This window comes from Cyprinus carpio, chromosome B25, assembly GCF_018340385.1.
Source record: "Cyprinus carpio isolate SPL01 chromosome B25, ASM1834038v1, whole genome shotgun sequence".
NCBI classification, from domain to species: Eukaryota; Metazoa; Chordata; class Actinopteri; order Cypriniformes; family Cyprinidae; genus Cyprinus; species Cyprinus carpio.
Window position 1 is genome coordinate 12,924,058 of NC_056621.1, and position 144,179 is coordinate 13,068,236.

At 37.2% G+C, this 144,179-nt stretch overlaps 10 protein-coding genes, 1 long non-coding RNA gene and 1 pseudogene across 13 annotated transcripts; 7 read left to right on the forward strand and 5 right to left on the reverse strand.

Annotated features, from left to right (window-relative positions):
* Positions 1-18,490: 18,490 nt before the first annotated feature.
* On the forward strand, positions 18,491-26,466 carry LOC109076545 (protein NEDD1-like). Its single transcript, XM_042753018.1, is given in 18 exon segments — positions 18,491-18,693; positions 19,233-19,376; positions 20,385-20,479; positions 20,561-20,677; positions 20,837-20,977; positions 21,248-21,477; positions 21,577-21,778; positions 22,688-22,749; positions 22,751-22,845; positions 22,981-23,112; positions 23,207-23,251; positions 23,344-23,448; positions 23,970-24,014; positions 24,114-24,286; positions 24,362-24,530; positions 24,609-24,717; positions 25,538-25,604; positions 25,692-26,466. Coding segments are annotated over 17 exon segments (2,028 nt in total). The 5' UTR covers positions 18,491-18,693; positions 19,233-19,240; the 3' UTR covers positions 25,797-26,466.
* Positions 26,467-26,594: 128 nt separating this feature from the next.
* Positions 26,595-27,949, forward strand: lyrm5b (LYR motif containing 5b). Of its 2 annotated transcripts, none has more exons than XM_019092238.2 (3): positions 26,595-26,720; positions 26,794-26,942; positions 27,444-27,949. In XM_019092238.2, exons 2-3 carry the CDS (start codon positions 26,898-26,900, stop codon positions 27,651-27,653), a joined length of 255 nt encoding a protein of 84 aa, XP_018947783.1. In that variant the 5' UTR covers positions 26,595-26,720; positions 26,794-26,897; the 3' UTR covers positions 27,654-27,949. The 2 variants fall into 2 exon arrangements, with proteins under 2 accessions (XP_018947783.1, XP_018947784.1); XM_019092239.2 differs by having other exon boundaries at positions 26,657-26,720; positions 26,835-26,942.
* Positions 27,950-27,956: 7 nt separating this feature from the next.
* si:ch211-59o9.10 (uncharacterized protein LOC561841 homolog) lies at positions 27,957-33,127 on the reverse strand. Its single transcript, XM_042753020.1, has 11 exons — positions 32,980-33,127; positions 32,376-32,616; positions 32,217-32,271; positions 30,871-31,363; positions 30,262-30,413; positions 30,122-30,184; positions 29,921-30,044; positions 28,584-28,693; positions 28,372-28,493; positions 28,200-28,299; positions 27,957-28,124 (listed from the first exon to the last, which is right to left on the reverse strand). Exons 2-11 carry the CDS (start codon positions 32,549-32,551, stop codon positions 28,065-28,067), a joined length of 1,455 nt encoding a protein of 484 aa, XP_042608954.1. The 5' UTR covers positions 32,552-32,616; positions 32,980-33,127; the 3' UTR covers positions 27,957-28,064.
* A 674-nt stretch (positions 33,128-33,801) lies between these two features.
* On the reverse strand, positions 33,802-36,448 carry LOC109076553 (synaptonemal complex protein 3-like). Its single transcript, XM_019092241.2, has 9 exons — positions 36,211-36,448; positions 35,791-35,955; positions 35,438-35,516; positions 35,319-35,353; positions 35,075-35,192; positions 34,896-34,995; positions 34,451-34,549; positions 34,248-34,352; positions 33,802-34,040 (listed from the first exon to the last, which is right to left on the reverse strand). Exons 2-9 carry the CDS (start codon positions 35,918-35,920, stop codon positions 33,987-33,989), a joined length of 720 nt encoding a protein of 239 aa, XP_018947786.1. The 5' UTR covers positions 35,921-35,955; positions 36,211-36,448; the 3' UTR covers positions 33,802-33,986.
* A 124-nt stretch (positions 36,449-36,572) lies between these two features.
* actr6 (actin related protein 6) lies at positions 36,573-39,179 on the reverse strand. Its single transcript, XM_042753025.1, has 11 exons — positions 38,952-39,179; positions 38,743-38,860; positions 38,585-38,653; positions 38,372-38,495; positions 38,160-38,295; positions 38,024-38,080; positions 37,849-37,947; positions 37,546-37,624; positions 37,245-37,416; positions 37,015-37,153; positions 36,573-36,941 (listed from the first exon to the last, which is right to left on the reverse strand). The coding sequence occupies exons 1-11, from the start codon at positions 39,017-39,019 to the stop codon at positions 36,812-36,814; spliced, it is 1,191 nt and encodes a 396-aa protein (XP_042608959.1). The 5' UTR covers positions 39,020-39,179; the 3' UTR covers positions 36,573-36,811.
* An 85-nt stretch (positions 39,180-39,264) lies between these two features.
* On the reverse strand, positions 39,265-45,185 carry LOC109076550 (G2 and S phase-expressed protein 1-like). Its single transcript, XM_042753016.1, is given in 13 exon segments — positions 39,265-39,603; positions 39,837-39,953; positions 40,039-40,324; positions 40,430-40,642; positions 40,719-40,785; positions 41,885-42,018; positions 42,020-42,281; positions 42,578-42,719; positions 43,199-43,360; positions 43,447-44,083; positions 44,456-44,513; positions 44,716-44,770; positions 45,032-45,185. Coding segments are annotated over 12 exon segments (2,196 nt in total). The 5' UTR covers positions 44,738-44,770; positions 45,032-45,185; the 3' UTR covers positions 39,265-39,507.
* Positions 45,186-45,360: 175 nt separating this feature from the next.
* LOC109076533 (plasma membrane calcium-transporting ATPase 1-like) lies at positions 45,361-62,680 on the reverse strand. Its single transcript, XM_042753032.1, has 21 exons — positions 62,339-62,680; positions 60,913-61,330; positions 57,855-58,052; positions 56,953-57,210; positions 56,075-56,200; positions 55,705-55,941; positions 55,431-55,463; positions 53,963-54,109; positions 53,618-53,832; positions 53,283-53,525; positions 52,725-52,966; positions 51,181-51,418; positions 50,838-51,017; positions 50,671-50,758; positions 50,477-50,583; positions 49,000-49,191; positions 48,706-48,919; positions 48,198-48,409; positions 48,011-48,118; positions 47,735-47,923; positions 45,361-46,885 (listed from the first exon to the last, which is right to left on the reverse strand). Exons 2-21 carry the CDS (start codon positions 61,100-61,102, stop codon positions 46,550-46,552), a joined length of 3,753 nt encoding a protein of 1,250 aa, XP_042608966.1. The 5' UTR covers positions 61,103-61,330; positions 62,339-62,680; the 3' UTR covers positions 45,361-46,549.
* A 7,500-nt stretch (positions 62,681-70,180) lies between these two features.
* LOC109076554 lies at positions 70,181-71,877 on the forward strand. The gene is made up of 4 exons (XM_042753027.1): positions 70,181-70,220; positions 70,301-70,394; positions 70,500-70,588; positions 70,673-71,877. Exons 1-4 carry the CDS (start codon positions 70,181-70,183, stop codon positions 71,368-71,370), a joined length of 921 nt encoding a protein of 306 aa, XP_042608961.1. The 3' UTR covers positions 71,371-71,877.
* Positions 71,878-72,373: 496 nt separating this feature from the next.
* On the forward strand, positions 72,374-75,143 carry LOC109057681 (annotated as a pseudogene).
* Positions 75,144-76,489: 1,346 nt separating this feature from the next.
* On the forward strand, positions 76,490-80,575 carry LOC122142416 (interferon-induced GTP-binding protein Mx3-like). The gene is given in 14 exon segments (XM_042753019.1): positions 76,490-76,595; positions 76,749-76,945; positions 77,022-77,159; positions 77,303-77,457; positions 77,776-77,914; positions 78,012-78,190; positions 78,193-78,212; positions 78,292-78,370; positions 78,446-78,568; positions 78,667-78,799; positions 79,371-79,529; positions 79,618-79,694; positions 79,791-80,048; positions 80,141-80,575. Coding segments are annotated over 14 exon segments (1,932 nt in total). The 5' UTR covers positions 76,490-76,545; the 3' UTR covers positions 80,366-80,575.
* A 30,090-nt stretch (positions 80,576-110,665) lies between these two features.
* LOC122142417 lies at positions 110,666-111,671 on the forward strand. The gene is made up of 2 exons (XR_006158587.1): positions 110,666-110,859; positions 111,521-111,671. It is a non-coding gene; the product is annotated as an uncharacterized LOC122142417 (long non-coding RNA).
* Positions 111,672-119,772: 8,101 nt separating this feature from the next.
* Positions 119,773-128,010, forward strand: LOC109067601 (interferon-induced GTP-binding protein Mx3-like). 2 transcript variants are annotated; one of them, XM_042753022.1, is made up of 12 exons: positions 119,773-119,875; positions 120,000-120,110; positions 122,976-123,130; positions 123,215-123,353; positions 123,457-123,655; positions 124,204-124,282; positions 124,405-124,527; positions 126,425-126,557; positions 126,683-126,826; positions 126,933-127,009; positions 127,103-127,312; positions 127,404-128,010. In XM_042753022.1, exons 3-12 carry the CDS (start codon positions 123,038-123,040, stop codon positions 127,626-127,628), a joined length of 1,422 nt encoding a protein of 473 aa, XP_042608956.1. In that variant the 5' UTR covers positions 119,773-119,875; positions 120,000-120,110; positions 122,976-123,037; the 3' UTR covers positions 127,629-128,010. The 2 variants fall into 2 exon arrangements, with proteins under 2 accessions (XP_042608956.1, XP_042608957.1); XM_042753023.1 differs by lacking the exon at positions 126,933-127,009 and having other exon boundaries at positions 127,128-127,312.
* Positions 128,011-144,179: the final 16,169 nt, after the last annotated feature.

Here is a 144,179-nt window from a genome sequence, read left to right on the forward strand (position 1 = left end):
GTTTGCAGGTGTGCCTCATAGTCCCCGCCGGGTTGAGACAGGAGCCATTATCTGCACTTCTTTAATTACAGGTAACACTGTCGCTTGTTTAAAAATCAACAAAATGATGTTTTATTGACTGTTTTTGTCATAAACAGCTGGCAACCAGACCAGTCACCGAAATGAAGAAGAAAAGTATGAGTCTGTAAGTCTTAATTTTAACACTAACCCAGCTACATTTTGATGAAAATAAGGCAATTTAAAGCAAACCCTTCTCACGCGCAGGTTTTGATATAATATCACACCATCAGAAGGAAGACTGTGCAACAAGGAGCAACGCAAACAATAAACTGCACACCAGGTATTGTCATGAGGAAATTGATTTTTTCTGTGCTATTCAGTGTTTATTTGTTAGTGTTAATTGTTAACCGTCGATCACTGCCCCCCTGTTGCAGTTATCAAAACTGCGAAAGACATATTCCAATCCATCATCCACGCCGCGCTTTCATTTTACTTCCCCCTCAAGAGAAGACCAAGTAAGTCGGGGATCATTCCCTAAAAGATCGATTTTGTTTCCCACGTCACAAAGGGTCTTTACTAACACCTCATCTGTTTTTTGATAACTAACTATCATTCCAGTGCGTCCCCGAAGGTGGTTGGATCATCAATTCTACACTGATCGCTGTACTGTTACAGGTATTCACCAGGCTTAATGTATTTATATTCTTGATTAAAAGAATGCATGATTGAATTTTCATTTGCATAACGTCTCTGTGTTTTATCGAACAGAAGTACACTTTTTTTTTTTCGCCCACCTGCGAGTCTGCAGCGCTGCACTGGCAGCAACCCTGTGCTAATGGGGGACTGTGCCCCCTGCTCCAGGTGACCAATTGATGTCACCCTACGCCGTCCGACCAGCACGCTTTCCATGATGCAGGTGGCTGGAATGAATGATTTTTTCCCGAAGTGTTTCATTTTCAAGTGTTTTTTTTATGACCAAGCTGGGTAAATAATGAGTCATATTTGTAGTGATACTATCGCAGGTTTAACATCAGTTGGGTTTAAGTTCTGCATAATCTTCAGTTTAAATTCACTCCCACATCGTCTAACAGGAATTTTGAAGCAATTAAATTTGCTCCCACTTTCATGTAACTAATTAAAAGGGCCGCTACTCCGGCCAACGTTAATTAGCAATCATGGTAACATCATTGATAATAAATAGCAGTGATTGTGTCCATTAATTAAACTTGTCTGAAAGAATTATGTATTCCCCTACCTTCCCTCTAAATGGACACAGTCCAGACATGCTTTTTAAAATCCTAGGTAATAATGCAGATGTACCCATTTTGTAAATGTTCACGGATGAGTGAAAGCAGAATAATTTAGGCTGGATAATATAATTGCGTTCAATATCATTCTACAATGCCTACAGTCTGGGCCTGCTAAGTCCAGTCGGGATCCACTGAGCTGTGTTGATCGTGGTTCCTTGAGTTCCGGGGACTCATGTGCTGGTCTCCCTGGACTGGACTGCAATGGAAATTTCATGGAGAGGTGGCCTTTCTGTGAGGTATGAAAATGAATTAATATACTTCAGTTTTGTGTATACAGGTGAGTTTATGTGGCTTGTAGCTCAGTTCTCCTAAAGGCTAGTGCCCTGCTTTAAACTTACGTAGATAAAAATGAACTTTACAGCAAACATATACGCATGTTAATTTTCATTGTCAGACCAAAGAGATTAATGACTTATCCGTATTCCAGATCATATACTGTCTAGTATAAGAACGCCCCTCCCTCCCCGGGTACCACCTGCCTTCTGGCTATGAATCGTGACAAACCTCAAAGCTTTATTGTCCCTAGTAAAAAAATTATATATAATGTCTGTTTCGTCAAAGGAGCTGGTTTCACAACCTGCCAGCTGCAAACCATTTTTTTTGAACATCAGGACTCCATTCAGACAGAGTTGCTTGTGGTTACAGACAGTGGAAAGTGGAGTCAGAGTCTAGGTTAATATTTGTATATACTGTAATCTTAACTGCAGTTACAATTCCTGATGCTTTTCGTGATATGAGGTAAATAAATATTTCTTTCTTGAATTACATGGAGAACCAAATTATGTATGTTACTTTTGGGCTGCTTACAGATGGGACATAGTTGTCTCTGCGCAGGTAGGATGACCATAAATAACATATAGACGCTCAGACACCAGTATTTTATTGAAAAAAAATGTTATATATAAATATTATATTAACAATTATAAAATTAACTTCAATGAAATTAGAAATATTATATGGCAAATATTATATACAAAATTCTATATTTAAAAAATGATATATTAACGCAATTAAAAACATAAATCCTTATGCTGCGTTTCCACACCACACTATGAATAGATCGTCTGCCACGAATGATTTCCATGTTAAGTCAATATACATTTAAGTAATATTAGATATAATAGAGAGAGACTAGAGGAGAATTATATATATTATATATATGAATATATACAAATTGTAAAGTTTTTAGATATTGTGGTAATATTTCTTGCTCTGCCTTTTAATTTAAATGTAAAAAAAAAAAAAATCACAGATATGACAGTATCTGTGACAACTGACAATGACAATTTACGCAAAATTTAATTAATTTTTTTTTTTGTCAAATAAATTTTTATTCAATTATCAGAAAAACCTTACAATAATCACATGAGCGGAGGGCGGAAATTACAGGAAGCAGACGGAAACTGTTTGACCGGAAGCTACTTTTCACAGGCCAGACTTGATTGGATCTTGATGCTCAGAAGTCAAATTAAAGAACATCTTAAAATCATTCAATGCTTAAACACCACTAATCTATTATGCACTGTCAAATCTGAGAGTCTTCATTTGTGAACATCTTTGCAGATTGTGCTGGTTGACTGGCCTTTGTGTCTTTAATCTGAAGGCACTGCAGGAAGATGTCATGTCCAAGATTCTCTACATTCACAGAGGAAGTCCACAAAAGTCTGTTTATAAATGCAAAGCAACTCCTCCCTCTGTGAAGGCACGCAAAATCCTTTGTTTACAGATGCTGTTGTTGTGTGTCTTTTTATCTAACAGGTGCTATGTGAAAAGAGACGTTGCAAAGAAGCCTTAACGTAGCACAGGTTATTATTTCTAATGGGGGACTGTTTCGTGATAAAACCATCCACAATGTGCTCATATCTGTGCTTTCTGAACAACAGGAGGAAAGGATAACCAAGACATAGGAGCGCCACACAATACAACAATGGGGCATTTCAGTTTGTTACCGTGGCATGGACAGAGGTACCCAACAAACCACCCCCCTCTCCCGCCTGTCCAATTCAAATTAATTTGATAGTGGTCTTCAAACAGGGGGTATTTTTTTATCCCTTGGGGGTCCACAGTGGTACTTGGGGGACGTCTGGCAAATATTGATCAGGACAAAATACATTGTTATGGCAATTCAAACATATATAAAAGATAAATATAACAACAAAAATCGAAGAATTAGGAAATAGGCTCAAAATTTAATATTCATTCCAAATGATCAATTCCGTGTGCCTGTTGACTCTCACGGCCATATGGTGCGTTCCACGTCATTTTTGGAATCGCTTTTAGACTATTTCCTTAGGAGACTGGGCTGAACCTTGCAGTTTCATCGGAGGATTCTCTTCGGCCTCGCATAAGGCCCCCACCCTTCAGCACGTCGGCCAACAGCCAACGGAGACACAGGAATCATGTGCCACTCCAGAATTTGTGGATGATCGCGAGGATATCCTCCCCCTCCCCCCCCCCCCCCCACAACCACCCTGCCTCCAAGCCCCCCCCCCCCCCCCCCCCTCTTATCCACACCGCCCCACCACCTATGACGTCCCTCCCTACTTTACCCTCTGACCATAAGCAAGGTGGTAAGTTCAGTGCAGTTAAACATCTGCCACGTATCTCACCATGTCTTTCGACCAGCTGATGTTCCCCCCCGTTTTCGCACCATCAAGAACAGTTTGATGTTCCCCCAGCTTCAAAACCCAATCCCCTGCGTATCTAGCCCCCAGTTAGTGTTAACAACACCTCACAAATTGTCCTGCAGGTGTGACCTCATAGTCCCTCTGGTTGAGACAGGCAGCAAGGATTGCTACCCCCATGCGTTATTACACCGGTAACCATGTCGCCCTTGTTTAAAAATCAAACTAAAAACCATGTTCAGCAGTATTGAACTGTTTTCTTGTCATAAAAAACCACGCTGGCAAACCAGACCACCTGTCACCGATTGGAAGAACGACAAAGTATGAGTCTGTAAGCCTAAATTTTACACTAACCAAGTCTCACATTTGATTGAAACAATAAGGCAATCTTACAGCAAAACCATTCTCACGCAGGTTTTGACTATCCTACCCCGATGAATGTTTGCAACCAGGAGCACGCAAACTAAAACAAACTGCACCTAGGGATTGTCATGAGACATTGATTTTTTTCTGTGCTTATTCCGGGTTTATTTGTTGCTGTGAATTGTAAACCATCCATCACAGAACTGTCTGCAGTTATCAAAAACCTGCGGAAAAACATCATCCATCTCACTGTTGCGCTTTCATTTTAACTTACAAGAGAAGAACCCGTACAGTCGGGGATTACGTCACTAACAAGATCGCCTGGTTACACACCCCCGTCACAAAGGGTCTTTTAGAAACTCATGACTGTTTTTGTATAACTAAATCATTCCCAAGTGCTTCTGACAGAAGGGTTGGGATCCAATTCACACTGATGCATTTATCATGCAGGTAAGTGATTCAGCCTTAATGTATTATCTTCTTCGATAAGATAAGATGCATGATTGAATTTCATTTTGCATACGTCTCAGTCGGTTATCGACAGAACGTGTCAGTCCCTCCCGCCCCCGAGTCATGGCGCTGCAAATGGCGAGCACACACCACCCTAGCTCCAATGGGGACGTGTGCGCATCCTGTCACGGTGAAGTCCAATAGTTGTATGTCACCCCACGGCCGGTCCGCACAGCACGCTTTCCATGATGCAGGTGGCTGGACATGAATGATGTATTTCCAGAATGTCTTCATGTCAAAGGGAGTTCTGGGGCCAAAGCTGGTCAAATAATGCCGCACATCTTTGTACGCGCTGGCCCCTTATACGCACGCACGGTTTAACCATCAGGCTGGGTTAAAGTCTGTACCAACTCTTCCAGTGTTAAATGAACTCCCACCGACTCTCTAACAGGATTTTTGCGCCGACATCATTTAACATTTGCCTTACCCAATCTTCATGTCTAACTATTAAATCGGCGCTTACCTGCAACGGTAATTAGCAATGCATGGTAACAATCATTGATAATAAATAAGCAGGGTGGATGTGTCCATGAATTAACAATGCCTCTGAAAGACGCTATGTAGTCCACTCGGTGCCCTCTAATGGACACGCGCCCAGGAATGCATTTTTAAATCACTGCGATTGACAATGCAGATGTACCCACTTTTATAAGGTGCGATGGGATTTAAAGCAGAGATAACTTTAGGCTGAGTACTATATAAGGGCGTTCAATATAATTCTACATATGCAGAAATCTGTGCCTACGCACTAAGTCCGTCAGAAGTAGATGGGAGCTGTGTTGATCGTCGAGTTAGAGAAGCTTCTCTGCCGACTCCTGCCCATGGTTCACTGGACGGATACATGCCGCCCACCGTCCCCCCCCCCCCGGCCTCCTTTTTTTCCCCAGTGTGGCAGAATCCATCGAGGCTGTGAGGTATATGTCGACCCGTTTTCTTGTGAGATGAAAAATGATTAATATACTGGGCAGTTTTGTGTAACGGAAGTTTTGCGGATGGCTTGTAGGCAACCAGTTAGATGTCTAAAGCGCTAGTGCACTCTTTACACTTACAGTAGATAGATAAAAATGAACCTTGTGTCGAGACTTGTAAGAACATTACGCAGTTTACCAATTATTGTGTCATTGATCAGACCAACACGTGAGGAAATGACAACTGACAGAGATGACAGAATCGTCATGTATGTCCAATTCGATCATATACTGTCTAGTATAAGGAGAAACGCCTCCTCCCCAGGGGATTACCCACCAAATGCTTCTTTGCCCTCGACCGACATATGTGTGCACCTCTAAAGCTTATTGCTGTTGAGTAAAAAAAATTATATAATAATTGTCTGTTTTGTCCAAAGAGCTGGTTTCTAACCTTCCAGGCGAACACCAAGTTTTGGACATCAGGGACGTGACCATTCAGAGCAGGTGGCTGTGTACAGACCAGTGGAAAAAAGTGGAGTTCAGAGGTTCCTGGTTAATATTTAGTATATATACTAGCTATATTAACTGCATTTATCAATTCCTGATGCGACTTTCGTGATATGAACAAGGTAAATAAATATTTCTTTCTTGGAATACAGGGATAACTGCAAATTATGATGTACTTTTGACTGACTTACAGACGGGGGACATTAGTGTTCTGCGCAGGTAGGAGTGTCCATAGATAACATTATAGAGACCTCAGACACAATGTAATTTATATTGAAAAAATGGTATATACAAATATTTGATAATTCTAAAAATTATACAGTAACTATATTAAATTAGAAATATTAGATGCAACTATTATATACAAACTCTATATTAAAAATGAGGCTCTATTAACCGACAATTAAAAATAAGAATCTTAGGCCAGTGACGTCACGGGCAAACGCGAATTTAGAGCGTTCTGAAGCCAGGACGAATGATTTCACTGTTAAGCAGCAAATACATTTAAGTAATATTATAATATATAAGCGAGAGATAGAGAGAAATTATATAGATATATATCTATTGAATTATATACAAAATTGTAAAGTTTTGAGATATGTGTGGTATATTTACTATGCGACTCTGCCTGTTAATTTAATGTTATAAAAAAGAAAAAAAAACACAGATATGACCAGTTCTGTGACAAAATGACAATGACATTTACGCGAAAATTTAATTAAATTTGACTGCCAATTGTGTCACCATAGCATTTGAATTCAAGTTTGTTTTTCAATCTGTCTATAAAGGCCTCTAAAACTGCACGGTGGATTTACTCTGAAAACAGTGAAACCAGTTAGTTAATTTCTCTTTATAGGTACCTATCTGTCAGGAGCAGATGTGAAGGCTGGTGGATTATGACGGGACGAGTTCAGCCGCTGCACGTACGCTAGCCTATGAGGGCCGTCTGGTACGTCATCAAGTTCCGGTGGAGAAGAGAAATGCAGGGGCAAAATGCAGATTCAAGGACATGGATAAACTTTAGAAATGTAATGCATGATTATGCATCATTACTACAGGTGTTACAGGAGATAACAGCAAAACTAGGGACATAATGATGCCATTTGTTTATTGTTCGCAGGTGGGGGTAACGGAACACTGGCCTTGACAGGAGGCCAGGGATATGCAAATAAAGGGACCATGCCATCCATGTTCCGGAAGAATTTCATAGATTATGAAGAGAGTTTATGATGTAAATACTAATAACTCATTGGGGGGGCATTCATTAAGATCTTGATACTTAACATTCACGATATGAATGATATTTAGAATGGAGAGGTGGTTTATAAAGAGCAGCAAAGACTTGGATGGAAAACATGAGCTGTATTCTGCTGGCGAACAAGTCCCAGAACAACCACCTCCACTGCTTACTGAGAATTACTGGAACCTTGTATTGTCTCAATAAAATCCTTCAACAGCATGTGTTTACAGATTTCAACCACTCAATCAAATATGAATGAATGTGCACAAATCCAATTGCCATTCTTATTTTTGCTGTAGTTGTTGGATAGACAACTGTATGGCAATTTACATGCGACAAGGGTATTTTCATACATGTCATAGTGGGGCACGTTGTCAAAGTTGTGGGTCAATGTGAAAGAGTCGTGCTGCCTTTGTGGATTTTTTCAGGATTCTTTGCTGATTAGAAAAGTTCAATACTGTAACTATATTTGAAAACAATTTACTGACACTTTAAAACAATTTTAATGCATTCTTGCTGATGGCTGCTGAAAAATTCACCTTTGCCATCACAGGAATGTAAAATTACAGTTTTGAAAATTATATGTAAATAGTTTATGTTTAAACTGTGTGAAATTTCACATATTGCTGTTGTCAGCTGATATTTTGGATATTACGATTAAACAAAGAGTGCAGCTCTGGATGGTTGAGCCATGCTTAACAAGCCATACCTTACTCGAAAAATATGTAAAATTATTTGTCTTACATGGACTTTGTATTGAGTATGATATAAATGTATTACAGTTTTAATAAGTTACAATATTGTGTAGATGAGAAAACTGTTTTTTTGTTGTTGTTTTACATTATCATGTACAATTGTGTGCTGTTTAAAACAATTTTCACTACACTTAAATCACTTTAATTTAGCTGAACAATGACTCCCGTGCTGTTTACTGCCAATTGTTGACACTTAACCCCATACTTCGGTGACATACATGCCCCAACTACTATTAATTTTAGGTATTCAAGAAAACATAGTATTCCCTTTAAGGGTACAGAAGCTATTTTTATATACGTTTAAGACTTTAAAAAATAGGTGCCTATACAGATGGAATCGCTGACTTTCATATAAAAACTAATCCAGAGAAAAAAAGACCTGGAGTTGGAAAACGTGATAACTTAGCCCCGGTTTTTCCTAAAGGCTAGTGTATTTATGCGAAACTTTCAGAAATATTAAGGCTTTATGTAGGCTAACGCTAGCTCCTACCAGGTCTTCAAACCCGGTCCCCATGTATCGGTCCTTCTGCTGAAACTGTGCAGTAGTACAACCACATCGTCACTCCTGTACAGAATGAGTGACCTTAGGACAGCCACAGCTGGGGATCAGTCCGAAGAACAGCCCACCAATCAAAATCGACGGAGCATGTAACTCCAAGGTGCACACAATAACACTAAACAGTGACATAACGACTTACAGAGGAAGAGGTGGAGTACGCAATGTTGACGATAGTATAGTATATGATACATCCTGGCCCTGAAAAAATCAACACAACAAATCAGACGCCAGGGCTCATTTCGTTTTCAGATACTTATTGGTTTGACTTCTGTCTGATTAGTACACAGACGCAGCCATCCCGACAATGATTGTTAACCATGTGAATCCATTTGAGGACGAGTCGCGTGACTAAAATGTCAGTGGCCGGACGGTACTGACCAGTAATACAGTTTCACACAAAGCGAGGCAGGGTAATATCGGAAAGCTTTGGCTTTGTCGGTCACTGATGCAGGGACAAGATTTATGTTAAGGATCTAAGTGTATTTCTGTAAAATGAGAGCCTCACCAACGAGTTACCTAACCATAACCTAAGCGCTTTAATGTGATCTTTAAAGGAATGTCTTTTACTTTTCTGATGTACTGCGTTGTTGGCTGCGTGCAGGCAACTGTGCGGACTTCGTGACATGAAACTGCATCTTTTGGTCGTTAGTTTTCTTTTCCAGTGACGAGATCAATCGATTTAGTGTGGAACCAACACATGAGATTCTAGTCTGTATGATTCTCGATGTGAAAAGCTCATCGATTCAATGAATCACGAACTGTCTCGACGAACGAGATACATATTATCAGACAGTGATATTTTGTTTACTACTGTGGCACATACAAAAACAGATGGTCTTTTCTTATCAAAGGCTTGCGGATTTTTAATAAAAAATACCAATACGTTTTTGCATGCGATGTAACCAGTTAGTACTGTATAAACTATAAAGAATAAATTACCCATTGTCGCGTTGTGAATGAAGCAATATTCGAATGTCGCTATGCATTAACAATACTGGCGATTTCATATTGTTCAATATACAACACCCCCCCCCCCTCAAATTATGTATCGTTCAAATTGGTAGCGAGATGGTGCCGTGACATGAACCACGCCGATGATGCCATGGCAATTCCTTCTATCGAACAGATTCTTTGAGAACGACTCAGTGTACAAGAACGAACCGATTACGGGATATTAAATCAGACTTTTCCTCATCTTCGTTGTCGCAACCTCTTCGTCCGTTCGCCAGATCTAGCGACACCTGAAGCCCCAAACGTGCGTGTGCACGCATACTGCTAGTGATGCACCCACAGTTATAGATTGATGAGTGATGGCCCACACCCGTCTAAAAACTCCAGGAGCACTTTAGATTTTATGCTGGCGAAGTGTTTGTGTTTCCTGGTATATCAGGTAGAAAGCTGTTGAAGCTGCTGTAGTTCCACACTAGAAACGTGCTTATCAGCATGCCACATTATGCTAATCAGACATGTGCTTATCACCTGTGTTTCTGAGCGGTTGTGAAGGCTTGAATGTGCTAAATGCAAAACTAGACTGTGAGACACACGAACCATGGGGACACATGGTGTTGTCTGTCTTCTGCGAGTCCAAAGTAGTCCTCTTACTATCTGCTAGCCTGTTGTTTTGTTCATAGTCAAAGTTATTCGTGTAGGATAAAGACCCAGGAATTTCTAATATCAGCCGTATGATCATTGACTAACTGGGAGGGTTTTCTATAATATTACAGCATGTTCTAGGCGTCCCCAATGCCACTCTATGTCTACAATGTATGTTACTTAACAAGTTGCTAGACGCTACTGTACACAGAGTTGAGCTGTCGACATTCTTACGATCTATTACATGCGCTGCACATAGAACTCCTATTAGCTGGTGTGGAAGAATTGCAGACCAAAACAACTCTGACCTTCATGAAACAGTTTGGCTGATGAAGCCTGCAGGGAAACAGTCAATGCACTCCGTTATAACACATGTGATGTAAAAATGGCAGCGAAGAGGCCTTGTGGAATTCGGGTTTTGGTTTGTGTAACTGTTGTAGACATTGGATCTGTCTGTGATCACAGATTAGCCTATCTCGTTTTATCATATTGTGATTAGAGAGTTCACAGATAAACATGTAATGGGGTAAGTTATTATGACTCACTTTCTGTATTGCCTTAAAAGTGTGTAATCGTATGAAAAATATAATTAGTCAAAAATATTCTAAATGATCATCATCTGAATCTTGCTTTGTGTGAAATGAGAATAAAATTATTGCCAATACAGTTTTTTTTCAGCCACTCATACTCAGTAAGTGATTATTAATTTTTTCCCTCCCCTCTTTGATTATCGCTTCCAGCACTGCTAAATGGTTCTGAAAGATCCAGGCTGGAGCATTCGATTTGGGCGATTGTGACGACAACTGAGAATGAGGAAGAAGTCTCTTAAATCCTGGAGCGCGTGGTAGAAATAGCAATCTCAGGCGAAAACGAGAAACGAGCGGAACCAGTTTTAACGATCCCTGCCAACCCCCCCCCCCACGCTTTTTTGTTTTTCTATTATTTCGAAAGAAAGCTGCACTGATATAGCCCACCAACATGATTATCTCGACCTGTGTTCCAAAAATTATAGGAGATAAACCTTCAGCCACACCAGGTATTATTAGTAATATATATGGGATTATAAGATAAGTATTTACTAATATAGGCTTTATTGTTTGTTATAATGTTGATATATATCTAAGATATCATTCTCACTAATTGTGTACAATATTTAATTTTCTATATTTGCATGTATTCTCTTTTTCATTGTTTTGTTGACGAAAGATACACAGAGTCATGCAAAGTCAGTCATGCTCAAGTACCGTTCGTCCATTATAAATCCCCTCAGGAGTGGGCAGGATGATGGCTGTGGGAATCATCCTCAGGCAGGGGCATTCATGGGTGAGATTGCAGGAGGAGCGCATATGGCCAATGAGCTTGGAGCTCAGTCTGCGTTTTGGGATGTTCTAAGTGGACAAATAAGAACACCCCTGGGTATTTTTATTTATCTGCTTTCAGAAACAATATCACACTACCAGTCTAGTACTACCAATTGCTAGCGAGGTGCCTCTCCATACTGAACATGCGGTACAGGGCGGCCAGAGGCGTACGCTGAAAGCCAAGCAGAGCCCAGGCAGAAAACGAATGCATGGACTGTCCGCAGTGAAACGAACCTGCATCTGAACCTCTGCTAGTCCAACTGCCGCACAAAGAGCTGCAAGGAAAATTGCGGTTCAAGTCTGTATGTTGTAAATGGGCTTTGTACGTCATACACTGCCGTACAATAGTGTTGGCAATCCGTAAGAATTTGTTAATGTTTTTTAATGGAGGTTCTCGTACTGTTCAATCAATGGCTGGTATATCATTGGTGATCGAAAATCCCAGAGAAAAAAATGTTAGCATTTGAAAAGATTTAGTTGCGGCATTTCTAAGATTGGCCTTTCCTCATTTTAGATCTATACTTTAAAATACAATTTATTTCTGTGATGGCAGGGCTGCATTTTACCTCCAGTCCTTCTGTCAAATTACTCCAGGTTGCAGTGTCACATGATCCATTAGCACATCATTCAATATGCTGATTTGATACACGTGTTAAAACTGTTGTGCTGCTTAAACCTGTGATAATTTTTACTTTGATTCTTTGATGAATATAAAAGTTCAAAAAAAGAAACTGCATGTGTTCACAATAAATATATATATTTTTCTAACAAGTATAAGTCTTTACTATTCGTGCGGTGCGGTGCTTTTCTGTCATTTGGCAACCCCTTTTGAATGCAATTTAACAAAATCCTTATGAATATAACAGCAATTACATTTCTGGAAAAAGAAAGAAAGAAAAACATTTCTGACCCCATATCTCCCAATTCATGGATTGCAAATGATGTGAAATCAGATTTACTATCGTGTGCGTTATTCGTGTTGACTCGTAGGAGATGTCTTATTGTTGGACTCTTAGGTTTTGTATGTCTTCGAGCATTTAAAGTGAAAATACAATGTATTTTGTTGTGAATATTATTAAGACATACCCATTAACTTTTCTTCTTTTTCTGGTTATCTAGTAGCCTCTGAGGGAAAAACTTGAAGGTCTCGGCCGGTCTTCTAGCATTGGGAGTGTACAAGAATAAGGTGTTAAAGGCCAAGATTGCAGACTCTGCAAGGATTTACGAAAGCATTCGAAACGTTGAAGAATCCAAAACAGACCTGGTCCTGAGAGAAGCATTGTTTACTCTCCTAGGAGAGAGATGGTAAGTTAGTGTTTATATTCATATAAATAATTTTATTATTTGTTTGGCTTGTTTAGTTTATATTTTTGAACATTTTTCACCGACATAAATAAATCGTTTGATTTTTGGTGACATTTTTGTTTTGTTTAGGACAACGGAGGCTGCACACCTCCAGGTCTTTTAGAGGAAGTACATGGAATACCACCGCCAGTAACACCAGATTCTAGAAAATCTCAGGGAGTAGTTAGTTTGAAGAGCAGGTTAGAATCAGATTTAAGCACTGTACTTAGTTTTCTCTCCTTTTATTGGTATTCATTTAATGTGAGAGGTTCTTTTTTCAACTCTATACAGGATAACAGACAGCAAAGCAATCAACCTCCCAACAAGGAAACTTGCCATATAAACTCAGTTGCCAGCACTGTGTTGAATGACACGGATGATTTATGGGATTTTGTTGTCCACATGCTCATCCGGGCAGTTCCTCATGGCATTTGAATATCTAAGTCCTTTGCTTACATATAAACAGAACCTGTGTAAAAGAGCGTTTCTGAATTCTATGATAGCCTGAATTGCGGTATTCATGTACTACAGATACATGCAGGGTTACTGAAGCTTGGAGTCAAAAAATGTAAGTCATATGTAAAAGTAGGAGACATATTACATCAGGCTCTTTTATAAGGTAAGCATGTGAAGTATTCCACAGCTTGCTTTGCGTACTAATGTCTCCCATCTTTCATACCAGATGCACCAGTTGTTTGTTCACCCTCCTAACACAAGTCCACCATTAAAGCTCAAATGTCAGACAAGCCAACCAGCAACAGTAAGTTTTTTTTTTTTTTTTTTTTTTCTTTAAAGTGACATTAACCTTGTATAAGCCACTGTATAAATAAAATGCATTTTTCTTCCTGTGTGCTAGTGATAACGGCCCCCCCTTTGGACTCTCAGCCTAATGTTGTCAGGCACCTTTACAGTTGTTCCAGCCAGAAGAGAAAGAAAACAGGGCGCGAGCCTGGGCTTTAAGGAGGGCGACATCATCATTTTTTTGACCAGCCAGATCGATGAGAACTGGTGTAGGGAATGATCAGAGGGGGAGGTCTTGGCTTATTTTGCCCATGAACATTGCTCGTCAAGTCCCTCTGCCTGGGTACCTACTAAGTCCTTGTACCTCTGCCACAGTGACGGCGGGAAGGACATTGAGCTGTGCAAGATTTTTTGTGATTGTTTTTGTTTGTTAATTTGATATATTTTTATTTTTGTATAAGTTATGAGCCCTTGCTGTATATTTATCTATATAATCACTATGCAAAATCATGTAGCCTGCCTTGTATTCCTTATCTGATTATTTTTTATGAATCTTATAATGTTAAATAAATATGCTGCTATATTAAAGTCTTAAGTATCCTTTATATGTGCACTATGAATATATATGTGACCCTGAAGCACAAAACCAGTCATAAGTAGCACAGGTATATTTTTAGCAATAGCCAACAATACATTGTATGGGTCAAAATTATCCATTTTGTCTTTTATGACAAGAATCATTAGGATATTAAGCAAATATCATATTCCATGAAGATATTTTGTAAATTTCTTAGCATAAATATATCAAAATGTAATTTTTGATTAGTTATATGCATTGCTAAGGACTTCATTTGGACAACTTTAAAGGTGATTTTCCAATTCTCCTTCTGATTTTCTCGATATTTGTATTTTTTTTTTTTTTGAAATTTAGGTTTTTCAGTATCTCTGCCAACATGCCAATAGTGCACCAAATAGTATCATATTGAACAATACATCAATGGAAAGCTTATTTATTCAGCTTTCAGATTATGTATCTCAATTTAAAAAAAAAATTAACCTTTATGTCAAAAACATGATCATTTTTAAAGCATTAATATGGTCATATACACTGATTAGTTATTCTTTTTTTTTTTTTTTAAATAGCACTCAAAAACTAAAACATTAAAACATGAATGCTTCTCCAGGACAGGAGTGATTTTTTACCTTTTTTTTCTTTGTCTTTTAATTCCTTCACATACCTTTAAACCCCCGACCACGTTGCAACTGCCCCTTAGCCAACATCAATTCCATAGTCCAATGTTTCTGTGGCGTAATTAAATCTAGCAAAATAACATTTGATTGGTTTACTTACAGAAAATTTATAACAGCACTATGAACATAATCTTCACGTGATCCGCATATTGGACCGGTACCTTCGTATAATGTTCTGTTTTTTAATTTAATATTGAAATCTGAAAAATGAACAAAAAAAAAAAAATGGCCACTTTTTCATTTTTCATTCATTCAAACAAAAACGAAAAATCAAGAATTCGGCTTCAATTTTTCGTTTTTATACGTTTCAGGGACAGAAAACGAAATAATAAACAACTTGAATATCGATCTCTACATGTGGGGCTCTGGGGAATTAAACCGCCCCCTCTCCACTGATTGTCCACCAATACATTACAACATCAATAATATGTCCTAAAAATACACTAAAAGAGTCCCTCCGTCTTCTACGGATTCTTAACGTGTTTTATTTCTACTTACATTTTATCTCTTTTCTCTTCATCAAACAGCCAGGAATGCGTTTCCCAAAAGCTCATAAAAAAACATTGTACTACTGATCTTAATATTACGTACCTGTTTTCTCAAACAGCGTCATAAACTTGTAAGTAGCACTTATGAATCATTCTCGTAGATCTATGAGTGCTCTGGAGTATTAATAAAGCCCTAAGTGCATCGTAAGAACAGCATTTAGTGTGGTCACCTGCAGGACAAGTGGGAAGATTACACCTTTTACTTTATTTCAAGTGCAATGTGATATAATATAATGATTTGATTGTACTTTAGTGTACACATTGTTACTCGTTTTTTTTTCATAAATGAAATAATTAAAAAGGGCAGAAAAAATAGAAATACATCTAACTAAATTGATGTTGAACAAAAAAAATGAATAAAATATGTAGGGATAATATGCTTCAAAGACTGGGGGAGAAAAAATAACTGTCATGACGCCGCTGACCTGCCACGAATAAACCAGCCATGTATTTGGACCTGGATAATGACATCTATCTCTCTCCTCTCCTCTCTCTCTCCTACTCTCTCTCCGCTCTCTCTCATCTCACTCCGCTCCTCTCAGCCTCTCTCTCCGCGCTCTATACTATATATATATATATATGTATGTATATATTATTATGTAAAATATAATATTACACACTATACCATAATAATATAATATAATTGTTATTATATCTGAGTTGTCTGGAACGCAGGATTATTATCTTAACATTTAAATAAACGAGCGTGTACTACAGTTACAAACCATTCTATAAGGTGACATTTCAGCACTGTCACAACGGACTAGCGCTAACTCCTAAGTAGCACTTAAGGCATGGCTATGTGCTATTGCCTTAAGTGCATTTTTGGGAAACGCATGTGAAACAATAGCGAACGATCGTAAAATGACTCGTAGAAAACGCTCTTAAGGTCTAAGATCAATCATTATCGGGAAACGCAGCCCAGATTAACGAATGGCTAGACACAAACCATACAGAGGCAGAGCCTACAGAGCTTTCTTTTGTGTAGGCATAAATTCTGCAACCTACCAGTGAAAAACATTAGTTTATCTCATAAATATTAAATTTACTTCGCACCTGCACTCACAACTACCTACTAGCCTATACATCTTTGGCACACCTTTGTGCACTGCAGCGTGGGGATTTACTTTAGACAATAGCGCAGACCACTATTAATTTATGTGAACATAGTTATTTTTAGACAATAAGCTGAGTTTATTTAATTAATATTGGGTGTTTGCCAGCTAACTGATAGCATTTGATGAAAATTGTTATTTTCTCTGCCAACTACAACCCACGCCCACAGAGTCCGCTGTGTGACTGACTCACAGTAGTGTGCATAGAGTGGTGTATCGTTCCCTGAATCAGTCTTTGAAAGACCCTTATTATAGACAAACAATTCACTGAGCAATTATTATAGACAGACCACTTGTTTTATTCCTGAATTAATGAATGAAGCATTTTGAACGAATAGATTGAATAAAAGGCTTCTTTATTAACACAATAAAATACCGCCACCTAGTGGTGATATTACTTTCATAATTCAAGTTTCATTTTCATTTTATTTCATTTCAAATCATTTCATTTTGCTCATATTTCTGTATTAAAAATGTTGTATAAAACATTAATCTTATTTCATTATACATTTGTAATTGCTATGTAAATTAACGTACAGCCGTCTGATCAGCATCAAACTGTAAATACATCTATTAAAGCATCTTCAGAAGCAGGTTCTTTATCTCTGAAAACTGATTTAATTGGTAACAGCCTATTGTCATATTATTATTATTTTTTTTTTTTTTGAAGTAAGAATTTAACATTACAGATGACATACAAAAGGTAAAAGGTAAAAAAAAAAAAAAAAATATAAAAAAAAACAAAAACTGAAATCAGGTGCCCCTTGTGGGAAGAATTAAATTTCTGACACTGATCTCTGGTTTATTGTTCGAAGTGTTATTTCAGGGTTTGGATATGTTCTTATAACCTTCAAATGAGTTTTTCACCTTCAATTCATCATGCTTAACGTCGCTGTTCACATTTCACTAAATTGACAATCACTGAAACTAAGCACTCTCACTTGAACAAAATAGTCCCATGCCAGTTGGGATAACAACATATGATTTCCTAAATTTGTATAAAAGTGCTCTATCTGAAAATAAAACTCGCAAATAGAAAAAATTTATAGATGTGCTAATTTCTTTTCATATCTGTCATTTTATTTAAGTTCCTCCATAGACCAAAATGCAGCATATTGTCTAAAACAAAAGTTATGACTACATGTTCACATAAATCGATAGCGGTCTGCTTCGCTACAATAGGCTACATTCTCCCCGCGCTGCAGTGCGTCGCACAGCTTTGCCAGTCAGATTTTGATAGGTGGATACTAGCCTGTAATAAAACAGGCGGTGTGCCAAAGGACCAAAAGGCTCTTCCTCGGTACGGTTTGTGTCAAGCTATTCTTTAATCTGGCTGTTTGATGAAGAGAAAGAGATAAAATGTAGTAGAAATAAACATGATAAGAATCCGTAGAAGCGGAGGACTCTTATTATGTTTTAGGTCTCTTATTAATGTTTGACCAATCAGCGGAGAGGGGCGTTTCATTCCCGCCCACATGTAGAGATCGAATATTCAAATTGTTTATTCGTTTTCTGTCCCTGAACGTAAAAACGAAAAAATGAAGCCGAATTCTTGATTTTTCGTTTTGTTTGGACAATTGAAAAACGAAAAATGTGCCGTTTTTTTCATTTTTCAGATTTCAATATTAAATCAAAAAACGAATTATACGAAGGTACACGGACCCATATTCCTTATCAGGCGTGTTTATTAATGCAAACTTTTAACACAAACGCAACGACTTGTATTTGCTCTCCCCACACTGGCGTTGCTGTTTCGTTTCCTGTTTTTGAGCCCAGCGGCGCGCCGTAGTGGCGGTTTCTTACTGGAGCCACGGATGTTCAAACTTTATTTATATGACAAAGTTTTACTTTCAAATAAAAGGACTCGCTTATTCAGCCAGCGTGGATGTATTGTGAACTTTTTTTTTTTTTTTTTTTACCAGCACATCCTTCAGTTTTCCGCACTTTTATAGTCTAAACCAAGGGTAAGTAGCTAGCTGTTGCTAATCAGCTGATGAATGCAGAAACTATTAGCACAACATCACGAACAGCAACAAATAAGTGCGAATTAGAGTGTAACAGTTTTTTAACGAGGCTTACGGATTTATTCCAAATGTTATTGATCAGAATTTGAAGTCGTTTTTATGTACGTTAAGTTAACAGAATTTGCTTATGCTCTAAAGTTAAAGATTGCATGAATTAGCTGCAATGCTTGTTGGCTAACTTGCATGTAACTTACTCCAAGTCACTAAGCATATTTTAAATAGTTGTAAAGGCATAACAATATTATTCAGACTGTAAATAATAATTCAGACTACGAATAATACCATACAAATATAAATTGGTGGCTGTACAAAATGTGTTATTAATTCCTAATCATAAAAGCGACATAATAATGTGTTAAAGTGCAATATTATACGATTATTTGAAACTATTATTCCTATACAAGCATTCAGGATTCTTGTCAGTAGTGGAAACAGTGGGTCGCGCGCCTGACAGCTGTCCGTCTTTTGTCTCCTGGCAGCCGTTGCTATGGAGGACGTCACGCGGCTGGTGTCGTCAGGTGACTGTCTGAAGATCTGGGACTCGACCTCCATGACGGTGCTGGAGCAGTTCAGCCCTCACAGTGCCACGCATCCAGTGGCTCAAGTGTGCTGGAGCAGCAGCAGTATCCTCTAGCACTGTCACATCACTCTAAACCATTGCCATTAGGATTCTGAGCAGCTTTCACATGTCTCACAGTGATGCCAGCGTGCATATATATATGATATACATATGACTTTATGATGTGTGTGTGACAACCATGTTTACCAAAGCAAAGTGTGCAATTTCTCTTACTCTGACTGAGAAAAGTAATGCTAAAATGTATATAAATAAATAAGAATTATATTACATTTTATATTAAAATAATACAATTGTATTAATGCAATTGTTTAAAAAAAGTACATGAATAAATTATATTGAAATAAATAGATCAACAAGTAGAATACATATAAATTAAATTAATTAACATAAATTTGATTAAAATAAATGCTAAATAAATAAGACATAGTACAGAATTATAGTGAATAGAAAAGAAAACTTAATGTTACTTTATAGAAACTAAATATTTCCCAAACAATCTTTTCAATTTGCATAGTATACCAATTAAAATTATTTGAAATTGTCTTCATACATGAAAATATATAGCTGCCTTTTACATGTTTAGGATGGGGTCCCTTGCATGAGGATGATTATGTTTAAGGGTCAAACATGGTGCATATATTTATCTTCATTAATTATAGCGAATTTGGTCCCACTTTATATTCTGAGGCCTTAACTGCTATGTACTTACATCACAAGATAAGTACAATGTATTTATTGTGTTCATATTATTTTGCAAAACAATTTTGCTGCTATTGAGGTGGGATGTGGGTAAGTTTAGGGACAGGTTTGTATGGTTAGGTTTAAGGCTGGGTAAGGGATGGGTCAACAGTGTATCTATAACTGAAATTATAGAAATTGATTATAGGTATTTTTTAAATAGGAGTACAATGTAAAAACATGTATGAACACAATAAGTGCATTATATGATTGCATTATTTGCATTTAAATGATTAATTTAAATGTAAGTATGTAGTGGATAAGGCCACGTAGTTGATTTATTATTGTAGGTGTTTGCCTTGACAGTGTTCAGATCAGTACCTGGTCAGTGCCAGCAGTATAGGAGACAAGCTGGTGGTGTCCAGTCTCAAGTCCTCTCCAGTTCCAGTGATGGAGCTGGGTGAAGGGGTGAGCTGAGAGCTCGATATCTCCTATCCTATCTAAATATATCTAGGTTATGTATGTCTTATAATAGACTTTTGTTTGTAGAAAAAGCAAACCCGTGTCAGTCTGAACTCCACGTCACAGTTCCTGGTCAGCGGAGGACTGGATAACACGGTTAACATCTGGGACCTAAAGACAAAAAGGTTGCACCGAAGCCTTAAGGTAGCACACGGTTCAAAATTATTTTTATGTATACAGATTGCTTTTTGGACCGTTTCAAAGGACATTCAGTGGGAAGTTTGTTGGAAGTATGTTCTTCTTTGAAGCCAAAATACAACCACAAAAATAACCGCAACCTAATCAGTGTCTCTTTCTGTGTAGGACCACAAGGAGGAAGTGACATGTGTGTCTTTTAACGGAGGCGATAGCTACATAGCATCTGGCTCCACTAGTGGAGAAATCATCCTCCACAGTATCACAACCAACCTGTCCAGCAAACCCTTCGGCCATGGGCCAAATGTGGTGAGTCTGACATTTTTTGAGACTTGCAAAATACAATGAGTGAACTAAACTTAGCTACATATTTTAATTGTCCACAGTTCAGTTTTGTGTAAATTAGAAATATTACCATTCACTTTAATATTTCACTGTAAAATAAAAAAAATGAGTCTTTATTTTAGAGTACAACTGTCTTGATTTCTTAATTTTTAAACGTTCAGCCATCTAGATTTTATTTCATTTTGATGAATCAGGTAGCTGTAATATAAAACACAACATGTGATGTCTCGTCAGCCCATCCATGATCTGAGGTACTCGCTGGTGAAGAGGTCTCTGCTTGGCACGGTGTCTGACAGTGGCTCTGTGGCTCTCTGGGACGCTAACACTCAAAAGGAGCTGCATTTGTTCGAGGGGACGCACAAAGCCCCGTGTTCAGGCCTGGCCTTCTCTCCGGCCAATGATTTGCTCTTCATCACTGTGGGGCTTGATAAGAAGATCGTCTGTTATGACACTTCCAGCAAAATGTAAGAGAAAACATCACATTTAATATGCAGTTTGGACACTGGAGTTTGATTTCCAAGCTGTATTGTTAATCAGTTTCATATGTGTGCTTGTCCTCACAGGGTGTTTCGTAATAAGCAGGTGGAGTCTCCACTCACAGCCATTGATTTTACTCCAGATGGGGCTGGGCTGGTTGTGGGCTCAACGCAGGGCAGGATTTATATGTACGATTTGAGAAACCTCAGCGCACCGGTTAAAATCACCACCGCTCACAAGACGTCAGTGACCTGCATTCGCTTCCAGAACTCCACCTCCAAGTTAAAGGTACAGCTGTCTGTGTTATTTTGGACATAAACACATTTCTACAGAACCACCCTCAGTTTCGTGTGAGGTAATGTTTTTTTTGTTAAACTGACTCATTTCCTTATCATTCAGAATGTGGGAATAAAAATATCATGCAGATGTTTGTTCTTTAATTTTTCTGGTAACTTCTGACATATCTTAGAAATTCTGCAAATTAGATTAAGAATATATTTTAATTGATTAAAGCATGTAACATGCAATGCTGTTTATATGAAATTAGAAATGTCATTTCATTAGTTTTAATTAATTATATTTGAATTTTCTTTTTATTTTAAATTGTATTATTTTCTTAAATTATATGTATATACTTATTGTAAATCTTATGTAGTTAAATCTATTCAAGGAATTGTTAATTATTCAAAATGTTCAGATTGAGAATAAATATTTGAATTGATTGATTGGTAACATGCAGTGCCTTTTATATTAGATTTATATTTATTTATTTAATTTAAATTAATTTAATATAGTATTTTAATTAGTGTAAAATTATTGAATATTTTAATGTTTAATTATTCTCATTTTTATTAATGTTTTTTTAATTATTTATATTTTTATTTAACTTATAATTGTTGTAATGTCTGATATAGTTTAAAAATATGTTCTAGGAATAATTAATTATTTAAATTATGATTAAAGATGCAGTAACATGCATTATATGAAATAATTGAATAAATGTACTTACTTTTGTATGTATTGTGATTCTTATTTAATATGTTTTTTTTATTGTATCTTATTATTGTTTATTTATTTACGTACAATTTTTGTGACATCTGAATATTTAAAAAATGTTGCCCCTTGATTTCAACCATTCAAGATTATTGAAACTGACTCTGGTTATAGTTGATATTAAAACCAGCCCTGTTTCCACAGTCCACTAAAACATCCAGCAAGTCTTCTCAATCAAATAATAGGATTTTTTTAGTAATGGTGGGTCGGTAGGCAGGGGGGACCCTCCACTCCAACATCTACAGTCCCACCCGGTGTGCCAGGCTCTGAATTTCCTGGTGATGGACAAGCCCAAGTCACAGGTCCACCTTCCTTTTCATAGCTATATAAGATGTTATTCCTTATTCAGTCATATTTGGTTAGCTCGGTTGCCATTTAAAGCCCTGTTTATAGCTTTTGTAATGGTTTTATAGGTAGTGAATGTTTTGTTTTTGTAGGTACTGCTGGCGAGGTGTTCTCCAGAGAGGCGGAGGGTCAGCACAGCCAAGACCAGCTGCCGAATATGGAGAAATTTAGCAACGTCGGTCGGAACAGCCTAAACTTGGATATTTTCTCCCCTCTTAATGATGGTAGAATCCCTGTATTGCCCTTTTTTTTCTCTTTATCGTCATCTGTCTTCTCATTTTTATGGTCCCTTTCTGGGTTTTTCCATCCTTTCTACAGGTTTCAAAACACATGGTTTTGCTGATACTCCAACTTCAAGAAATGGTGAGTGTTTTATTATACTCCATTATGTTCAATAAATGGCAGAGTTAATTACATGGCTAAATGTTTGCTTGGCATTCCTCTCTTGTTTTTAGGAGGCAGTATAGATGTGTTCTCGAGGGAAGGGGAAGGCCAGCACACCACAGACCGCTTCAGAGTCGGCCGAAACAGCTTGGACATCTTTTCACCTGTACGAGATGGTGAGGAAACTCTTTCACAGCTTGGCCCTCTACATGTACTATATGTACACACTACTCTTCCAAAGTTTGGATTTTTAATGTTTTTGAAGTTTCACCACGGCTGCATTTATTTGATTACAAATACAGTAAAAACTGTATTATTGTGAAATATTATTACAGTTTAAAATAACTGTTTTCTGTTTGAATATATTAAAAAATTTAAGTTATTCCTGTGATACAAAGCTGAATTTTCAGCATCATTACTCCAGTCTTCAGTGTCACATGATTCTTCAGAAAACACTGTAATTTGCTGCTCAAGAAACATTATCATATTATCAATGTTGAAAACCGAGTAATATTTTTGTGAAAATCATGATTCCTTTTTTCCACGATCGTTCAAAAGAAATAGAAGTATTTTATAACATCATAGAAGTCTTCTCTGTCCCTTTTGATCAATTTAATGCATCCTTGCTGATTAAAAGTTTTAATTAAAAAAAAAAAAGTCTATCTACACATTAATTGTTTGCTAATGATCTCTTTAGATTACAAAGGACACAGACTGAGTGATGTATCAAGTGGAAAAAAAGGCAAGTTTGTTCAAACGGCATTTTAATCAACAGTAACGAGAGTAATAAGAATAACAAAACATTCACTTTTACCAACATTAGCATTTCCTGTGTTACTAGACTTTGAATACCTACCTCATTTCCCTGGTGGCTCGTCCCAGAGGAAGACCCCATTGGGCACTCCAGGCAGTCGCTGCTACAGTCCGTCTGTGGTTCAGACTCCTCCACCAATCAAAGAGGAGGAGTCCATCACTACCCCACCGCAACAGACTGATGTACAGAATGGCAGCAAGGTTGATTTTTTTTTATTTATAATCCGATATGTTTTTGCATTTATAGATTTCATTTTTTATCTGGATTGTCGACAGGTGCAGAAGAATAACGGTCTCCGGCAGGAGTGTGATGTCACAAGCACACTCCCTGCTGCTCAGTCTGTGAACACGTACAACAGCCCCGAGCCCGCTCAGAGGAGAGATCTGCCCACCCAGCTCACCTATGATTCGCCGGTCAGCGGAGCTCCTGCTGCAGCTGCACCAGGTGTGTTTGAATGGGCCACGATTAGATTAAAAGTCGCTTTAATGGGACACAGTGAGTGATGGATGTTTTGATCTAAAGCTCCAGCGGCGGCAGTCGAATCTGGAGCCGAGGGCCGTGGAGCTCCACTCACCTCCATTCAGATGAACTTTGTCCGTAATATGATCCATGAGGCACTGGAAGACTTCAGGTGAGTTAACTCTGATTAAGAGTAATGTAGAGATGATTAAAATGACTGTAATTTATTCCTGTGATACAAAGCTGAATTTTCAGCATTATTACTCCAGTCTTCAGTGTCACATGATCCTTCAGAAATCATTCTAATATGTGACCCTGGACCACAAAACTAGTTATAAGGGTCAATTTTTTGAAATGAGAATCTGAAGGTAGAAAAAAAAACTAAATATTTAGAAAATCTCCTTTAAAGATGTCCAAATGAAGTTCTTAGCAATGAATATTACTGATCAAAAATTAAGTTTTGATATATTTACGGTAGGAAATTTACTAAATATCTTCATTGACCATGATCTTTACTTAATATTCCAATGATTTTTGGCATAAAAGAATTGATCATTTTGACCCATACAGTGTATTGTTGGCTATTGCTACAAATATATTGCTACTTCTGACAGGTCTTGTGCTCCAGGGTCACACATATGGTAATTTGATGCTCAAGAATCATTTTGTAATATTATCAGTGTTGAAAAAAGTTAACAGTTGCTTAAAAATTTTGTAGAAACTGCTACATTTTTTCTTCATTCTTCGATAAATAGAAAGTTCAAAAGAACAGCAATTATATGAAATCGAAATCTTTTGTAAGATAAAGATCTTTTGGTCAATATTTCAGTTAGATGTCAAGGAATCATTTCTTGTTTTCATATATATATATATATATATATATATATATATATACACACACACAATTTTTTTTACTAATAAAACCACATATTCATATTTAGATACTCTTTGGAGTCATTTACCTGTTTTTGACTGTTTTGTTGTTTCCTCAGGGACACTTGTCATAGAGACATTATCAATCTACAGGTGGAGATGGTTCGGCAGTTCTATATTCAGCTGGTATATTTGTCTTTTTTACAGACCAAATCTATAAATAAGTAAAAAAAAAAAAAAAAAAAAAATTATTACGCCACTCTTCTTTTCCAGAATGAAATCCACGGTCTGATTGAGAAATACTCCGTGAACGACTCCCTCATCGAGGAGATAGAAAAACTGAGAGAGGAAAACAAACGACTACGAGCCAATTATTAAAGACATCCATAGACACGTGTCTCCCATTGTGTCAGTCTGGGAGTACTGGCCGGAATCAGAGAGGACAGAGAAGCTCACGGTTCTACTAGTGCCTTCACTCTGCAGACCACCGCTCACTGTCTGCTTCTCCATTTGTCATATTGGCACACACTTTTGTATTTGTTTCAGGTTATAAAGAGTGTTTTTGTAAGATTTCTATGCCTTAAAATCAAATAGCAAAGAAGAGAACACACTTTTTGTTTTTTTTCCAAGGCGTGTTTTGTATATCCTATAACTAGTTTACAGACAAGTCGCATGTATTGGCACTTAGGATGTGTAATGCTTGAATGTTGTAGAGTGAAGAAACATCTCAGTGTGAATTTTGCCACTATGGATTGTGCTCCTTCGTAATTTTTGTCCTGATTATTTTTGCAAACCACATGCCAAAAATGAGAGGACACTGGTGATGTTGTAAGAGTAGCTTCAGACGGTCTGTATTGGAGGTTATTTGAATGCCAGTGCTTTAATACATGACATTTTGAATCAGTTTCATGTGCTTGGCAGCACATTTGGCAACAAAAAGCAACTGACTAACTCAAAACCATTATCTGTACACTGTGCTCCTAATCCACAATTATTAGGTGTCTTCCTATGGACTGGCCTAAATAAATTATATCTGCATTCATCTGTAGCTGTGTTTTGTTTTCTTTCCGTTTCACTACAACCATGGCATAAGATATTTGCGTTTGGTTTGTTTTTACCTGGAAGACTTTTATTTTATGTGTACGTCTATGTATTAGCAATAACATGTATGTGTAACCAGCCAGCTAGTGTATCGATTTTTCCAGTTAAACCATTGAGGACTTTTATTTTGACTTTGTGTATTCGATGACAAGAGAAGTTTTGTTTTCATTGCGTCCAAAGGGCAATTTGAGACATTAGCAAGTAAGTAGAAAAATAAAGCCTGTGTTTTGATATTTCAGCAATATTTCTGAAAGCTCATCGTTATGTAATCTAGAAACTGAAGGTGTTTTTAATCGTCGTCCGCTTTGGAAAAAGCCCTGGCTGAAGTAACGGGTCAGCTGAAGTGTGTTTGGCTGAGATCAGGGGAATCTTTGGGAAATGGCCAACCCACTCCGAGCAGAGGTAGTGCAGCTGTACAAAACTGTGAGTACACTGCCCCCTTCTGCCCTTAAATGCCGTGAAAACAAACCTAACAATTACACATATTCACTGATCTACTTTTCATTCTTCTTGACTGTAGCAATCCGTTTTTGAATTTTTTTTGTTTTTTTGAGTCAAAAGTCAAATTACACAGCGTTTCTCCAGCTATTTTGATATATTGGCTTTTTATAAATATAAATATTCGTAATTGTACAAAAAAAGAAGAAATTTTCAGACTATATCAGTGCTGGTTGACAAAAAGAATTACTTTTGTAAAAAAAAAAAAACGACTGAAAAGTATTCATTGCACTTAAAATTGACAATAGTATTGACAATACAATCTTCCTAATATCAGTTAACTATATTAAGTCAGTCTTCATCTATATTAAGAGGATAAACATATTAAAGTATGGAGGGAAAAAAAAAACACATTCTGCACACATCTGTGACTCCAGGCATTAGAAATTCATAATCCTGTCTCCTCTTCTGATTCTTCTGCTTGAATTGCTGTTTCTTGGACGGGAGTATCCGAAGGGAGCCGACTATTTCAGAGACAGACTGAGGGCTGCGTTTGCCAAGAATAAAGATGTGAGCGACCCCGAGAAGATCAAAGAGCTCATCAGCCGAGGAGAATTCGTGGTGAAAGAGCTCGAGGCGCTCTATTACCTCCGGAAGTACAGAGCCTTGAAGAAGCGATATTACGAAACAGAGTGAATAAAAATCACATGCTGCACACTGCTTGATATTTACATAAACGACAGAACAGCAGCGATAGAATGACTGTAACAGCAACATATATTATCCTAATTACACATTTTATCGCTATTATAATAAAAACGGGCAAAAAAAATAATAATAAAGTGATTTTATTTGAAAATCCGATATTCAAGTTCAGCTATTGCCAACAGGTTTGTTGCCACTGGTGTGATACAGTCATGTCTGATATGTTTTAGAAGGATCTTTCTAAATAAAACAGTGCTTGGCAGTGCCTTATGCTGGTTCAAACATCAGACAATATTTTGCATTTAAAAATCATTTAATAGAACTCAAATTAAGACTGTTTAAAAGTCAAATGGGGTGACATGACCAGCTGTGAGGTAGATACTGAGTCCTGAAGTTGTGCGCTCAAGAAAAACCACCACACTCTGATACATCCGCTCTGCAGATGGGACATGTGGCGTTCTCCTGTAACAAACACAGAAAATGATTAGGAAAAAGCAACGGTGAATTATGGGATTATGTTGTTAAAACAAGCTGGACCTTCAGCCAGCGGTCGATGCATTTGACGTGGTAATCGTGGAGACATGGAAGGATCCTGAGTCGTTCACCCGCTTTGTATTCACTGAAACAGATCTGGCAACTGTAAAGAGAGTGTGATTAAACTATTGCATTATGGGAGATCTCTTTTGTTGCATCCAGTTCTGTGACTTACTCTGTCTTTCCTGCGCTGTGTGCGGGATCGTACGCTTTTATGGGCAGCCGTTCGATCTCGGCCTTTGTCAGAGTGTTCTGGGCTACTACAGCACCTTGTTGCTCCTCGAACGCTAAGAGAGCCTGACAAAGCAACAAACAGTATCAGAGATAAGACAACACTTTAGAAGTGTAGTCAAGCACGGGATTTCTGTGAATTAACAGAACTCAAACCTCATAATTATTTCCCTGGCTGTCATCAAACATATCCATCTGCAAGTGAGAAGCTTGTCTGCGGCGGGAATTACGAGTTCTTCCGGTTTGACCGCGGCCCTGTTGTCTGCCTGTCCAATCAAAAGATTATATATATTTTTAAAAAACTTTACATCTTTGATTTGATGTAAAATAAGATTTTTTTTTTTTTTTTTTAAATAAATTAATACTTTTATTCAAGCTAGGATGCAAAAGTGACAAAAACGTTTACATTCAAATAAATGCGTTCTTTTATGCCAAGAATCCAGAAAAAATATTTCAGTTTTCACAAAAATAATGAGCAGCAGAACTCTTTACAATATTTATTATTAATAAGACACGTTTCTTGAAGGATCATCTGACACTGAAGACTGGAGAAATGGCTGCTGAAAATTCAGCTTTGCCATCACATGAATTATTTACATATTAAAATATAATTTTAAATCATTATAAATTGTAATAATATTTCACAATATTATAGTTTTTGAATAAACATATACAGTCTTGGTGAACATAAAATACTTTTTATTATATAACAATATCTTTTTATTTATTTATTGTGATTTTAAGTAATGTGTTATTTTTCTAATTTATTATTATGCAATTTTATTGTTATGTTTTTTAGCATGTTGTAGCGCCTTGAGTGTAAGAAAGGCAGACTACAGATAAAATGTATTATTATACAATATATAAAAATTACATAATTATTGTAATTTCAATTATACTATAGAATATGTTGTATAATATCTAATATTTAGTGCTGTCAAATGATTAATCACGATTAATCACATCCAAAATAAAAGTTTTTGTTTACATAATATATGCGTGTATGCTGTGTATATTTATTATGTATATATAATTACAAACACATGCATGTATACATTTAAGAAAAATATGTTATGTTTATATATTAAATATATTTATATATAAATATAAAATATAAGAATATAAATATATAAATGTATATACATGTAAATATTTTCAAAATATTTACTGTATGTGTATGTATTTATATATACATAATAAATATACACAGTACACATACATATAGTATGTAAACAAAAACTTTTATTTTGGATGCGATTAATCGCGATTAATCATTTGACAGCACTACTAATATTGTATTTTAATGTTTATATACGCATATATTATATATTATGATGATAAACAATATCTATAAACCAATTCATATTTATTATAATTAATATTTCATACACATTTATAATTCATACTAATATGATTTTGAACATTTATTAAAACCTGCTCTTAATTCAAATGAAATCATCAAGACAGAGATTGGCTGGTGTTTGGTGACTTACGGGGTTGCTCTCCAAAGATGACCTGCTGCAGCTCTGAAAGCTCAGAGGGTCCGTGTGAGAGAGATGCAGAGTTGATCACTGAGGCCCAAGGAGAAATCCAGCCCAAGCCAGCATACGGATCAGCCTGCAGAAACCATCCATTTTTGTTTGAGTATGATCACAGCACAGCATCATTCAGTGCTCCAAATAAAGCAAACTGACCATGTGGTTGTTTCTGTTCTGTAGCCTCTGCTGCTCCATTCGCTCCTCCATATCAAACTGTTCCTGCAAACACCAGAATAACAGATTTAGTCACTTCTCTGTTGTTTCTCCATAAGGATCAGGAGAGTGAAGCTTCGTACCTGAAGGCTCCTGGCATACGCTTCATCCTCAGCCATCTGAACGGTGCGAACCATGCTCTCCACCGCGACATCATCAGCATCATCCTCTATGATGACAATATCTTCTGGTATCGGACATACAGGCGAACTTGCTGGTTCTTGCATTCTCTTTGCTATAAAAAAAAAAAAATCTTATAGAAAAGACATTGAGCAATATCCTCCTGACATTTAAAGACATAGTTGATCCAAGATGCGGATGAGCTTGTCTCTTCATCAGAACAGATTTGGAGAAATTGTAATCGATAAAGGAGTCATATCTTAGCCGGAAATGACAGTTTAAAGTGAAAACCGATGGTTTAAAAAGAAAACCTTAATGATGGATTTGTTTATTACAAATACACAGCTTTTCACTTCACAAGATGTTAACTTATGGATGAGATGTGTGGATTACTTCTGATGTTTTTATCAGCTGTTTGGACTCTCATTGTGACGGCACCCATTCACTGCAGAGCATTCACTGGTGAACAAATTTCTCCAAATCTGTTCAGATGAACAAATAAACTCTGGTCTGGGGGTGAGTGCATTTTCATTAACTATTTCTAGAAACGCGTGGATCCTGTTTATCCATACCTGCATCCAGCAGTGAAGCTTCATTCTCTATTGCGTGTAAAGAAGAGCGTGCTGATGTACTTTTAGAGGATTTAGATTTGGTCTTTTTGGACCTCTGTTCCCTTCCATTGCTGGTGTTTAGTGTTTTTTGCTTAGAGGGGTGACCCATTACTAGCAGCTCATGTAAATAAGCCGGATCACTAGTTGGATCCAGTGCAGACGTTGAAGACCCAGCTGAGGACGAGGGTTTGGAAGACGTAGAAACATGAGAAGCAGAGGAGGTTGTTGGACGTGGAGACTCCAACCATGTAAAATCAGGGGGTAAAAGAGACGAGGCCGTTACAAATCCGTTTGCTCCCGGTGGAACGGTAGAGTGTCCACGCAGTGTGCTTGCACTCGAGTCCTCCAGCCTGCGCCGCTTCATCGTTCTCTGGGAGCTTGGAGTGGTGCTCATGTAACCTGGAATGTGTTCATGTCTTTCCCATTTTCTTCCATCTGAACAGGATGATGTTGCCTAAACCAAGCATAAAAACATTTATGAATACAATTCCAAAAAAAAAAAAAAAAAAAAAAAAAAAAAAAAAACTGAATATTTTCTAAAATCGGCATACTATGGAGTGTAGTTAGCATACTGTTTACTAATTTTTAAAAAATAGTATACTGCAGTATTATGTACTACTAATAACAAATTCAGACTGCAGTCATTACACTGTTTAAATATTAAATTACATTTGTCATTAAGATAAAAAATAACCAAAAAGAATGGCTATTTTGCATTTTTATAATAAATTGTTATTTTTCATTTTTAATTGTAAAATAATTTTGCTAAATGTTATAAATAAATGATTATTTTGTATTTTACATAACATATAAATTACTTATTTTGCATGAATTGTAATTTGTTTTCAAATTGATAAAGTATATTTTGTCTTTTTATATTATACATGAAATTATCATTTAGCATTTTTTTTAATTGTAGAATAATTGTGCTAAATGGTAAGTGGTTTATATATAGGCCTATATATATACACACACACACACTTCTGATTGTTAATTTAAAAAAAATTGTATGTTTTTACGAAATAATTTTTTTTTTGGTATATTATATAATATATAAAAGTCGTTGTTTTTCATTTAATAATACTTAAGAGTTCTTGTAAGCACCGGAAATGAAAGGTCAAGCTCACTGTATTATGGGTAACAGTAATCCTAAGTATGCTTTGTTGCATACTGCACATTTTGTAGGAAATGTAGCAGGACAACTAAGTATTCTGTGCACGCAGAAAAATCTTATACCATGCGTACTTCATGCATAATACAGAAATAGAGTTGTGTTATAGTATTGCATTCTGCTCTTTCTCTCTTACCACATTTCTGTCGCTATCTTTCTGGGCATGACGTTTTCTTCTGTGAATCAGGGGGCTATAAATTGAGGACAGATTCTTGTCATTGCTCATTATTATGAACTGTCTGCTACATAGCAAAAACACCAATAATTCATATCAATATTTACAAAGGAAAGGTACCTAGGGGTCTCGGGAACAAAAGTGGAGGAAAATTCATGAAAGTGTCCATTGTCTTCAAACAGGGGGTCAGTGTCATTCATCAGACAGGCATTATTCAGGGAATCCGGTGTGTCTGGCTCCAGACAGGGACTGCACAGAGGACTGCCGGGCTCCGAGCTCTCCTGGATCTCATCCATCTCTTCGACTCTGGATTAATGTATATATACTTTGGCTATAGCGGACAGACTGTGTGCGGATAAGTCTGGGAAGAGGAAAACAATACAGGAAGATACATAAAAGCCTCTGTACACGCATTAAGGCTGCATACTTACGCTCACTTTGAATGTAAATAGTCTATACTTCATATCTTATTGATATGTTGAAAAGTAGTCTTTTGCTAGTTAAACAGCGTTCATTATATTCGCGATCCTCCGCGTGTGTTTGTGATAACAACAGTAAGTTACTGATGTGTGAAACTGATCTGTGATCGGCTGGATTCGACGTTTAATCCAAGACGCTGGTGAACGGTTAGCAAGTCACATTGTATTAAGATCGCCCAAATGGCCACAGTTTACAAAAACTCCGTGTTTTTATTGTGGAAATGAAATAAGGTAACTTTACTCACCATCTTTACGAAACACACCACTACGAAAAGCAAAAAATCTTCGCTTAGACACCGCATCAGCAAATAGCGAAGTCACAATGGAAAACACCGCCATAGAACTTTCGATTTGTCTTCCGGTTACGCCACTTCCGGTACATGGATCGTTGGGTTTGCATTTAAAGGACCCTGACATTTTACATTTTTACTTACTCTCATATTAAGAAATAGCATTGTTTACTATATATAAATATAAATATAAATATAAATATATAAATATATATATATATTATATATATATATATATATATATATATATATACACACACACACATATATATATGACTTGAAATGCAAAAACCTCTAAATCCGTCTGAAATTGTTTTATCAGGCTCCTATGAAAATATCACTGGACAGTTTTGAAAATAAGGCATTCTACAACTTACTAATAACCTTTTCTTTGCCATTAAAGTGAAATGACTGAATCTTAACATAGGAGACTGATAAAAATGCTAATTTAAAAGAAGGAAAAAAAATCTCAAGACAAACTTGAGAGGATTATTTTTTTCTTTTAAATACCCCGTCTGTCTTTTTTGGGAAAGGTAATCAAATATATCGATGACCCATCTTGCACTACATATTTTTATCCAATCAAATACTCCCTATATTTAGATTATCCCACCCTCTAATGCCATCTGCTATTAACTAGCAAGCAAAAGTAGAGAAAAACTAAATTAATGCATAATAATAATAATAATAATAATAATAATAACAACAAAAGTCCTTTAGTATGTCCCAGCCAAACTTTCAACAACATGCCTTAACACAAAAGCAAAACGAAAAATTAATTTATGAGCTCTTTAATATTGACACAGGAATAAAATTATGTACATATTATTATACAATTATGGATTAAAATGAACAAACTAATGAAAAAGAAAAATAGAGACAACTTCTACATTCCTTTTTAATAAAAGAAAGCTTCCTTTTAGAACGTAAGGTTAAGTCTTGCACGGAACAGAAAGATGTTTTCAGAACAGCATGGACTGGAGGGACTTCCGAACAGTGGCCATCTCCTGTTGTTGCTGTAAAGATAAAACGTGCAATTATCATAAATCTGTTCTTACATCAACTCTACTACTGAACTATCTACAGAAACTCCTTCAGTTTTCATAACTAAACCAAACCTGTCTTGCAAATGTAGCATACGTCAGATTGAAGGGCTATTTAAAGCAGACATCTGTAACATGCAGAGTCTAAACTGTGTGAAATCTTTTTGTTGAGGCACTCACCGTGTCCATCATTATCTTCTTCTGCAGCAGGGCCATCTCCTTTCTCAGCTCCATCTGGGTGCCCTGCAGGAAGGCTTCGTGGCTTTTCTCCATCTCCTCCATGTTCTGCACACGAATCAAAGACCTCACTCGGTCAGCCAAATGATGAAAAAAAAGGTCTCGGTTCAATTTCAAATCATTAAAGAGATGACGGCATCTGTGACCTTGACAAACTGCTCATACAGGTCTTTGATGGTTTTCATTTTCTGGTTTTGCACGACCCTGGCCTGCTGGAAGAGCTTCTGCTGCTGGCGAAACAAATTCTGTGAAAACAGAAATAAGGGCGTTCAAAGGCCATGTGTGAGACGTTTACGCAAACATCTCTAAATGTCTGCTAGATATCCTGAAAAGCTGCTTTGTATTTTTCACAAGACCCTTAATCCTTAGAATATTTCCTCTCCCTGAGTGTGATGCCGTGCCCCAGAATGACACGTTTCGACTTTCACAACTTTCGACTAGATTTTTCTACGCTTTTATCCAAAGCGACTTACTTATATATATATATATATATATTTTTTTACACCTAACATGTGTTCCCTGGGAATCGAACCCACAACCTTTTGCGCTGCTAACGCAAAGCTCTACCACTGAGCCACAGGAACCACTTACATTCAGCTTCTCCTCCTGCTCCTCAGACTTCTGAACGTCGGTCTCCCACTGCTGGAGCACAGAGAGAACTTGCTGAGAATAATCTTGTGTCAGCTTCTGCCTGCGAAGAATACAAAACATTTATGTGTTTGAACACCACAGAAAAAATGTCTCATTTATCATACAGTGCACTCACTCACCTCTGATTCTGCTGAGTTTTCCACATTTGCTCTAGTTTCTGAGTGCTGCCCTTTAAGGAGTTTTTGGTGAGAACCTCCAAGCGTTTCCTTTTGGTCTGCATGGCCTTGCTGATGTCCGCTAAATAGCCATTCAGTCATCGTTTATGAATACAAAACAGTATTTCAAAGCCAGTTATATTCATTTAGAAAACATGAAATATGTGCTAATATTATTATTGAAGTGACAGTGGTTAACTTCACTTACCACCAAATCTTTCCAGCATAGTTTGAACCTCATTCCTGAGATAAAGGACAACAAATGATTTTTGTTTTCAGAGAAAGGGCTTCATACATTCAGCCAGGAGTATATATTTCAGCACTTACCCCACACCTGCATGAAGATCATTGTCTTCAAACGAATCTGCAGATCTTTTCTTGGTCAGCTTGTCAATGATTGGAGTTTCTAATGTAATGTAACAAAATGAGAACAATATACAGACAAGCTTTACAGCTACATCACTTCTTATATGTATATATAGACTCTTATTAAATAATTAATTCATATATAATTCTTCAATATTATTATATCTCTTTTATTAGCCTGTTAATACATTTACATTTCTAATTAACTTACCTTGGAATACCGTGTAAATATCACGGTATAGCCTCTAATGCCATCACTTTACTCACCACCAAATATGTTTTTGTAAAAGGCATGATAAAATACACAGACACACCATCTCTGGCATCATCGTCGGACAAACTTCCTTTCTTTTCCTCCAGAGTGTCGAAGTCAAACGTCTTCAGGTCTGTGGAGCTGTCGGTGTGTTTGGTCTTCTTGTTCTGTTTTCTCCCGGAAGCTGCCATCTCGCTATGTGAAGAGTATCTGGCTGTGGTCTGGTCTATTTAAATATAAGCAGCAACAAAATACAAACTCCAACATGTAAAACCAATTAAATAATTGATCGATCATGATATCGTTCAGCTTACTTTTTTTAAATAATTAAAACACTACGTGAAAATGATTGAAACCAGATACTATAGCTTATATAAAAGTGTTTTTATGCACAAAAAATAAAACATTATTTCATAAACATATATTCTTCCTTTCTAGTAAGGTCATGTTCTCGACGGAATCGTCTGTAAGTTAACGTTACCTGAGGAGAGTGGTGCGTGGGTGTGATCTCTCTATAACCAATCACGACAGTTCAGAAAACTATCCGAAATGTATTGACTTTCACTATTGTATGTTATTACCTTGCAAGTATTTAGAGAAATTTTAAAATATTTTGTTTACGAACAAAAACCAACAGTTTGACGACGGTTTGAACTCGCGCGTCTCTGAGGCGGTTTCCCGCTGTTTAATTTTGAGCGCGAGAGGACGACTCGCCGCGCGCTGATCACGTGCTGCATTTTAATGACCAGAGGCACTTCATAATATTAAATATTAGTCTAGAGGCTAAAAATAAATTATTTATCATTTAATTAATCGGATTCAAAACAAGTAAAAAAAAAAAAAAAAAGCCAAAACGGTAGTTTTATTTCTCCCGTTCACGTTATTTTAATATAACATATATACAAAAAGATCTTTTAAAAAAGGGGGAAAACAACAAAATTATGACATTTAATGTCAAAAGGTATGTTGACTTGAGTAATATTGAGTGTAATGCACAGTATGCCATTGTACAGCTTAGTTTTCATACAACACATACATGGTTCAAATTTTATGTGCAAAATGACAGACAATTCACGCGCAGGTCAAATATCAAACTTCTCCTCGCATACATAGTGTCCATTCTCCTCATAATCCTCTCGCGTGACCACCATCTCTTCAAAGTCAGGGTTTTCAGCCAATAACTTTCCTCCTTCCCATGGGTAACAAACAGGACTGAAAACAAAAGACAAATATTCAGTCTAGATTGTTAGAAACATATTATTGCAATCACTCTTTCAAAACATACTTCTGTGGCAGAGCAACAGAAACTTGATATTCTACAGGAGCGAGTGCCCGGACTTCTTTGTAAACCCGATCTCTGTATCCAGGGAACAAGGCGTTGCCGCCAGTAAGAACAATGTTCTTGTAGAAGTGGGGCTGCATCTCTGGACATAAAAAGAGCCTTATATTAGAGTTTAATACTTTTAATGCATTAACATTTTAAATCTCACATGCATCAAATGAGAGGCAGCCTACCTTCTGGCATGTTGTTAATGGAGTTGACCAAAGCCTCAGGTATGCCCATCTCCTGAATGCCAATGTCCGAGGGGTGAAAGAGCATCTCTGGCACTGCAAACCTCTCATTGGTGAGCCGCAGAATCTGCTCCCCAGTTTTATATTTGCCAGTAAAATTCATCTCCTCTCTAGGCTGCAGCACATAAAGAATAAAAAGTACAAAAGCAAGTATTGCGTTTTTATTTTTCATAATCAAGGATAGGGTCACAAGGGTCACAAGAATAGAGTTGCAGTATTCACAAACCGTTATACATCTGCTTACCTTGCAAAATCCCTTTTTGATGGAGCTGAAATCCGGCAGGACATATTCTCTCATAACTGTATTATCTTCTCCTTTCAATCTGTGAAATCAACAGAATTAATTACGGTATACTAATTACGCTATGCTTTAATTATACTAGCTGCATTTATTTGATCAAAAATACAGTAAAACAGTAACATTGGTTTTACTGTCACTTTTGATCAGTTTAATGCATCTTTGCTGAATAAAAGTATTACTTTTGTGTTTGTACTGTATGTTTATGTACAGTATATGTGCACAACAATCCAGTTTATCCAAACTTACTGTGCAGTCTCCATGTCCTTGTAGAAATCTTGTGACACATAACACACATCTTCCTTGACCTGATTGATCACATAAGTCTCATCCATCACATGCAGCTGCCTTTAATACAAAATTGTCACAAGCTATAACGAAGAACTGGCAAAGAATTTACGTATTTAAATGGTACAAATCGTACCTGTATGAAATGATCTCCTTCAAATGGTTGGTGAGCAGCTTTCCTCCTACATTTATCCTAGAAAATGCAAAGAGATTACTAAAAAGATCTTCAGTGCATATAGAATTATACAGCATTAGGATTATTAGCAGCTCACCTGCAAATGCCCTCCTTCATCTTTCTTCCTCTGCAATGAGGAACAATGTGCGTGGAGGAGAAGCCGCTGTCCACCACAATGCAACACAACTCTGCGTTATTCTCATGGAAGTACCGATGAGCACTCAAAGATCCAGCTGGAAAATGAAATTTAATCAGATTTATGAAATCATCTGGTAGCATTCTAAGCTAAATTTAGAACAACAAACTTACCATTAATTCTGAGTACTGACTGGAACTGATATTCTTCAAATAAAATCTCATTCATGGATTCCTGAATTGAGCTGAAGGTGAAGTATGGTTCTGTTATCACAATGCTGGTATCTGCAAAGTCCACCTGCACACATATATTCAGCACAGGCTGAATATCTCATACTGCACAGTTATGAAACTTACAATGTATAATGTTTGTAATCATTAAAGTACCTTAAACATCTCTTTTCCAAACAGATGATCCCAGACTTTGCGCTGCACATCCCAGTTTACAAGATACCCCTGATATATAGATGCACAAGAGATGACCTAAGACACAATTCGCTTTATATAGCTTGCAGAGACGTTTATAATTCATATCGAGGCCATACCTTTTGAAAAGGAAGGATGTAGAAGAGTCCAGACGGGTCTTTGATTTCATCCAGCTGATTAGCAGTGAATGTTTTCAGTCTGGAGGTCTTCGAACGGAATTGGCAATTTGGGATAACACTAATGAAAGGGGGAAAATGGGTTTAGCTCAATATAACGAATGTAAATCAAATGTTTTAAACAATAAGGAATGCATAATAATACACTGTACCTGACTTTCTCATGACTGTACCCGATTTTAGCGAAGTACGCACCATTGTCTAAGACGAGCGTTGACATTTTAACATCACAAGTTGAGTTGTATAAATGTGTTAAGGTAAGTTATAAAGCAAAGCGCATTTTTAATTTAGAATTCTAAGTAAACATTTGGTAAATGAACATGCCGCTCTATGTGCGTCTTCTTCTGTGCTTCAGATGCTGAAAGTCTGAAAGCAGTCCATGCATACCGCCCCCTACCGGATAGGAGGACGTTTGTGTGCGATAGATAGGCTTCCCAAAATGTAACCAAAAAACAAAGACAGACGTAAATTTAACATTTATTTGTACCTTTTGGGGAAAATACAACAACTTTGATTTCTAAAATACTGCACATCACCATAATTACATACAATCATGTAAGACAGACAACACAAATAAAAACACAAAGGCTATTGAAGCACAGCAGCATCCAAGCTCCCTCTTAATTTGATTTCAATAGTATTAAACAGTATGTAATGCTCCAGTTCATTTTTTTCTTGGCACAGTTCACAGTTAATTTTGCAGGTCCTCTAAAAAGACAAGTCGATCAGTGGGGCTGCATTCTCAGCATTTTCTTTCTTGTCCTCTGGACTCCACTTTATAAGAGGAGAGCTCAGATCAATTAACTAGAGGAAAAGAAGTCAACAATTACAAATTAATTTAAATATACATTATAAGTACCTGATGAATGAAAGCAATATAAGAATGCACATTACAGTTTAAAAGTTTGGGGTCAATTTATATATATATTACTATCTTTATTCACTAAGGACACATTAGATTGATTAAAAGTGCGATTTATAATGTTCTAACACATTTGTATTTTATATAATATAATATAATATCTTTCTCCTCTCACCTGTCCTCCCCAAGGCTTTCCAGAGGAAGTCTTGATCAGGTCTGGGGTATTGGAGAGATCAATTAGCAGCTTCTCTGATGACTGAAGTGCTGGTGCAGGTACGTCCACGAGCAAAACCTACAATTGTAACATTTTCAGATCTGTTTAAGGTTTCTTCTAACGCATGTAAAATAAAAATCCTTCCAAATAGAGTTTATTTCACCTCTTTAACTTCCTTTTTCTCTGAGACCTGCAGGTGTTTTTGGGTGTCTGCTGAGCTTGGAAGTGCTGGGGGTTTGATGTCGACTTGAGGGGGCTCTGGATCACATGAAGGCGAATTAGAGGGATTCTCCACAACTGCTGGCTCGCAGGCAGGAGGTTCCTCAGGCTCATCCTCCATATTAAAGACCAGGGAGCAGAGCTGGAGGTCAGCTGGAGGGCAGGTCTCCTCATTGGACGCTGAAGTTTGCTTTTCTTCCTGACTCTCACTTTCCTTCATGTTTTCAGGGCTGTAAAAGCAAAGTTTGACTTTATACATATAAAGAGATTGTGACACGCTATGACGTGATTTAGAGATTTAGATTTAGATGCCGTTTAAGAGCCAAAAGTACCACCTTGAATGAGTGGCCGCTTGGCTGGAGCTTGATGAGTGCTCTGTGACCTGGGAAGGTTTACTCAGACGTGACACACTCTTGGGTGTAAGTGCAGGGATGCCAGAGATACGGCGGTTGACTGGGGTGGGAAGAGCTGATGGTCTCCGCAGTTTGCTGCCCATAGCTGAGGGTGTCAGGAGGCCCAATGGAGGACCGACGAGATGATCAGGAATACTGCAAAGACATGTGTCAAAAATAAGAGAATCCTTCAAAAGAAATGAAAAGTTATGAGAATATATTAAAATATTACCTCTCCACACTGCATGCAGTCAATCTCTTTGGCTTCATGATACGAGGGACGTCGGGCGAGGAGGAAACTATAAAATCGATAAAAGTTCATATGACTTAATGCAGTAATGTCCTGATTAAATATCCAAAAAAAAAAATAATAATAATAATTCAGGTCAACGTTCAGGTCATATTTCACCCCAAAATCAAGTCAATGCAAATCAAGTACATTCAGCTTTAAAAAGTTATTCCTCTTTGTAGAACCATTTAGATAATTTTTTAATCATGATTATTTTCATAAAATAATTATTATATATATATATATATATATATATATAAATTTGTGTGCAAATTGTCATTATTGTAAGTCATTCAAATCAGAATAAATATAAGGTGTTGCAACAAATACTACCATAATACAATATTTAAATTAATGTTACATAAATTGTTAATATAGAAATACAGAAATATTATGCTATATGACATATAATTGTAATCTAAGTATTAATGTAATATTAAGTATTATTAAGTATATTAAACATTAATTTTAAATACTATATTACATGAGTAAAATAATTAGGAATTCATCAGAGGTATTAAGAATGAATTAAAAATTATTAATTGTAAACATTCAGTATTAGACAACCGTTTTCATTTTTTATTCTGCATTTAAAAAAAAAAATATTTTCCCTTAATTTATATGTGACCAAAAAAAACAAACAAACAAAAAAAAAAACAGTCATCAATTTTTCGAAATTTGAATGGATAAATAAATAAGGTTTCCATTGATGTATGGTTTGTTAGGATACAACTATTTGAAAATCTGGAATCTAATCAAAAATTAAGTTTTGATATATTTACGGTAGGAAATTTACAAAATATCTTCATGGAACATGATCTTTACTTAATATCCTAATGATTTTTGGGATAAAAGAAAAATTGATCATTTTGACCCATACAATGTTTTTTTGGCTATTGCTACAATTATACCTGTGCTTCTTCTGACTGGTTTTGTGGTCCAGGGTCACACATATGTTTTTTTATTATGATAATTTTTTTTACGAAAAAAAAAAAAAAAAAAAAAAAAAAAAGTTTTAAAGGGGCTTAATTTTCCATAGGCTATGAATCAGGTTTAGAGAGATTCATCCTTGTAGTTCCTATTCATTAACATGACTGTGTTTTTCTCACCCTCTGATCTGCGAACTCCCTTCAGGGAGTTTGTGGGTGTTGGCACCACTGGGACCTTAAGTTTGGGGTTTCCTCTAAGAGCACTTCCCATCTTAGCAGCAGATGCAGAGATGCTGGATGTGAGGTGGTTCTTCAGCTGTATTTTTTGCTGGGGTCTGAAGCTGTGGAGGTGGTAATGGATCTGTTTTTTTAATGGGTGTAGCTTTAACAGGTCTGGGAAGAAGTTCAGACACCCTCCTCCCCTGTGTAGAGATGGAGGTCCGTCTGCTGACAGGGGGCTCTGGGTTTCTGGTGATGACAGAGGATTTGCGACTAGTACTTGGCAACCTGCTCACACTGCTGAGTGAACGAGCGCCGATGCTGTTAGTGCTGGAGTTCAGGGAGGAATTCAGTTTAGCTGGTGAGAGGAAGAAGTTGAGATATGTTAACATAACCAGCAGATGGCAGTAGATGCCCAAGAAGTTTTCAAGTACATCACTTGCATTTTAAAGTCATTTACTCTACATGTATATACATATGGTGGTCTTTTAAATGTGGATTTAGGCATCACAACATCATTATTCCTTCTGATTATTATTCCATCAGGGTATTCCTTCTGAAATTTTTGCAATTAAAATTTCAAGGCTATTCAAAAACTATTTTTTATTAAATATTAACTATAAGCATTATATGATAAGGGTATAAAAAGGTCACCTTTACTCCCGGGAGAGACCGTTAAACTAGAGTTAATGCTGGACACAGATGAGGAAGAGGATGAAGTGTTTCTCCTCCTGTCTACAGCTCTTGAGTTCTGAAGTGAAGGAGCTTTAAGAGCAGATGGAGCTCGCAATTCTGTCTAAATGATATAGAAAAATGTTTAAATGTATAATTTTTTAAAATCTGTAATATCAACCAATGGTGTACATCCACTTATTTTGGTAATAAATTACACTAAATGACAAAACAACCTACACTACAGTCAAAAAGTTTAAAAATTAAATTTATTCAGCAAGAATGTATTCAATTGATCTAAACTGACAGAAAAACATTTATAATGTTGCAATAAAGTTCTGTTTTTCAAATAAATTCTATTCTAATATTAATCTATTAATCAAAGCATATCAGTTTCCACAATTTAAATTTCCAAAGGACCAAGTGACACTAAAGACTGGAGGAATGGCTGCTGAAAATATATTAGAAAACTTTTTTATTCTAATAAGTTTTCACAATATTACTGTCTTTACTGCATTTTTGATATTATCAATAGTTCCATAACCGTATTATCAAAAGTTCTTGAAGAAAATAGCAATATGCAACAGTGGCAGCTCCTTTTACCTTGTTCCAGGCCGGAATGCTGCTTCTTCCTGGTAAACTAGTGTTAAAGGAAGAATCACTGACATCAGAAGCAACACTGGTGTTATCGGACAGAAGGTCTTCAGAAGAGCCAGCTCTACTTGTGTTTCTACTGTTGGGACTGCGCTTAAGCCCGAAATGACCCTGAAAAACATCGATACACTCAAAGTAAATCTTAATGTTAAACACTAACAATCACTCAATAAATAGAGGGAAGTAAGTGCTCATACTTTGCTGGGAGGAGGAAGCCTAGATTTAGTAGCCGGTGGTAGTTTTGTGCTGGAGGAAAGTCGTGAGTTTCCTTGTGCTGTGGGTTTGCTGGGTAACACCCCACTACTAGCCACAAGGGCTTTGCCTCTAGTAGCCATCTTAGGCTGTGTCACAGCAGGCCTGACGGGACTTGATGTACTGAGACGTGGCTTACCAAACCTGGCCGTCCCGTTAGCCTTCAGCATACGCTTCTGAATGGCAGGTGGAAGCTGCTTCATCGGGCTGTCCTGCACAAGAAAGGTCTCTCTTTTGATGGGACTCAGAACACTAGCTGGCTTGCTAAACATGTTCAGTTTGACTGTGCTGTCCACCTCGAACGTCTCCGTCTCCTCGGCTTGGCTCGAGGAAACGATGCTGCTCTCGAGTACAGAGTCTGTGACGGTTTGCTCGAGGCGGCTGGCGAGCAGCTGAGCTTCTTTGCAGATTTCATCAAACTTCTCTCCTGTAAGCGGACTCCAGCTGGGCTCTTCTCCCAGAGACGGGCCGCTGCTTATACTGTCTGTCACATGAATCTCCACTCCACGAGAAACGCGTTTCTCTTTATGACTGACCGGATCCATGAAAACCTCATCCTCAACATCGGAATCTCCTTTAGAACTATGAAAGAACATTTCCACATTATCATAAAATATATTCAAAAACATTATAATTCGTATTGTATAGCACACATTAAAGGAATAATCAGCCAAAAATTTAAATTCTTTCATTATGTACTCATTCTCATGTCATTTCAAACCATTTATCCCAATTAAATTTGTTCATCATATCAAGGTCAAGTCTTAGTAATTTTGTTATGTGCTTGTGTCATTTTTATTAGTTGTATTTTTTTGTTCTATTCAGCTTGATTTTTATTTTAATTTGAGTAACTGTAGGACTCATTGTCATTTCAGTTTTTCAACAGAAACGATTTTAAATAGTTTTAATTGAGTATGTTCACTGCCTTGAACACATCGAACATTGAAAACAAACCTTGCAGGTGACAATGAAACGTCAAAGTCAAATTTCTCTTCAGCCAGTGAAACACACTCTAGAAGAAAAACACACAAATCAATACAAAGAAAAACACTGATAAAATTATATGCTAAAGTATGTTTACATATGCCAAATCAGTGTTTATTTTCTGTGGCTTGTTACAGTACACTTAATTTTTTTTTTAAATACTGTTGTTGGTCTTGTACTTTTTGTAAGAGTAGTTTAGAGATACTGTAACTAAATAAAAAGATGATTACCACGGTGAGTGAGAGATGCCATCTTCAGTCAGGAAAACAAACGGAGGCCAAAGTCCTGCTAACATCAGTTTACAGTTAATGTGGTTGCGTTTTTATTTTCATTGCACGTTTGAGACATCAGCAAGTACTTTTGACCCAACTTTAAATTCTCGAAATAAAGCTAACGATTCTCAATAATAAGAGCATTTTAGTCTAATAACAACACATAAACATAATGCAAGTCATGGAGCTCATGTAAAGTTATTCATACGGTTTACTTATTCTAATTTGATCTTAAAACAGATTATTAAACAATTATACGACCAAAAACACTTACTTTTTGTTGGATAGAGTTCTAGGGTTATATTTATTAATCGTAGTGTTGACTGTTCACAATAAATAACTGGCACCGTTCTGTCTCCACATTTCAAATTTCGTGGCCAGCCGGATTTCGAAGATCACGTGACATGAATGCTGCGACGGGATTGGTAGAGCAAGTTTCCGGAACGCAGCAGTCGTTTTGAGTGACGTTGCGCAGGAAAATAAAATTAAAAGAGCATTTCTGATTATTTTAATGCACAGGAATGGTTAAGTACGCTATTTTATAATCTAACAATATTGTCAAATATATACACGATAAGATTCGAATTAAAACCAATGATTAGGTTAAGCTAAATGTGAATATTTTATTGTCAAAAAACATACACATAACTTAAAGACTTCCAAATATAAATTAAACCACAATAACCATTTATATTTACAAAGTAATTTTTCATAAACACGTTATCCCGTCCCCCTCTCTCTCTCACTTCGCTTCCTGTCTACTCACTGTCCTATCATAAAGGCAAAAACGCCAAAAAAAAAAAGAAAGAAAAAAAAAAGTTGGAAAAAATATTCTACAGTGAAATAAAATTTACCCACAAATTCTCTCTGTTGCTTTCCTACGTGCTTTTTCTATTCTTGTATTGTTTACTGTGTAAATTTCTGTTAACATCTTATTACATTTTGTTAAAACCATTAACGTCCCCACAATTAATAATATCTGCAGTAAATAATAATAATACTTCATATTACCATCACAATAATTCATAAAACAGCATCTTGACAAATTCAGGGGACTTGCATGGTGTGTTTGAGTCTTTGTCTGCGATTTAAGGAGGTGGGGTGGATCAAAACTGATAAAACACATTTGAGCACAGCCTTCGTTATTGGTTGATTTAAAAAAAAAAATCAAGACAAAAATGAGCACAATGTACCACTGTAAACCAGTTAATATTTCATTCCCTTAATACACCTTGAATGTCTCATTTTTGCAAGTGCAGTTAATTTACTTTTCATGAAATAACAGGCATGTAATCAATTACTTTTACTGTCCAGTCATACCCATTTAAAAATCTAATTTAATTTAATTTACATAATCTAAGGATTCCTAGCTTTCTATAAAATCAAAATCAAAATGGATTTAGAGGCAAATAGTGCACCTTTAAAAAGTGTTTGCTCATTATTAAACAGAGCAGCAACTACACGTGAACCTTTTTCATCCAAAATAATAATTTGTCCAAAAACTCCCCAATATTGTTTATCTATATGAACAGCCAAAACACCTTATATCAAAATATTTGAAGGAACAAAATATAAGAGGAAAGAATCTGAACATTTGAGCAACACCGTTCATTCCCAAAAGCAGGCCAAATGTGAAGAGAATGAAACAAATCCCCATGAAATAAAACAAAAACAAAACAAGTGCAACAAGTTTTGCTTCTTTTCCAGTTCACTATCAGAGGCCCAGAAGCCCTGATTTTGTACTTAACGTGTCCTGGGTTGTTGACGTGATCTGATGTAGGGTGGTAGTGGATTATAGAGAGGTTTCCAGACTGTGCAGTGGGCTTCCAGGAGTCGGCGAAAGGATAGTTTTGGCTATATCTTTATGCTGATGGAAGCCCCTGTTGTCAGATGCGTTGTTGTTCTGATTAGGGGATAAAACTAGAGGCAGTGGGGAAGGAGTCTTGTTTCGTTTAGTAGGTGCATCGTCCTCAGGGTCTGTGTCATCGATGAGAGGGATGGCTGGTTCTGAATCCTCAATACGGAACTCTGGGTGGCTCATGAAATTGTGAATAGAGCTGCGAGACTTTGGCGTCTCCAGGCCTTCGTAAGGAGACATGGAATCCCGGAAAGCATTAACCACACGAATCTGAAGAAAAAGCAACAAAACCAAATAGACATCAGAGGTCAGAGGCATTCTATAATCATGCCAAGTTCTACAGGGGTGCTAGAGGGTGCAAAACGAAACAAAATCAAAAGCACCCTCAGTTAAAGCTGTTTTAATGGCATTTTATTGGATATTTGGCCAACTATCCAGTGCGTTATGGTTTCACAATGTTGAGCAATGTAGCCAATCACGGACATATCTGTTGATTTCTTAAATCAGAGGCATTTAAGTTCCACTCACAGAATCCACTCACCGCTCAAATCGCCAGAGTTTTGGTTCTGGTATTGTGTTCAGCACGAGTCATCTCATTATAACAAAGTGTTGATGCGTTGTGCACCGTAGAGAACTTTATTGATAATAGCTAACGTATCTTTGTGAGATCGCGATGATGAGTGACAGCTTTTTAGTGATTATGAACGGAGCGCTCTCTGCACCATAGCAACGGATGTCTATATATATAGTTACAGCACCCTCACAAATTTAAGAAGCACCCTCAGTGATTAGATTCTGGAACCGGGCCTGTCTACCATTTAGAATTTGTTGAAATTATAGTTTAACATGCACTCATTCATATTTTTATAATGGACTTTACATTTTAAGATGGTCAAACTGGGTCTGGGACAAAATCTATACATTTAAAAAATAGCAAAAGGTAAGCCAAAAAGACACTTTTAATTTCCCCTTAATTAAAAATTAAATCAAACTTAGGATTTAAAGGGATAGTCTTAACGGGTTTGGAACCACATGAGGGTGAGTAATTAATGACAGAATTTTCATTTTTGGGTGAACTATTCCTTTAAGGCATGAAATGAAAGAAACCTCATTTAGTACCTGTGTCTGAATTCTGTTGAGACCCCTGCACCACAGAACCTGCCCCCTTCTTAGCTCCATTTCAGCGTGGTCGATTTCATCCAGGTCTTCCATCTCCTCCAGCTCATCTTCAGGGATCTCCTCCTTCTTAGTGCCATGACCTGCTGTCATCAGGAACTTCAGGCGACTTGTCGGAATGGTGGTTATCAACTGTGGGTCGGAGGTGAGGAAAACAATACATCACCCAGTGCATAATTTCAAAAGTCATCAGCAGTTAAAATGCTTTTCAAGGCCTACCTGCCCCCAGAGAAGAGAGCCAAAGCCAAGGAAGACACACCACAGCCACTGCTCAACAGAGAGACCTACACAGCTAAAAGGCTTCCCTCCAAACTGCACGATTAGAATCTAAAAAAAACCAAACCATGTTGGGATTCAGAATTGTTGATAACTGACACAGGCTTATAGAGATTACAATGTGACGTACCTGGATTACAAAGGTCCCGAATACGATGGAGCAGAAAATCATGTTATTGAAGATGCCATCAAAAACATTTCTCTCGCCGTGGATCTTTCGAGCGTTAATTTCGTTAAAGAGCTGCATCATCACAAATGTGTTAAAGACGATGGTGTAGTGCTCTGAAGGAGGGGCGTGAAGAGGAGTGTTCCTGCCACTGTCAATGTCAAAGATCTGCTCACCTGTGAAAAAAATGAAATCAGAGATATAATAGCTGGTATACTCTGAATGGATGCTCTAAATCCGGGTTACACAACAAGTTACAATCATACAGTAATATTTCTATATCAAATTCTTCAAACATTCAAAACTAAATAGTTTGAGTTTTTATTTTGGCAGAATACTGCTAAGACCTCTGTCCACAAAAAAAAATAAGTGCACGTTTAGTTTATCAACTTGCAATTCCCTCATAAACCCCCAGGGGTTCCCAAACCACCATTTGGTAAACCCTGCTCTAGATTTTTTGGGTGGTACTTACCGGCAAACAGCAGTGTGAAGATGATAGTTAGTTGATATACAGCATGTCCAAGGATGTTCTTCATCATGGTGCGGGAAATGAGAGGCTTGTTACGGCCGTACGGTTTGCGCAACAGTAAAGCCTCAGTGGGAGGCTCCGTTGCCAGTGCTAGTGATGCAAATGTGTCCATAATTAAATTCACCCACAGCATCTGTACAGCTTTGAGAGGGGAATCCTGTGTGGAGAGTTGAACAAAGTAAAAAAAAGTTTAATAGAAAGAACGAGGACAGGAGAAAGTGGAAGCAGAAGTCTAACCTGTGTGATACAGGCTCCAGTAAACGCCACAATGACAGCCACCACATTGACTGTCAGCTGAAACTGGAGGAACTTTGAGATACTGTCATAGACGTTCCTCCCCCACATCACTGCCTTCACAATGCTGCTGAAGTTATCATCTGTCAGGATAATGTCTGATGCCTCTTTAGCCACATCTGTTCCAGCAATGCCCTAAAAAGACAGGTCAAGACATGTCACTGTCAAATTTCATGAAGTTTCATTTTCCAAGCCTGTTCATGATTTTTTTCTGGAACACTACAGGATAGATGCCATATTATTGAATTTTATGCAATTAAAAACAAGGTGTTAAGACATTCTGCAAGTACTAGACTGTAAATTTCAAAACTCACAATTTTTAAAACGGTTTCATTCTAATGGAAGTTTCTTCTTAAAGATGATATGCTATCAGTATGTTGTTAAAGGGTTAGTTCATTCAAAAATGAAAATTCTGTTACTAATAAGTCACCCATATGTCTATCCAAACCAGTAAGACCTTCATTCATCTTCGGGATTCAAATTTAGATATTTTTGATGACACCCAAGAGCTTTCTGACCATGCATAGACAGCAATGCAACTGACACGTTCAAGGCCCAGAAAGGTAGTAAGGACATTGTTAAAATAGTCATGTGACATCAGTGGTTCAATCGTAATTCTGTCTGTTCTGGGCAAAAACTCCCTGCCCTTCCATGCAGCCATGAATGAGCAGGGAGAGCAGCAATAATAACCCCCAACGGTAAACAGAACAAAGCAGATATCATTAATGTACTTAATGATATTTAAGTGTAACACATTATTCAAGATAAAAGGAGTCTGATTCGACATGGAATATCAGAAAGCCAAATCCTGACAGTGGCAAAAGGGGGAGTTGGGGATGGAGAAGGGTAATTTGCTCCTGAGCAAGCAAAAATGCAGAACGAGAATACTTTTCTGTCCTTAGAAAACAAAAATAACGACCTTATTTAACAATTTTTTTCTCTTCCCTGTCAGTCGTCGATGCACGTTCAGGAGAGATGCATTGCATCATGGTCGTACTCTCGTGAACACACGACAAAGACTTTTTGTCTCTTTGCGCACAAGAAGTATTCTCGTAAAAATATCTTAATTTGTGTTTCGAAGATGAACAAAGATCTTACGCGTTTGGAACGACATGAGGGTGAGCAATTAATGACAGAATTGTCATTTTTGTGTGAACTATTACTTTAAGCTACAGTACATTACAAATCCACTGAAATCACTGTGCTTTTAACCCAAACATCCTCATTCTCATTCCTTTCAAAAATGAAATATGCCACTACCCTGACCAAGATGTACTCAGACTAAATTTGCAACTTGGATTGAAACACAGCTAGATTCTTTTTTTTTTATTATTTGTTCAGTATTCAGTATTCATTTGCATTTGTTAGGTCTATTATAGTGATGTGCTAGTAAATCTTTCAATTATAAAAAAAATCCTACCATTGCAAATCCAACGTCAGCTTTTTTTAGCGCAGGACCATCATTGGTTCCGTCTCCAGTGACAGCAACTACTTGTCTCTGTTCTAAGATGGTGCTATCAATTATACCTTAAAGAGACAGCAAAACATTTTATTTGCAGTCAGACTGCAAGATTCACCACAATTTTAACAACAGTCCTGTTTAAAACTCATTACCTTTGACCAGCGTATGCTTATCAGTTGGAGAAGATCTCGCAAGTACACGCAGTTTGGGCCAGATCTTGTCCAGGCGCTCTTGCTCAATCTGAAAATATGATGAGGCCTTAGTATCAACTTTTCATTCGAATAAAAACTTGTCAATTTTTTTATTTTGACCCCCTTACCTCTCCAAGTTCATTGCGTATCCGTCTGTTGAACTCTTTGCCTTCAATGCACAGGAAGTCATCACCCATATGGAGAATGCCGCACTTGGTTGCAATAGCTCGAGCGGTGTTAATGTTATCCCCTGTGACCATGCGCACAGTGATGCCTGCTCGCTGGCACTTCTTAATAGCATCGGGGACCTGTGGCGATTATACCACCCGGGGTTAGGTGTCAACAAACACATGCTGACTTACAGTAATGAGCACCTCAGCATGTCTTTGCTTTGTTTTCACACCCAAATGCATATTTTCCATGTGAAGTGGAGGGAATAGTAGGGTTATTAATAGTCAAGTGAGCAGTTACCTCTGGCCGAACAGGATCCTCAATGCCCACCACACAAATACAGGTAAGTCCAGTCAATATATCTGCCTCATTATCCCAATCAGGCTCCCCGTCTGAAACAGGGAAGTCCCTGAATGCAAGGCAGATGGTCCTCAAACCCTCAGAGGCCATGGGCTCAATCACCTCTTTCACCATGTCATCCCGATCAATGGGTCTAAAGACTTTGGCTTCACCATTGGCTGAAAGGACTTTACAGCACCTAGGGAAATATTAATTATTATTAAACTATTATAACTTTTTGGAAAGTTATGATACAAGTATGTAGTCTCACTTCATATTTAAACTTTGAACCATGCAGATTTCACATCGGGTTCAAGTTTTCATGTCAATTTTCCGCATTGACCAAAAGAAAGGTGCTTGGTTTGAAAGTGACTTCTATGTGAATGGTGCTTCATGCATCGCTTTTATTATTGAAAGTGTGGACAAAGGACTTCTTTGTCAGCAAAATTTTGCTAATGTAACAGCATCTTTAGTGTTTTCAAACTTTTAAAGGGGTCATCGGATGCCCATTTTCCACAAGTTGATATGATTCTTTAGGGTCTTAATAAAAAGTCTGTAACATAGTTTGGTTAAAATTTCTCAATGGTAGTGTAAAAAACACCTTTTTTACCCTGTCAAAAACAGCTCTTTTCTGAGCAAGCCGTTTTGTAGCATTTTCCTTTATATGTTAATGAGCTCTGCTGACCCCGCCCCTCTTTTCCGAGGCCGATCTCTGAGGGACTGTTTACTTTAGCTGCATTCATCGTGAAACTTGCTAATTAGCACATTATTAAGAAATGTGATTTGCAAAGATTCATTAAAAAACCTTATACTCACTTCTTCTGGAGGTGAAACTGGATCACAAATGATTTGTGAGAACATAGACACATTAAGGTAGATCGGGGGCACATTCCCTTCAAAAACATACGTAATCCAGTGCGTCTTCAGCAGCTCAGATGTCAGGAGTAAATGACGACTGCTATGTTCATTATTACATCCAACAACAAAACACCTCAATCGCTTAGGAGTCATTCTTCTCTACATCTGCTCCGGGGGTGAAACAATGGTGGACTGATTACAGCTCACTCCAGGCAGGTCTAAGGTAAGACTGACTCCAGTCTGTGCTGAAACGCTGCTGTCGATCAAACTATTGTGGGAGGGGCCTGTTTTTATGACGTCACACAGACAGGCATCTGAGATTGGCTCGATTTGATAAAAGGCGTAAAGATTTTAGTAGATTAAAAAAAACACTAGGTGGATTTTTCTCATTATAGGGTGCTTGCGTACACACACTACCAACACACATTTCAGTTTAAACAACTTGTTAAAGAGCATGTAGCATCCGAGGACCCCTTTAAAAAACTGGACTAAAATGACTCAACCTGAACTATAAAGATGTCTGACCAATGCAATTATCTATTGAATGAGAACATCCGTCGCCATAATAATACCACCTGTATTATTATCTAGCAAATAGCATATCACCTGAATATCATTATCATCTGAAATATTAAATGTGCACTTACTTCTTCAGGAGGATTTCTGACGCTCCTTTGCTGAACATACGGTAACTTCCATCTGGATTTTTAAGGACTGTGCTCATGGATTTCCTCACTGAGTTGAAGGTGTATACTTTGTACAGTTTTTCCTCAGGATATTCACTGCGAATGGCTTGGTAATCTTTTCGTAAATCAATGGTAAACCCCAGCAAGGCACATTCAGTTTTGTTTCCAACTTGGCGGGGCAGACCGCCCTCTTTCTCAGCAGGCTAGACAAAAAAAAGACATTTATGAAAATAAGAAACCAAGTCTAATCTTGCAGAAATCACATAAATAACTAAAGTGTGGCCCAAAAGTCACATTGATTTCTCTACAAATATCTTATTTTTAAATAAAAGAAATAAATGTCTTTAAACAAACATGAATTGAAATTTGAAATATAGGCAAGTTATAACATTAATAGAATAACTTAAATATAGCATAATATATAAAAAAAATGTTTTTTTAAATATGACACAGTATTATATTTAATCTGTTATACTAATTTGTGACGTGACATATTTTACAGAAAATATAGTTTCTTACCATGATTTTTGAAGTATATGCACTGTTGACACTTATGCCTGTGATGAGAAGATTCATGATGTTGCCAGGAATCAAATCAGGTTCCGGAACCTTCTTGTAGTGTCTGTCTCCAATATGCACCTGAACCACGGTCATTCTGTTCATGGTTAGGGTGCCTGTCTTATCAGAGCAAATTGCAGTGGCATTTCCCATCGTCTCGCAAGCATCCAGATGTCTCACCAGGTTGTTGTCCTTCATCATTTTCTACAGAGAATGACATTGATGATTTTCCTACAGTTGTAACCTTTGTATGTATAAGTTTCTTATGAGACTTCTGCAAAAAACAGACCACATACTTTCACAGAATAGGCCAATGAGATGGTGACAGCAAGTGGTAAACCCTCAGGCACGGCAACAACCAGCACAGTGACGCCAATGATGAAGAACTTGACAAAGAACTGGATGTAGATAGGAGTGCACTCTTTAATCCAGGATAGCCCCTGGATCCAGAAAGTGTCCACCAAAAAGAGCCCCACAAGAATTAGAACCGTGATGGCTGACATGAAGAGCCCTGGTGAAAAAAACACACATGAACATCACACAACCACTTAAAATCCTCTGTTTAAAGGTCTTATACAAGGAAAATATTTCAATCCGCTTTGTACACCGGAAAAAGGTTTTTTTGTGTGTGTGTGTTTTACCTGCTTTTCCGATTTGTACAGCGAGTTTGGTGAGCTTCCCTTGAAGTACTGATTTCTCTTTCTTTGGAATCTTGGTTTTTTTAGGCTCTTCTTCTGTCTCATCATCACTGTTAAGGGGCTCCATCTCCACTCTGCCTCCATCCTTCTCTGAATGAGAGTGAAGTTAAAATAAATGTAACTTGTAATCTGTTTTATAAATGTTGCACTGTACAATGGCTGTGCATGTATCAAACTACCAAAAATGGTTTGTCATGTAACATAAAATGTTTTTAAATTAGCTGGTTTCATTTACATCAAAATATGATTTAATACTACCGAATCAACTCAATTTCATTACATTATGATATATAAAAATTACAATATAGCTTCTTAATGTAATTACTGCATGTTAATTTTTTAAAGTGCAATAATACATTTTCAGCATTGAATATTCAGCTTTTCATCACAGAAATAAATATTTTTGAAATATATTAAAATAAAAAATGTATTTAAATTGTAATAATATTTCACAATATTACTGTTCTTACTGTATTTTTTTTATCAAATAAATGCATGCTTTGTGAGCATAAGAGACTTTCAAAAACATTAGTCCTACTGACCCCAAACGTTTGAACGGTAGTGTATTGCATTCCAATGTTCATTTGGCCAATATGAGTTTGAATTCTGCTTGCAACATTTCTGACAGCCCAATATTTACAGTATGTGTCAGTCTGTATGTGTTTGTATGTTGACAAGAGGAAAAAGTAGAGCTGTAAGGCCAAAGGCCCTAATCTTCTTACTGCTAATCAGCATGAAAAGAGTGAAGAGCACAGTTAGCATATGTTCACAGGACATTCTCACAACTTGTACACTCAATACATAAGGAAAGAAAGGCACACAATGCGTGCCAAAAGAGCAACTACTGATTGAATGTCACTGACTGCTATTTCCTGTGATGTTCCTGCAGTGGTTCTCAACCAGTTTCATATCAAACATTGAAATTTGTCAATAATAAACTCCATAGACCCATCAATGTACAAAATTACATAGGCTGAACAAGGAAAATGTCAAATTTGGTTTCAGAATGTCCCTTGAATTTAGATGGTTTCTAAAAAAAAAAAAAGAACATGAACACAAGCCCATATTTAAAGCAGTCTGGTTCATATTTTGTCATATCTTTCATAGTTTGTTCATGTTTTCTGATAATGAAAGCATGTCATCTGCCTACTTGATTAGATTTATTCAAGTGACAGATGAATTAGCACCAAAACACTGTATTGTCTCAACTTTAATGTAGGATATAGATATAGGAGGCAATGCCCAATTATACGGTTTGCTGCTTGGGCTTTTTACTACTTACGAATAGCATAGTTTTTACCCTTTAGAACAGACGTGTGACCCATTTTTACATCACAACTCACCAGTTGAGAACCACCGATCTAAAGGAAATGCTATGACATACAGCTACAGTATATGTGCTAATACAAACCTTTCTTTTTATCTGTTGCATCTGGCTTTTTGGCTGCTGAAAATTGAGATGGATCAATCAGATAATTGTGACATGATGTGACTCTAATGGCATCCTAGTCATGTAGGTTTAAAATGATGTATCTAATCCCTGGCTAAAGCATTTCAAATAGTGTGCCTATTTAATAATAGTTTAATTTTGGGGGGGGAAACCTAAACTTGATTAGAACAGAATGGATACTTTAGTTATTATTTTGGAAATGCGTTTCAGAAACCCATCTTATTAAGGAACATACTTTTCTTTTTTTCTTTTTTCTCTTTCTTCTTCCTCTCTTTTTCTTTCTTTTGCTCTTCTTTCTCCCGCTTTTTCTCCTCCTTCTCCCTCTTTTTCCTCTCCCTCTCTTCTTTTTTCTCCTCATCGTCATCATCATCATCATCTCCGCCTCCGAGGAGAGTGAAGATGATTCCCGTCTGAGAGTTCACCCCCACTGCTGTGACCAGCATTTTTCCGGAGCCCTCCATCACATGCGTGCCTGAGTAAACAGGACAAAAATGGGCATGTAACCAGGTCTTGTATGTACAGTAACTGCTGCAATTGCAAAACTGCATCAGTCTTAAAATTTTGATGGTTACCGTTATTGTTACTTAAAAAAAGAGGAGCAAAACCTGAAAGAAGCATAGGGTCTTTGTCCGCAGTTTTTTTGACATGGTCCGACTCTCCAGTAAGGGAGCTCTCGTCAATTTTTAGATCGTTGCTTTGGATTAGTACACCATCAGCAGGAAGGAGGTCACCTGCAAGCACAAAGCAAAGGACAGATGGTGTCATCTGAGACACAACAGACAGATGTTTGCATCGCAAGCCAAAAGAGAGGTTTTTAATCGAGCACGGCAAATGCTAAACAAAACAAGAAGAAACAAACAGACTAATGAAAAAATAAACTATTCTTATATGCTTTAACATTATTTTTTAAAGAAAAGCTAAGCCAAAAAATATCATTTTTTTATCATTCACTCACTCTGTGGTCTTTTTTCAAACCTGTATGCTGTATTTTCCTATAATATTTTTTTTTTATCTTCACACAGCACTTTTCCATAAAACAACAGTTCATTCAATGGCTGTCAAGCTCCAAAAAGGCAAGTTAAAAAAAGTATTTTCTTTTCATTTCTAACTAATGAGTTAATTTCTTGACTTGCCTTGAATCTTTAATCTCACACATTGACATGCAGAATTTTAAAAATGGTTGTAAAAAGTTGATGAAACCTTTCTACTTTAAAATTTTGTGTTTAACTGAATGTGTTACTTGCTTTCTTTGTAATAATTTTGAAAACTGACAATTCAAAAAGTGAGAAAGTACAACATTTTTGGTCTATTTTTGAAACTTGACTGACGAGGTCATCATAAACTGTCACTCCATGGCAAAAGCTGCATAACAGTTCTTTAAAAATTTCCATTTAACAGTGTAAGAGCTTAAAGAAATATGTAAACATTTTTCTTAATTGTCTAATATATTAAAAACAGTAAATCTTAAGGGAGATCATTTTACCATATTTTACTTGTGCAATGTCTCCAACCACAATCTCGGCCACAGGAATCTGAATGACTTGACCGGCTCGGAGCACAGTGAACTTCTGCTCTTGTTCAATGCGGCTCTGCAGTCCACGGAATTGCTTTTCTTTGCTCCAGTCATTAAAGGCTGTGACAAGAACCACGCAGATGACAGACAAGAGGATGGCAGCACCCTCAATCCAGCCCGCCTCTGCCTCACCCTCGTCCTCAACTCCTCCAGCCGCCCTACCACAGTCTGCACCAATGAGAAAGTCACAGTTAGAAATAGCTACTACAGCAACTTGTGTGTATAAGTCTTATATTATACATCAGATTATATATACACTACTGTTTAAAAGTTTGGGGTCAGTAAGATTCCTTTAAACTTTCCATTCATCAAAGAATTCTGGAAAAAAACAGTTTCCACCAAAATATTAAGCAGCAGAACTGTTGTCAAAATTGATAATGATAAGAAATGTTTTTTTGAGCAGCAAATCAGCATATAAGAATGATTTCTCAGTGATCATGTGACACTGACTGAAGACTGGAGTAATGATGCTGAAAATTCAGCTTTAACATCTAAAATGTCTAAAATGTTATTTGAGGTACATTAGCAGGGTATACATTTAGGAAGGAAGTGAAGGACTGCGCAATTGCATACACAAAATAACATGATTTGCAGGGTTTTACTGCTAAATGCACAGCAGGGCTCAGGTAAAAGTATTTTTGAAAATATTTTTTTTCTAATAACAGAGGCCCTGGGTGAGCTGAATACATAGCAGCACTATGTCACCTTCAGGGCATGTTAAAATTTCAAATTCATTGTTATTCAACAGCACCACTCAGTAAGAGAAACGGGTATATTATTCATAGTGAACTTAAAAGCCTGATGATACTCACGTTCTCTCTCGGCATCAGGAGGTTTATAGAAGGAAAGGCCTAAGGATATTATGGCTGCAACTTCCAAAATAATTAGAGTCACATCCTGCAATGCTTCCCACACTAGCTGAAGGAATGTTTTTGGCTTTTTCGGAGGTATAAAATTCTTTCCAAATTCTTCTTTTCTCCTTGCAATGTCATCAGAATGACCACTTAACCCTAAACAGAGAGAAAGAGCAGAATAAATATTTAAATATTTGGTGCAGAAACAATTTTCACACAGATATTGCTAGCAAATTTCACAAACAGCTAGTAACTCATTGAACATTAGTCCAATAATCTGTTTTATTTACTGTTTTATTTATTTATTGTTCAGTTTATCGCATTACGATTACATAAAACTTTAGGGTATAGATTATAAAAATATGAAGATTGCTGTCATAAAACTGCCTTTTTGCATTTTTCCAATTATAAATAGCTTGTTCTGGTTGTAAAAATATTATACCATTGTTATTACAATAGAAAAATAAGATATACCATATTACAGTCAAGATATCTAATAGCATAATTTAACACCTCCGGACTGTACAAAGATTTCTGATGGGTCTCTCTCAAGATTATTATTAATGACAATGTTTGAATCACATATGACTTTGAGATAATCTAAACATCCTCATGGCATATCTCTATATGTACTGAGTTTGCAATTTAAAAACAATTTTTGAAATAGTACAGAGAAAACATACTGATGATTTAACATGTCCAAAAAAATGACAGATGGATCAAGTGAAAAAGTCAATCCTCAAACTTGTTCTAGCTATATTTTAAAACGCTTGAAAAATTGAATTGGATTTAGAGATGGTTTACTTTGTTTCGTTTTTCATTTTAAATATAATGGATTCCAAAAAATATCAAGATTTCCACTCCCCACGCAAGCAAGAGCACAGCCTGAACACTAACACAGTGTAATCCCTCTCTTCCTTTCCTTGCTCAATTACAAAACGCTGGTTCTCTGCCCCCTCAAAGGTTTACCCACAGTTGGCAAGGGCAAAAATGAATGTAAACCCCATGCAGCAGAGCAGCGGCCAGTGAGATTAGAGTGAAGCGGAGCAATGAAGAGCCTGCCTCGATTTAAGGTGAGTGGGATTACATGACGTAAATTGATCTGGGCCCACCTGTCACAACTACAACTGTCTGTTATGGCTCATGACAGAGCTAAATATGCCAGTGCAGAGTGGTAAGCCAATGCATATTAAACTGGAAAATATAGATGGATGATAAGGTAAATAGGACTTAAAAATAACAATAATCAAGGTCAGATTTTAACAAGAGATAGGACTCTTTTATAACAGATGGTTTGTGTATTTCTAATACACATAAAAATCTTAAATAAAAGAATCACAAGAGGAGAGTGTAAACATATTTCACTGGAATTATCAAGGGAAACATAAGCTGATCATGGTGTTAGACAAATGATTGGAGTTCAGCTCGCTGAAATAATATGAAGACAGACTGGTCTAAACTAGAAGCACAGAAGAAGATGAATAAAACGGTGAAATGAGCAAAAAGAGGAACTCTAAAATCCAAAAAGACATGATGGCCACTTTGATAACAATTAAGTGAGAAGAAAGGCAATAATGCCTGGCGGTTAAACTTTTGTCCGTTGACTGACACAAAATAATTGACAATAATTTAGTTAGAAATTATGTACTGTATAAAACCTAAAATACTGGTCATATTATTCATTGTAGCTTTTATTCATAACCAGAGCACTTGGAATGATTCAGAAAAACATATAAAACAGAAATAATAATAACTAAAATTATTAGGGCTGTCAATAGTTTAAAATAACTTTTAAAGTTATTTTAAAATAACAATTCATAATAAAAGGTCCCATTAGTTAATGTTAGTTAACGCATTAATGCTTTGATTTTAATAATGCATTAGTTAAAATACCCATTGACTAAGATAAATAAATGCTTTAGAAGTATTTTTCATTGTTAACTATTGTACACAAAATGGAACTTATTTAAAAGTGACTTCAATGAAAATGCAAAATTATATACTGTTAGACATGAGTTAGACTTAAAGTAAATTATATTTGCTTGATGGAAATCCTTCATAATATGGTCAAAAAAATAGACAAGCTCTTAGATTAACAACTGACTGCATTAAGTGGCATAACTTTCTCTCTTAAAAAACGTGGCCTTTCAACTGGATTATGCAGTCAAACTATGTACCTCATTATTTGCTCCATTATTGCTCCACTGTCAAAGAGAAATTCTGAGAGAGTGTTTTAATGCTAAAATATGGTCCTTGATGAAAACTACAGTGCTAATGGCTAAAGGAAAAGGCATATGGAAAAAGATGTCTGAAACGTCTAATTGCTAATTAGTTATTTAGCTCAGGCATTTATCTGAAGCGATTACGCTACACTTGTTACAGAGACAGTCTTCCAGGAAGAGCCTGAGGTTAAGTGCTTGCTCAGGGCTGAAATGGTGAGAGGTCATGGATCAACCCCAGTGAAGTTTGAATCTTTGCTCAGCTCAGATTTATAACCACCAGGCTAAACCAGTCTCAGCGTCACTAAACCATTTGGTTAAATATAAGACATGAGGTTTAGCAAAACTGAAAGCGATCAAAGTGTTTTATCTAGGAACACATGATATATTGGTACCATCTTGGTAACCAGCCGATAATAGAGATTTGGTATCAATTAATATTAGATATTTAATTGTGCATGCTTATTTCCTCTATTTTATTGTCATCTAAAGCTCACCTATAGTTACTGTTTATAAGCACACAATTTTATACACTGTTAATTGTAATCTTAGGCAAATCTAAAAATTTATATTCCTTTTTTAACTGTATATTATAACCTCGTTGTGCCTAAATTCATTTTTAACATATAAAATGTTAGTGTTTTATTTTAATTTATTTAAATTTAAAATTGACCATTTATTGGTTAATATTGGTTTTAACTTTTGGTCCACTTTTACCAAGTTTGGAGATAAAAGAACAGTGCATATTATAAATGTCTTTTAAACATTACCATTGGTAGCAAAGGAATTATTTTTACCATCTATTGGTGATGATTTTAACCTGGAACAGAGTCCCTGAACATCTCCATAGCACTCCTGAATCCTTTGTAATCCATCTGTCCCTCTGAGTTCCATGAGTGATCGAAGTTCTTTGAGTGTGCAGCCAAATTCTCCATCATGATTGGCGTCTGCCTTATACTTCGACCCACGGAATGAGTTTTTGGCCATAGTCCCGCTTAAGTGCACCAAAAAGTAGAGGAGAAGTGGCTTCCCCTGAGGTAAGCAGTGACAATATCCAGACTTAATTCCTCAGGGATGCAAAAAGCAACTCTTCTGATGACACACCAGATTTAATTCAAATGCCATTTCCATTTGATTTTCCGATGTATCTTCTCTCACATTTGAGTTGACTGGAGTCACAGATGGTCAAATCTTCGGGTTTGCACCAAGTTACATCTAAAACAAAACAAAAGCAAGTTTATTACATGCTCTATCATGCCACATAAAATGTGATTATTCGTGTACTGTCACAACCGCCAGATCAAGTGATACCAATGTCAATCAACAAAGGAAGTCACATCGAACCGTATGGCATTGGGTTAAAGATAATGTTGACAGGTATGCAAAGTGACAGTTGGCTTTTGTAATGGCCCTTGAGCGGAAAGATCCGTCACATCTGCTTAAAGAACAGAATGCTAAAATTAGTTCTGTTACATAAAACTGGCATCTTGTCAAGAAAAGAGACCTGCCAAAGACAAGACATGACTCAAAAGTTGCGATCAAAAAACAGAGTGGGAAATAAGGTTTTAGAGTGTATTCAAAAGAAAGTGTAATTAAATGGAAAAAAATTATATTAGTATTATTTATATATTTTATAGTAGTTATTAAATATATTATCAGTTATCATTTAAATGTAGTAAACTTTTTTTACTTTTGGTTTTTTAAATATTACTATTTTTTTATTTCAGTTTTAGTTTATTTCTAGAATTTCAGTGCTTCTTCTCAAATTTACTTCAGTAAAGGCAGCATTCCTAATGGTCATTTCGTTTAAGTTTTAGTTTTATAATTATCCTGGATTGAACAAATGAATAAACAATTTTCACCACAATCAGCAATGAAATCTAGGATTTTAATAATTGTAAATTATGTTGAGATTCAAAGGCAGTGACATCTAAAGCCCTCTCAAAGGTCATGAACAACAAAATACGTTCGTGTGTCATCTTGAATAAATTTGCATTTTAGGACTTTAAATCACCTCATTTCTTTGATCATTAAATGTTTGCTCACAAAACTACTGGAGTTTTACCTTTACCTTTTAATCTGCATCCCAATTACAGAACAAAACATCTGAATTGCCAAACAAATGACTGAAATAATGACTTTACAGAAGCACTAAACTAAAACACACCATGATAGTTGACCTACCTCGATTCATTATCATAAAACAGATAGAAAAGTACTTACATATTTGTATTACATGTCCATTCCTGCAACAACGAGACAAATGCAGCCCCTCGACCAGCACAGTCAGAAGGTGCTGTTTTCAGAGCCTGAGCGACTCGCCGTCACGTACAATTACTCCAAACAACACAAAGTCTGTACTACACAGCATCATGCCAAAAATTCTCCTTTACTACATAAAATGATTTGACCTTCAGTGGACGGTCTTGAGGAGCACAGTTTCCATTAGAGGAAATGGCTTGTTGAATGATTATCTCAGGAAAGCTTCTTGCTTAATCTAATTAGTCAATCTGTGGCAGTAGTGAGACACACAGCCACTCCTGCTGTAGGGAAGAGTATGCACTATTGAACACAGACAAACATATTTTACTCATTCTTAGACAGTACCCTCAGTTCATTCAGACTTCTGAGGGAACAAAGTAAGTGCAGCCGGATAAAGCCTAAAGCACAAGAGTTACTCTTCTGTATACAAAAAGCTTTTATTTATTTGAATCACAAATAGACTTGTACCAGTGAAAGAGGAATTTGATAAAGAATGGCAAGAATAAGGCTGAAAGAAAAGCCTGAATGTCACTATTAGATGTTTTATGTACAAAGATTATCTTCTGATAAAATATACCTACAAAAAGCACCTTTTTCAATTATGTGCCACACTAAATGCTCTCAAAAATAAACTGAATACGGAAAGAATTTGTGAACCGGTTCTGTGGCACGAATGCTGAAAATCTATATTTACTCATGCTGTGAATGAGGAGTGTGAGTCACATTGTGATGCTGCATGGTGCTCTGGAAGTCAGATGTGGAAACTTACTGTCTAAATAAAGCGAATAAGTGAGAAATGTTAATGAATGAGCATTTGGCAGGAAGAATTCGCCACTTTAGAGGACAAAATAAATATAGGCTATCTCTATATCAGGACATTCACTGCCTAATATGTCTAGTGTTGTATAATTTGCTATATGGCAACAAACATCACATAACACCTTACCAAAATAGGCTATTTTTTTTTCAACTTATAAATAACTTCTTTTCACACAGGCCTAGCTTTATCCTAATGCAGTTTGTACAGAGAAATCCAGCAGCTGACTTAAACTGTAGCAATGGCTATTGTGTATGGACAAAATAAAGAATAACTAGTGCTTTAAGACCTCACGAAAATAAATGATTCAAAGTCTTTCAGTAGTTTTTAAGGATTTAAGTACCTTACCTTAAGTAACGCTAATCTGATGTTTCAACTATCGATGGTTGTCGCGCAACCCAAGTTGTCTTTTGCGGCCCTTTACACAGTGATTTAACAGTTAACCATCTTTAAAACTTTAACTCAAACATTTAAAACAAAATACTAATGGTTTTTTTTTTCTGAGATATATGTGTCATGTGTAAACCTATAATAAGATGATGTACATTTAGTCGACGTAAGGAAAGCGCTTAAAAGGCGAGCTGTTGCTATGGTTACCAACTTCAGCAACTTCTGCTATTATTAGCATCCATGACTAGCTTGTAATTAAACTTCGTGGTTAAATAAACAAAAACGTGTATATACATAATAAGGTATTTATAAATATCAAAGCATGTATTAAGACCCCATCAACTTTGACGAACTGCCCATAATTCGCACTCTTGACTGGTTACAGTGTTGCTATAATGCCATTCTACTGGTCTATCTTATCAGCATAAATTATAAACATTACTTGAATTGAAATTCCTCAAATTTCACTGTCCACCAAAGCATAAAGCATGTTACAAGGCAGTTAAGAAGTCACTGTGTCATCGATGTAAAATCCTCTTGGCGACACAAATAGCATCATACACATTACGTTACCAAGAAAGACTAAAAACTCTCAATCACTAGACTACATTCGACTGACGCACTCAGCAGAGATTCATCTGAAAACATTTTTTCTAGAATATATATTCGGAAGGTATAAAGCATAACATTTAGGACTATATAAGGAAGAAATAAAACATACATGCAGAAAAACGAGTCTTAATCACGCGATTCTCACATCAAATTACTAGAATAACTTTAAACAGCATGTTTCCGCTACTAAACCTAACAATTCCTATATGTATTGACTTGCCATTTGATTAAAAACTATCGAGTTCCATACTGTAATATCTGAAACAACACTTTTAGTCTATATATGCTACATGTGTACTCACTTTGAACCGGTGTGCGTCAGTTCCACTTGGCATCAACAGTCTCGCGCCGTGGATCTGCGTCTCGATCCGTAACGACCCGCCCACCGCGCGCTATTCTGAGGAGTGTTTACGTCAGAGGCATGGATCGGAATTTAACTCAGACTCCAATTGGCCAGCGCTTGTCCCAGGTACAGGTGTCATCCCTTTGCTGAAACAGCTGACATCACCAGCAACCAGCAAAGATACTTCGGTGTGATGGACAAGCGGGCCATGCTAAACTTGATGTATTATTATTAGCAACAAGAGGAGGGCCATAGTAGAGATTTACAAATTATTATCTTTTGAAGGCTTTAGCTCCACAATCCGGCCACATATAATATAAGACTGAATGAAGATATATATATATAAGATATATATATATATACATATATATATATATATATATATATATCAAGTTATATAAAGTTATAAACAGGGCCCTGTGCTTTGAGGGCCCCGCATCAGCTACGAACAGCCCTATAATTTACATTTACATTTGTGCATTTGGCAGACGCTTTTATCCAAAGCGACTTATAGTACATTCAGGCTATACATTTTTTTACCATGTGTATTCCCTGGGAATCGAACCCACAACCGTTTACGCTGCTAACGCAATGGAAAGGAACATATAGGTATATATATATATATTTCATTATTTCATTATTTCTATGTATTTCATTTTATTTCATTATTAATATCATATCATCTGCAAGTATACTGTTTTTACAAATATGTTTAATATCGAAGTACACTACAAGTGCACATTAAATGCAAATAAGCACACTTCTTTTTCACAAAGTTATATATATGCAGGTACATTTAGTGCCCAAAGTCATTATTTTTTTCTACTTTTCCCCCCCAGATAGTTATTTTTAATTATTTTAATAATTTGTCATTGTCATGGATCACAGGATGTTAGGCCATATATAAGGTGTCTTATATAGCTGGAAATCATGATTCCTTGTTGTCTGAATTAGTGTCAATTCTGTTACTGTCAAACTGTTAAGAGTAACAGTGTTGACAGCACGTAACAGATTTGACAGTCATACACAGAGAAACACACACACAAACATAACTGTCAATTCTGTTACATATTGTCAACAATAACAGGGTTCATTTTACGCACTTTTAGACCAAAAACAAGTGTGAGGAAAAGTAAAGCCTGGCCTTCTTAATTTTATTTGCCATCTCAAACATTTTGACACTGATGAGCGGTGAGGCTGACTAAAAATATAACTTTCAACTTTTTGTCATCGTAATGACAACAGCATTGGGTAATGAAATGCAGCTGAGCATCATCAAAATTATTACAAATTTGGGGGTACTTTTTGGCCATATGTACCTGTAATTTTGCGGTATTACAATTAGTGCTGTCAAACAATTAATCACAATTAATCACATCCAAAATAAAAGTTTTTGGTGTGTGTACTGTGTATATTTAATATATGTATATAAATACATACACATGCATGTATATATTTAAGAAAAATATTAAAAAATATTAAATATACACATATATATATATAAATTATATGAATATTAATATAGACACGTAACTACATGTAAATATTTTCAAAATATATACTGTATGTGTGTATTTATATATACATAATAAATATACACAATAAACATATATTATGTAAACAAAAACATTTGTTTTGAATGCGATTAATCGCGATTAATCATTTGACAGCACTAATTATGATATTATAATTGCCCCCTTCAGAGTCTATGGTGGTTACAGCCCTGCTTCCTACAGTGAAACTACTGGCAAAATAAGCACAGAAAATCCTGGATGTGATTTGTGTATGTGTTGTGTTTTATGATTGGTACGATGAGCTAAAAGCACACGCGGTGCTTCTAGTACGCTGGCACGCGAGCGTTTAACTCCACTGCTCTATCTCAGGGATGGTAGAGAGCATGACCTCGCTTAAACAGGATTAGCTATAAATAGTGCTGCCTATCCGCTCGGCTACAGCGCGGCAGGCTCTCGCGACGCGGGCTCCATCGCTAAACCCACTTCTCCAGAGTTGATTGAGCATCCGCCCATACCTCCAATTTGCTACCTTAACCGTTGTGAAGAAGAAGAGTGCTTATTTGTATTTAATGTGCACTTGTAGTGTACTTCAAATTTGAAAAGTATATTTGTAAAAACTGTACTTGCAGATAATATATTAATAATGAAAAAAAAGGCCACTTAAAGGGACAGTCAACCCAAAAAAGAAAATTTTGACCCACGACAGACCTCTTCTAAAACTTGGATTACTACACATTCCTGTTTTGTATTAAACCCCAAGATATCTACACTATGAGAGCAGATTTGTAGATTTTTCCATAATGGTTCAAATTTGGAACAGCTGATCTGAGACTACTTCCTATCTTTATCCTAATTCCAGTTCGTCATTCCGAACCAGTCGTTCCCTTCCCCCAGCCATGCCTCTGGAAAGTTAGAGATCAAGCCAAATGTCTTTGCTGATCCTGCCCTGCCATATCACCTCAGCACGGCAATGACGCCTGATGATGTCAAACCCTGCCCACACGTGGAGTCGATCGTGTGCCCGTGTGGCCGGCCATATACAACGTAAAATGATGCTAAACGCATAAGGCATGATTGCTTTAACATTGACGACCATTCACGTGCACAAATGCTCGCTGTCATAGGATTACATTGGAGAAACACACTTCAGTACACACACACACACACAGCAGGATTACCAACACAGTTCCACACAGACATAGCAAGATTACAGAGACACATACACCCCCCTCTTCTTCCCCAACACAGGATACAGACTGCTGGATTAGAGAGGCACAGATTCACATAGAGGGAAATTACAAATACAGTGCATGTCAAAAACTCTCTGTTCAGGATGAAAACACAAGCATGCACTAATAAGATCTTAATTATATAGCTAAACATGCTGAATACACATCTGTATCTGATCCAGATGTTGATTTTAGGTACAAAATGGCCCTTTTGGTTGCCCTTTTGGTTGCTTGAGTGACAGATGCAATGTGAGACAGCAAATGTGATTCTGAAAGACAAGGTTTAATTGGCACCGATGGATCGATGCAGCCTCTGTTGGACTGCTCTCATTTAGATACCGAATAGCATCAATGCATGAACAGAAAGGAGAAGACACACACACACACACACACACACACACACACACACACACACACACACACCATCAACATTACCGCTTCATGTGCACACACACACGCGCACGGACAAACACACCGTCACAGGATAACCTCACTAATCTTCTCTCAATGGTTTAAAGCAGCTGAAGAAGCTTTATAATTTAAGAGGAAAACAGCAACAGTGCTTTTAAGGACATATGCACAGAGATTAGCCCCCTTGCTCCACACTGGACAACAAAGCACACCCTTTCGCATGACTGAACTGATGATGCAAAATGCATTTGGATATCAATATGATAAAGCAGAGTGGCTGATAGACCGATGTAACAGAGTTGTTCTGTGTGAAGGTCCATTTGTGGAAAAAAGGAGACGATTGCATTTGCTCTATACATATGTCCATACAGTCATTGCTCAAATGAAATAAAATTCTGTCATAATATTCAACCTCATGTCGTTTGAAAATTGTGTGAATTTTTTTTTTTTCTAAACTTAATGAAAATTCTGTCAACATTTACTCATCCTAAACTTGTTCCAAACCTGTACGACTTTCTTTCTTCTGTCAAACGGACCTGAATCAGTTTTAACTAGTATTGAAAAATAGATACAATTGACTGAAACAGATACAGTCAACTGTAAGTCATACAGGTTTGGAACGACATGAGGTTGAATAAATGTAATTTATTTTTATTTTTTGTTGAACTATCCTTTTAAGATGAATTAATATATGCTGATGTGTATGTTCATGGTTTATGTCATCTTGTTCGGCCATTTTTGGAAGGCTGTTTTCAAAAATAATGGCATTCTGTTTGTGCCGAAACCACAATATGTTTGTTTTTAAAAGTTTATGACAAAGCACACAGATGGAACATGTACTATAGATTTATTGAAGTTTATAGAACAGAAAGATGTTTGTAGATGTTTTTAAAAGTTTTAGGAAACTCATTATTGTAAAAAAAAAAAAAAAAAATTCTATTTGTTTGTCTGCACTGCAACACTGCACAAAAGGAAAAAAAACCCTTCCACTTTCAGTACCACAACTGAGGTGAGACCCTTGAGCAAAGCGCAGAACCCACAACTGCTCCTCTTTTTTTCTGACACAGAGGCCATACTTCCTCCAAACTTTCCAGCTTTTTAAAATGCATCTGACAGTTTTATGCAATAACTGCTTGCCAGACTTGGGCTCCGTTTCCAAAAAGCATCGTAAGCTTAAGTAAATCTCACAAAATCTCACAATGCTTTTGAGAAACGCAGCCCTGAACATTAACTGTGGGGGCACCTCTCCATCCAATTAGTTGATGAATCGTATGTTGACACTTCATCCTGACAGGACTTGTTGACTGTTTCTTCATTAGGGAAGGAGCCCCCCTCTATTATTAATAGTTTTAGCAGAGGCTTTGTAAAGGTCAAGTGCATTAGTTGTGATTTCAAACATCTTTCAAAGATCTGGGTAGGACAAAAAAGCAGCTGTTTATTTGCATCTAAGAGTATTGTATTAATATGATGAATAGGCTATATAGGCCTTAGTAAATCAAGTAGTCACGAAACTGCCTCTGAGTTGTGACAAGTATGTCTTCATTGGGCATATTCTTTTCATACACCAAAATATCCATATAACTAAACACAACCTAATACCTCTTCTAATATAGTTACACTATGTTTGTCGGCTTAGACTTCTATTTTCTCATCGTTACCGATGGGTGGAAAATGTTGGTTTGTTTCAATATTTGCTTCAATGATTTTCAATAAAACAAAAGTTGTCTTCCTCCAGGTGGCGCAGTGCTACTTAGTGTATTCAAAATTTCAGGACGTTTTAATTGGATACATTTGTACACTAAAAATAACTGTTTAAATCTCTTAACTTGTTAACACTTAGATGGAAAACGAAGCCGCGATCTCGCTTATAAACGATTTTTAAAAATCCTCATCTAGTAATCACAAACGACTCTGATTGTTCAATTCTGATAAGCGCTGAGAAAAGTAACATCTGTCACGTGATCACTTTGTCTCGCGGAGACTGTTATTTTTCTCAGCGCTGTTTCGGGATAGACCAATTACAGTTGTTTTTGAATACTATGATTCTTTAATCTAGATCTGGAAAATAATTCAAAAATAATAACGATACTCAGCGATTTTAATAAAGCTAAAACTTATTATTGTACTTATTAGAGACACCCATCGGTCTAATAAGCCACGCCCCAATTTAATGCTAATTACCCTTCTTTGGTTTGGTCTTTCAGCCTAGTCAGTAGCCATAAAAAATATCTCGTAAATGCGTTTGAGTTTAATATTCCAATCACACTTAATAATTCTGTGTAAGTCAAACCAAATTTGTATTTCAAGAAATATGCATTTTAAGGACGCACTCCTTCAAAATAAGGGGCATGCACTTAGTAGGCAGCCTATCCAGGCTGTTCTCGTACGGCGCCATTTTTTTCCAGGGAGGGTATGATAACAGAATCACACTGCCATCGTGCACTATTAAGGGCCCTAGAAATCTGTTTTCCGAAGTGATATAAAAATATGGATTCGGCGTCGACCAGCTCTAAACACATTTATAAAAGTAAGTCGTTCGTTTTTGCGCGAAACTAATTAGTAATGTGTGCATTAAGCTAACTAACTGGGCTGTGTTATGTGCACTAGTGTCTACTGAGGATATCACAAAACTGATACAGCTGCGGTCGAGCAACTCAGCGCTTTTTGACGGGAGGAAAAATTCGTCTAAAACAGCCTGGAGGTGAGATGTGTAATCTTAAAATTTGCATTGATTTCTCACAACCTGTGTTCAGATTCAAAGTTATCATTTTGCTTATTTTATTTTATTTTTATTTTTTTTTTGCAGTGCAATACTCAGAGAAATGGGGCTTGAGGAAAAGATGACAACTGAGCAGATTGCCAAAAAGTGGGAAAACCTGAAGGCAAGATATAAGGTTGGTCTCACTTGTAGTTGTGTTTTTTAAAATGCCAACTTTCACAGAACACATTCAACAATTTAATGCATTTTACACTTTCAAGATGCAAAATATCCTCCAGCCGGTGTGGAGAAGAACCCCACCTGTTGGAAATGGTTTAATCTCATGGACGATGCTCTGGGTGAAGAGTTCGATGAAAAGATCAGCCAGCAAGTGATCACATCAGAAGCTAACAGTGATAATGCACCTCATCCTAGTAAGAGGCTACGCCAGATTAAAGTCGGAGGGGAAATACTGGAATTCCTGGAAGAGGAAGGAGCTTCGGTGAATGTGCCGCCAGCCTCCAGACTGGATCTGGTTAAGCGGGGAAGACCAAAAGGCAAGCAGACGACACAAAGTCACTCGTTGGACATCATGAGAACCAAACTTCAAAGAGAAAGACAGCTTCTAGAAAAGGAGCTCGGAGGCCTGGACAGAGAAAAAGCCCTTCTAGAGCGGGAAAGGGCCCTTGCTGATCGGGAAAGAGCGGTGCTTCAGCGGGACAGAGCACAGGTAGAGAAGGACAAAGCTGCGGTTAACAGAGACAAGGCGTCTTTGGAACAGGACAGAGCCCGACTGCAGAAAGACAGAGAAGCTTTGGCGAGGGACAGAGTGGCCCTTGAAAGAGACCGAAGGTCGGCGCATATCACGAATCACGTGAAAAGCATTTCTGGATGCAACAGGCTGGACTGTCCACATGAAAAGAACAGAGAAAGATTAATATTCTTACTAGAAAGGGGTGATCGAAAAAATCTGAAGTAGGTCTGAGAAGAGGGCAAACCTCAGGGAAAAAAACATACTGCAGTGAGTTAATGGGATTGTCTGAACAATCCTTGGGTTGTTGTCTGAAGATATATTTAAATGGTAAAATTTAGCTTATATTAAAATTATCAAACTTTTTTTTTTTTTGGTGGTATTTTTCAATCCAAAATTGAATGCATTTGTCAAATGCACACAGTCTATAAGGGACTCCACGTACATTAAGAGAGTGCACAAGGGCCCCTAAACTAAGATATTTTTGAGATTTGTTTACTGATTTGTAAATGTTGAAAGAAACATGGAATGTGATGCTTTATTACGGAAATGATGTACAATAATAGTGTCTGTAAGTAAAGTGTACCATTTGTGCCGCACAATAAATCTCAAAACAAGATTCATGGTCCACCTTTCTGTCATTCAGAATCAGAAAATTCAACTTTGCTGAAAAGTAAAATTCTGTTTAATGACAACTTACCCCATATTGAGTCACAGAGGGTAATGTGTGTTCAACAAACAGTATCTCCCAGTCATTCATTTTGCTTCTTTTTGTAGTCAAGACTTTATGGTTTATATCTATACATGTTTTAGCTTTGTGGTTAAACAAATAAACCCACACTGAAAAATATACACCAGAGAAACTTCACTTTTGTTTACAAAACAAATAAAATAATGTATATTATTAACATATATTTGTACAGTGTATAATAAATACACTAATGTTAAATGGTGTTGCAAAGAATGTTTCAGCTTTATTTCAAAATACTCTTGTTTGTTTTAGATGACAATAATATTTTTATGTGCTGCTGTGGATTAGAGGTTTTTCATTTAATGTTTGTGTTAAGTATTTTTAATGACTCGATTTCTTATAGAACTTGTAGATATAATCTATAACTAAAGATGAAAATGAATTGATGCTTATTTTAGTGAGATCGTTTTTATGCAGTATACCTGTATGAAAACCTGAGAGTTGTTTTTCTCCTGACAGCTAGAGGGCAATGATCTAATATCACTGGTCCGTCTGTTAAAAACTGGAAAAGCTGTGAAGAAGTGCTGTCCGCAATAGAGATGCAAACGGTTGTTGAAGAAGTGAAAGATAACAATAATATTCATGGTATTACTGTATGTCACATAAGAGGAGTTTGGCCGCCTCTCTCCCTGTAAGAAATGGCGCAACCATCTCAACAGTGTGAGTGTCATTGTGTACAGCTGCACTGTGTGCACGCATGCAAAACTTTCGCACATTACCTTAACTCTCTTTTATGAGTTAGCTGCTAATTCACGGTGGATTTAAAACCGGGTTAATGCACTTGGTATGTGCAGCTGCTTTCGGTTAAAAAATACGGATTTATTACTATTATTCCAGACTGACAGTTGTCAGTGTTTATGGTGTGGCTTGAATGGGCGGTTTGTTTTGCATGTATAAAATCACGTTACAGCAGCACCAGAGCTACAGTGAACTCACGCCGCACTGTCCGTCTGCACCGCTGTTCTGTTTCAGGGTCTCACAAGGACACTGAGGCGCTGATCAGGTGGCGCATGGCCCACGGCTATTTATTCTCAGGCTGGAGGAACACATGCAGAAATGGCTGGGAGTATGTACTCATTGTGATTCATATGGAATATGTGATTCATTTTACATCTGCAGTACATGTCGTGCATGCGTATCCAATTGTTTTACTCATAATGAAGGGGGTTTTCAATCAGGGACCCCCATTTATGCTACCCCTTTTCTAATATACAATGACAGATTCATATATGATAATCCATTTTTATACTATGTAAATTATCAATAAAATGTTGGTATCTAATTATATTATTATTTTAATTATTGGCTTTATAATTTATTAGTATATTTTATCCATTTATATATGTTTGTTTATAATATTTTATAATAATGTATAAAATGTAATATTTAAAAATTTAATTTTTGGTTACTGTTTAGTTATATTTAGATCAATTTAATTCTGTATTTTATACCCACTTAAAAACTGTTATTAATAAATAAAAAGTATTATTAAATAAAATAAATTGGGTTGATATATAGATACATACACACATATATATATATATATATATATATATATATATATAAATAATATACACACATATTTTTATTTTTATTTTTTTTACACTAAATAAGTTTTACAAAGCAGATGTTCACTACAGCATCCAACAAGTAAAGGTTGCAATGGCAAGGAGAAACTCATTTAGAAATAAGCAGCCAGATAATTGTACAATGAATTCATGATTTCCAAGTAGTTTTTTTTAGAAATTAATGTTTTTAAAACTGAATTCCATAATAATAATATAAAAATATACACATAAAAATTATAAACTTAATAATATAAAATAAATATGAAAACATGTAATTAATATATTAAGGAAACACATAATGACAGTTTTGTAAAATAAATAAATTTCAGATTTTCACTGACATGGGTGTCAACCAAACTCTATGTAGCCCCCCTAGGGGTCATACATTTTAAACCCAAGGATTTTCTTTTTTATGAGCAGTTTTCGAAGAGAAAGTCACAAAGTGTGTGTGTGTGTGTGGTGTGGTTTGTAGGCTATTCATACAAGAGACAAAATCCAACCTGGATGGAAATATTACTTCTCAAAGAGCAAAACGAAAGTGGGAGAATTTAAAATGCAAATACAAGGTAAGATGGACACATAGAATCTGTCTTTAGATTTAGTTATAATTATTTACTTGTTTAGCTGCACACCATGCTTTATGTTCTTCAGAAAATATAAAAATCTTCTTTGAAAATAAACATGTATACATGCAATTCTCCTGATGTAGTTTTCTCTACCTTTCACTCCTAGGTTTTAAAAGCTCTCGCGAAGGACGTTGAAACAGTTAAACCAGAATCCTGGCGGTGGTTCAGACTCATGGAGAAGGCCATAGATGGCGATCCCACTGACGCCGACCCTCCTAAACCGACCTTACTGACCAACCTGGCCGATGAGTCCGAATGTGCAGCCCAGCCCAGCAAGAAGATGTATCAAGTAGAAATGGGGAGTGATATTCTGGAATTACTGACACAATCAGTAATCGAGGTCAATACTCAAACGACGGTAGCTGATGGAGGACCCTCATCAGAAACAGCAGGAAGCGTGAGAGGGAGACCCATGGAAAAAAGCCCTCCAGAGACTCAAGATGAGCTGCACTTCGAAAGAGCCAAACTCAAACGAGAGCGACAGCTGCTGGAGAAGGAGCACGCAGACCTGGACCGAGAGCGAGTGCTGCTGGAGCGCGAGAAGGCCGTCGCAGAGAGAGAAAACAGCGTTGGAGAGAGACAGAGCGCAGCTGGAAAAGGACCCACCGGAAGCAGCGATTGACCGGGAAAGAGCCTCGCTGGAACAGGACAGAGCAAGACTGGAGCGGGACAGAGCGGCCCTTGAAAGAGACAGAGAGACTTTCACCGCCATGGCTCTTGGGACAGACGGCACAGGACACACTGAACCACACTCCCCATATGCCGAAGACAGAAAAAGATTAATATTTTTGTTCGAAAAACTAATCGAGAGATTTTGAAATCACTGAAAACTGTCAGTGTTGCTTGTTATTTAAAATAATAACGTACTTAAATGAACGTGTTTCAAGGTTAAGTTGCCCCTCTCAAGACACAGTTCTGAGGAGAGGAAATGTGTTCAGAGCTGTAGAGTTCATTGTAGTTCAGTACAATACATAATGGATAATTCATGTTAAATTTATTCCCCCTTATTTTCAGGTCCTTTGATGCATTCAGATTAAAGTTATTGTTTCAGTCTTTTGTCTTTCATATTTATTTAGTGGTTCAAAATCTTTAGACTCACTCTTGTTTCTTTTTATGGATGACCAAAGAGAAACGTTTTTTTTTTCCCAAGTTATTTTATTCGTAGACAATTACTTTTTGTTTTAAAACTAATTGAATATCTGATTTATCATAACTCCACTCTGTAGTGTAGTCTGCTTAACACAATATTATATTAACATACTTAATATTATATACATATACACATAGGAACTATGAAATGAGTTTACTGTAAATGCAAAAGGCTCATGAAGGGACTCATTATTAGCACAGAAATGAAAAGGTGCAGTCACATTTACCGCTAACGGTGAAATATGGTAATTTCGATAGGAATCCACATGATTGTGAAATATTTCATGCAAATTTTTGTTCAAGTTTGTCATGCAGATTTGGAGAACTGACCAACAGAAAGCTGCTTGTTTTAAAAATGACATCCATGTGAGCCGTGCTTTATATATTTTTACACTGTTAACAACAACAACAACAAAAAGTTTTTGTTGTGCATGTTTTTTGCTTACACAGTGTTCTAAACATGAGGTGCTTAAGTTAAAGTCACAAGTAGTCATACAATGGAGAAAAAAACTTTTAAATAGTATGTTGAGGTTGTAGATCTGCAATATTTTTATAATAAATTATATATTATATTATAACTTGTGCTGCAGCCCATAAACCAAGGGAGTTTTTTTTCCCATTATGCAAATGATTTCCCAAAACTGCATTGCAGGTTTGTATTAAACATCAAATGCTAATATTTTTTTAGACTTTGCAAGTCAGCTTTGTGGTCACTGCTTCCTCATTCAGGTCCCCTAAAATATTATCATACATTAAATATACAGGACAGTGATTATATTTAATTAATTTACACATGGTGGAATCTGGTTCTGTTAAACTGTTTTAAAATGGAATTTAAGAGAATTATTATTTTCCAAGTGTGATATAAGTGTTATAAAATAATAAAACACCAACAAAATGAAATGCTCATGTGTAGTAGGCATACAAATTGGCTACTTCCCATAAAAAATCTGCCAAAATTACAGTATATTTGCATTCTGTTCTGTTCTATTCTGCTCAAGTGCTGACTACTTCCTTTTTGTAAAGCTAATTTCTGCTTATGGTTAAGTATTGTTGTCTGACCCCCTAACCCCCCCAAAAACCACAAGCAATATAAAACCTATATAAGGTTCACAGTATGCATTTGACACTTATTTGCCAGAAGTTCTGTCGTCTGAGGATTTCACAGCAAGCTTGAATTAATTCCGACATATTTTACGCAAATCTTTAGTTCTCATCTAAACATTCTAAAAGAAATCACTTTATATATATAACTTTTTATATACTAACAAATTAAGGATCATTCTGTGAAATTTATTTCCTTTCAGTCATGGACAGCTCACCAGAAATACTGGATTTCGATTCTTCAGATGAAAATGGGTAAGGAAAACCTTGATTTATTTATTTATTTAGTAAAACATATAGGCCTATTCTGCACTTAAACTGATAAATCACAGATAAAATTACCTACAAATCATCACACTTCTCATTTTATAGAAATGCAGTCTAATTGTTGAATGTGTGTTTTTTAAGTCCCGAGAACAGTGGAATATTTCTGCAGCAGTGGGAGGCACAGGTTCGGCCCTATATTGAGATGATAGACTTCATGAGGCGAATCGGCATTGAGAAGGAACTTGCATTGCCATCCATTGCAGTGGTGGGAGACCAGAGCTCAGGGAAAAGCTCTGTATTAGAGGCGCTATCAGGAGTCGCTTTACCTCGTGGGAGTGGTACGTTGTACACCTACAATACATTATTCATTTATATATACAAACATATATATGTATTTTAATATGGTCCATTCAGGTATTGTCACCCGCTGTCCACTGGAGCTTAAACTCAGAAAAAGTAATAATGGGAGCAGCTGGGCCGCCACAATCTCCTACAATGAAGTGCGTGAGACGTTTCATGATCCTGCACAAGTTGAAAGTTACGTCAGAAGGGGTGAGGCTGTATATAAGCTAAATATCATTACTAAGTTATAATACATAACAGGATATACAATGACAGTTCTACAAGTTCTTATTAGTTACATTATTACTTGATAAATGAAGGTTGAGTAATTATGTAGTGTTTGTCTTTTACAGCACAGAATATGCTTGCTGGAGATGGAGTAGGAATCTGCGAAGATCTCATCAGTTTGGAGATCAGATCGCCTGATGTGTGCGACCTCACGCTGATCGATCTGCCTGGAATAACAAGAGTACCTGTGAAAGGACAACCGGAAGACATTGGAGACCAGGTGAGAAGAAAACAATGAATTAATAATTGTGAATAATCCCATATATTTATGCATTCGTTCCTTTCTGTGCAAATTCTGCAAAAGCAAAATAAATTGTTTACACAAAACTGAATAGCAAAATAATTATGTAATTCAATTTGAAATTTTTAAATAACATTTAAGAAAGGATTTAATAAAATGTAATATAAAATAATAGATTTACACTTTCAAGTTGATATCTGGATGGCACTTGAATTAAACCTGGAACGTGATGTCACGTGCATAATAATGTAGCATGCTACAGTTTAAAATATGTAATCACTGCCTTATTAATTCCAGATTCGACGCCTGATATTGAAATTCGTTTCCAAAAAAGAAACCATTAATTTGGTTGTTGTTCCCTGCAATGTCGACATCGCAACTACGGAAGCACTTAGAATGGCTCAGGGTGTCGATCCTGATGGCTTAAGGACTTTAGGTATAACTTTTCATATGAACTACAGTTTAATTTTCACGTTAGAGTGTGCAGAGCAATTTCATTCATATCTATTCAAAAACTTTTTTTAGTGCTTCAGCAATACTGACAAAGCCAGACCTGGTAGATAAAGGAGCAGAGGCCGATATCTTACAAGTACTGCAGGGTAAAGTTGTTCCTCTCAAAAAGGGCTACACTATTGTCCGATGCAGAGGCCAGAGTGACATCAATGAAAACGTTTCTCTGGCTGAAGCCACAAGACAGGAAAAGGAGTTTTTTCGCCCAAAAACACACACTTCAGGTATTGAATTAGTATAAATTATACATATTCAATTTATGTCAAGTTCGAAGACATTTAAGAGTGCTCTTGTCTCCACCAGTCATCTTCTTGAGGAGCAGAGGGCCACAATACCCTGCCTTTCCACCAGACTCACTAAAGAGCTGGTCGAACATATCAAGGCAAGTGTAAACATGATGAAATATTCCAAAACTGACTCTAAACACTGAACTCATGAGTTATTCCTTATCTCACAGTCTTCACTTCCATCTCTAAGAGATCAAATTCATATCCACTTGTCTGCGGCGAGGTTTGAGCTTAAGAATTATGCTGATGGTCCTCCTTTAGAACCTGAGCGAATGGGGCCTTATCTCAGCAAGGTACAGTAAGGGCAAGCTTCATTACTTGTATTGCCCAGTATCTGAAACTAGCCTGACTGAAATGTACACACTTGAACTTACTTTTGCCGTATGTGTAGAAAATCTTGGAGTTCAGTGACCAGATAAGCGAGTTGTGTAGAACAGGAGAATCAGACGATGGGAACCTCTATTCGTATCTTCGACCAGTGTTCAAGCAATGGGAATGTCATCTGAGTAGCTCCAAAGCATCATGTACGTAATATTGATACATAACAATCTTAGTATGATTGGACGCAATGTACAATACACTACACAGGTGCAGTTCATCTGTATGACATTCTGTCATCATTTAGTCGTTTCAAACCTGCATAATTAAGCGCCAACAAGGCTGTTGTTGATACATTTAGACCAACAATATAAATTGCGAGTGAGAAATTGCTTTTTACAACAGTCCAATGAGCAAAAAGTAAATAGTGAGTAGCCTAACTTATATATTTGGTTATAATATTGCCAGTTACTGGCCAAACATTACCTCCCCCTATGAATAACCGCTACGTCTCTTAGCAACACACATTAGTAATGTTCGTTCCAGAATGATTAATTTTGAATCGTTTGAGTGGATTCACTCATAAAGCCACTTACTGGAATAATGTTATACCTGCAGAAAGAGTCACTAGATATTCTCCTCCACCAATACAAAGACATACAGCTTTTCTGGAACAAGCGGGGGGTGATGACTGGTTTATTTTTACATACAAAACTGTCACTATTCACTTGTAACCTTATAATTTGAGATGACTATTGTAGCATTATTTGATTTCAGTCAGAGAGTCCGTAAAACAGATGACAGAAAAATATGACGAGGCCCATCGTGGAAGAGAACTGGTGACCTTCAGTGACTACTGTGTGTATGAATCAATGGTGAAGAAACATGTTGGAGACCTTAGACAACCTGCTTTGGATACTTTGAAGCTCATCCGAGGTTGATATTGGAATTTAGCTTGTATTAACAATATATGTGGATTACATTTGACATGATTAATAATTACAGTTTTCATTTAATATCTTAGGTATTGTGGAGAAGGAGTTCAGGGTCATGTGTGAGCTGTGTTTCCCAAACTACCCTCATCTGAGACACATGATACTGGTAGGTTAAATTGACAACTGTTGATTACATTAAATAGACAATAAAGTCTACATTTTATTTTACATTTCATTACATTTCTGGTGTTCAATCCCCTAGAACCATATTGACGACATTCAAACAAAGCAAGAAAGCAAGGTGGAGAAGAGGATCCATGAGTACATTAACATGGAGAAACTTGTGTACACGCAGGATCCCATTTTTACCCAGAAAATTGTTGACTTCAAGTTTGTGGAAAAGCGACAGGAGTATGAGTCCATTAGTTTGGATACAGGAGAGAACGCAACCTCACCTCACAACTGTGCTGTTTTTGACACCAGGAGCTTGACGCCTGATAAACTGATCATCTACTACGAGGTTTAAATCAGTCCATGATTTTAATGTTAACTGCTTGTGTTTTTGGTATTGAATGCACTGAAAACCTCCCACATGTTCTCTCAATCTTTCAGATAGTGTATCAGCGTCTGGCCGACTACATTCCCATGGTGATCCTGCTGTTCATACTGAAGGAAGCTGCTGTGATGCTGCGGGCTCATGCTATGGACCTGCGGGATGGAGCTGATGTTGTGAAGATGCTCATGGAGGACACAGAAGCTGGACGGAAGAGAGCAGACTTACACCAACGCATGGAGAGACTGCGCCTGGCACAAGAACGCATCAGTATTTACCTCTGAGACAGTAGTTGCTTCTATTTTTTTGTCATATGCTTGCTTGATCACTTTTAAAGGCAGCAGCCAGCCAAAGAAATATCAAAATAAAAGAACAAAAGTGTAGTTTGAGGCTTTAGGAATCATTTAGATTTTTTAGGTTCAAGGTTAAGGTTAAGTTTAATCATGAATCATTGTTTGAATTAAAATAATAAAATAAAAAAAAACTTAATAAAAATGAGTGTGAAGTAAATGTATTTTTGTAAATGACAAAGCATAAGTGAAAGTCTGCTTGTACCTTCTAAAAGTGTTTTTGAATAATTAATAAAAAAAGTTTCAGCTTGTTACAGTGTCTTCTCCACCAGCTACGATGTATACATTTTAATAAAACATCGCTATAAATCATAAAATCTTTTTTTTTTTTTTTTCTTTACATATTTGAACTTAGGTTTTAGGTTTTTTAATTAATGTTATTGTTTTGGTGCAGTTAATAGTTTTGTTTTGAATGAATGAACTCATTTTTGGGAGGATTTTCAGTTCCCTCCAATAAACCTTGGACCTTACTGAACTGAAGCCTTAATCTCCATACAAATGCAAATACAGTTGTATGGTTCGACATATCCTGCTTGAATTTGCTCTAAATGAGAAACGCACAGACCTTCATAAGTAGGAGGCTACTAAATTTGCATCTGTGAATATGAAATATTTTAACTACTGTGTTTTTCTTTCATTTTGTCCGCCCACTGCAGTCGTCAAATGTAACACATCAGCGAGGCAAAGCTGGACGGCTGTTTGTGAAAAATGCCGATTTGATAACTTGTGGTTAAATTAATTTTCTACTAAAAATGTTTTTTTTTGGAATCAAAATAATAATAAAAAAGGTGTCAACTTGTTACAGATTTCTCCACCAACTACAATGTACATCTTAACACAACAAACCTATAATTTTAATTCTTCTTGGTTTTCTCTTTATGAACTTATTTTCACTTCTTTAAGCAAATATCTAAATAAACACAAAGCAACTTATAATACAAAGTAATTTTACTTTTAGATTGTTGTTTAATGAATCTTGATAAATCTATAAACAGTCACAAAACAGTACCTTGAGATGAATTGCCAACTGGAAAGAAATCTATCATCAGAGTTTTAGATTAATTTTTATATATATAGTGTGTAAAGTATAAAGTTTAAACATAAATTTGTAATGAAAATTATCATTGACAGCGCTTGCAAGTCACCCACTTGCTTAACCAACGCCAAAGCATGGAGAAGGGCATTTTTTAGTGATAAGGGCCACAAGTCATAACTGAACTGAGCGGCTCAAACAGGGGCCTTTTCAGGGTCCTCAGACCATGGATAAGTCCCAACACGCATTGTCTGAGGGGCGAGGTGGATTCCATCTCCTCGTGCCCTTCAGAAATTTAGGTAAAGTTGAAAGAAAGAAAGTTGTTCCTGCCCCCAGCAGTAAAATCGGGTACGTGCTTCCCCTGCAGGACATGACCCGCTGAAAATGAGACTCCGTCTCTCAGAGGTGTTCGAAGAGGTGAGCAGGTTGAAAGCCAAATTGTTTTTTGGGGCGTTCCAGCTGAGGCGAGCAGAATGGAACCCCTCCTTTTCCTCTCTAGTGCCTCAGGCAGCTTCAGCGGCTCAGGGTCCAGCACAACTCATGGGCAGTTGATCAAAGTAGTACCCTTGCTGTCTATGGAGGGTCAGAGAGCTGTACGAATGCATCAAAATATATCTTAATTTGTGTTCCGAAGATAAACGGAGGTCTTCAGCCGAGCTCACACTACCAGGAGTTTTAAAATCATAACCGATTTTGAAATCTGGTTGCAGCACACACATAAGGAGATTATTGCAGATTATCTTCCCTCAAATATTAAACATGCACACACTACAAGATTTGAACATCGTGGCACATCACACACTGCAAGATATAATTAATATTATCATGGGAGTGTCTCACATGATCTCACACAGCAATCGTCACTTTTTTTGCGTGCTAGTAGCTTACTGCACTCCCCCGGTGCAAAACTGAGGTGATTTCACTCCAGCACTTCTCTTTCTCCTTACGGTTGTGATGCGTTTTCGACACATTATACAGACAGTCGTTTTACTACAAAACTATCCAACCAAGCCGTACATCATCTGTTTTGCGGTTTTGCGCATTGGCTGTGAAAGTACTGACGTCATCATATAGCCATTATCATCCCGATTTAAATCCTAAATATCAAACATGTTTAACAATAATCGGGGCTGCCCCGATTTGTGTGCGAGCAGATCGGGAGGTTGCAAGATTTTGATCGGACAGCAGTGTTACACTGTATAAAAGTAAAACTGAAGCAGTGTTGTAGTGAATTAAAGCAGGTTAACTCTAAAAGTGATGAATGACCATTAGTCATGACACATGTGGATAACAAACAGAATTCCTGAAGGAAAGAGTTTATGTACAGAGCAGTGTAATTTAATGGGCCTATATTATCCTTCTTTGGATTTTCCTTTAAAAGTGATGAATGACTATTATAGCTGTTTGTGCATGTAAACAGATTCTTTTAAAAAAAGAGGTTAAGTACATGTAAAGGTCTTTCTATCAACTTGAACTGCTATGGTGACAGTCAATGGAGGCAAAGATCTGTTTGGTTACTGACCTTCTTCCAAATATCTTCCCTTTGTGTTCAGCAGAACAAAGAAATTCGTACAGGTTTGGAACAACTTCAGGGGGAGTAAATGATCACAGAATTTTTCATTTTTGGGTGAATCTATCCTTTTAAGCAATTTTCAAAGTAGCTAATGAAGATACCACTGGTAAAATAGCCAGCTGTGTCAAATAGTCTGATGTGGCTCTTTTAACATTTCCACACATTTAATTAGCAGTTATTTAAGCAGAGATGCTGAGAAATACAGGATATGGCTTTAAGTCTCAATGAGTAACGTCTGACTTAATTACTACATTGAAATGCCTGTCCTTACTAATGGTTAAAAAATGTCTCATATTGTGTGGTAAAGATTTTGGTAATATCACCCCTCTCAAGTAGTTTTATCAGAGAGCTGCTATACAAATTCATGACTCTCCCAAAGGGTTAGTTCACCCAAAAAATGAAATTTCTGTCAATAATTACTTCACCCGCTGTGTCAGTTCCAAACATGTAAGATCATTTCCCGGAACACAAAAAGAAGTGAAAGTGGCGTCGGCATACAGCCAAGCATATGGTGACCAATACTTGGAATTCATGCTCTACTTTTAACCCATCCAAAGTGCACACACACAGTGAACACACACACATCATCAAACGCTGCACACCTGGGAGCAGTGGGCAGCCATTTATACACGCGCAATCCGGGAGCAGTTAGTTCGCAGGCTGTGATTATATTTATTGTATAGTATTGTGTATATTTTTATATATATTTATATGATGTTTTTGATGTTTTTGATGAGATGTTTGAGGTTTATGAAACTTTGGATGCAACATCACTGCATCTTTGAAAGTCCAGAAAGGTAAAGACATCGCCAATTAAAATATCACGTGACCACAGCGGTTCAACCTGAATATTATAAAGCAGCGAGAATACGTTTTGTGGCGCCCCCCCCCCCCCCCCCCCCAAAAACAAAAACAAAAAAAAAACAATAAAATAAAATAAAATAAAAACTGTCATCAGGCCTGTATTTTAAGAGCACAAATAAATGGCCAAACTATTTTAACTGTGTGCACCATGCATAAGTTAAGGGTTTATGATGATGTATTATAATTGTCATGACGCAGAAAGTGTTGTAAATTAGGCCAACCATGGAAAGGTCCTATCATTTTTTATTTATTGTCTAAATAAAAAATTTATTAAAATTGTACAAATTATTTTAATCAAGTTTGATGATCGTCAGTACTAAAATTAATGATAAATGCAGAAATGATTTTGCTAATATATTGGGTTTGTAGGAGTGCACAATGGTACGAGATGGGCATCTTCCGACAAAAAATTAAAATAAAAATTGTGCGTGGTCCCCCCAGTCATTTTGCGCCCTCAGGCAACCGACCTATGTCGCCTATGCCACGGGCCGGCCCTGACCAGAAAATTCCCTTTCAAGTATGTGACTTCACTTACTTTCACTTTAGGAGCCATGACTGAACAGTCCGAAAAATGTTTTTTTGTAGACGGCTTCACGCAGAACTGTCACTGAAGAACACGTGCCTATGACTAATTTAGGATATTTTCACACTTGGTCCTTTTCAGGGGTCTGAGCATGGTTTGCATAGACTTTTGGCCCATATGTGAACACTCCAAATGATCTCATACCCCTCAGAAGCAAACGGAATCGAGACCACCTCGGGAGGTGATCTGAGTACAGTTCACTTTGAGATATTGGCACGGTTCACTAAAAACGGCCATTGTGAACACAAATCCTCCCGGTTCACTTGTTTTTTTTTTCCATTCATGCATTTTCTTTGTTTTTTTTTTCCATTCCTCGTTAATGAAAGTCTCTGACCATTAGGCAGCTGTGGCCCAAAGGTCGCAGGGTTAAGTCTCGGTGCCTGGCCCCCCCCCGCTACAGAGAACCATGTGTTCCCTCCACCCACTATTCTGCCATGATGTAAGAATCTTCTCCGTCAGCACGAACATCCAGGAAGGCGGCGGGGCCTGAGGTGTAATGACTGCCCACTTAAGACACTGTGCTTGATCAATTAACCATCTGTCCTCACTTTCATCTTAACGGGTCTCTTCAACGTGGTCTTGTGCCTGCTTGTTTTAAATCTGCTGTGATCATTTCTCGTTCCAAAGAAAAATAGCTCTTCGGGTTGAATGATATAGGCCTGTGGCCTTAACGTCTTTCATTTATGAAAGGTTTGTAGCGTTTAATATGTAAAACACTGTCCAGTATTTCAATTGACCCCCATCAATTGCTTTAGAGCAAATAGGAGTGTTGATGATGCAGTTTCACTCGGTTGCAATCTATTCTTCAACATCTGCTAAATCTACATATGTACGGTCCTTGGTAGATGTATGCCTCTGCGTTCAAATTCATTTGTGGAATAATTAACACTTTTATATGCAAGAAGACATCACTTCTGGTAAAATGGATTTTTAAATCCTGGGCGCGCGATAGAAGTGTAAGGATACCTTCCCGGCCAAAGTTTTAAATTCTAGGTGTGTCCTTTTCCCACTTCATGCTCTTTATACACAATTCTGTCTTTCACACCCAGTTCTAATTGTTGTTTAAGTTTGACTTGAAATACCTCTGTAGTTGGTCTTATTACTAATGGAGATGAGTCCTGACTAAATTTATGAGGGGCTGGGCAAAATGGTCGCGAAAGCTATAACTTGATATAGGTCAAAAACCAAGGGAACTGGTTGTGGATTTTAGAAAGGTCCCTAGTCCCCTCTACAAACTTTACTAAGGGGTGGAGATGGAAGGGTCACTTTGCTTCCAGTTCACAGGGACCACAATCCAGGAATCCTTATCATGGAGGGAGCTCAACACTAATTTTAAGACCAGTAAAAAAAAGCTCTACCAGGCATCGCACTTTCTGCAGGCTCAAAAGTTTAGAGTCAGCCCGGAGTTGTCAGACTCTTTGATAGGTCAAATTGGCGTGCTCACTTATAGCTTATTCTAGTTAGGTAAACTCTGTGTACGTGATGGAAAGTAGCGCAGAGCATCAAAAATATAGGCTAGCCTCATTTCACTTTTTCTCCACCAGAATAGAAGGCTAAAACAGTAGCGGACCACTCTCATCCTTCACTTTTTTAATCATATAGGAGTATTAAGACTTCTGCTTCAGGAGACAGCACTTAGCCCCTCTGGCTGGGGGATACCTCTGAACCGCACTGACTGCTAGTTGCACTTTGTGCATACCATGCACTGTGCAACTTTCTCTGCCGAGGGGTATTGTCTTTTTTCTGGGCGGGTGTTGGTCTAATGTCTTACTGGTTGCTGGGTATTGCTGGTAGAACATCGCCTGTTTTTCTTTTTTTTGTTTTTTGTTTTTTTTTGTACTCAATGATGTTTTGTCTTTGGGTTGTTGTAATGCAGAGAGTTGTACCAAGACAAATTCCTATCAACTTGTTGACATGGCAATAAATTTATTGAATTGAATTGAATTGAATTGAATTAATGAACTGCGCTCTCTTCCACCCTCAATACCCATGGCTGAAGTGTCCTTGAGCAAGGCACTGAACCTCCAGTTGCTATTGAATTGAATTGATATTTTCCACTGTTATTTCGGGTGTTTGTTCACTACTCACTGCTGTGTGTGTGCACTTGGATGGGTTAAATACAGAGCACCAATTCTGAGTATGGGTTACCATAATTGGCAAATGTCACTTTTTTCTCTTTTTTTTTTACTTTAAAAATCATGCTTTTCACAACATGGCTACTGCTGCTGCTGGAAGAAGAGGGATATTATGGACAGACAAGGAAACGGATGCACATCTACAAATTTGGAAGGAGACTATATTAAAAAAACAACTGTCAACAACCCACAGAAATTCAAAAGTGTTTCTGCAATTTTCAGCAAAACTGAAAGAGAGAGGATTTAACCCGGACCGCTTCTGTAAATGCCAGGTTAAAAGTAAAGAAAGTGCGCTTCAGAAATATATGGCCACACGCATTACCACAAACTTTGAACTAATGGACAGTCAACCGATATATAAAGTGGCCACCTTGTTGATGTACTGGACAAAATTCTTGAGTACAAGCCCCTCGCGCAAACCCAAAATGATGTCGTAGAGGGAAGTGTATACATCAGCGAGCATGATAATGGTACATTCCTTACCAACTTGTTTTTATTACTTTTTAAAATATCAGCTTTAAAAAATAATATTATTTGAAAACATATTTTTTTAAATGGGCTGCAACAAATAAAATTAATAAAAAACATCTAGTAGTAAATAACGTGGTTATTTTGTAAGGTTGTCTATTAATAAACATGGAAAAAAAAATATACAATATAAAAACAGAAGCTTTACGAAGCAGGTTTTGAATCATCACTAAAAATATAAAAATGTTGTACATTTCACCAGGATTGGGAAAATATACACATAATTTAACAAGCCGAATAATATGGGCTATTAGGGGACTCGACATGTCCGGACATGTCATTGACATCAATTTTATGCAAAGATTCCCTTTCCATAGGCACAATTCAATTCAATTCGCATTAATTGTCGCAACACATTTTCTACATTATATTTAGAACCTTTTATATTCATATTTACATTATATTAATGATTTTTATACAGTATCATCCCCTAAACCTACCATCACAGTAAACATTGTAAAGATCATGTAGTATATTTGATCTTTTTCAAAAGCTGTATAATTATTTATTTTTTTACTGTACACCTACCACCACACAATACATTTTTGCATGCACTTACATTTTTAATTAAATTGAGTTTTTAAGCGATCTGAATTATGACTACTCAAGAAATTTCATCATAAACCGCATTTACCTTGTTATATCAGTGTAATATCCATGCCACTATACAAATTTGTATTCTGATAAATCATATAAACAAGCACACATATACATAATCATATCAAGTTAAAAAGAGACTTATCTCTATTTTAAAGAATATGAAAATGAATAACTAAAAGATATAATTATATATGACCAGTGGTGTCAAAAGTATTCACATTCATTACTCAAGTAGAAGTATAGATACTAGGGTTTAAAAAGACTTTTGTAAGTTGAAGTATCCAGCTCAAGCTTTTTACTCAAGAAGTAAAGTGTAAAGTACTGGTTTTCAAAACTACTTAAAAAGTATAAAAGTAAAAGAGGCAATGTAGGAAAAAAAATGTCATTAACAACAAAAGCAGAGATCGTGCCAGAGTTGTGCACTACCCTACCAAAGACGCAAGCCATACCTATCATAAAAACTTTATTTTCAGCTATATTGGGCCATGAGCCGCCGCGACTATGCTCATTGAATGAACGCGTCTTTCAGCACAATGCAAATACATTGAAGACAGCGATGATCAAGTTGCCTGGCAGTACGGCAGTGCCAACTGGCGCGGCAAGTCACTGGCCCTTACGGAATGTAAATATCTGCTTATTGTGACCGCGAGAAATGGCTAGTAAAGGTTGCGTACTCGGTGTGCGGCATACGGCTCAGGCGGCTGTTCATACACAACATAAGTGCTGTCAAATGAATACTAATCCAGCGATTAATCGGGCCGGTCAAAAATGTTCTAATACCGATAAGCTTTCGTATTTTCGCTGTTACGTTGTCGGGTGTTTTTTTGGTAAATAAGTAAAAGTTGGTATAAAGCTCGTTTCTGAAACAAGAAATACTGCAAAACGCTATTTGAGCTCAAAGTCTGTACGAATCGTTTGTTGGTACATGTGGGAGAAAGCTAGAAAGGTCTATCAAATGACAGTAAAGAGAAATGTCAATCTTTAAGAAATATATTTTTTGATAAACGACAATACTGAGTGTACTTGCTGAACACCAGTATGGAGTTATAGTTTTATGGGAGCAGTGAGGAATGCGTAGATTACATAGTGTCGAAGGTACAGGTTATGTTTCATCTTAATGCCATCAAATACTTATTCTATATGATTGAAGTTTTATACGTTTTTGTGTTATTTGGTTTTTTTTTTTAAGATAGATGAAGTTGAAATAGTGATGAGCTATGCGAAGTGAAAATAGTAGTATAAACCTCCTTATTTTTGAAATGTATAGTGAAAATGATATTTAGCGTGAAATGGTGAGTAGTGGTACAGATATTCGAAAAGAGCTTTATTTGTGTGAGATACCTCGTGTCTTTTATATGTTGTTTTTGCGGCTCAGACATCTTCTGTATACATACTACTGAATAATGAGCGAGCCAGTTGGTAGAGAGGAGACCGGTCTTTTTGTTTCGTGATATGAAATTTGGTGTTCTTGGCTGTTGCGATCACGAATTGGAGGGAAGAAGAAGTGCTAAATGCCATAGCCCCCCGGTGAGGAATGACACCGCAGCTTCTGTAGCCCATTTCGCAGAGTTTCCAAATACCTGTGTTGTCAAAGAAGTTGCCTAAGGGCTCCAAAACTGCCCAAGACAACTCACACACAGGCTTAATATACTGTTCAAACAAAGCTTGGCAATAACCTGCTGGACTGCGTAATGTGATTCAGTTGCTTCAGGCAATATACAAAAGGCAAAATACAACAGCATGTCACCACATTTCTGGGTATTATGGTACCTAATTGCGAAGACACAAGCAAACTCAAAGGTTCATCCGCATGAGGACCAAACTGGATAGGTTCATTTCTAAAGTTTCGTGGAATGGGCTTCAAATCTCTTACTGAAGACAAGCCGAATGGTTTAATAAACTTAGTTTTATAATGTAAGGAGTAGGAACGTACAGATTCTTGCGTTGTAATGTAAGGATTTTAGCAATTTTTTAAGTCGGCTGAACAAGTCTTTAGTAAATTTCTAGGTTTTATATGGCAAAGTTAAGCAAAATGCAGCCCTACGGCACTTGTTGTTACATTTGACACCTCTGCTCTATTACCATTAATGTTAAGTTGTCTTAAGGTAGAAATGATTTTTGAATATATTACTATCCCCCGTACTATAATTATAGCTACAAAGTATATTGTTGGAGAGCTTTCACAATCTGTTTAAACTTCTTTTTGGGCACATCTAATTTGAAATTTGTCACAGAAATCAACATGTTGTAAAAACATTTCCTTCCATATCCATGAAGGGCACAGCCCAGACACCTTTAGAGAACCATTCTGAATAAAAACCCAGATTTTCATTTACCAATATATACCTTAGATTATTCCAAATTGGTGTATTGTGCAAATGAAGCAGCCAAGGTAACAAAGTACAAATACTTAATAGATATTTTTGGGTGTATCTATAACTTTAACTCCAGTACTATTTTTCAGCTACGACTTTACTAAGTACTCGTTTCAGGCAAACCGTTTACGAATTATCGGTACCTTTCTACTTCTACCATTTTAAAAATACCCTTCATTAATAGTTATTTTCATTTCACTTCTGGCTCATATTTCAAAGCTTGCTTTCTCTTCAAAAAAATAAATAAATAAAAACCCATCCAGGTAGTAGTCACTTCACTCCGACGTTTGAGTGAATTTGCGTTTTGGTCGGATGAGAAGTATAAACATATACCATCTGACACTTATTGGTCTGTACATGATCCATCGACATGCACATGACACTAATCACATAACACTCCAAGTGCACACACAGCAGTGAGAAGTGAACACATCATGAACACACACCTGCCTGGAAAAGTGGGCGGCTATATCTCACTAGTGCCTGAGGGAGCAACTGGGGGTTAAGTGCCTTTGCTCAAGAACACTTCAACTATGGGTAGTGAGGGTGGAAGAGAACGCTGTTCATTCACTCCCTCCCACCTACAACTCCTGCCAGCACCCGAGACTAAACCAACCTGACCTTCTGGTTACAAGTCCCAACTCTCTAACCATGTAGCCCGAATACAGGAAGCCCTGTATCGATCAAGAAGGTATTAGGATTATGAAGTATTTTTCATTTTTTATTTTTTGATTAATCACTTGGATTAATCATTCATTTTGACAGCACTAATGTTTATTTGAGACAAATATAGACAACCATACAAGGGTAATTGTTTACTAAAGCCTGCCCTGGGTACACCAATTTTCTTGTTCATTGCCTGCTCGCGCAGATTTCCTGCAACTAAGCTTTGATGTACATTTAATACATTCCATTAAAGGTTATTGATGACATGCCCTCTGAAGTTTGAACTTTTTGCAACCACACAAACTTAGTAGGCAACTAGTCATCATATCTCTAGTTTCTGTAATGTATTTAGCATTGTACTAAAGTGTGTTCATTTTCACGGGCATATAAATGCGGCTGAAACAGGCAGCCTTAGTGCATCCCAAATTTTTTCAACATGCAGACAATATAAATCTTAAATATAACAATATAGTCAAATTATGGCCTATAGCCTTTAGAAAATGTTTTTTTTTGTTTTTTTTTTGAGGAGGTGGGTAGTGTGCACAATAGGACCCTCTGTGGCGTGAATAAAAAAACCATCCAACATAAAGCTTTGTTCTTCATGAATCAACCAAATAAAAATTTTTTTTCCTTACATTATACTTTTACTTTTAACAATACAACCTAATATACACAAAGCGTATTTTGAAACCAGTACTTTTACACTTGTTACTTGAGTAAAAAGCTTGAGTTGATACCTTCCAAAAACTCTACAACAACAGTCCAATAAAAAAAAATTTCAAACCCTAGTATCGATACTTCTACTTGAGTAAGGAATTGAAGAACTAAATTTAGACAACCCACGGAAATGAGGAACGACCTCTTTTTAAAATGTAAGAGTAGACAGTACAGATACGTGCGTGAAAATGTAGGATCGAAGTAAAAGTTCCGGCTGAAAAATACTTACTCATTAAAGGATGATACCCAAATTTCTTTCTACTTAAGGTAATGTAACGAAGATAAAAATAAATTAACTCTCTCAAACTTCGTACTTGACACCTCTGTATATGACAGCCTGTACTATCACCATATACAATACTAAAGAAAACTTCATGTTAATCAAGTTAGATTCATCAATTAAAAAAATAAAATTGATGACTAATATAACACAACACACACATCATAGTAACAAACTGTTACTAAAGCAAAGCATCATTTTGTCAATACATTTTAAAAATCATGATATTCAACATTTACTTATGTTTATTGATCTTTATAGCACACAGTTGTAAACACACATTTTAATTTTTAGTTTTTTTCATACCTGGATGCAATAAACACTAAGCTGTTCTCACACATCACAGACATGAACATTCCTGTTGCTCATATTTTTTTTAGCCCCGTTTTGTGGTGAATACAGTATATTCAGACTTTAAGCCATTAATGCGTTTAAGATACTGAAACAACACAATGGTCAGGGCATGCCAAAATATCTCCCGTGCCCCAAAACCCCACTCAGACTCCAGGGGTTAAAGAATATAGAAATAAATATTTATATAATGACATCCGTTACTAAAACATTCTTCATTTTGAAAAAAGGGGTATTACCCTTTAAGTTTTATCGAACTTATAAAACACACCAGTCTCTTCTTTTAAAAAAGATGGTATAGGGATAAATGTGATTATATCTAAAACTACTTCTAAACATAAAAATTTCTGACGATATATAAAAAATGTGCCCTTACAGTTTTTAGACGCGACTCGATAGACAGAGTTACGCAAAAGTAATGTCCAAACATGAATGAAATGGTCCCAACAAAAGACAATAAAATTAAATTAAATTTAAACTAAAATTAAAATTTTAAGTTGAATCTATGGGCTGTCAATGAGAATAATACTCATGATTAATCGACATCCAAAATTAAAGTTTCTTGTTTATCAGTGAGTAGTATATGGGTTGTAGACTGGGTTAGGTTTTATGTATATAATCTAAATTACACACACATGCATGTAATATTTTAAGAAGAATATGTTATGTTTATATAGTAAATATATTTGTATCATAATATAAAATATAAGAATACTAAATTATATAACATGTATAATACAGTGGTAACATATTTATCTAAATTATGAATTATAACAGGTGTGTGGGGTTTTATATATGACATAATAATATCCCCTGTACACTACATATATTATGTAAACAAAAACTTTTATTTTGGAGGTGATTATCGTGATTAATCATTTGACATCCCTAGTTGAATCATAAAATCTCACAGGTCCTCGTAGGGCAGTGCCCGCTCCTTGATGTGAAACTGGAGGGGCTGCTGCTTCACAGACCCCTCGCAGTGAGGGAGGAGTTCCAGTACCCGGCAGTGCATCTACAGTAGTTGCTAAGGGTACATTATTTTCAAAACATAACATTAATGTAAAGTTTAAATAAACAGGACCACCTACTAGTACTCAATTTCCGTTGGTTCTGTAAATTTCAACAAAATGAATAATTTAATTTGACGTATAATATATTGATATTTGTTATATATATTCTATAATCTATAATAATTTATAAAATATTATATATTATATATTTTATTATATGTAATGGGATTATTTATATATTTATTAGGCAGAAACACTTTAGAGGCTTTAAATTTCTTAGGTAAGCCTGATTTTCAAAATTTTAATACCATCCCGCTCTCCTCTCGTCACACACATAAACACCACACACAAATGTTCCCCAAAGTCTTCCTGTATGTTTATAAAAATACACATATAAAATATTTAGTTTGCTGTTAGATGCTTGCAAAGTGCTTGTTTTGTTGGTCACAGCAAAGAGACCGGTGGCTGGTTAGTTTAGATAAGAGAAGAACCCTTTATCGGTAGTCAGTCATGAAAAGATGGTTTGGGGCAGATGCCTCTGCAGAGACCATGCCATCCTAGAGGATGTTTCACACGCTTGTCTGAAAATTCGAGAACTGAGCCCTTTCCTCGCCATTAGGACACATGTTATGCTTCATTTAAAAGTGTGTGGAAACACAGAATGCGTTTTTCACATATATGGAGCACATCTAAGCCGGTGAAAATAGTAATTAGTTGGACTTGTGCCCCTATTGGTCGTAAACTCTTACACATATCTATTCTTTTGTTCATGACCCCAGAGCGCGGAAAAAGACATTTTTTGCAAGGCCTCTGTTTTAGGCGTGTTCAAAAATACCGCTATTTAAAAAGCAAACAAGTTTATTTTAAAAAGCCAAACATTAACCTTCTATACATCTAACGGCTGTACATTATATTTTAGGTTACAATTATCTTTCCTATCCATATCATCTATCGGTTAAATAGTTCAAAAAACTAAATTATATTCTTTAATTTAAAAACAATATAGTTTAACTGACACGTATTATTGCCCAACTTGTGTTTACTGTACATTCAGTTATTTGGTCTTTTGAACTTTTCTCTTCTATTTTGCTTTTTACGTGGTGCTTTTCCATTTTAATTGGTAAGATTGCTTTACACTAGTGGTAATTGAATGTAAACTTTTCCTTAAAGTTTATTGCTGTAGTTTTACTGTATCTGCATCCCTCTATTTATGTCCATATACTGTAAGGAGTCATAGACTAGCAAAAGGATTTCTGTTCCCCACAAAGGAGGTTCTCGTAACAGTGTTTTGAAACTGATCTCACTAGTTTTTCTCTAGGCAGTGAAATTAGTTTGTGATATTTGGCAGGTTTGTGTATCATCTTGTGGCCAAAGTTTGAGTCTGAACAAAACTTCCCACTTTATAACCACACACACACACACCACAACACCCACAAATGTTGATACTTACTGTTTCTATCGGTATTTTTTACTGGTATCTGTACTGTCATTGTGTTAAAAAATGTTTTAATAGATTTAAAGTTGCATTCGTAAAAAATAAAGAAGTCATTTAATATTCACCAGTCGTCTGTCATGTCTTCCACTCATTGTAATATATAACTAATTTAAGTATTGAGCAGTACCTAAGTATTTATAAAATACAAAAACTTTAAAATTATCAATATCTCTAATGAGTAAAATTTTTATAATACAATGTTAAGCAAGACTTTTAGTGTAGAAATCGCTTACATTTATATAAAAATCGTACTTAACATATATTGTTTACCCACCCAACTATAAATTTGTTCAATCGGGATAACTCAATATTTAAGTATTTGTGCCGACTAAAGATTTTTAAGGGTAACTTAAAATTCCCCCCATGTGAAATTTACTTAATAAAAGGGAAGCCAAAAATGATGCAGTATATTTTTTAACGTAAATCTAAGCATAATTATTATTTTGATTTTTTTTGGTGCAGTTTTACACTTTCACAAAACTGAAACACATGTCTCACCAATGCTGCTCACAACTAAAATTCAGTAAAGTTTGGGTTGTTAAGGTTTCCACATTCCTGAAAAGGAATACAGAAAAATTACCATATTGAAAAAAAATGCGGAAAATTCCAACTCGTAATCATTTGGGTATATTTTTATAAATGTTGCTTTAAATTTCCTTCTTTTTTTCCCTTACAATACTAGATTTAGACCTATTGTTCAGATAGCTGACGACAATGTTCACCATTTACTCATCAATAGATTTCTTTCAACATTTGGGCCGCTGTTCATATTAAAGCTTTAGGTTCCTATGTGTACAGCCCCATCGGTCATAAGCAATAAGCACTACCGGAGTGCTAAACATTGTTTCTGGTTTGTAACACTTTTTGGGGCGGATTTGGTTACAGAGACGATGTGCATCTTGTTGTAATGTGATCTCAATTAAGAAACCAAAACTCTTACACTACATACCCTTGAAAAAGTTATAGCGTAGTCGTTTAAGATACATGAAACTATGTTTTGCCCAGCCAGAAATATGTAACAGTATACTGTCCAGGAAATCCACTCTTCTAAACTATTGTGCAAAGTTTTTTAATGTAGCTCATGTCACAAATAACCGTGTTTTTCTACTTAACTGTATACATTTTTGTTTCGGTTGTTTTTTGTACAGTCTTTAAACATGCGATGTGTGTTTACATGAATATAATACAGACAGCGCGAGACACTAGGCTTTCAACACTGAAAAGTGAGTCTCTGTTACAACTATTACGTATAAACATACACACACACATTACAAGATCATGGAATGTCATGGATGCACTAGTATTTCTTTGTAATGCATCTCTTAAACAGTCAAACTTCAATACAATAAACCACTCTATGATACGTAGTTAATTTAAAGCGAGAGGTGGTAGGATTTTGACTGTTTTAGAGTGATTCATTTAGGTCTGATCCAGGAAACTGCAGTACAACCTGCTCTTCGTCATGTCTGTCTTTAATAACATGGTTCTTCTTTTAAGAAAACCATGGCGGTGAGCAGTTTTTGGACAATCTATAAATTCTCTTAATTTTTTCACAAACTAGCAATTGTTTGTATAGGCATAAATACTTATTTTTTAAGGGGTCGGTAACATAGGCGTCAGGCAAGAAGCTTATATTTATTTTTAAATAATTATCAAAGAATTAAAGGTTTTCGGGTATGTTGGTTGCCTGTACCGCGGTGAAAACCCTCGACAGTAAAAGTGTTAGAGACGAAGAGTGTTACTCAAACAGTCATAGCGTTATCTTTTAAGTAAAATATTGTATTGCATGTTACTAAGACAAAATCTGCAACAGTGTTCATAAAAGCGTTGGAATGAATATAACATACAAATCCTTTATAATGACAAATGAGAATAATATAGCCTAACAACACATACACAAACTGCTTGTTCTAACTCTTTCGCCTAAAATTGCAAGAATTTCTTGGACTTTGTTGCGCTAGGCCTCTTCAACGCCGTAAGTGGTTTTCAACTGGCAATTACACTAAGAATCTCTAAGTACAATTTTTCCAAACAGTTTCCATAACTTGCTCATTCTTTCTGTTTTGAAATTTGTTTAACCGCAGTTTTCACCATTCTTATCTAATTTTCCCCAGCTAATTTGTAATTCCTAGGGTCTAGCAGTTTGTTTCCTAGTTTTTTCTGTCATGTTAACAAGCTCTTCGTTCATACGCAGCAATATTTCTGTGAATTTGCTTGATTTAATAAAATATTGCTTTAAACCTCGTCTTCATTCGAGACATTTACTCTATATTATTATTAACGGTTATTATTCAGAACCAGTTCTGTTTTTGAAAAGAACTGGAACCGCAAGCAATTTCTACGTTCCGGTTCCAAAAACGGTTCTAGTGAGATATGTTTATCCAAGCGCTGTGAGCAGCCTTGCGCAAGTGTTCTGATGATTCAGTGTTTCCCGTAAAGGATGTCACAAACCAGATAACAGAAATGCCACCCTGACTCTTCAATTACTGAACAAATTTTTTCCAATGAAGCACATTCCACAGACTTGCCGCATCGTGTCTTTAACTCCCGAACACATATTTCCCACGACTGTATGCGCACTTGGGTCTTTGATAACGGTGCACGTCGTTTTGTCTGACTGTACATGTACCATACACTAACACAATATGCTACATCTACCAAAACACTGCAAACATAATATCTCAAAATTAAATTATTATTCCAAAACACTAACACATGTTCCCTTTCATCATGAACATTTAGTCAATCATAGCACAATATCAAAAAAACACTACAGTTTTTCTCGATTGCTAAGATACATTTCTTGAAAGCTGCTCTCCTTTTCTCTAAACTGTGAACACAAAACCCAATTTTCAAGCTACATTCACAAAACCTCAAACTCTTCTTGCAAAACCAAACTTTCACCTCAAAACAGTTCAAGCTGTGCTCAAAACTGAACTATGTTGTCAAATCATGCCCCAAGGTCAATCAAAATTAAAAACACTACTGAACAGTCACTAAACACTACGTAGAAAAATAGAAAACACAATGCTCAGGACATGAAGCTAGAGAAATAAATGTTTGTTGTTCACTGTAGGCTAAATGCATGTTGCAAAACAAAAAAAAACCTGCATTAGCACTTGTACAAAAAGAAAACAGAAATCTTATGCGTTTGCCACTTGTGTACAGTAAGCCCATGTAAAAATAAAGTACAAAAATATACAAATAAGTACATTATTCAGCCGCAGCGTCATGTCTCCGTACTGGGTCAGGCCACAGGACTTCATCCACATCACAGGCCACATTTTGTCTGGCCAGGCAACGGGGGGAAAAAAACCCTGGCATGCCGTATCCAGGCTTGGCATGCCTCCACACCTATGTCACCACAGGCAAGTTCCCATGGCTTGCAGAGATTTACCCTGGTGTAAGGTTGGCGTCCATATACCTTCCACCGCCATGAGGAGAAGAATTCCTCAGTGGGGTTTAGAAAAGGGGGAGTACGGTGGAAGGCAAAGATTGATAAAACCTTGGTTCATACGGGGGAACCCATCTCTAACCTGGAGGGCTCTGTGAAAACTCAGCATGTTCCCAAACAAACAACATACGATGGGATGCTCATACCTGCTGCCCTAACAGCGCATCTTGCCATGTGATTGAGGAAAATGAGGAGCTGGTGAGTGTTGTAGGGCCCCAGGTTGGCATGATGGTGGACATCCCCATGAATTGCTGATTGGCAGCACCTAATGTGACATTGCCACCACGCTGCCCCAGGAACACCACACAATGGCCCGAATGGCCAGTCACATTATGGCCCTCCCTCTCCTTTTGGTGAGATTAACCCAGCTTCATCTCCATGTAGACTGTATTCATGGGGTCTTTCCATTTGCATCCAGTTGAAAACCCCTCTGTAGAAATACATATAGTTTTGTAAGTGATACGGAAAAACGTATTTAGGCCACTACAGTAAATCACTACTTAGAGTAATCAACATTGAATGTGTCTGGATATATTGCCCCAAACTGTACATGACTGAATCCTTTGCTCTTTGACTCTGTCTGAGTTGCGATCAAAGGGCACTCTGTATAGCTGTTTCATGTGCAGTCTGTTGCGCTTGAGGACACGATCAACAGTAGAGAGGCTGACACTGTTGATAGCCTCAAAATTTACTTTGGTCCGTCAATGATCTTCTGCTGAATTTCACTCAGTTTAAATGGCATTGTTCTCATGGACCATATCAACAATTAGGGTCCTCTTGGTTGGGGGCGAACATACTTGTCCTCCCCCCCCCATGTGGCAGTTCTTTCCAATTCGAACAAAAAGAGACATGGAGTTACAAAAAATATGGACATGGAATACTAGGCCTACAAACAGTTAGACCAACCCTCCATTCCAATACTACAGTATAAGTGGTAACAGTGTAGTACTGAAACATATATTTACTTACAGTATACTGTGGTACAGTATATAGTATGTCATACAGGAATTGCTGTCAACATTTCATACTTACTATAATGTCAAAAAAGGGTAATTATTCTGTTCTCTCTTCTCTAAATCTTCGGATTATGGTGGATTACAGTGAATCTAACTAGTGATAGTTTTGGTTGTACCCTTTGGCCAGCCTCCCTCAGGCTCATACCATGGACAAGAAACATGGTCATCATCACTAGTAGCTCTGGTAATTTTCATCAGATATTACGGTCTTTGTCTTCTCGCTGACCACCTCGACCACCTCGAACCTCTCCTCACACGAACTCTTCCTCTCAGATTTCTATCCATTGTAGGGCCTCACAAACCAGTACTCTCTGAACTGGCTTACTGTATATGTTCCCTCACATCATTAGCCACAAGTGTGATCAATTCTGAGTTGTTGTGTTCAAGTGGTGACATCTGTGCTTTAATTAGGGGCCAAGCACAGAAGGTGCTTAGGCACCTATTGTATCCGTTAGCTTGATTTTTTTCTTCCGCCGCAAGTCTATGGCAGCCCATAGAACCGCTTGCGGGAAAGTTGTATAATTTGGTACATTGATAGAGGACAGTGTCAACATTAACCATAGCAAATTTGGAGTCTCTAACTCCAACTCTCTAGCGCCACCACTTGTCCAAATTTTCAATATCTTTATGCTAATAACTTTTGAAATGTAAGGCACAGAAGGAAAATTCTTTTTTCCTCTGAATCCTTGGCTTATGCCGAGTTGAATGGACCCCAAAATTCAAAAATCACAAGGTTTAGTTTTTTCGCTATTTACAATTGTTCGAAAAACCTACTTTTACGAACTCGTCCTAGACGGCTAGTCCAATTTTCACGAAAATTGGCTCAGGTCATCTTCAGATGATGATGGCAAAAAGTTATGGAATTCAAGTTGATTCGTCCAATCGTTCTCGAATACCACGCAAACAAATTCTACAAAAAGCATGCGAAAATGCTTGTGAGGCTATAACTCCACAACGGTTTGGCATATTGAGACCAAACTTGGTGTGTGTTATAACAATCATGACCTGAGACTATCTGCAGTGTTTCGACGCACGCGCCACCTAGTGGTCAGGAGATATGAAAAATGCATATTTTTTGCTTATAACTTCTGAATAGGTTTGGCCAAAAATCACAAAACTGGTCTCTTTAGATTCGGTGGGTCATGTTGAGACGAATGATTTCCAAATTTTCCCGTGTCCAGCCATTTTAGGTGTCGGCCATTTGAATTATGTTTTAAAATGCTGTGTTTTTTTTTGAATGCATTATCGTATCGTTACGAAAATAATTACAAAAATCTTTGGCTCCATGCCCCTGAAGGTACTCTCGAAAAAGTTTGGTGGCAGCGCCACCTTGTGGTCAAAGTTATGATGAAATTTAGAAAAATGCTAATAACTTTTGCTTACATTAGCCTATTGTAACCGGACTGATGTTGATAGATTCCTTGGATCATGACGAGAACACCGATACCAGTTTTACCAATATTTGCTGATCTTCCTGTCCACCATTTTGATTCATGTTGACAACCTACTTTTTCAAACTCCTCCTAGACCGTTGGTCCGATTTTCACCAAATTTGGCTCAGATCCTCTTCAGACAAAGCTGGCAAAAAGTTATGGATTTCGTGTTGCTACACGCAACGGTTTTCGTTTAGCCCATGAACGGATTTGCTAGAAAGATGCCAAACTGCATCTGAGAGCTGTATCTCTGTAAAGGTTTGACATATTTACACCAAACTTTGTATGTGCCATTGTCACTTCACACTGACCATGGCACATCAATTTGGTAACAGCGCCACCTATTGGCAAAGAGTAATAAACCATTCATTAATCTTTAATTATAAAATTTCTAAGATGCTAATAACTTTTGATTGCATTAGGCTATTGTAATGAAACTGGTCTCAAAATATTCCAGACATATCAATGTTTTTGTAGGAAATCTGAACTCCCTGTCCGCCATTTTGATCTATGTTAAAATCCAACTTTTATGTTAAACTCCTCCTCAACTGTTGGTCCGATTTTCACCAAAATCGAGTCAGATCATCTTAAGACTGTGCTGACAAAAAGTTATGCATTTCATGTCGACTGACAAAACCGTTTTCATACAGCACCGTTACAAATTTTAGGCACTGTGCCAAAATGGTTCTGAGTCTATATCTCTGCAATGCTTTGACATATTTGCACCAAACTTTGTATGTGTCATTGTCACCTCACACTGACCATGCCACATCAATTTGGTAACAGCGCCACCTATTGGTCAAGAGTAATAAACCATTCATTAACCATTAAAAAATTACATTTATAAAAATGCTAATAACTTTTGAATAAATTAGACTATTGAAATGAAAGTGGTCTCGCTATATTCTTTGGGTCATGCGGAGAACATCGATACCAATTATGCCAAAATTGGCCATACTTCCTGTCTGCCATTTTGATTAAAGTTGAAAACCTACTTTTTCGCACTCCTCCCAGATCGTTAATCCGATTTTCACCAAATTTGGTTCGGATCATCTTTAGACCAAGTTAACAAAAAGTTATGGATTTCGTGTTGATATACGAAAAGGTTTTCGTTTAGCACATCAACGAATTTGTTCGTAAGATGCCAAAATACATCTGAGGCTGTATTCCCCGGCAAAGCTTTGACATATTTGTACCAAACTTTGTATGTGCCATTGTCACCTCACACTGACCATGCCACATCAATTTGGTAACAGCGCCACCTATTGTCAAAGAGTAATAAACCATTCATTAACCATTAATAATTGCATTTATAAAAATGCTAATAACTTATTATTGCATTAGCCTATTGCAATAAAACTGGGTCTCAAAAATGCCTACACACAGAGATACCAAAAATATGCCAGAGTACGCTGAACTTCCTGTCCTTCATTTTGATTTATGTTGAAAACCCTACTTTTTCGAACTCCTCATCAACCGTTTGGTCCGATTTTCACCAAAAATTGAATCAGATGATCTTCAGACTGTGATGACAAAATGTTATGGATTTTTTATCGATAGACAAAACCTTTTTTTTTCGCAAACCACAGCGACGAATTTCAGGCCTGATGCCAAAATGACACTTCAGCCTGTATCTCTGCAATGCTTTAGCATACTGACACCAAACGTTGTGTGTGCCATTGTCACCTCACACAGAACACACCAAAATGATTTGATTACAGCGCCACCTGTTGGTCAAAAGTGATAAGCCATTTAATCATAATACTAGTGCTTGTATAAATGATTTTTCCGCCATTTCAATTACAATCATCCTAAAATTGCTGTAATTGCTTATTGTTGCATTTGTTGTGATGCTCCATGCCATGCTTAGCTCCTCAATTTGCCGGTGGAGTGCTTGGCCCGGTAATTGCTGCTTGCAGCTATATTTGTGTTTGATTTTTGTCACCTGTGCTCACCATTATGCAGCATGGGTGCATCACAATGAAAATGTGTTGGCAAGTTGTGTCTAAACAGGTGAAAAGTGCTTATGGTTTTGCCAAAGGAGTGATTGATTCAATCAGTGGGTTCAGGCAACTGAGCATTTGGTTCAGACAATAGGGTTTAGTGGTTTAGCAATTGAGAAAAACTGTAACATAAATGGAATTACAGAAACTGCATTATTTTAGGTGTCAGGACTGACGTTTTACAATAGACAGTATATTGCTTTATCATAGATTGTGTTTTACACTACAGTTTCTTTTTTCTTTTTTGTGGGTTTAGTAAAATGCATGTAATTTTGTTTATTTGTTGGCTGCAGAAATTCAGTGCAAAATTTGAATGACCCTCTCAGAGTAGCTTTATAAAATGAATGGTTTATGTGGGGAATGAAGACAGAGACAGAATTGCTGCAGTAAAGGCTTTATTTGCAACAGGACATTAGAGAAGGAAAGAAAAAAAATACAAGAAACAAATGCAATTTAGCTGTCATTTATTTACTGTATAATTTATGTCATTATGTGAAAATACAAAATATACATAAAAATTAAACAGGAAAAGCCACAGAAGAATTAAATAAATAAATAAATGTGATCTAATCTGCCCAATCTTCTGCATTTGGCCACATGTTCTCATCTACATCACACCAGATATCTTCTCTGGCAAGGCATCTTGGGAAGTATCTTTCGGTATGCCTTATCCACTTCTGGTATTGTTCAGCTGTAATGTCTTGGCATGCAGCATCCATTGGCATGCAGCAGATTTGGCCCTGTGGACGATGGTCAAAAACCTTCAATCTCCAGACTCAGAAAAACTCCTCAGTGGGGTTGAGGAAAGTGGAGTAAGGGCCAAGGAAAAGAGACATCATTGACTGACCTCTCTGGGAATGGTGGAATGCACATTGTTCCATGTGATCACATATATTGACAAGTGGTCTCCCACCTGTCCCCTTTCTCTGTCTACAGATCTTCTAAAATCTCACATTTATGCAGGAGTGCACTTTTCCACACAAGATCAGCCACAAGCAGACCACCTCTTTTACTGTATACTGTATGATCATGCGATTGAAAGAACCTCAACACCTGAGTATGTTTCCTAGATGGGAATCAGCATATATGATATATATATATTATATATATATATATATATATATATATATATATATATATATATATATATATATTATATATATATATATATATATATTTGCAAAACTTCAATCAGCTGTTTATCATGAGCTATGGAATAAAATAAAAAAATTGTGCTTCAGTTCACAATATGAACAGCTGTTCACTTTGACTTTAACCTATAAGTTAGTTTTAGAACATAATGTTATTTGATCTGACATACAGTGTGGAAGCATTCGAAAATTTGCCAGTAAAATAACATTGTTTTGTTCTTGGTTGAGCTTCTGTGTAACAAAGGTCAAGCATTTTAAAAATTTGTGTTAACTCTATGCATTTTGTGTCAAAGCAACAAGAAGTGGTGTTAATTGTATAGCCTACACAGACGGATGTTGTACTAACTGTGTTAAGAGTTTAGAAAAATTGTTAAAAGATATTGAAAAAATCGTGCGCATAACAATCGTAAAAAACTGTAATATAACCATACTGACTTCAACGTTGGACGCACTAAATTAATAGACTGTTATTTTGTTATTAAGTATGAGGGTTAGATTATTTAGTGTACAGGTCGTTTTCAGAAGAGTTATAAACAAAGTGATGTAAAATGTTAAAAAAATGTAAAATGTTTATTATTTGGAAACCACTCATTGCATTCACACCATCTCCTGAGTGCATTATTTTTTTGTAAAATAGGGGTTTATGGATGTGTGTGTATACATGGATATAAGTATACACAGTTTATGTTTCATTAATTGGTTTGGTTTCATTACTTTGGAAATGAACAAGTTTCGTCAGCCCCTCAAGGGACTATTTGGGCCAACCAGCTAATTCCCCTGCTAAAAGCAAAATGTTATTGATAGTGTAAAAAACATCAACTTTGAAGCACATGCTGATTGATGAACTAGCATTACTCAACAATACTTACTACCTTCTAGCAACACTACATTCAATGAAGGTAAAATAGTAAAAAACATAATTCATTTAAATGGAACCGGAATTGAAACCTGAAAATTTGTATACTGTTACATATGTTGAATTTTGACATTGCCAACCTTTAAATTAAGTTGAAAGTAAAAAATAAACAGTATTAAACATTGAGTAGTTGAGTATTGTGCATTTTTCCTTACCACTATTTTTTAAATAGTTGTTTAATGATTTTAAATGGAACTGGAATCGGTATCCGTGTAGCAGAAACAGGAACGTAGAAATTGCTCTCAGTTCCGGTTCTTTTCAAAAACAGAACTGGTTCTGAATAAGAACCAGTTCTCAGTTCCCAACCCTAATAATAATATAGAGTAAATGCCTCGAATGAAGATGAGGTTTAAAGCAATATTTTATTAAATCAAGCAAATTCACAGAAATATTGCCGCGTATAAACAAAGAGCTTGAAAACGGTTCTAGTGAGATATGTTATCCAAGCGCTGTGAGCAGCCGTGCACAAGTGTTCTGATGATTCAGTGTTTCCCGTAAAGGATGTCACAACCAGATAACAGAATTGGCTGCCCTGCCTCTTTAATTACTGAGCAGTATTTTTTCCGACAATGACGCCCACTCCATCAGACTTGCCGTCATCGTGTCTTTAACTGCCGAACATGTTTCCCACGACTGTATGCCTGCACTCGGGGGGGGCCTTTGATAAACCTGTGGCACGTCATTTTAATCTGAACGCTTACATGTAACCATACACTAACACAATCACTACATCTACCAAACACTGCAAACATGTCTCAAAATAAAAATTATTATTCCAAAACATTAACACATTTTCTCTTTCATCAGGAACATTTAGTCAATCATAGCACAATTCATAAAAACACTCACATAAAATGGAATTACAGAAACTGCATTATTTTAGGTGTCAGGTCTGATGTTATACAATAGACAGTATATTGCTTTATCATAGATTGTGTTTTACGCTACAGTTTCTTTTTCTTTTTGGGTTTAGTAAATGCATGTAATTTGTTCATTTTGCTGCAGAAATTCAATTAAAAATTTGAATGACCCATCTCAGAGTAGCATTTATAGAAGGAAAACGGTTTAATGTGGGGAATGAAGACAGAGACAGAATTGCTGGCAGTCAAGGCTTATTTTTGCGCAACATGACAGTAGAAGATTGTGAAAGAAAACAAAAATACAAGAGAAAAAAATGCAATTATTAAGCTGGTGCATGCTTTTGCTGTAGAATTGATGGCATTATGGGAAAATACCAAATATAAAAATTAAACAGGAAAAAGCCACACGAAAATTAAATAAATGAATAATTAATGAGCTATTGGCCGCCATGTCTTCTGCAGTTGGCCACATGTTCTCATCCCATCATCAACCACGAGTCTATCGCCAGATATCTTCTCTGGGAAGTATCTTTCGGTATGCCTTATCCACTTCTGGGTATAGTTTGTTACAGCTGTAGATGTCTTGGCATGCACCATCCATTGTATGCCTGGAGGTACATTTGGCCCTGTGGACCGTGGTCCAAAAAAACGCCTTCAATCTTCTCAGACTCAGAAAAACTCCCGTCTCGTAGGTGGTTCAACACACTGTAGCTCAAGTGGAGTAAGGGGCCAATGCTTGACAAGAGGAGACCATTGACTGACAGCTCTGCGGGCAATGGTTGAGTGGGCATGCACATATGTCTTCCAGTGTGATATCACATATATTGGCAAGGTGGATCTCCCCACGGCTGTCCGCCTTTCTCTGTGCACCCATCTTTGGTAGCAGATCTTCTTAAAAATCTCACATTTCTATGTCACGGCTCGGTGCACTTTTCCCAGAGCAAGAGCTCCCAAAGAGATCCTCTTTTGTACTGGTATACTGTATAGTGACTCATTGTGAGTTGAAAGAACCTCAACACCCGAGTAATGTTTATCCTATATGTGCAATCTCGCAGATAGTACAAGTGCTGGTCATTATATTAGAATATCCCAAAAGTTGATTTCTTATTTCAGCTAATTCCATTCAAAGAAAGGTGAAACTTTGTCTATTTTATTTCATTCATTACACACAGACTGATATATTTCAAATGCTTTATGTCTTTTAATTTTGCATGAGTTATATACTGACCAACTAAGGCGTCGTAAATCCCACAATTCCGTAGTCCTCGAGAAAATTAGCATATTAACTTAAGACACAATCACAAAGAAAGGGTTTATTAGAAATCTTGGCCAAACTGTAAAGTATGAGCATGAAAAGTATGATAATGTACAGAAACCACTCAATACTTAGTTGGGCGCTCCTTTTGCCGAATTACTGGGCAGCACTGCGTGCGTGACATGGAGTTGATCAGGTCTAGGTGGGCAACTGCTCAGGTGTGTTATAGGAGGCCCAGGTTTTTGCTCTGAATTAGTGGACACTTCAAGGCTCTTCTGTATTGCTTCGTGTTCTGGCATATCGCATCTTCCTCTTCACAATACCCCTAGAGTTTCTATGGTGGGTGTTATGGTCAGGCCGCAGTGTTTGCTACGACCACAGTCGATGAACAGAGGATACCATGGTTCTCTTTAAACCTGTACTTTGACTGGAAGCTGTTTGTCACTGTTGTCAGGTGCCAGCTCCCTTGTACAGTGGAAAATGTATCAATTCGCGTCTCCTCCGACTAAAAGATTGAGTCAGCAGCATGACTGCACCTGGAGTGCCTCTAAAACCTTTTTATTGTCCTGTGGTTAGTATTGGCTGTTATGTTTCTGACCTTTGGCAGGCCTCAGAATACACAATGCGATCCAACACCCCATGATTTCGACAGTGTCCTGGCACCCGCCCGATACTACCATCTCACTGTGACCTGTGGAAGACTTGTTCTCTACCACGTTGGCCCTATTTCGAATTGCAGAACCTTTGGGCGCGATCGTTGTCCCTGCCTCCTCTTCTCGTCCTTACAGACGTCTCCGGTGCGGTCACCGGCTGGCACAGATCCCACATTAAGGCAAATGCGTATAACAACATTTACTTTCCACTCAGAGAACTTTGGGTGGACCACCTTTCAGCCAGTCAGGTCCCGTCTTTTTTTGTTCTTTAGAGCCCAGGGCGAGACGCTCTCTGCCGCTGTCTTTCTTTGTGTTCAAATCTTGGCTTGACCACAAAGATTGTGACGCTGAAACCATGTCTTTTCATTCATCCAGGGAGGGGGGAGCAAACCCCTAAACACCCCCCCCCCCACCCCCACCACACCACTGTGCCGAGTGGGTATCTTGAGCACGGACCTCCATCTGCAGGTCCACTCTTTGTCCTGAATCTACCCCCACATTTTTGATTTGGTTTTGTTTTCAAACCATCCTCCTCCATACAGTTGGCGGTTACGCCCTACTGCTTTTTGTACAACTTTTGTTGCTCTACCCTCCCACCCCTACGGCGCCCCTTTTATCCTTTCGCTTCCTTCCCTCTCGATTAATGTCCGTGCTCTGGACACAGTAGCTCTGTGAACAGCCAGCCGCTTTTTTGCAATGACCAATGTTTGTGTCTTGCCGTCCGTTGTGCAAGGTGTCATGGTCGTCTGTGGGACAACTGTCAAGTTTTCAGCAGTCTTCCCCATCAGAGTGTGGGGGACGCCTACCAAACTAAGACTGAGAAGACCATTTAAAGGCCGTGTCAGGGGTGTTGTGAGTCTCTACTATTAGCCTCGATTCTCAAGTGTGGCACCAGGGGTCTTCAATATTGACCCTTTTCACAATATTCCTCTTAATTGTTCATTGGATAAGCTGAATGAGGCGGGAATTTTTTTCTTAGTTGACAGTTATAATCATGAAAAATTAAAAGAAAATAAAACATTTGAAATATATCAGTCTGTGTGTGTAGTGAATGAATATAATATACAAGGTTTACTTTTTGAATGGAATTAGTGAAATACATAAACTTTTTTGATGATATTCTAATTATAGTGACCAGCACCTGTATATACATATATATATATATATATAGATCTAATATATATATATATATATATATATATATAATATATAATCTATAATCTTACATATATATTTGCAAAACTTCAATCAGCTGTTTATCATTAGCTATGGAATAAAATAAAAAAATTGTGCTTCAGTTCACAATAGAACACGCTGTTCACGTGTTTGACTTTAACTATTAATGTTAAGCTGTTTTAGAGACATAATTTTATTTTGACTCTGACATACAGTTGTGAAAGCATTCAAAAATTTTCCAGTAAAATTACATTGTTTTGGTCTTGGTTGAGCTTGTGTGTAAACAAAGTTCAAGCATTTTTAAATTAAACTCTATGCATTTTGTGTCAAAGCAACAAGAAATGTGCTAATTGTGTAGCCTACACAGACGGATGTTGTGCTAACTGTGTTAAGAGTTTAGGAAAATTGTTAAAAGTATTGAAAAAATCGTCATGACGATCATAAAAACTAAGCAGTACAGGCTTTTATATGAAAAAGAAAAAATTTAATAAAATAACACCTTTTATCAGTATCTTTATCATGATCGGGGAAACAAGTTTTGTTTTTATTACACGAGAGAAAAAAAAAATGTTTGACCAATGACGTGCTGACATTCATTAATTTACATATATTCAAAATTTCATATAACAAAAAATATAATAAATTAAGATTATTTTTAAGATAATAAACATTAACATATTTCCATTTTAGAATTTCCATCAATTTGTATTAGGTAAACTTTATCCTACATACATATTCATTATACACACACACACACACACACACACACACACACACACACACACACACACACACACACACACACACACACACCAGCCACTTTATTAGGTACACCTGTTCAGTTGCTTGGTACCACAAATTGCTAATCCAGCCAATCACATTGGCAGCAATTCATTGCATTTAGCCATCTAGATGTGGGTGAAGACGAAGTTCAAACTGAAACATCAGAAGGGGGACGACAAGGGGATTTAAGTGACTTTGAACGTGGAATGGGCTTGTTGGTGCCAGATGTGGCTGGTCTGAGTATTTGTCCACTAAAAACTGCTGATCGACCTACTCGGACACCGGACCTTTTTCACACACAAACCATCCTCTAGGGCTTACAGAGATCGGCGTCTGCGAAAAAGAGAAAATATACAGTTGAGCGCGCAGAGTGTGGGGCAGTTGTGTGGACGGAAATGTCCCTTGTTGATGTCAAGGTCGAGAGGAGAATGGGCAGACTGGTTAGAGATGATAACGAAAGGGCAACAGTAACTTTCCAAATAACCACTTTCGCGTTCAGGGTAACCACTCGTTACAACCAAGGTATGCAGAATACCATCTCTGAATGCACAAAATGTGGTGGGCTTAATGATGGTTGGTTTCTGATGGATAATTAAAGATGTATAATAGATCATGTCACAAAGCTCAAATAACCTGAATGTGTTTTCACTGCTTATTTAAAATGGCCTCCACAGTCACCAGATCTCAATCCATTAAGCAGCTTTGTGGATGTTGTGGTTGCAACGGGAGATCTTTGGTCATCAATGGATTGCAGCCCCCGACAAATCTGCCCGCAGCAACTGTGCGTGATGCTATCATGTCACTGAATATAGACCAAAATCTCAGAGGAACTTCCTCTTTTTGTGTGTTTTCCCGCGTTTCCCTTGTGTGTAACCCTTCGTCTGTCTCTCGTCTATGCCATGAAGAATTGGACACGGGTAGCTGTGGTTTGCAACTCACGCAGATAAACAAAGGGGGGTGTAAACCCGGTACTAGCAAGGTTGTACCTAATAAGTTGTCATGAGAGTGTATATACATTGAACAAATTATAAACGCAACACCTTTTGTTTTTTTGCCTCCATTCTTCATGAGCTGAACTCAAAGATCTTAGAGACTTTTCCTATGGTACACAAAATGTAGACACAAATCTGTCTAAATCTGTGTTAGTGGAGCACCGCTTCATTTTTTGCTGAGTTATGCCCATCCAAACACCCCTCACAGGTGTGTGCATAATCAAAGATGCCCGATTAGACAGCATGACTCTTTATCAGCATGATTATTGCACAGGTGTGCCTTAGGCTGGCCACAATAAAAGCCCATTCTAAAATGTGGGAGGCATGATTGATTTTAGTCCAAAAGGATCTTTAAAAATATTTAACTTAAATGGTTATATGAAACCGTGATGAAATGGTAAAATCACAAAATAGTACGCTATTTAACTCAAAAGTATGATATCAAACAATGAGATATGAGTGAGAAAACTAACCTTTGGGGAGACAGCTCAGTTGTCAGCAAGACTGAAGTGAGCATCATAAGGTAAAGTCCTGGAGATAAACAGTGTTGCTTCTGAAAGAGTTTTTTCACCTTTTTTTTTCTTTTCCTTATCTTTTGCATTTGTTGACTGTGTTGTGACTTGATTTTTTTATTTTTTATGTTCTCTATTTCTCTTTTATAATAAAAACATGTTGTGCAGAAAAATGAGCACATGCTTAGGGTCAGCCATCTTGCATATTATTGCTGTACCCATAATGCACAGCACTGGAAGAAGACTGGGTCTCAAAAAGAAACAGTATGGACACAAAGAGGACTGAGATTCCATCACTACTGAAGTGGACCAACAAAGGATCCGAGTCCTCTTTCAGGAATTCTGATAGTGTGAACACAAAGAGAACTGGGTCCTTTTTTGCTTGGTCCACCTCTTGGTCCACTTAAAGGGTCTGGGTTTGGTTCTTTTATAGAGGACTCAAGTGTGAAAACTCCCTTAGTCTCAGATGAAAATCCATTTGATGTTGTAACACGAACACTACATAAAGGTTTGTCTGCACAAGTATTCACAACACGTGAATTTAGAGAGGTACATTGTCACACTTCTCTAGTAAGTTTTGTCTGTGTGTGAAGACACTGCAAGCCATGGCATAGCACAAATCCATGAATGAATGTTCGGAAGTGAAATAAACTTTTTTTTTTTTTTTTTCAGTGTTCAGGGAGTAAGGAGCACTGAACACTGTGTAGAGACTGTCAACAGGCTTCGCTCCATCAGAAGGTGGCAACCTCTTCTTCTGATGCTTAAACAGCTTGGATGCCATGGCATGAACAACTTTACACAGTTACCATGTCCAAATTTTAAGGTGCTTATTCCACCTGACACGCAACAGTAATAGCAGCGGCACTGCTGGGGCATACGATCGCTGCCAATTTGTTGTATTCTCTAGTATACAGCAACTGGACAAGTAATATCTTTAGGCTTTTTATTCATCAAATACTAGATTTTTTACACATAACTTTCTCAGCTTCTTCTTAAGCTGGCCACACACTAGACAATTTTCAAATCTAAACAATGAGAGACCCCGATCGTTCGTGGGTTCAAATCGGGCTTAAATTCGGCCTTAAAATCCCCTACTGTGTGGCCAGCTTTAGAGAATATTAAGCACCACCTCTACACTAAACAATATGCTTCCACCTTGTGGTTAAACAACAAAACTCCCTAAATTCCTGTGTCCCTTCAAACCAGTGCCTCAAACTCAATTTCTGGAAGCAATCAAACACACCTGATCAGCACAACCCAAATCAAACACACCTATCCTTCTAATTAAGATCTTCAAGATTACTAGAAACCTCCAAGCAGGTGTGAGTTAAAGCTGGTTGGAACTAAACTTTGCAGATCTATGGCCCTCCAGGAATTGAGTTTGAGACTTCTGCTGTAAACCAAACCACCAAATTCTTCTTATATATATTTTTTATCTTAATGTTTCTAAAATCAGTAAAGACAGTGTTTAATTTTTTTTTTTTACTACATTACAACAGGCAGAACAAATTTTAGTCAAGAACTTGTTCTGACTAGTTCAATCTGTGTGTACATTCAACATTCTTATGGTGGGTGTGGTACACTATAAATTCATTGGGGGAAAACTAAATTGCACAATTTATTAGAGATATTCATAAGGAAGGATATTTATCAAGGACATATTTTTAAGAACTAACTTTTTATTTTTTCTCTTTCATTTTCAAGAAAAATATCCAGTTCAGGCACAATGAACAACATGCTCACCTCAGGCAGTTTCTCATCTCCAAGTCAAAGTAGTGCTCATGATGATGATCCTTCTCAAAATGAAAGGTTAGTATATATTTTATTTTGCCTATTAAGCTAAAATTGAATTATTAAGTTAATTTATTTTGAGGTAAAGATTTATGTTATTAGAATTTTTTTTTGCTATGAGCCTCTAGATAATGTGGTGATTTTTTTTGTTATTATTATTTTTTTACACCTTCAACATTTCTCACATTATCAGTTTATTTGCTATAGTTTAGAAAATGGTAATAAAATATAACACAAACTCAGAGTTAAACTGTCAGAACAAATTCATCTTGATTATGTCAGATAACTTTGATAGAAAGGTATGTAATAAATTAGGTTAAATAGCTGTCAGCTGTTAACTTTAAGTACCCAATTTAGGTCAACCAATTACCAAGCAATGCTTAATTTTGTTCAGTCTGTTGTAATAAATAAATAAATAAATAAAAAAACCTCTTAAGCAAACCATGGTTCAGGCCAAAGTGTCTGAATAATTTTTGGTCCCTATTTTTTATTTTATTTTTATTTTAATCAATTTTACTGGCAGTCAACTGTATGAAGAATATGTAAAGTTTACTTTATTTTGCTATCCTCACTAACATAAATGAACTATAGTGTCCTGCACTCACAAAAAAAATATGAAGTATTATATCTGGTGTCTGAACAATTTTTGGTTTGACTGTATATTAGTGCAGGGGAGTTTGGTATACTATCAGCAAACAGTACATAAAATGAAAGTGAGTGAATTCAGTGTGTGTCGGTGAGCTGGAGTTGTTGCAGAGTTACAGTACATGCTTTCATCTTACACTAACCAAACTGTAGAATATATAATAACAATTATAACTTCATACTGTAATTTCTGTATACAAATCTTTGACAGCTTTGTGGTTTCATATATGGTATAATAATAAAACTATATAATTTTGCTTTTCCATGCTTCATTTGTGTTCACAATCATTTAAAAAACTTAATGGGTTCATGAACTGCATTTGTTTTTATTTTGTGCCGCTCTCTGGTGTCCACTTATAAAGGTATCAAAATTTTTACATCAAAATACATAATAATTTAGACGTAATAATCTATTTTCTGTCCTGTTTTGACACCCCTCATCGGAAGGCTTTGTTTGGATGTTTGCGTGGTGGTTTGAATTGTGCCTGAAATTGTGCCTTGTGTGTAACGAATCAGCTTTAAAATTAAGTGAAACAAAGGACCAGTTCTTACGGAACGAGGCTTCTGGGTAACGAGGTCTGGATAGTTCATCCAATCTTTCCTAATGTTGGGATCAGAAGGAAGTCAATGCAAATACTATTTTTTTTTTTTTTGACAGCTTGGCACTGCACAGCATCTCATTGTCTTCGGAGGCATCTTTATCATTTGATTTCTGAATAGACATGCGTTAGCCTCTTGTTTATTACAATACAAGCACGAATCGGTGCGCAGGGCTAAACAGATATTGATGTAGAAGCAGGTCTTGATCTTCTTCTGAGGAGGTGGAGTTTAGCCACACTATTACATCATAAAGTGGCACATTCCACAAAAGTTTTGTGCTGAGAAATATGATAAAAGGATACAGCGCCCTCAGAAGACCACTATGATTATATGAATACATTACCAACATGTGATTTCTTTTAATATTATTCTTTGAAATAGTAAAAAAAAAAAGTGTATATGTGTACCCATAATTTGATAGATTCTTTTAATATGTGGATACTTGAATTTAAATGCTTGACAAATGAAAAGACATTTGCAAGGGTATATGTTTATAAGTCATAAGACATGTATGGGAAATATTCATCAGTGTTCTTTTGTTTTCTGTGTCACAAAAGATCGTTATATCTTGGTATGAAAACAGCTGCACATTGATTCAGTGTAGTAGGTGAACTGTCAAACAGCTGTTTAGTAAATCAAACCAGCCTATAAAAGACATACATAAGATCATTCCATGAGGTGATGTGTAAATTAGCAAAAGCTCTGCTGTGGTTTTGTCACTTTGCTTTACATGCTGAAGCGTTTTTAAGGCAGGATGGATTGGTTTTGGGTCATGGTGTTACTGTGGAGATGTTGTCAATGATTAAAATACTATAAGTGACAAGGTGTCTATAGAAGGCCATAAACGTTGAATTTAATGAATATAGTGCAAACAGCGACGCTATACAAATAAGATGTACATTACTCTATTTCTATGCACAAACATGATGGTAAGGTTACAGTCATTGTAGCGGGAACATTCGTCATTAGCTTGATTGCGTGTGGGGGGGGGGTCAACAGTCTGCGGTCAGTTGGCATTCAGAAGGACTTGGCATTACGACTATTGTAGTGATCGATTAGAGATCAGAGTTCTAAAAAGCTCTGTGATGGAAGGCCTGTCCTGGAGTTGCATTACCCAGAGGGAAGGTATGAGGACTGGTTTTACTCTCATTTTTTATCTGCTATCACCACTGTCTTAACACTGCAAGTGGTGAGTTGCATGTCAGCAAAATGTGCCAGAAAATGCAGTTGTGCATTCACACTTGCAAAATTTTCTGTTCTACTCTCTCCTATGCAGAAAACTATAAGTAACTAGAGTATGTGTTATGTCCAACAGAATTTAGCTCAACCAGCTTCAAACATACCTGCTGTTTTTTTGTTTTGAAGACCGTAGTCAGCTGAGTGATGTGTTTAGAGTTGGACGCTAAATTTTGTAGGTCGGGAACAAAACCTCACAGGAACAGGTTTGGAGATGGATGGTAGAGTGCTAGTGAAGAAAAACTTTTTTTCCGTCCACAATTCACTAGGGAAGTGGTAGCACCAGGTGATGCATAAACTAATCAAAACTTAAAGCTTATTTGGATGGTAATTTTTTTTCTCATATGGACGTCTGTGAAAATAAATTTACATATCTCCTCAGTGATAAAACTCGTGGATTTGGATCGTGATTTATTCACAGTGAAGAAGTGAGTTCTGTAATTTTGCGAACACGGGGAACATGCTGCTCACATGGCCGGTCACATGAATGTCTGCTGTAAATAAATAAAACGTGTTTAAAAAATACTAAAATATATTCTTATTATTCCAAGCATACTTTATAATATACAATCCTATTTATAATTTGATTATTTAAATCTGCTGTTTAAAATTAGGAAAATAGACACACTATAGTTATAGTAAATTAGCATCCTTTAATAACAATTTTCGCACTACCACAAATGGTCTGATGATCCATTCCATTTGAAGGGGATAGCGGGGCACAACTTAACCCTTTTTGACTTTATCAGTTTGTGTAACTTACATGGTGTTCAGAGTATAATTATTTTTTTTTTTAATGTCCCACTTGATTCATCAGAGTATAATTATTTTTTTAATGTCACACTTGTCTAATACAATTGTAGTATCAGACATTTGGACGGGATTAAGTAATTCAAAGAACCAATGTGGCAATAAACAATCCTCTTGAATTTTTAGTTTTATTTGAATTTTGAGTTATGTCAAAAATAAATAAATGGTCAGATTTAGCTGGTATTAAAGGGTTAGTTCACCCCCAAATGAAAATTCTGTCATTAATTACTCACCCTAATGTTGTTCAAAACCTGCAAGACCTTCGTTCATCTTCGGAACACAAATTAAGATATTTTGAGAGAGAGTTTTCTGATCTTCCATAGACAGCAAAGCAATGGAAATGTTCCCAGGTCCAGAAACGTAGTAAATACATCAGTAAACCAGTCCATGTGACATCAGTGGCTCAACTTCAGTTTTGCAATACTACGAGAATACTTTTTTTGCACAAAGAAAACAAAAAGAACATAATTAACCATTCTTCTCCCTGAGTTACGTCTTCCGCCATTTTAGAGAGTATTACAATGCATATGCATGCATTCCCCTAAGTGTAAACAATGCTTATTACGCAGATTACGTTCATGCGCGTGCTTTCCCCCTGAATGTAAACAACGCTGATTCTGTTCAATACATTCTTGGGTACTCTGCAAAATGGCAGAAGATGTAACTCGGGGGAGAAAAATGGTTGAGTAATTTATTTTGGTTTTCTTTGTGCAAACAAAAAAAAAAAGTGTTCTTATAGCATTGCAAAACTAAAGTTAAGCCACTGATGTCACATGGACTTTTACCGATGTATTTGCTATGTTTCTGGACCTGGGAACATTTCAGTTGCATTGCTGTCTATGGAGGGTCAGATAGCTCTCCGATTTCATCAAAAATATCTTAATTTGTGTTCTGAAGATGAACGAAGATCATTCGGGTTTGGAACAACATAATTTTCATTTTGGGGTGAACTAACCCTTTAAGTATCTATGACTTTCAAACACACGTTACTTAAATGTCCTCTAGGAAAATGACTCCTGTCCAAACAGGTCTTTAGTGCTACAAATTAATACAAGACTGTATACAGATAATTTAACAATTGTTTTGCAGAGTGTGCCATGTATGCAGAGTTCTCACATTTACACGACTTCGATCAGTGGATGTAAACAGCATGCTAGCAGGGCCGGCCCGTGGCATAGGCGACATAGGCAGTTGCCAAGGGAGCAAAATGACTGGAGGACACCGCACAAAGTTTGTTTTTTTTTTTGGGAAAAAAAAAAACTTTGAAAGTGCTCCCTCTTGTGACCATCGTGTGCTCCTACACACATATATTAAGCAAAAATAATTTTAGTACTGATTGGTCATCAAACTAATTAAAAAATTTTAGAATAAAATAAAATTGACCTCAACAAAAAATCATAAGATTTGACATTGTCATGTTGGACTAATTTAAACACTTTCTGCGTCATGACATAATTATAATATATCATCATAACACATTATGCATGGCACACGCAGTTAAAATAGTTGCCATTTATCTGCTCTTAAAGTATCATTTCTAAAAAAAAAAAAATAGTAAAATAAAATTATCAGGGGCACACGGCAGTAAGCGATGCAAAGAAGAGGAGCAGAAAAATATCAATATAAAGGTAAAAATCACAAGTTAACAACTGCGTATTAGCCCGTGACGTTTATGCAGTATTTTGAAATGGCCTTTTTAGAACATCCTAACGGACAACACTGACACCATGAAAAGTTTTTGCTTGGGTTAACTGCTTATTTAATTGTACTTTATTTTCTTTAAAATAAATTTAAGCTTCTGTAATGTTTTAATTTCAGTTACATTATTGCTTGCTTTTAATTCACCAAAAAGTGTCTATTTGTCTTTTGAAAAAGACTATGACTAGGGCTATAATCTAGCAGTCATAAATTGAAATAATTAAGTTTTTAAGTATGTAATTTTCTACTGTATGCACAAAATTGAAAAGAAAGGTATGGGTATGCTAATTAGACAAAATGGCTAGCTAGCTAGCTGGCTAACATCTACAAATAAATTACAAAATGTAGCCTTTATTTTGTTGCCTTATTTGTCTGTTAGACTTATAGGCATTTCATATTGCTCATTTCTCTTTATTGTAATAAATACTCGTCACTGTAGGCATAGTTGTGGGAGTAGCTCATTTCTGGTCAACAGGCTATTTTAACAGATTCACTCAAAAAATACCTACAAGGTGCTTAAACATCTCCATTTATTTATCACTATTCTTATGTATGTTTATAGCCTACTTATCAGTATTTATATATGTTATATTATAGTAAAGTTGAGAAAAATCTGCATTTTCAGTTTTATTTTTTTATTTTTATTTTATAATTTTAATTTTTTTTTTTTTTTTCGCCTAGGGCACTAAAAGAGCCTGGGCCGGCCCTGCATGCTAGTATCACACTCCTCTAGTCTGTTGCTTTGTACGTGTATATATAAGTATTATGAATTAAAGTTCTCATTATGAATTCCAAGTCATTACTACTAGAAATGTTCACATTATTGTGAGAAATGAACATTATTATGCTTATGAGTAAGTTTCTCATTGTGAGAAACTAAGTCATTCATTACTGAGAGAAAGTTTCTCATTATGAGATATCTAAGTCATAATCATAGGAAATTTTCTTTTTATTTTGATATACTAAGTTATAGCATCACATGACACCATTGCACAGTTGCTGCAGACTTGTCAGCTACACACTGATGTTGAGGTCCTGTTTCACCACAGTGAAACTTCAGTTCTTCCCAAACCTGTTCTGGAGGAAAACCCTACAATTTTCATGTTGCAGCAGAAACCAAGAATTCATCAGACTATAGGCAGTTTTGATCTACTGCCTGGCTTTTTTTTGCATGTGCCCACTAACAACAGTTACCTGTTTTAAACCGACAGAAGTGACACCCAGATGGTTCCTCTCCTGCTGTACCCTGTCTGCCCCTTCATTATGTTGTATATGTTCAGAAAGACTTTTCTGCATAGCCCTGTTTTAATGCTCAAACCAACCCATTTGGCACCAATAATAACCCCACAATTTTAAGAAGTGGTTCAATCGCAGTTGATCCATGATTTGAATGGAACAGGCCCCACAGTTCAGCATGCATGTAATTTGTGGATTAGTTACAAAGTTTAACCATCATAGAGTGAAATTATAATTTGCATGTGTAGTCTTGGAGATTTAAACCTTTCATGTGATTTTTTTAAATCATTGAAGCTCAAGAAGAGGCAAATGAATAAAGATTTTGGCACAGAATTCAGTTCTCTTTCCTTGTGCTTGAACAGACACTTGTGCCAAAAAATTCTCAAAATACCCATCTCAGCAAATATTCTCGTGAACCCAGTTGGTTACGTCTTAAGTGAAGTGAATGTAAACAATAAGAAATTGGATGTGTGTCATTATAATGGATCTGTGCATTTGGTCTTAAAGTGACAATAGCCTATGAATACCTGCTGCTATCAGTGTCTTATTTGTAACTTTGTTCCGCAATTTTTTTTTTTTTTTTTTTTTTTTTTTTTTTTGCTTATCTGAAAAATCATCTGATCCGTGACCACAAAAAAATGGTCATATCTAAACCTTGAGTTTGGCAATCCGTCACACCCTTTGTTTTAATTCACTTATAAGATTCACTTATACTTACCCATTCCTCTTTTGTCTGAATAGAAACTTAACATCTGGACTATGTTGATTAGATATTTGCATCAATTACGAGTACCTCACTAAGTGTAAATTCAAGTTGAATGCCAATTTTAAGATTTTTTTTTTTTTTTTTTTTAATTGAATATATAAAGCACTTGTTCAGTAATTTTCCACTGCTAGTTTTCTTTTGATTGCTAACTCAATTGTGTTTGATAGGAATTGTGACCAGATGTCCATTAGAGCTGAGGCTGAAGAAGGTAACCGGAGTCAAGTGGAAGGCTGTTTTAACTTACTGTAAGAAGAAAACTGATTTATGGATTCAACATCAGTTGCACAAGATTAGTAAAACTGCTTGCAATCTCTTTTCTTAACCTGAGGGGTTTCTTGCAGTTGGCTCAAAATTGTAACCATGTTGCAGGGCCTGTTAAAGCCGGCAAACAGGCGAGTGGACAAGCAGCATGGTCAACTCGCAATAAGAAGAAATTTGAATTTGAAGATCCTTCTTCAGTTGAAATACATGTTGCAACAGGTTAGTAAAACTGCATGTTGCAAGGCTAACAACTAGTGTGATACAGTATTTGAATAATTAAAAAAATTACATCTCATACATTTGCGCAAATACAGAACACAAATATTGCGTAAATACTGTATGGGTAATACTTTATATGTATCCGAACCATTTAAACTTTTCTTGCTTGGAGAAAGAAAGGAAAAAAAAAACATTTTCCAAATGAGGGCAGAAACTAGCATTTGGAATTTGAATTTTGATCAAGGGCTGGACATGGGGAGTTTATACCTTTTGGGGAAGATGGTAATTTGCATTGAAGACATTGGGCATGAGCATAACCTCTACAATAAACAAAATAACCCCTAGAATCTTTACCTTTTAGTTTATTTCTAATAAAATTAGAAATAAACTAAAAGGTAAGGGGGGGGGGGGCAAATGTGAAGGAAGAATAGGCGAAAACACTTTCCTACATATTCTCTGTTACGATGTGTTGATGAAGATGAATAAATTCCAACACGGTTTAATCACAATAATCTACACGAGGATGACTCAAACAGCAGACTCACTCACTCACTCACTCACTCACTCACTCACTCACTCACTCACTCACTCACTCACTCACTCACTCACTCACTCACTCACTCACTCACTCACTCACTCACTCTACGTAAACAGTGACTGGACAAAGAGTGTCTGTGAAAGAGCAACTTAAATACATAGACAAATGAGGATAATTAACAAGACACAGGTGATGGTTGTTAACTAAACAAGGCCAGGAACCAAATATGGGCACACAGGAACTAGGTAAACCCTTTGAAGGGATTAGGGCATAGAGATGAGCCCTTCAAATGGAACGCAGAGTTGGTCCATAACATGGCATTCTTTCAGTGAAACAGATGCCTGTATGTTAATATGTTGAGTTTCTATTGTCTATCTCAGGTTCTTCCAGCCTTACAACATTTTTCTAATCTTTGTGTTGAACATTTAGCCTACTGTTTGTAAAGACTAAATGATTTGTGTATTGGCCAAAAAAAAAAAAAAACACACAAATGCATATTTGAATTTTTAAATACTGAAAAATGTGCTCAAAAAGGGGTAAATGATTTAAATACAAAACCTTGTTTTACTCACTGTCTTTTCTTGCCAGTTGTTTTGACAGCATTTCTGAACTGTCTGAAAGGTTCAAACTTTTTCAAAGTTTGTCAATTTATGTCAATCAGTATGTTTAAATGAACAACAATAATCCGATTTTAACACAATTAAGACAATACTCTAAGTATCTACCATGTAAACAGAGATTTTTGATTTCCTTAATCCGGCTAAAGTCATATTCAAAGTGAACAAAAATCGAATTAAGCGTGGAGTATTCCTATTTTTGTCACATTACTAGAGTGTAGTATAGACATGTACACACATTAATCAAATTATTACCGTCGTGTAGGACTTTTCGCTGCATTTTGCAACAGGATACACACATGGCAGTGGTCAAACATTTGACTGCAAATAAAAGAGCTTCAACACCGCCATCGTCTGTATGCATGTACAAATAATTAAGTGCACTTGAAGCTTTCATAGAATTAAAAATGAAACACCCCATACTGTACATGGCATCATCACAAAGAAGAATTATGTGTTTATCTGTGAAATTCCGGAGGGGACGTAGGATTGCATGGCGTGGAGACGTAATGACGTGTGCCATTAATCGAACTATGTACTATAACATGTAAAACAGGAACATGAAAAGAATATTCTAAAAGCAACTTGTGTAAACACCATAATCATAATATTGGGTTATTTACAATAAGGTAAATAATTAGATTACTGATGTCCATGTAAACGTAGTCAATGATTAGTGCTAAAGAGAATCTTAAAGGGTTAGTTCACCCCAAAATTTAAATTTTGCCATAAATTACTTGCCCTCAAGTCATCCTAGGTGTATATGACTTTCTTCTTTCAGACGAATTGGAGTTATATTAAAAGTTGTCTTTGATCTTTCAAACTGTTTGATGGCACTCAGCGGGTGTTGCAGTACTTCAGTCCAAAAGAAGTAAATAAAAAGTGCCCATCCATTTAAAAAAAAAAAAGTGTCTCACACAGCTCAGGGGATTGAACAAAGGCCTCCTGGAGTGAATCGATGTGTTTTTGTAAGAAAAATAACTACAGTATATTCAAAATTTAATAATCACTTTAATCTAGCTTGCAATAACAGTTGTACATAGAAGTAGTTCCGGGCAAAGTTTGTTAACATGAGCAAAGGAAGCAAAGTTTCCTTACTTTAGCAAAGGAAAACCAGTCTCCTCTTGGCTTATATCGAAATCCTCCGATATTCTTCTCTAGAAATCCTTGTTTTGTACTTCTAATTAGTGACCATTGTTTTGTTTTGATCTCGCCCCTGCGCTTTCGCGTTTGTTACTTCTGAGCGGTGCATGCCCAACGCCGACCTCACACATTATCCACCCGGAGCTGCTTCCGTGTACAACAGTGAGCACAAGCTATATTAAATTGATTATTATGGTTTGAATATGGTTATTTTTCTTACAAAAATGGATTGATTCGGTTCGGGAGGCCTTTATTCACCCCCGGAGCTGTGTGAGACTCTTTTTTTTTTTTTTTTTTTTTTTTTTTTAACGGATGGGTGCTTTTTATTTCACTTCTTTTGGACTAAAGCACTGCAACACCCACTGAGTACCATCAAACAGCTTGAAAGATCAAAGACAATTTTTATTTATTTAACTCCTATACACCTAGGATGCCTTGAGGGTGAGTAATTTATGGCCTAATTTTTATTTTTGGGTGAACTAACCCTTTATTGCTTGAAGATCAACATCATTGTTTACACTGTTAAAGGACATTTTTCTTATAGTTAATTATGTGTATGTGTTACAGCCCAGAATGAACTGGCAGGAAAAGGGGTAGGAATATCTGATGACCTCATCACTTTAGAGGTCATGTCACCAGATGTGTGTGACCTCACACTGATCGATCTACCTGGAATCGCCAGAGTCCCATTAAGAGGACAGCCAGAGGACATTGGAGAGCAGGTAGGCAGTATGATCTGATTTTGGACTTCATATTTAATATCAATCTAATATCAGTCCAGTTTTAAAACTGTCTATTTCTTGTAGATCAAACGTTTGATCATTAAATTTATTGAGAAGCAAGAGACTATAAACCTGGTTGTGGTCCCTTGTAACATTGACATTGCAACAACAGAAGCATTAAAAATGGCACAAGAAGTTGATCCTGAGGGCAAAAGAACTGTTGGTAATGAAGCAGATTATCCACTTAACAACTAATATCTCACCAAATATCTGATTTCTGTCAGCGAATACACATTATATGAAATAACTATTTTTCATTCTCTCAGCCATTCTGACCAAGCCAGATCTCATAGACACGGGAACAGAGAAGAGTGTTTTGGCTATTGTTCACAACGAAGTGATTCCTCTCTGCAAAGGTTACACCATGGTGAAGTGTAGAGGACAACAGCAAATTGATGATGATATTTCTCTTGAGCAGGCAACACAAATTGAGAGAGATTTCTTCCAAAATCATGATTATTTCAGGTTACCACCGGAAGAGAATAACTTTTTGTTCCTTTAGTTTGCTGTTACTTTTTCTTCTCTGAACTAACATTTCATAAATTGATTTCCCAGTTACACCTCCCATTGGTACTTTGGTATCATTTTATTAGTATTTCATAGAAAAAAAGTATTTCAAAAAAATTTAAGCTTCATTGTGGAAACACAATTTTTAAACTTTTGTCAGTCAAATGTCATATGCCACAACCAGCATGCAGGTGAAAAAATCAGATAATTTTGGTATTTTTATGACAAGTTAGTTAAGATTATAAAATTATGTGTAATGACTCCCTAAAATTAATAATTAATTAATTTAAAAAATACATTTATTTACATTTAAATATGTAAAAAATTCATATTTGTCATTAAATTGAATGACAGTTGACAACTGAATTTGCACTGACCCCATATCAAATGTTTGTCTCTGCTAATGGACCCTTAAAAATGGCTTTTATTATGGTTTTTGTGTCACTCATTTTGGTTAATATTTAATAAAAGTGACTATTTTTTCTTTCTTTTTTCTTTTTTTACAGATGCCTCTTGAATGAAGATAAAGCAACTATTAAATGTCTTGCCATCAAACTTACTCAGGAACTTGTTGATCATATCAAAGTAAGTTTCTAAATTTCTCAAGTCTTTTTTTAAACTCAGCATGAATTTAGTTGTACAGTGAACATTGTGTCAGGATGAATTGAGAGACTTGTACTAAATTAAATCTTACCCATCTTTGTCAGAAATCCCTGCCACAGCTTGATGAGCAGATAAAAAAGCTTCTGTGGGACGTGAGGAATGAGCTCAAGGAGTGTGAGGGCGGACCTCCACAAGACCCCAGGGGAGCCAAACAATTCCTTACTCAAGTAGGATCTCACATCATCACTTCATGCTGATGACTTCTTCAAATCTGCTTGCTTCTCTGAATTAGTGTGTTCAAGCTGAATTAAACAATGTTTGTTCTGATTTTCTCCTCCTCCTGTATTTCTCTGGAGAAGAACTCTAAAAGGGAGCAGGTCTGTTAGAGTCTTCTCTGATAGTTTATATAATATGCCCCACCCCCTTTTGGAGCTTCTACCCCATTTTGGAGTTCAGGCTACAGCTACATTTTTCTCCCCATTCATGTACACATACACCTTTTATTGGCATTGCAAATGAAAGACTTACATTAGCAAACCCATTTGTAACATAGTTACATTTACATGAAATTAAAAAAAATACATCATACAGTAGTACTACACTCCTAAAAGGTGCTTAAAAGGTTCTTTAATTGGCATTGTGAAGCACCTTTTTTATTGTGTTTATAGAGTTGTCACGATACTGTAATTTTGTCTCAATTTGATCATTACACTAAATATAGAAATTCATACAAAAAGTTTTCATAGGTTTGAATGTATATATAAATTTCTTTACTTTCATGCTAAATTGCAAAGCATTCTTGCTAAAATCGTTTAGCCTTCATTTTCAAAGAGAACTGAATGAGTGCTTTGCACCACCCAAATTTAATTTGAATCAAAGTTATAAATTCATTGACAATCTCAGAAAGAGCTTATTGCCAAGTTCACACAATTTTTTTCTTAGTAATGATGCTTCCAATATACACATAAGAACAAGACAAGAACAATAAGAATTTAAGAATAAAGAATGAAGACTGGTTAAGTCAAAATATTCAAAAAATATATACAAAGATTATTTACATATTTATAGTGTTATGGATAATAAAATGAATGAATATGAGTGATTTTTATTGATCTATAAAGATTGCTCATGGTGCTATATGGATGAATAGCAATATGGCCACTCGAACACTTCCAGTGGCCTCACCATCTATTGGTGGTTTAGAATGCAATAAGCAGCTCCATCTCGTTTACTCGGATGTACTTAATTGATTACGTTGCATGAGTGCCCACTACTGGCGGAACCCTTGGAATGGACTGAATTGGAACATCCTAAGCCTTTGATCACTTAGAATACGCTATGGAGTTGGTTTATTGTTTACATTTTTCCCCTTACAAATTAGTTTGGTGCAGCCTTCTATATGTATATAGGTATGCTTGGGCTGTTGTATGTTAATAATAATAATAATAATAATAATCATTTATATATTATAGAGTTGTTGGGGTGGTGATTACTTAAACGTGATCTTCGATGACGTCATAGTTGTGTTGCATTGTGGTCTAAAGAGTGGCCTGAAGTGTGCATATAGAGCAGACTTGCTGCCTCTGTCAAAATCGAGGGGTCGAGGTTATGTCAATGTAAACATTCCTCGTCCACATGATGAAGTGGAATGCACTTCAAAATGGCGGTGGGGATTCCCCTGAGGGTAAGTGCTTAGGGACGTTTGCGAGTGCATTTCTAAAAGTGAACTGGAACGCAGCCCTACTCATTATGTAGATCAGTGGTGAATTTGCAGAATATTGCACTAAATAGTTGGGGTGTTTCACTGAGGGAGGTCCTGCCCCCCCTTGAACTCAGACGATCTGTGGAAGGAAGCCAAACATATGTGAGAATATTAAGTCTCGGGCTTTATGGTGCAACTGTTTGGAAAACATTATGGCACCATGTATATTTTGAAGCTTGGGTACTGCAAAGCTACCATAGCATTAGCAGGCTATACCATGCAACTTGACTATGCTATGCTTTCTCTGTTTATAGTACTGTCTAGAGTTTCTTTTCAACTATGCTGATAGTATATGCTTTTGCTATTTGATGGTAACATAACAGAATCATAAAGCAAATGTAATTTTTTTTTTCCCCTCATAGACCTTAAAAAGATTCAATGATCAAATCAACTCCTTATCATCAGGAGAGCTGATCTTTGAGGAAAATTTGTTTGCACAGCTTCGTGCTGAATTCAAGAAGTGGAATGATCATCTTAATAGTTCAAAGCCATCCTGTGAGTATATTTTCAATTTGAAGAAACATAAGTGTGATTTCACTTTTGTTTTGCTTTTAGTTCTAATGAAAATGGAAAAAAGTCAGTAATTCTTTTAATAAGAAATTGTCTGGTTTCCAAAAAAGTTTCTGATTCAAAAGTGGTGAGCCAGGAAAACAGAGGGAGGGAACTGCCCGGCTTTAGCAACTACAAAGTGTTTGAGACTGTCCTTCAGAAACATGTGGCCGAACTAAAGGAACCAGCCAATGACTTACTCAGGGGCATGAAAGGTACATCACACAACTTTGTGTTTAAAGATGTTCTGGTCCTGAATAACTTTAATAATTTTAGCACATGTACCTGTTTGTCGTCTTGATTTATGCATTTCTCCTGAAGATATCATCCTCAAACATTTACTTGACGTGGTGTTTACTTGTTTCCGGAACTACCCTGTCCTTAAAAACATAACTGTGGTATATATTTTTCATAATTAATAGCAAATATTGCCCATTTTTAATACAGTTTGATCAAGTTTTCTTTCCTCTGTCCTTCACTTGTCTCTATAGAGTAAAATCCACAATATTCTGTCAGGTCAGAAAGAGAAAGCAGAGCAGAGGATCTTAGAGCAGTTTGAAATGGAAAACTTGATCTACACTCAAGATCCCATCTTCCTGAAGATCTTGAGTGAGATTACCAAAGAGTGGTTCTTAGAAGAACAGTTACCTATGTTTGACAAAGAGTGCACGTACAGTCAAATGATGAAGGCGCATTATGAGGTAGATATGTCTAGGTTTCAGTAACAAATTACAATGCAGTGCTTGTGTGTGGAAGTAACTTAATGTCTCATACCTTATTGTTTTCTTTCAGATTGTAGTGCAGAGGATGGCTGACCAACTGCCCATGATGATCACCCTTTTCATGCTGAAGGAAACTGCTGAGCTCTTGTCTACTGACATTTTAAGTTTATTGGATGGGGCAAATGTGAGCGAGCTCCTCTTTGAGGACTCTGATGTCAGCAAAAGACGCAAAGACCTACGAGATCGCTTGGATCGTTTGACTGCTGCTCAGGCAGAACTTACTGAATTTATCTGAGGGATCTGTTGACTAGAAGATATTAGCTGAAAATACATTAAATCTGCCATAATAATATTAATAATGTATCTGACAACTGCTCTATGGAGGTTTGGTAGATTTGACAACAATGTTTTGATTCTTTGATTCTTGATATATTGCTAGATTTTAAATTTCTGAAACTTTCATGTAACCATTTCTAAATTGATAACTTTTAGCCTTGCAATTGAATTAATCTGCATCTCATGCTATTTTATTGTTTCTGTGTTGCTCACCAATGCTGTACTTTGTATCCAAGCCAAATCTAGAGGGCAGATACCTACATTTTGTTTTCTTAAATCACTAAAAGCTTCAGTTCTTCAACTATATTGTGTAATTTGTTAAAAATTAAATAACATTTTCTTTAATGACTGACCTGCTTGTTTTATTTTTGTCAGAATAATAAATGTTAAGCCATTTTAATCAAATTGTGTGCAATACACTTGCTGCATTCCAGTGATTTATCTTTATTTTTTTCTATGGGCAGGAGGGCTCCTGGAAAGGGCCTCGACTGCAGTGGCATATCAGATGCCTCGAGCTGCTGGCAATACTGCATTCAGTTTAGGTGGGAGCTCAATCATGCAGTAGACAAGCTCTCACAACCACCTACTGGAATAATGGAGACTCCATTTCCAGCTGGTCAAGCTATATGTAGTCGATTCGGAGGTACCCAGGTAGACTGGTTTACTTCCTGCAAGTTCTTTCACTGCCCACTCTTCTACTCCCAGACCGAGGGGATCCCTCAGCATGGATGCACTGCCACAAAGCTGGCCCTAGGGCCTACGCAAGTATACATTTCCCCCAGTGAGCTTCCCAAGATCAGGGAGGACGAGGAGCAGGTATTGATGGTTGCGCCCTACTGGGCCACCTTGATGAAACCCACCAGCCCCTCCCTGCCGAATCCTCTGGCGACGGAAGGACCTTCTCTGTCAGGGATAGCACACAATTTGGCACCTGTGTCCAGATCAGATACAGTTATGGAGGAGTCAGATGTTAAAGGGATAGTTCACCCAAAAATGAAAATTGTCATAATTTACTCACCCACATGTTGTTCCAAATCTGTATGAGTTGCTTTATGTTGTAGGAAGTAGGGGAAAAAAATACTATGGAAGTCAATGGGAACCACCAACTGTTTGATTACCAGGAATATTCAAAATATCTTTTTATGTTCAACATAAGAAAGCAACTCAGGTTTTGGAATGACATCAGGGTAAATGACAAAATTTTCATTTTTGGGTGAACTATCCCTTTAAGCTTGATGACATAATGAACTTATTATTATTATTAATGAACAACTGACCTATCACAAAGACCTGCCCCCCTTAGTTACTGTTGCTATGTCTGACAAGTCATGCTGCTCTCATACTACATATGTTCTCACGCAGTAAAAATTACATCGCAAAGCAAAGAGGAAACTTACACACTAAAAGATGAGACAGAGCAGGTTACTTATAGCATGAAACAAAAGTCTATATATAATACTTATAGCATGAAAAAACTACCAATGTCTACTTAAAAGAAATTTAAACAATAAATACTATTTTGTTGCTCTTTAATGTGTCATGGCAGATCACTGTAGTTCCTCAGTTTAAGCGACACATCAACCAATAGTCTTTTAATATTTACTAAGCATGAAAAAAACATGAATGAATATCAGAAGGTATTTTATTTCAACCATGGAAAGAAGTCAATGCACCCAATTTATCACGATTTGGATGTAGAACAGAGTATTTCTGTGCCAAATACACTCCTTCTGGGTTCGTACAAGTTTCTGAAAGGTTTTTTTTTTTTTTTTTTTTTTTTCCTCGAGCATGGATCTTCATGACATCATAAAGGGTCAAACTCCTTGTATGGGCAGTTCTCCCAGAAGATTTACATCTCAAAAATAAGCTTTCGCTTATTTGATAATTTGCGAGCAGCCTCTCTCAGGGGATCTTGTGTACACATTAGGAAAAGCACATCTCACTTTTTCTGCAGAATAAAAAAAGGAACATGAATATACGTGAATAAATAAATGACAAACATGAAACAATAGGCATTTAACATTTTAAGTCATTATATTTAATCTCAGATAAACAATTCATATATTAATGAAGCTGAGAAATATAAATATTTTTATAAATATTCAATATAAATTATAGTGTATGTGTATACATGTAATATTACATATACAATTCCATATAGACACACACACAATAAAAAAGTTTTCTGGTAGCAGAGTGATTTTGTGGATAAAAGTCACAGGGTGCATTAAGTTTCTGTGCTCCTGAATGTATCAGTGTGTGCACGCCCACGACTGCAAGCCTGTGCATGGATCCAACTCCATCATTAAGTTTGCAGACGACACCACGGTGATTGGCCTCATCAGTGACAATGATGAGACTGCCTACAGGGAAGAGGTACAGCACCTGGCCACATGGTGCGCTGACAATAACCTACTCCTTTAAACCAGTAAGACAAAGGAGCTCATTGTGGACTTCTTGAAGAAGAAAGGAAGCATGCATGACCCCATCCACATTAACGGGATGGTTGTTGTACGTGTCTCCAGCTTCAAGTTCCTGGGAACCACCATCTCGGAGGACCTGTCCTGTACCACAACACCTCTAGCCTGGTCAAGAAGGATCACCAGCGCCTCTTCTTCCTCAGAACACTGAAGAAGAACCAACTGTCTTCAGCCATAGTGGTGAACTCTTACCGGTGTGCGATCGAGAGCATCCTGACCAGTTGTATTACAGTCTGGTATGGGAACTGCTCAGTGGCTGACCACAAAGCACTGCAGAGGGTGGTGAAAACTGCCCAACGCATCACAGGGACATCACTTCCTGCTATTGAGGACATCCAGAGAAAACGCTGTCTACGTCGAGCTCGCAGCATTCTTAAGGACTCCTCTCACCCTGACCATGGACTGTTTGACCTCCTGCCCTCCGGGAGGCGCTTCAGGACCCTCCAGACAAGGACCACCAGATCCAGGAACAGCTTTTCCCCTACAGCTGTCTCCTTGCTGAACTCTGCCCTCTGACACCCCCCACAAACCATACACACAGACTCCTCCCCCACTTTTATTTACAACAAGCAAAAAAACAGTAAACTTGCTATTACTTGCACTACTGTCTGTTCATCCAGAAACACTGAATTTGCACACTGAAATATTTTCTATGCACTTTACTGACCATTGCAATAGTGTAAATTATGTTCATATGTTCATAGTTCTGCCTATAGTGTACATACACTTTCACATAATCCATCTGTATAGTATGTTCATAGTACACCTATCTGTATATCATGCTGATAGTATTTAAAATCTGTAAATTATGTCCATAATACTTATCTGTATAGTTACTGTACATATTGTATAACTATCTGTATAGTTATTGTACTGCTTATTGCACTTCTGGTTAGACGCTAACTGCATTTCGTTGCCTTGTACCTTACATGTGCAGTGACAATAAAGTTGAATCTAATCTAATCTAATTTCATTATAATTAAATGCGCCTGATCCAGCTGGTCTTTTAGGTTGTTTTGAAAAATACCGATATGTGTGTTAGAGCAGGTTTAGAACTAAGCTAGGTTAGTTGCCCTGCAGGAGCTGAGTGTGATACCCCTGACATAAAGAGTTTATTAGAGCAGTTTTTGTAATAATTTTGTTTATTTGTATTGAAGGTGGTTTGTATGATAACTCTGTGATTCACATAAATACAGAATATCAGATAAATTTTTTCTGGATCTATTCTTGGTCTTGGGAGCAGACTTCCATTGGCATTTGATTTCTTCCCTGTCAAAGAATGTGCAGCCATCTCCTCAAGGGTGAATTCCTGGCTCATCAGGTCTTGTAGCATGCGCAAGACTGCAGTCCTTTGTGGGAGTGCTGCAAAAAAATTCCAGGAAAGTTAGTCTATAAATTAGACTAAAGCCAAATCCATGTTGCACTGTTTTGCTGTCATTCTGAATATGAGCACAGCTCTCATATAATGTAACACGACTTATTTTGATAGTTTTTTTTTTCTGAAAAAAAAAAAAAAAAATCAAATAATCAGAAACGCAACATTTTACAAAACTCTCTGATTCCCGGTTGAGAAAGGCCATGACGTAAATTGGTCAAAATCCAAAAGTGTGCCAAAGTAGAGAAGTCCCCATTGTTATCATACATTATAGCTGTTATGTTGAAAATATAACACATTTTCATAAATTATATACTTAATTCATAAAACTAAGGCTGGGCAAAATATATGGAACGATATGATCATGCGCATCTAATCAGTAAATCTGGTTCCATGATTACCGCTAAATCGCCATCACCAGATGAATCGGCTTTGATAATGAACGCAATATTGTGTAGCTTGTCAGTGAACTACCGCTCTGTCTATTAATGGCCGCTCCATCTGAAAGAATGTGATGGCGATTTACCGCTAATCAGGGAACCGGCTTTACTGATGAAATGCGTGTGACAGTCGCATGCGATATATATCGCCCAGCCCTACATAAAACTTACATTTTGTGGTGTCAGGTTTGGATGTAATATAGGAGTGGAGTATTTTGACCACTGTTTTACTGTTGTTCTAAATTTGAGCACAGCTCTCATGTAATATGTTACATGGACCCTACTAATCCGATCGTAATAGGACTAGAAGCCCAATCAGAATAAAAAAAGTCACATGCATGGATTGAATTGGCCAGATCCGATTAAAATTTCGATCGGATTGTAAGGGGTGGTTTATTCCTTTTCTAATCCAAACCATGTAAACACTTGATCGGATTGAAAACTGAAACTGGAAAGTACTGCGCATGCACAGTGATGTAGAAATAGCGTAATGACGTATGACACGGGAACGAGCTGTTCTTCCTGGTGAATAAAGTGTCATAAATAAGTGTGCTGTCATTATAAAACTCCCCTTTCACTCAGCGTCTGTGAAGTGGAGCAGGACAACGTCCACCAGTCCTTGTTTAAGACTCTCATCAACAGACGACTAGTTTTGGGTGTGGGAAGGGACACTTTTATTTCTTTTGTTTAAAAGTAATGTTAAACCACAACAGTTCATGTGCTGGTCGTCGCCTAATTAGGACCCGAAGTAGATAAATATCACGTGTGCTTTTTAAAACAGTGTGCGAACGCATGTGGGAAACTCTGTATATTCATGCAGTGTGCACGTCAAAAGAGTAAATCCGATCAGAAGCTTGTGACATATAAACGCAGATATCAACCCGATCACTTTATTTAGCATTCATGTAAACACTACGTTCGGATTCGTCAATCAGAATGAATTCATTCCGATGGAAGCAAAAAGTGTCCATGTAAACGCACCTTTTTTTTTTTTTTTTGAAAAAAATCAAATAATCAGAAACTCAACATTTTACAAAACTCTCTGATTCCCAGTTGAGAAAGGCCGTGACGTAAATTGTTCAAAATCCAAAAGTGCCAAAGTAGAAAAGTCCCCATTGCCATGGAAACAGGCATTAACACAAACTTTTTTTGTCGCAGGTTGTTGCTAAAGAGGTGATGATGATCATAATAATACAGATTTATATATATATATAAAAAGGAGCCTACCAAAAGGAGCTGACTAAGAAACATAAATGGCTGTGTATAATTTATGTTATGTTAATGTGTATAATTATAATAATTTATTATTTTTGTGTGTAATATAACTAGTAATTCAGATCTTATAGTAGCTTTTATAAAGATCACATTAGCCTACTAGGCCTATTTAATATACCGTACTGTACTCATATTTCTTTATATTTCTGCCTGCCAGATTCATTGTTTTGGAAATATCAGACAAAAACAACACAAATATACTACCATACAAATTCCAGAGCTTGTTTTTATTATTATTATTTATTTTATTTTTTTTGTAGTAAGTTCTTGAAAGTGCTATGGTAATCATGTCATATTTATATTTGTTCAAACACTTTGGTAATGCCACATAAAAACCACATACAGCATCTAATGGTAAATTCTTGTGATACTGTTGGAAAACATCTCGGTTACGTATGTAACCACGGTTCCCTGAATAGGGAACGAGATGCTGCGGTGACGTCACCGTATGGGAACAACTTTCGGTGTGATGAATGTCTGAAGCCCTATACCATCCCGCCAATTTTATTGGCCAAATAGCGCTTGGCACCGCCTTATGCATGCGTATGCATAGTATACCTGAGTGCTGCACGCTATTTCGCTCAGATTTCATGAACTGAAGAAATGCTATCAAGGTACGTAACGGCCGGGACCGCAGCATCTTGTTCCCTATTCAGGGAACCGTGGTTACATAAGTAACCGAGATGTTCCCTTTCATAGATCACTTCGATGCTGCCGTGATGTCACCGTATGGGAACCCTATACCATAACGCCTGACGTACCTGATAGTTGGGATCCAAGGAAAGCATCTGCTCAAGCGGATAGAACCCGGGAGCCAGGAGCCATCCTCACATCCAGACTGTAAAACTTGACAAAAGTGCTCTGTGAGGACCATCCTGCGATAGCACAGACATCAAATATAGAAAATCCACTGAGAAAAGCTTTCGATGAAACCACTGCTCTCGTGGAATGAGCTCTAATTCCTAAGGGCGAAGCGAGTCCGCGCGCCTCATAGGCTAAAGATTTAGTCTCCACCAACCAATGGGACATGCGCTGCTTTGTGACAGCATGGCCTCTATTTTTGTGTCCTAACAGACAACAGCTAGTCGGACTCACGCCATGGAGCTGTTCGATCAACATAAGTCTTCAGCACTCTGACAGGGAAAAGACTCAGATCTCCTAGCCCCGCCTCAGCAGGGGGTAAAGCTTCCAAGACCACTTGCTGAAAGTGAAAAGGGTTCGAGGCGACCTTAGGGACATAATTAGGCCTTGGTCGCAGCAGTACTTTCACAAACCCTGGTGAAAAGTCCATGTACGAGGGCAAAACAGAAGAGCCTGCAAATCCCTAACTCTCATGAGGGAGGATAAAGCCACAAGAAGAACTGTCTTTAAAGTAGGATTTTTTTATTTTTATTTACAATTTCAAAGGGCTCGAACGGATGTTCTGATAGACCTTGCAACACAATGAATAAATTCCATGAAGGAACTCGTGCAGGGCGGGAAAGGCCCTAGCCGTCGCAAACCCTGTATTGAGAGACCAGCGGATGATGGCCCACTGAAGTACCATCTATATATACGTGGTTAGCTGAAATGGCTGCCACGTAAACTTAAAGAGTGGCTGGTGTTACTCCATCAGAAAAACGGTCTTGAAGAAACTCCAGTACTGAAGCCACGGGGCAGTAAACTGGATTTAAATTATGAATTCCACATCAGGCAGTAAACAGTTTCCATTTGAAAGCATAAAGCGTCTCGTAGAAACTGCCCTATAATTCATTATAGTCTCGGTGGTTCCAACTGAAAAACTGGGACATATTAACTCACTCCGCTCAGAGGCCACGCCAACAGCTTCCATAGATCTGGCCATGGGTGCCAAATCATCCCTCGTGCTTGCGATAGTAAGTCCTGTCTGAGGGGAATCTCCCAAGGAGAGCCCGCTACAGATTGACCAGATCTGCAAACCATGGCTGTGTGGCTCCACACTGTCCAGCCAAATTCTGGATAGCACTGCTGGAATAAGTTGAATTGGAGGAAAAGTATAAGCTGGTCCTGGGCCAATCGTGAGCTAACGCATCCAAGCCTAAGGGCGATGGAGGGCATAGGGAGAACCATAGCGGGCAATGCGTAGTCGTGCTCGACGCGAATAAGTCCACTTTCACTTTTCCAAATACTTGCCATATAAGGCTACCATTTGGGGGTGCAACCTCCATTCCTCTTGCTCCAGGCTCTGTCTGGAGAACAAATCCATTCCGAAGTTCAAGTGCCCGGGGACATGAACCACTTGGATCGACAGAAATCTGTTCTGAGACCAAAGAAGAATAATCCTCGCCAGCCTGCACAGGGGGCGAGAGCGTAATCCTCCTTGATGATTCAGATACAACACAACCGCTATGTTGTCTGACCTGAGTAGTACATGACAGCTGATCAGCAGATTCAAGAAATACTGGAGAGCTAGAAAAACTGCCAGCAATTCCAACCTGTTTATATGCCAGCCGCTTTGTGTCGCCGTCCATGCTCCGTGAGCTGGGCGTCCTTGACAAACAGTTCCCCAACTGGTCAAAGACGCGTCCGTCGTGCCAGTCTCGCGTGAAGCATGAATCCCCAGCTGAACTCCAGTTTGAAGGAATTTAGCTGACATCCATGGTTTTATCGACATAACACACCTCCGTGTCACCGAAATCGCACAATGCGGAAAACAACGGGGTGAAATGTTTTGGCTTTTCATCCACCACTGAAAATGGGTGCATGTGAAGCAAGCCTAGATGGATTACAGGGGATGCCGCTACCATTAGACCCAAAAGTCTGAGGCACAAACTCACCGTCACTGCGCGACCTGCTATGAAATGGGGCAGGCATGACGTGAGAGACTGAACGCGCGGGCGAGACTTGTTGTCATCGTGCAAGAGTCCAAGTCTATTCCCAGAAGGTTATCCGCTGAGAGGGAATTAAAACACACTTCTGGAAATTTGTGCGTAAGCCCAGGCTGTTTAGAAGATTCAGCACAAGATCCCGACGGGAGTGTGCTTGAGTCTGCGATTGTGCTAACACCAGCCAATCGTCCAGGTAATTCAATACGCAAACGCCCTGGAGCCGCAACGGGGCCAGAACTGTGTCCATGCATTTCGAAAATACTCGATGAGCCAAGGCTAAGCAGAAGGGAAGAACACAGTATTGATATGCTTTGCCCTCTAAAGCGAATCTGAGGAACTTCCTGTGTCTCTTGATGATCTGAATATGAAAATATGCATCCTTCAGATCGATCATGACAAACCAACTGTTTGGTTGAATCTGAGACAGAATAGACTTTATCGTTAACATCTTGATTTTGCTCATCCTGAGTGCAAGATCCAAACGGCGTAAATCGCCACTTTTTTTTTTTTTTTTTTTTCAAAAACATCTTTATTTTGCTCATCCCGAGTGCAAGATTGGTGTGGTTTTATTGCAATTTTTGTTAGCAGAGATGGCATCTCCTGCCACAGCACCATGATTTCCTTTGGTTTAACAACCATGGGAAGATTTCCGTGGCAAAGAGGCGGGCCTTTCTGAACTGAATGGTGTATCCGTGACGAATTGTGCGTAACACCCATAGTGAAAATGCCAGGCAATCGCTACCCTGCGGCCCAGAAAACGTAGTGGTTTCCAAGCCTCCGCCTGCAGCGTTCCCACATGCATTAATGTCCGAGCACGGAAAGCTCACAGCGTCTGTAAGCAAGGAAAGCGCATGTGTCAAAGTCACTATGTTTCATTGTGTCTAATCCTGAAGCGTATCCACGGCAGGATTTAATCCAACAAAGTTAACATCTGTCCACTCCGCTAGCATGATTACGGCAGCTGTGTGGGCCATCATAAACGGGCCGTCTTAGTCAGCCTCTTGTGCCATCCCTCAAACTCTGAAGGCTGGATTGTGCAGAGTGTTTGAGGGGGCGCTCAAGTGATAGCTCGATCCAATGATGCTCGAGGTGCCTTTGCTGCGAGACTGCAGTGAGAGGGTTGGATGTGCATTAGCGGTCCAACAGCGCTCTCCGGTGGAGGGCACAGTCCCTGACGAACAGGAAGGGAAGCGCATGCATCAAAGTCGCTGCGTTTTGTTGTGTATAATCCTGAAGTGTATCCACGGCAGGATTTAATCCAACAAGATAAACATCGGGCCCCACCGCTAGCGAGAACGTGGCAGCTGTGTGGGCATTGGTTAAGGGGCCGTCTTTGTCAGCCTCTTGTGCCGTCCCTCAAACTCTGAAGGCTGGATTGTGCAGAGTGTTTGAGGGGGTGCTCAAGTGATAGCTCGATCCAATGATGCTCGAGGTGCCTTTGCTGCGAGACAGTCAATGTTAGAGCGTGGGGACTGCAGTGAGAGGGTTGAATGTGCATTAGCAGTCCAACAGCGCTCTCTAGTGGAGGGAACAGTCCCTGACGAACAGGGAAGTATCAGGAACTGCTGTAGGGGGATTGAGGATGAGAGGCTTTTGCCGTTCAACTCAGGTTTTCTGTAATGTCGGCGAGATTACCCAAGGTGGCGCTCGACTGTTAACATCCCCGTCATAGAACGGTTCACTGCTCGGGCAGTATGTTTGGTAGCACTTAGCGCCAAATCTGTTGCCCCCTGGAGCTTTTTCACAGCCTCCGGTTGTGATATTTTTCTCGTCAAGAATCGTCATCAAGTGAAGTAAATTTGCAGAGATTAGACGCGACTCGACACGCCTTCGAGAGGGGGCGAGACTTTAGGCCGTGGCCGAGTTCGGCGCGATACGTTCGTTCACAGGCGGCATCGCTGTATAACCGTGGTCCGCCATGTCAGCAATGGTGGCGAAACCCGCGGCGTTCGTGATGTGCCATGATTAAGGCTGCTTTCAGGACCTCGAAACCTCTTGGTGGAGGTCCGTGGAGAAGGGTTGCAGCTCACGGGGCTAGGTAGGGTTAGTTTATCCACCACGCGGGTAACCACATTCAACAGCTCACTGAGAAAGGGGAGGCGCATTTCTCCTGTCCGCTCGGAGGGAGAGAACCGCATGTGTTGGCCAGAGCGTACTCTGAGTCCGAAGCCGCGGTGGACAAACATAGTTTGTAAAAGCAAATCTGCTGATTCAACACACTCGAGTGGAGGAGAACGAGCGAAGTGGAAAAACTCCAGCGCATTACTGTCCTCATAGTCCAAGCCGCACACATCGCCCCAAACCACCACCTCGTGCGGCGCCTCGGCTACCGCAGAAGCGTAACGGTGGGGGTTAGATGCGAGGCGACCTAGAGACAATACACTCCCGAGCGCAGAACTGTAGCCGCAGGCTATCACAGAGAGAACATGTAGAGAGGCTGCTAAACGAACCTCTCATGAGTGCCTCCCCGTGATAAACCCGTTATGTGGCTCTTACCTTTCGTTGACTCATCGCGTCCGCGAAGAGGAGTTGAACACTGCTCGAAGAAAAAAACGCTGAGAACACAAGATGGTTTCCTTAGGGCACAGATGATTTGCTTTCCTGAAGGAAATGAAATCTGAGCGAAATAGCGTGCGGCACTCAGGTATACTAAGGCGTAAGGCGGTGCCAAGCGCTATTTGGCCAATAAAATTGGCGGGATGGTATAGGGCTTCAGACATTCGTCACACCGAAAGGTGTTCCCATAAGGTGACGTCACCGCAGCATCGAAGTGACCTATGAAAGGGAACCCATGACATTTGTTTAATTTACTGTGTTTTTTTTTTACCATGGTAAATACGTGCTGAAGTGGCGTTTGTTCTCGCGTTTGCCTATCACGGGACTCCCTCCCCAGTTTCGGTCTGCTAAATAGTAAGGCGTGGCCAGAGCCAGTGAAAGAAGGCTACTTATTTATCTGTTTGGAAGCCCTTGTTAGAAGAAGGAGTCGAATTGGTGGGCTTTTGTTAAATGTGAGCCAAAATCATCACAGTTAAAAGAACCAAAGACTTAAACTACTTCAGTCTGTGTGCATTGAAGTTATTTAATACACGAGTTTCACAATTTGAGTTGAATTCCTGAAATAAATGAACTTTTCCACGACATTCTAATTTATTGAGATACACCTGTATTTGTCTGATCCTTGACACGATCGCGCGTTGATTCTGTCCTTACTTGATCCAATATTTTATGTTTTTAAAATGTTGTAGATTTAAATAAGAATTGCTAAAATTAATGCATTTATTTTGAGACAAAGGTCTTTTTCATGATTTTCAGTTTAGTTTAAGATAATAATAATAAAGCAGCAGTTTTTAAATAACAAAAGAATATGTAAAAGTGTGGTATTTGGGGTAAAAAGTGCCCCTGCTGTTGGGGCTAAAGGTGTACAGTAATTAACATGATAATTAATAGATGGCTGACTTTTCCATTTGTTGACATGACATGGTTAGATTCAGATGGTAAATATCAATTTATGCTGGGTATCCATTTTAGATATAATCACCATGTTTAGAATGAAGCCATATTATTCATATCATATAATAAAATATCATTTGTTTTTGCTACTGTTTATATGTGTCTGTGTAAGTGAATATATATATATATATCTATATATATATATATATATATATATATATATATATATTCAATTATAACTGGATATCCTTCAATACTTTCAGAATATTAACTTATGAAAATGATTTTTGTTTCTGTATTTTAAAATATTTTTTTATTAACATTTTAATGACAGTATATTTATTGAACAAAAATAAATTCTTTTATTTTTCATAATAAGCAGAACATAGTACAAACTTTGCTAAAGTGATAGTTTTGAACAAGTTTTAACTTAGACATTATTTAAAAAAAACATTATTTTAGCTGAAGTATTTGTATCAATACCATGTGCCTTTTACCCCATGCTGGTAGTGTTGTTTTTATATATAAATACCGCTTAACTTTGTTTGTTGTCATCTTCTAAATAATGTCGCGAGTGGGGCTTGAGGAAGTGACGTCGGTTGGGTCTGCGCAGTGAGACATAGGAAACAGAAGTACTGCAAAATAATAATAACACGACTAAACGAGACGAAAAAACAATATAACATTTCGTTTGGTCTCGTTTTGGTCAACGAAAATGAAGAGAGATTTTAGCATAGTTTTTATTTTTATTTTAAAATCAGAAAAATAAGGATGAATGATGTTTGACAGCCTAGGGAATGCATCTTATATCAGAATATATAATGCAGAATATATTGACAGTCGCCTGTGCCGCCAGTCGCAAATATTAAACGTTTAATAAAACCGAGGACGACTGGCTACAGCTGGTTTTTAAATTCTAAGACTAGACTCTTTAGACCGACTGTAAACAACACCAATGATAAATCTGAATTAACAATCAACCTTTCCAAACGTGTACTGCCAGTTACGAATTGCGAGAGAGAGTGCTCATTTTCTAAAATGTCTCGAGTTAAAAATTAACTGAGAATGGGAATGTGCCAAGAACGTCTCAGCATTCCGTCGCTCATGACCATTGAATACGAACTCTTGAAAGAGCTCAGTTTCGATAAAGTGGTGGATGACTTCGAGAGGAGGAATACAAGAAAGAAACTCCTGTAAAAAAACTGTTTCAGTAGCCATGCTGGTTTGTATAATTGTCAGGGCCTGCAAAAAAAATGTTTGTAGCCTAATTGTGTTTTCTTAAATTGCATTTTCTTATACGTGATGATCTGATGTTTAAACTTTACATGTGATGTTTGTCTCAGAGTTGTTTAGTGGCAAATATTTTTTTGATTCATGATGCATTAAATATGTGTATATTTGACAGTTAATACATTAAAGATTTGTTTCAGACGCCTCAATTTGCCGCACTGTTGATTATTCGTTGTAGCTATTAGACTTGTAGAGAGAAAAATATCAGAAAAGTGTATTAGCCCTATATTGATTCTGTAAACCCTGTACAATGTGCTTTTCTTAGTGCATGGGTAGCGCAGGCATTTGACGCGGAGTGATAACAGTTTGAATATTCATGATCGTAACTTCCACTTTTTATTAGGCTACTGCGAATGTGCAGAGGAAAAACGGGGGGTGGGGTGGGGTGGGGTGGGGGGCCTTGGGGATAATTGGCTCCGGGGCCTTTGCAAGTCATAATACGTCCCTGATGAGCAGTAGCCTACAAAATGATGTCATGTGCATGGCTGTCTACAGATGTAGAGGCACTTACATTTTAAAAACACAATGACAGCTTAAAAACAGACTTCAGTGACTAAATAATTATTGAAATTTACCACAGGCTATCCTTTTAATTTTTTTTATTTTAATTTTTTTATCTGTGCTTCTCATCTGCGCCTCTATGGGTAGCGCAGCTTCACCATTAACAACGCACAGCTAATTAAAACAGCATGGGTTCTGATTAATATTTCTGAAATAAATATTTATGTGGAATGCATTAGGTTGCACAGAAGAAAGACGATATAGCATATTGATATAGCAGCAGAGGGCTATTATTTTGGTGAACGAACAGAGGATGATGTCACAGGCTCATATTTGGTTGACCAATCGGCAGAAAGGGGTGTGTCATGACCGCCCACAAGGGGGAAATGAATTTCTATTGGTTTATCCGTTTTCTACCCATGAACCAAAAAACAAACGAAAAAATGAGAAAACGACTGTTTTGTTTCTGCTTATGGGACATTCTACCAGAAATGTACATTATCTGTCCTTGACTTGTTACAGTGAATAGAAAGTATTACATCCAAAAAATGTCTAAAACTGACTGATGGTTGATTTCTGTGAGTTGTTCTGTAAAGGAATATGTCATTCATTAGGTTCTCAGATATTTTTTTAATTTATTAAAAACACTTTTGAAAATTACAAATCCTGTTCTTGTCCTTGTCCCCAGCCAAATTGGACCTACAGCTTTCATAGTTTTGTTATGATAAAAACTGTTATTTAGAAGAAAAAAAAACTAATGTAGGCTGTCTGCATGCAAGTAAAAAGTTCACAATTGTTTTGCTTAACCTATTTATGTACAGCTTTCTAAAAAGAATTTTAATGTCATCCAAAAAATAAAATAATATTAAAAATGTCATCGGCCTTGTATTTTAAGAGCACATAAATGGCAAAACTATTTTATCTGTGTGCGCCATGCATAATTAATGCGTTATGATGATGATCATGACGCAGAAAGTGTTTAAATTAGTCCAACATGATATGTTGTCAAATCTTATGATTTTTCGTTTGTCTATTTTATTTTATTGTAACATTATTTTAATCAGTTCGATGATCGATCAGTACTAAAATTATGATAACTGTCAGAAATTATTTAGCTTAATATATGGGTGTAGGAGTGCACAATGGTCACAAGGGCTAAAAAAGAAAAAATTAAAAAAAACTGTGCGGATCCCCCCAGTCATTTTGCGCCCTAGGCAACTGCCTATGTCGCCTATGCCACGGGCCGGCCCTGACCAGAAAATTCCCTTTCAAGTATGTGACTTCACTTACTTTCACTTTAGGAGCAAAGACTGAACAGTCCGAAAAATGTTTTTTTTTGTAGATGGCTTCACGCCGGAATGTCACTGAAGAACACGTGCCTATGACTAATTTAGGGTTATTTCACACTTGGTCCTTTTCAGGGGGTCTGAGCACGGTTTGCATGATTTTTGGCCCATATGTGAACACTCCAAACGATCTCATACCCCTCAGAAGCGAACCGAACCGAACCAAGACCACTTCAGGAGGTGGTCTGAGTACAGTTCACTTTGAGATATTGGCACGGTTCACTAAAAACGGGCATTGTGAACACAAATCCTCCCGATTCACTTGTTTGTTTGTTTTTTCAATTGTGAATTTGCTGTAGTTTGGTCTTTTCATGTCTCGTTACATGAAACGTCTCTAACCATTAGGCAGCTGTGGCCCAAAGGTCGCAGGTTCAAGTCTCGGTGCTGGCAGGAGTTGTAGATGGGGGGGGATGGGGGGTTAATGAACTGCGCTCTCTTCCACCCTCAATACCCGTGGCTGAAGTGCCCTTGAGCAAGGCACTAAACCCCCAGTGGCTCCCTGGGCGCTGGATATAGTTGTCCACTGCTCCGGGTGTGTATTCACTACTCACTGCTGTGTGTGTGCACTTGGATGGGTTAAATGCAGAGCACCAATTCTGAGTATGGGTTACCATACTTGACAAATGTCACGACTTTCACTTTGTTTGTTTTTTTACTTTAAAAATCACGCTTTTCACAAAATGGCTACTGCTGCTGCTGGAAGAGGGATATTATTAACAGACGAGGAAACGGATGCACATCTACAAATTTGGAAGGAGGACTATATTAAAAAAACAACTGTAAACAACCCACAGAAAGGGTTTCTGCAATTTTCAGCAAAACTAAAGAAATTCACTAAAGTGAAGAAATTGCACCAGAAATATATGGGCACACGAGACAAACTTTGAACTAGTGGACAGTCAGCCGATGTAAAGTGGCCACTAAAAATTCTTGGTACAAGACCCTGCGAGAGCGTTAAAGGCTCCAAATGGAAATGGAAGAGTGGCGACACCAGGCACAGATTGAACATGATCAGGCTATGATGAGGATGCTATGTCAAGTGATGAGAGCAGCTGTAAATCCCACTTTTCCACCTATGCACACACAATTGTTCCCCAATCAAATGGTCTCACAAACCCATCCAAATGAAGGACCATCTTATCATAATTTGAGTGAAATACACCAACCAAGTGCTACAGTTACAACTCAAGAAGCCAGTAGTGCCAGCAGTAGTGAGCAGACACTGTATTCTGTCTTGCATCAGTTGAACAACTTTTGAATTTTCCTTGATTGTTGTTTTTGTTCTAAAGGAGTTGTTTGTTTCTTGAGAGAAATACTTTATCCACTTGCTAACACACATGACCAGACTATAAGTCTTGTTTCTACAGAGGGTAGAGAGAATTATACTACACCAAACATCAAAATTTTTGATTGATGACTTTGACCTTTTGACCTGCCCACTCCCCCACCCCGACCACCCACATGGCTTTGACCTTTTGACCTTTACCCCTCCCCCACCAACATGGCT

What these genes read in the sequence shown, in the direction of transcription:
- lyrm5b (XM_019092238.2), top strand. Translation starts at nt 26,898, where the DNA reads ATGGCCAACCCACTCCGAGCAGAGGTAGTGCAGCTGTACAAAACT. An exon ending in TAGTGCAGCTGTACAAAACT is followed by an intron (nt 26,943 to 27,443) that starts GTGAGTACACTG and finishes CTTCTGCTTGAA; the next exon opens with TTGCTGTTTCTTGGACGGGA.
- si:ch211-59o9.10 (XM_042753020.1), bottom strand. Translation starts at nt 32,551, where the DNA reads ATGGATGAGATCCAGGAGAGCTCGGAGCCCGGCAGTCCTCTGTGCAGT. An exon ending in AAGATAGCGACAGAAATGTG is followed by an intron (nt 31,364 to 32,216) that starts GTAAGAGAGAAA and finishes TGCTTGGTTTAG; the next exon opens with GCAACATCATCCTGTTCAGA. An exon ending in CACAGCGCAGGAAAGACAGA is followed by an intron (nt 28,300 to 28,371) that starts GTAAGTCACAGA and finishes CTCTCTTTACAG; the next exon opens with TTGCCAGATCTGTTTCAGTG.
- LOC109076553 (XM_019092241.2), bottom strand. Translation starts at nt 35,920, where the DNA reads ATGGCAGCTTCCGGGAGAAAACAGAACAAGAAGACCAAACACACCGAC. An exon ending in AAAACTCAGCAGAATCAGAG is followed by an intron (nt 34,996 to 35,074) that starts GTGAGTGAGTGC and finishes TATTCTTCGCAG; the next exon opens with GCAGAAGCTGACACAAGATT. An exon ending in AGCAGGAGGAGAAGCTGAAT is followed by an intron (nt 34,550 to 34,895) that starts GTAAGTGGTTCC and finishes CTGTTTTCACAG; the next exon opens with AATTTGTTTCGCCAGCAGCA.
- actr6 (XM_042753025.1), bottom strand. Translation starts at nt 39,019, where the DNA reads ATGTCAACGCTCGTCTTAGACAATGGTGCGTACTTCGCTAAAATCGGG. An exon ending in TACAGTCATGAGAAAGTCAG is followed by an intron (nt 38,861 to 38,951) that starts GTACAGTGTATT and finishes CCCTTTCATTAG; the next exon opens with TGTTATCCCAAATTGCCAAT. An exon ending in TCTGTTGCTCTGCCACAGAA is followed by an intron (nt 36,942 to 37,014) that starts GTATGTTTTGAA and finishes TTTTGTTTTCAG; the next exon opens with TCCTGTTTGTTACCCATGGG.
- LOC109076533 (XM_042753032.1), bottom strand. Translation starts at nt 61,102, where the DNA reads ATGGCCAAAAACTCATTCCGTGGGTCGAAGTATAAGGCAGACGCCAAT. An exon ending in AGGATCCTGTTCGGCCAGAG is followed by an intron (nt 51,018 to 51,180) that starts GTAACTGCTCAC and finishes TAATCGCCACAG; the next exon opens with GTCCCCGATGCTATTAAGAA. An exon ending in CTGACGTTGGATTTGCAATG is followed by an intron (nt 49,192 to 50,476) that starts GTAGGATTTTTT and finishes CTGTCTTTTTAG; the next exon opens with GGCATTGCTGGAACAGATGT.
- LOC109076554 (XM_042753027.1), top strand. Translation starts at nt 70,181, where the DNA reads ATGGATTCGGCGTCGACCAGCTCTAAACACATTTATAAAA. An exon ending in CTCTAAACACATTTATAAAA is followed by an intron (nt 70,221 to 70,300) that starts GTAAGTCGTTCG and finishes TATGTGCACTAG; the next exon opens with TGTCTACTGAGGATATCACA. An exon ending in TCGTCTAAAACAGCCTGGAG is followed by an intron (nt 70,395 to 70,499) that starts GTGAGATGTGTA and finishes TTTTTTTTGCAG; the next exon opens with TGCAATACTCAGAGAAATGG.
- LOC109067601 (XM_042753022.1), top strand. Translation starts at nt 123,038, where the DNA reads ATGTCACCAGATGTGTGTGACCTCACACTGATCGATCTACCTGGAATC. An exon ending in AACTTGTTGATCATATCAAA is followed by an intron (nt 124,283 to 124,404) that starts GTAAGTTTCTAA and finishes CATCTTTGTCAG; the next exon opens with AAATCCCTGCCACAGCTTGA. An exon ending in TCCTTAAAAACATAACTGTG is followed by an intron (nt 127,010 to 127,102) that starts GTATATATTTTT and finishes TTGTCTCTATAG; the next exon opens with AGTAAAATCCACAATATTCT.